Here is a 144,179-nt window from a genome sequence, read left to right as displayed (position 1 = left end):
AAAAATTATTGGATGTATAAGTGGAATTTTAATATGAAAAAATATGATCATTTGACATTCTGTAAACAGCTTAGTTTTAGAAAGCTAAACATATTCTTGAAGACAATTTATTAAACTTATAAGAATCATCTTAAGTATTTGGAAATATTTTGCTTGTTACTATTTGAAGCTTATTTCTTCAGGTATTTTAGTGCTTAAAGAGAAAACTGAACACTTTAAATACATAATAAATTAATTTGATGAAGTTTTCAAGTGGAAATTATTATTGAAATATTGAGTTGATTTTTTCTAACTATAATCAGAGCCTCTCCAGAAAATGGTATTTCTTTGGAACATGAAATTTAATTGATAAATAATATAACGACATATATAGATACAACTTAACAACTTAAATATAACTAATTTTTCTAATTTGTTAACAAAAACTGTCTTTTGAAATCAGAATCTGCCTCCTAGCAATTAAAAAAAAAAAGAGGAAAATATCCACATTAATTGATTTCACGCCCTGGACCTGATTTTCTGTACTGAGGCTCCCCTCCTGGGATGTGGTTGTTGCTGTGCTTTGCAGTTTATTCACTACTTATCTGTCTACCTCAACTCTTTTTTTTTTGCCCATAAGATGACTGTCTCTGTTAGGACTAGCCAAATTATCATTGTTTTAAGATTAGATTGAATGTTTATAATGTAAGATCTTAATGGAGAAGAGGATGAAATCATTTGGGGTAGATAATTCAATCAGGACTAAAGATTGAAAAAATTTGTGCAAATAGTGAAAACCACTGCTTCTTCCTTTTTAGAAAAACAGAGGTCACTTGGCAAATCAGCATCCTCTGGGGAGATCTTGCATGTGTCTGAAGTATGTTCTTATAACTTTTGATGTAATTTCTATTTAATCATATTTGACAGCACTTAACAATTAAAGACACCATATTTTGACCCTGAGTTCTTAAGTCAGTTCTATAAAGTGACACTTGTGTTTGCTTTTGTGGAGAGGAAGGATTTGTCTTGATTGCTGATTTTCCTTTTATATCATTTGATGTTTTAGAATCGTGACATATTTGTAAGGTCAAGTAAAAAAATACGCTGATGTGGAGAAATATGCAAGAACACGGTTTGCTTTTCAACTTTTGTTCTCTAGTTGAGGCAAAGTTAAAAAAAAACAAACTGAAGTTTTATAGGACAAACTCATACTTCCCAGATGTGCTTATTACAGAAAAAAAGAAAAGTAGTTAACTTTCTATTGTTTAAATATTTCCTAACAAGTTCTGCTCAGGACAAATTAATTGATAACATTTTAAGAATTATCTGGAAAATAAAGGTTAAGCAAAGGACAACTTTTATAACCAAATGAGTTAAAAAAAAAAAGTTTCATTTGCTTTTCAGTTAACTTTAACGTACAGAATAGTTTTTGATTCATAGAAAAATTGAGAAGCTAATAACTAGAGTTCCCATGTACCCCTCATCCAGTCTCTTCTATTATTAACATCATTATTAACATTACAAAATAGGGTATATTTGTCACAATTAATAAACAAATGTGATTACACTATTATTTATTAAAGTATCTAGTTTATCAGATTAACTTAGCTTATACCCAACATCTTTTTTTCTCTTCCAGGATCCCATTCAGAGTGCCACATTACTTTTTAGTACTGATGTCTCCTTAGGCTCTTCTTGGTTGTGACAATTTTTTAGACTTCCCTGCTTTCTTGTTTTAGATCAGGAATTCTCAAAATTGTAAGAGTTGGAATAATGACTTCCAGGTTCTTTACATCCTGAAGCTGAAACTATCAAGTCTAAATTATATTTTCAACTTTCCACTGGTTATTGTCTCCCCTCTCTATATGTTTGCAAAGAGACACTATGCTTCGCCACATTGCCTTAACAGTACGTTATTTTTTAGTTAAATATTTGATGAGCAAGAATTAAAATTTCCCAAGGAACTTCAAAACATTTAAAAGCAGGTAAATTTGTTTTTAAAATTTTTTTTTTTTATTTTTAAATCCATTTTTTAACATGAGGTTAAGACAACTGTTATACTTACCATATGCTTGTGTAGGAACATGTTCTGTGCATCTGTTATTTTACTGATTGATTAGGAATATGTTATGAGAATTGTGAATTTGAAACCTCTCTAGTTACTGGCATCTACCACAACCTTAGTCCTGAAGAAATGAAAATTAGCCACCAAGAGTGAAAGTCAGTTTCGGAAAAAATATATACCAACTTCCTGATGTAGAAAATAAAATCATGCTAAAATGAGATTTCTTTTTTGTTTTTTTCTTTCTCTTTCCTTCTTCCTTTCTTTCATTAAATTGAAGAATAAAAGTCATCGTAAAATGAAAATATATTTCCTGGCTTAAAATGACTTAAATGAAATAAATAAAAGACAAAATTACAGAGAACACAAAATTTAGGTAGCAGGAATCCTAAGTGAAGCATGGTTAATTAAATTTCCTAAAAAATGGAGAGATATATATAGATGTGTGTGTGTATATATATATATGGTGTCAGTATATATTAATTTAATATTTCGTCTCCAGATATTTATTAGGTACCTATTACACACTAAATCCCATTAGAAAATAAACACAAGAATGATGCAGATTTTTGTTTGAAGGAACAGATACTCACAGTATAATAGAATGGATATATCTGGAGGGGATGTTATACAGAATTGAATCCAACACCTACATTCAGCGACCAGGAAACTGAAGACCAGAGACTTCATTACAAAATGAATGTCAGTATCTCTAAAATCCGGTTCCTTGCTATAGTAGAAGAAATGTATTAAAAATAGTAAGAACAAAACTATAATGCAAAGATTAATGTAGTATATGTTATCAGAAAGTACTGATAAAATGCTATGTGTATGAAAATCATTTCATGTAAAGTAATTCAAAAACCACTTCTAGGTTTTTTTAGAATTACTACTTCAGTACCCAAAGTGATGTCCTCAGGGTTAATGGAGATCAGTTGGTCACCAGAACTTGAAAATATATTCACAGTATCTAGCTGTTTAAAGAAAAAATTTAGCTTAATCTATCACATTAGCTTCCCACTTGAAAATTCTGGTTTTTATCTCCATAGCTTTCTCCCTATACATAGCTCTTGTCAAAATATTTCACACGTAATCACAAAATCTTGGCCAAATATCTCATACCTGTCTTCAGTGTTTCTGTTCCAAATAGGTACTAGTAACACTTATCAAATATTGAGTAAACAACATGCTGGAAAAATCACAATACCTTTAGTAATCATCTGCTTCCAATAATACAGTCCCAAAACAGCAGTTAGTAGGATGTGTGTAATTTCACAACTTGTGTGCTTGGCAGTTACACTAAAATCAACATTTGGTGATAAAGTTATTTCTGGCAATGTGTGTTATTTATGTCAAAGACAATATATGTGTTACGTTTGAAGAAATTCTCACAAGCCATATACTGGGACAGAATATATGCAAGACTGCAGTAGGCACCTTCTTAGATGACTCCTCAGAATGAATCCTCATCCCAGAATTCTCAGCCTTGTTAGTGTGTATTGGACCTAGTGACTTGCTTCTAATGAATAGAACATGCCAAAGGGAACATGATACCACTTCCATGATTAGGTTATGGAAGGTTGTGACTTCAGCTTGCTAGCCTTCTCCCTCTTGCCCTCTTGCAGAGCACGATGCAGCAAGCTTCCATGTTGTAAACTGCTTTATGGGGAGACACACGTGGCAAGGAACCAAGGGACACTTCCAGACAAGAGCTTGTGAGGATCAAGGACTCAGTTCAAAAACATGGGAGGAGCTAAATCCTGCCAACATCAGGTGAGTAAACAGGGGACGTCACCCCAGTCTAGGCTTGTGATGACTGCAGCTAAGCTGTGTACAGATCCTTGCCTCATAGAAACTGTGGGGTAAAAAAGTGCATGTTGTTTTATGCTGGTACCTTTTGGTGTAATTTGTTTCACAATGATAAATAACTAATACGTGGTTTTAATGAACAACTTGTGCTAGTGATGATGTTTATCTTGATGTGCTGTGATAAAACAGTTTTTCTTAATTGTTTTGATGACAGATTGCCTCGCCCTGAGTCACTATTTTAAGACTCAGAAAAGGAACTTAAAATGAATTAACAAATACCTACTTTCCAAGGGGTATTTCCATCTAAAAAGAAGAATCTAACATGAGATAGACACTTTAAGTTGGATAAATGCCACTGATATTAAATCACAATTCAAGACACCCATTCTTCCTTCCAGGAACCTGCCCACCAATCTTGATTGTGAGATGTAAATGTATCTTGAATTTTTACTAGGGAGTAAAATGATTCTTAGAAGACGACAAAGGTTCTCTTCACTATGACAATGACCATCTGCAAGTTATTTCAAGGTTCTGAATTTTCATCTCAGCAGAAAATTAATTATAAGACTATCTCAGCTTTTAATGGATTTTGAATGATCTAAAAATCCTCTCTGTATATTTAATGTATAATTCTTTTATATTAATAGCAGAACAGATATGAGGAATAAACTTTATGAAGCATACAGAACATCAATAACTCACCATGTATTTGAAGTCTTACACTTACTTTTTTTAAATGTATGCTCTGAATAAGATCAATTTTCTCATAAGAAGCATTTGCAATGTAGCTGAAAATACCTAATAGAAATTTGTGTTATTTCTTTAGGATGAATGCTGACTAATTTTCTCTCTCTTGCTTGTTTAGTATAACTTTTTGTTCAAAATTTATTTGAAAGTTACTTTCACAACTGTAACACAAATATTTTCAAGCATAAGAAAATGGTTTTTTTTTTTGTTTGTTTGCTAACCTAAATGGCAAAATTGTTCTTATCGGTGGTAGCATGATATACAAAAGTTCAAATTAGTCATGGAGCCCAAGAAAGCATTGTGAAGTGTTTACAGTTGATAATGACTTGGTAAAAATGTGTTTTTGTTAGATGTTGTGAAACTGCAACATTATACCAACCATTATAGATTTTACAAAAAGTGGATCAAAGTAATGAAGAAACAACCAAACTATGCAATTTGACTATGGGCTATCTATACCTCAGTTTTAACATTTATTAAAATGGGGATAATATAATAGTACTCATCTCAAAGAGTTGCTGTAAGGAATAAAGGAGTTACTATTGGTAGGGTGTTTAAACAGTGCCTAGCACATGTAAAGTGCTGTATGTATCAACTATTATTATATTTTTATCATTTTTAGCATTATAATTCTGGCAGGAAATTACAGCTGTGTTGTTTGCTGCAAAGATGCATTCAGATACCTTGACCATAAAAAACAGTGCAATTCACCAAAATAGTAAATGCTGACCCATGTAAAATTTGTCATATAGTTAATTTAGAGTAAGAAATACATATCCTTTCAGTTAATAACTAAATGTAGATAGGTAGATAGAAATAGAGATAGATAGATAGATAGATAGATAGATAGATAGATAGATAGATAGATAGATAGATAGATAGAAAGAAAGAAAGAAAGAAAGAAAGAAAGAAAGAAAGAAAGAAAGGAAGAAAGGAAGAAAGGAAGAAAGAAAGAAAGAAAACCTAAAATACTCCTGACAGTTGTCTGACAGAGTAGTATACAAAATAACCAAAAATTCTTCCTCTTTTTGAGTTTACATTTCAGTGGCGGGGAAGGTGTGCAGATATAGAAGACAAATGAATACCTATGTGGTATGCCAGATGGTCATAAATGTTAAATGATACAGGAAGAAAATTAAAAGAAATAAAGGGCCACTAGTAGAAGGGTGAGGGGGGATGCTCTAATTTTAAATAGAGTGCTCAGAAAAGGACTCCTTGAAGAAGAAACATTTGACCAAAGGCTAAAGGAGGTGAGGAATAAACCACAAGGATAAGGGAGAGTGCTCTTCAGACATAGAAAACTGTTAATGCAAAGGCCCTGAGGTAGAATGGTACCTGGTGTGTTCCAGGAAATCTTAATAAAATATTTTACCTTAATATCTAATGTAAAATGATCACAATATTTCTTATACCAAGAGGCCATTTTAGATGTTTTTTATCTTAAATACCTGATTTTTATTAAATTAAAATTATAACACTTATAGTAAAAGTGTAGTAAGTTCAACAGATCTGAAATGTACATAGCATTTTGAATTTTACAATGCATTACACTATTTAGTGGTTTCAGAAACCTTGTGAAATGATGTTGTCTTTATAGAAGATAAGATAATGAGGTTTAGGCAATTCAGTCAAAGTTACCTAGGGTATTAGTGAAAAAAATATACCTTTAGCCCACATAAGCAACAAAATTCCATTATTTTTCTTGTGGTGTAACAGTTTCAAATTGCAAGAAGTTCTCAAAAATAAGATATATGACATTTATCACCTTTTATTGATCTTATGAAGTATTTTCATATTTAAATAAACTCCAAAATTTGTAATTTTGTGTCATTTCTTAGCTCAACTTCATATTAAGGAAAACAAAATATTTTGGAAAAATATTCCTACAGAGTTTAGTGCTTATTTTTTAGCTATTGTATTATCTATCTTATTTTCTCCAATATAAGTAGTAGTAAATGGTTTCTCCAGTAGTAAAATGGTTGATACTTAATGGAAGAAGGAACAATACCTTAAAACAGGGACTAATCAGATAACTACATGCGCGCACGCACACACACACACACACACAGACCTGAAGTGCCTGTTCTGACTACACTAGGTTTATGTCATCACTGAACTTTCATTTGTTAAAGATGAGGACAATGCACCCATTCAAAGGCAGAGTTGTGAAATTTAATCTCACAAAGACTCTTACAGCCAAGTAGATTTTATTTTTGTCATAGGTTAAGTTTGATTTACTGTGGAAATATAGTGCTAAAACCTACCATTTAAAAAAAAAATCCGAGTTTTATAATAATAAGCAATTAACCACACAACTATATATTATGATACAGTATATTAAGTATCTGCGATGCTATCTCTACAAGAATATCTTAAATTTATTAGAAATCCTAGAATTTCATACTTCTAATCAAAGAAATACAGAACAAAATTTTATTTTGATATATATTTTAAAACATGTTAACAAAAAAATCTACCACTGATCTGTCAGAAGTATATTTCTGGATTATGTACATTTTATAATTGCTTTAGTAACTACATTGTTATGTACAAAATAAAGTCACAATATAAATACATTTTGGGTATTAAATATTGCAGAGAGTACAAGAAATAATCACTAATACCTGTTTTACACTTCTTATAAAAAGGAAAATTATGCTAAATTACAACCTGTATGAAATATGAGTCTAGTTTTCGAGAAGCTTTTAAAAGTATTCATGAATTCTTCTAAAAGAAACATGTCTTTGTATCAACTAAAATACATTGCTATCATATTTCTACATATATGTACTCTGAATTTAAAGAATGAGTATGTACTTCCACTAACTAAAAATTTAGCTTAAAATACCTTGTCATGAATGAACTGTACTATTAAATAACACCTAAAAAGTTAGCCTTTCTACCTTAAATTGAATTTCTTCTCTCCAGTGTATGCACTGATTTACAAAACAACAAAATTTTCATCATTCAATATATAGGCTCACCACTGTAATAGATGTCTGTTACTTTTTTGCTAACCACAATGCTGGACGTATGTTAAGTTTTCCCTGCTCAGCATAAGTGCACAATTTTTCCTATTGGAAACGTTCCCACTTTCTTTTCCAGAGCCACCATACCCCTGTCTCATCCTCATGGTTCAAGGTTAGGTAAGTGGCCCAGTAAGATTCCATTTCAAAATATTTTCTGCAGTTTTGGGAAAGAGAAATCTCATTTTCATTTGAGATAATGAAGCTAGCAGAACAGAGATTTGGAGCTATAAGGATCATCTGGCCAAATGTGAATAGAGAAGGCTCTCTGCCTTCTTGAGGGTGAAACCAATATAGGGAAAAGTAAGATTAAGGTTTGAGAAAATGCAGGTTCCTGAATACAGATTTAAACTCCTGGGGCCAGTCATTCCTGAAGCTGATTCTCTAAGTTTTGCTTTTCAATGAACTTATACATTTCCACTTTGAGTTCAATTTTTGTTGCCACAAAGAGCCTTGAATAGTTTTAAAATATTGCTTACTAAAACATCCTTTAAATTGAAACATTTTATAAGAAGAAAAAAATCAAACTTCCTTCAATATGAATTCTTTAAGAAGAAACTATCAATCCAGCCTTTATGTATTATAAAGTTTCTAATTCTACGCAACGATAGATACTTGTAAACTTGGTTTTTCAATCTGTAGATCAAAATGTGGTTATAATTTCAACCACAACTTTTGAAAATCTAATTGGTTTCAATTAAGGTACATAAACCATATCCACTGCTTAGATGAAACTGAGAAAAACTGACAAGTTTCTTCATTCGTAACACATAAAAACCACCCATAAAATACATCAATCCCAAATGTGTGTGGCCATATTTCTTGATTTAGATTTTACAGCAGCTTTTCATAGGAATGTTAACCCAGTGAAGGGGAATGTCCCAGCCACGCAGTCGGGGAACATCAAGGCATATCTTATAAACCACGTGAATTTGAATAACTTTCTTCACACTCGAAAGCCTCGGGTTTTTTTCTGTATTGTGATAATATTTACTATCAAGAGTGGTGGCTGTGATTGATCAGACTGTACATGGGAGAATATTTTGTGAACTGTTCAATGCTGTACAAATATTACATGTATGTGTATGTATGTATATGTGTATATATATTCTGTGCATGCATATATGTGCATTACATATATATGTAATTGTATTTCAAAAATCCCAGAAATCTGTCCAGATTTTGCAAGGTGTTTATACACCCTGGTGGTAAGAGTGCTATCTCTGCAGCCAGGCATCTCAGTTGAGATCAGATCTCTCCCACTTACTAGTCATATGACCTTGGGCAAGTGTATTTATATTCTTGGTGCCTCAGTTCCCTTATATGTAAATAATTTTCATTAATTTGAGACAATTTTATTAGTTTGAGACAATTAGAACTTCCTTTCAGTGTTCTAGAAACCGGCGGAGATATTTGAGATGATATAAGACAATTTTTTTTTTTATCTTAGAGACAAACTTCTTCTGTGATGTCAGCAAAGGAAGAATGTGAAGGGGTCACATTTACACTAAGCTATCTGGGATCTATCTATCAATCATGTATCTATCTTCCATCTTTTTTTTTTCTATCTAAGTATCTATCGATACACATCCATACACAAAACCAACAAGCAACCTTCAAGTGAGTTTGGGTTTAAAATCATCAAGCTCATTATTGGAATTTTCTTGAAAAGATCTTGCGCAGTAATGTAGGCATGAAAATTAATGATTGAGAACATAAGGCAGAAAAACCAGTGAAGACCGTCATAATTCTCTCAATGAGAGATGAAGGTTCAAGATTCAGGAGTTATTAACAATTTGGTATCTTTACAATATCAAGCCTCAAATCATGGGGGCCAGATACCATGCCAATAAATACAAGATCTGAAAGAATAATCCTAAATTCAATGGGATTGGAAATTGCTGATTATACCATCAGTCCCTCAAAAATATTAAATCATAGATCTTATTAGGCTATATAGGATATATTCAAGTGTCTGCAAACAGCAGGGAAGGGTTTTTTTAAATGTCATAATAAATGCATAACAAAAGAAAAAAAGTGTTTTCAACTTGATTTTTTTTAATGTAAAGAAATACAGTGGCAGAATGCTGGAGATGAGACAAAACTTTTTTGATTACATCTTTAAATTCTCGAGTTTTCAATGGCATTCTTTAAAATATGGAACAGTATTATTACTCTGTGAATTTGATTCCAATATTAAAAGACATTAATGTTTACTTACGTACAAATCCATGGATACTTAAAACAGAGTGAAAAAGCAGATGTTTATATATTCACATATGGTCTCACATGATTTTTTTGAGATTGAGAAAAAAATCTGTTCTAGACATTGGAATTTACCAACATAATCATCATCTTTAAAATAATGTCATGAAAATAATTTAAAGAAAGAGTCTAGCTACTCAAAAAAAAAAAAAAGGTCCAAAATGTATTACTACAGGGTAAAATTAAGGCAGCCACATGTTAGAAGGAACAAGTGAAGACATTGATGTGCTATGCATTACTCCTCAGAATCTTTCCACTAATCTCGCTAGTCTATATGTCCCCTAAGAAAAGAAATCAAGTCTCCTTTATCATTTCTGTTCTTGGAATAGTATCCAGGATATAGAAGGTGTCTAATAAAAATTTATTTCTTAAATACAATTGTAGTAAGAAAATGGGAAATAATTTATTGAAATAAGTAAATGCTTACTGTGCATTCACTATCACTCAGAATGGTGAAGAGTTTTATAAGGCTACAAGTGAAATGATTTAGTCTTAACATGGAATAAACTTGCATGGAGGCCAAGGGCACAATATATATGCATGATACAGTTGAAAGTAGGATTTGAGAATTCTCACAGCATGCAATGATAAATCCTAGATCAGAGGAAGTAAACTTCAATTATTTTAAACATAATATTTTGTTTTATTACAAGTAATTGGGTAATTGAAAAACCCTTGAAATAGCTAAAGAAGCAGAGTTGAGGCTTGTTCTTAAACAATGACTGCTAAACAGTACTACACATTAGACCAACACGGGAGCTTCTATTTCTGCACTAACCAGGAATGGGAGGAACTAGGAAGGACTGCTGAATTCAAAACAACACCAGTGTGGTTGTGAGCTGAGGAGCTGGAAAGTACAGATGTGATAACAGCTCATCATCCAAGAAGCTAGTGAATGGACACCTGAACGCTGCGGTAGACAACCTACTATCTCCAGCACTGAGACTGGCAATAGAATGGTACTCTCTCTGATATCGAACTCTCAGATCTCAACAAGTACATCCACTTAACAGTCTCTTATTTCCAGGCAAAACTCTACACACAATAGAAACTGAATTTCTAGCCCATGCATCATAGGTAAGTAGACCACAGGAAAATTAAGTGGATGCTGTAGACCAATCCATCAAATGCACAACAGCCCTCGACTTGGATTCTTCATCTGCAGCAGCCCTCTGCCTGTACTTGTACTTTCCAACAATAATGTAGTTGCAACGACAAACTTCTGTCAAACACACGCATCATGTGTATCCCTTATATAAATGAAAAGTCCCAAAAGATTTAGTAGACAAGTTGAAAATAACTCTAAGATATTTGATCTAATAAACTGAAAGGAAAAAAGTGGCGTATCCTGAAATGTGAAAGGCTATCAGAGGAAATACTAGGAATTCAGTTCTGGATCTGTAGCCTTAACACATGGTCCCACTCTTAAGCATATGGTCAGAGACAGATCTACAAACCCTCCCTTCTTTCCTCCCTACCCTTCTTTCCCCCTCCCCCACTCTTCCTTTCTCTTGCTTTTTCTCTTTCTTTTTATCTCTCTCTTTCTTTTTCTTTTTCCTCTTTTACTCTCCCTCCTCCCTTTCCTTTCTTGAGTCCGTCCCTCTGTTCTTCTCTTCCGTTGGTCCCTTAATTATTCATGAGCAGATTATAATCACAGTTTTAGCATTTATTTTCAATCAACACATTAACATATCAAAACACTGTGGTGAAAGACTGTGTCTTATCCAAAAGAGTATTTTGTTGACTTGGAATATTTTGTTGCCTATGTGGAATTTATTAAAACCTTGACAAATATTTAGTAAGTTTATCAGATTTATCTTACAGATAACTTTAATTCATGTGTCACATATACTTTCACATTATATTTTGAGGAAGTTTTAAAAATGTTTATGTATTTATATATCTGCATCTTTAGATGAAAAAATATACATTAAGTATTTTGACTAACTTCTTTTTCTCAAGATAAAAAAAAGTTACATAGTCTGTGTTGCTTTATTTTTCTGGTTTTCCTTATTCTCTTGTCTGTATGAAATATTCTTATACCACATAGCTTTCTGGGAATCTACTACCTTGCCTCCCAGTCTGCCATCCTTTTGGAAGCATTTCCTAGTCAACCTGCTGCTTTGGATGCAGGGAAAATGAAGTTCTTTTCCTGAACATATTTGCACAACCTTGTAGTAACATTTTCATGTAACACTGTCATTATTGTTAATTCACCTGAGATGTCTACCCCACTAGACGCTAATCTCTCTGGGGGAAGGGAACATATGTTCACTTCTATATTCATTACCTCTTTCAGTTAACATTAACATTATTTTTTAATGAAAGCTTACCAGCTTTACAATAAAAATTGAATAACTCATATCCCCTATTCTTAAAAATTTTTTAATCTAATAGGATGGGGAGAGGGTATAGCTCAAGTGGTAGAGCGCATGCTTAGCATGCATGAGGTCCTGCGCTCAATCCCCAGTACCTCCTCTAAAAGTAAAGAAAGAAAGAAAGAAAGAAACCTAATTACCTGCCCCCACCAAAAAAAAAAAAAAAAAAAAAAAAAAAACCCTTAAAAAATCTATTAGGAATTATTCAGTATGACATAATAAGTACAATGATAAAGGAAGCCCAAGCATGTTGAAGTTACTTAATAATAAATTCTTGAATAAATGAAAGAATTAACAATGAATCTTCTGACAAGAACAACAGAATCAATGATAGTGAAACCTTTTATGTTTGCACCTGAAGCAATGACCTAAATTTTTCTTTTTTTCACATTAATTCACAAATATTAAAAATCACTGTTATGGACATTCCTTAGGTATTAAAGATGCTGGGCTTATGAAATAAGCACACAGTTCTAAGACCCAAAGGCAGTTGATTTCAGTGTTCTGTCAGAGAATACCCAAATATTTATCTAAATATTTTATTAATATAATATCCATGCAGAGTATGTGAAAAGCCAGTGTTCCCATTATTGCTCTTCAGAGCATGAATTAAGATGTAAAAACTTATTAAAGATAATTACAGCCTTCAGTTTCCTATTAAATAATGGCTTAACATGAAATATATCATAACCTTCCCATCATCTTTATCATATATATTCTAAAATATTCATGAATATAATAAAGATGTATATATATATATATATGCTATTTGCTTACACACAAAATGTCATTTATACAAAATAATGTTGGTTTTCTCTTATTTATATGTTACTAATTTCTTTCTCCAGGAAAATATTTCACATCAGCACAAAAGATAATAGCATATGCCAGCCTCACTCTATTATGCGCTGTGTCTATTTTCTTCTTGTTGGAAATTAAAAATAACAGTAGTCAGCAGAGAGAGTTTATAAGCTTAAATAATTTATTCTGTGACATATAAATATATAGCTTTAATTATAGCAAATATATTGGCAATTTCACAAACACAAAACTGCCACATTTAAATGACTTGTAGTATTAGTCATTGTTTAAACAATTTTTAGAAAACTAAGTGACAGGGTATATTGGTTAAGTCATAAACATACTTAGCAGCAAAGTACTTAATTAGCCCAAAATGGGAAAACAAATTATCATTTTGAAATAACTACCATTTTTTCCCACATACTCCAGAGCCATCAGCTATGGGAACTCGTATCATGATTTCTGTTTTTACGTCCCACGCTGACTTCCTCCTATGTTGATTGAGTGCCTACGACATGCCAGGGGCTTTCCTTTGTGCTCGTGATATATCATGGAACAGAAGACACAAAAGCTGCTACCGTCGTGTGATTTTCAGTTGGGAGCACGAGTTAATGAAGAATGAACAAAATAAATATGTCAAGTGAGTGTGTATTTGGAGATGGTAAGGTAAAAAAGGGTAGAGCAGGGAAGCTGCCTTGCAGGTGTGGGAGGAGTTAGGATGCGGTTTTAAACAGGGTCTTAGGGTTTCAGGGTCACCTTAATTAGAAGGTAGGCCTTCAGCAAAGATTTGAAGAGCTTGGGGGAGCTCTTTAGGGGAAAAGAATCCCGGGTAGGGAAACAGGGCAAGTGTTTGTTTGCAGACAAACAAGGCTAGAATGGCTGCAGGCAAGTGAACTGGGGGTGGGCAGGAGAAGGCTCTTAGAACGGACACAACTTGGCATCATCTCACAAAGGACTGTGAAGCCAGCGGGTGCCCTTTGGCTTGTATTCTGAGTGAAGCAGGGGAGACAATGGAGGGTTTCAATCAGAGAGATTTCACAGATGTTCATTTTACCAGGGATATTCCTTTATTCCTGATAAAATACTGGAGAATGTAGCTCATCAGCAGAGACTTACCTAGCATGCCACTGGTCAAACTGGACCACGTGGGCCCCTCCACAGCAGGCTTGCCCCTCATACCTGCGCCATGAAGGAGCAGGTGGGATTCACATTCTTTGTGGGAAGTTGGATTCCCAGATTATAAAGAATAAAAGAAGAATATGGGAATAAGGAGGTAGCTTTTCTTTCCAAATTTTCGAATCAGATTAAAGAAGTGAATGAGGGGTACAGAAGAATCTGAAGTAGTTTGTGGGGAGCTTCTCCAAGTCAAATAGGAAATCAGTATTGGGAAAGAAATGTTTCTTTCTAAGAGGACCAATCTTGGCTGCATTTCTACCATGCTATAAGGAGTCTACCTCTGTAAGGAAGGCCTGAGATTATCCAGTTGAGTTAATCACTGTAATTCAGGTGCGTGCTGCAGGTCATGTGACCTTGCACTGAAGCCCCATGTTCAAATCTAGTTTGAATCAATAATAGCGATTTAATCTACATCAATCTGATTTCTCATTTCTCAGTTGCTTGGAAATCAGGAGAGGGGCAGTATCTATTAATTACTTAAACTGGAACAAAATGGAAACATGAATGATCAAAAGCAGTGGGGGGAACCAGAAGGTGTCACGTGGAGGAGACGAGAAAGAAGTGCTCATCCTCTGAAAGGAAAACTATCGAGACAAGGGCATTAGCATTGGCCCATTAATTTCGGTTCCACGAATACAGCATTTGCATTGAGTTCCCAAGACAGTGGCATCTGAATTTTCCAGTATCAGAGAGGGGGTATGGACTAATGGGCAGTGGCACCAGGCACCCAAATATATTAAAACATATATTTAGAACTGAGAGAGATGAGAGTCATTTCAAGAGTCCTTACTTTCTTTTGAAAAGTATGATGACACTGGGTTGGAGCAAATTGTAGAATAGCTGTCGTTAAAATTTTGGATGCCTAATAAAATTTTTGCTGTCACCTCTCAGGAGATCACCAAAGAGTAATTAAAATGTTTCATTTGAGGAGAGCATAGACATCCCTAATTTGAAGCATATGTTGGAGCGAGTATATTTTAGGTGAGAAAAAAAGCAAGCTGATCTGTACAAGAGTGTTAAAGTGTTAACCTGATACAGAGAAAAATCTCAGAAATATGTCTTGCAATTTGTATGTAGAAAAGAACAAACGGAATATATGTAGAAAAATAAGTTTGAACTACATAAAGGAAGCAAAATGTTCTCACTAAACTTTAAATCTATTCTTAATTCTAAGCCCTACAATGGAGTTTCAGAATTCATTCACTTTGAGTATTTTGCTACAGGAATAATTCTTTGGAATATTAATGCAGAAGGAGCATCTATGTTAAATTGAAGCAAGGAAGGATTGGTATTGTGACGATGCTTGCAAAGTTATTTCAGTTTTAAGATTCTCAGCCTTCGGCGTGCAGATGAGTAATACGGAAGCTTCCTAAGATGCAGATTCTAAGACTTCAGCGCCAGAAATTCAGATTCACTGGATCTCGGATAGGGCATAGACATCACTGTAATGAGCTCTCCACATGAGTCCAGTAAGTCCAATCAGTGTTGCCCGACACATGCTAGGGAAAGCTGCAGTGGTCTGTGTTAGCAGTGATGAAGACTTGAACTTGGGGTTGGCTGTGGAATGAAAAAAAGACAACAAACGAAGGAGAAATGTTGAATGTTCAACTATCAAGTTTGACCAAGTAAGTGTAAATACTGGATAAAAGAGGACTCATGAGCAGTCCTGACAACTTAAGCCCTGGCAATGAAGAGAGTCTTCACATTCTTAATGCAAATGAGAACTACATTTTAGAGCAGGAAGATAAATTTTGCTTTAAGAGAGCTAGAGTTTAAGATGGCATAAAGAAAATGAAATAGAGATGCTCACCAAAGTACACAAATGCTTTAGGGCCAGGGAGAGTGATGGAAGTAGTGAGACTTCGATTCAGCAATCAGCTATGTATATTAAGAAGTAAAATTGTAAAAGTGGCTAAAAGGAATATAAAGCTCAGACAATCCATTAAGTATCTGGGGAGAGTCGGGAGGGCTGAGGTTTGGACCTAGTCATGAAACTCACGTTTTCCCTGAGAAGTGACCCTTGAAATAAAATTGTAAGTTGGAACAGGGATTAATATTGGGAAGAAGTTAAGAAAGCGTAATCCAAGTAGAGGCCACAGCCCCTGGGAACACCCAGAGACACGGGGGTGGGAAAAGCCACTTTCCAAGGAGCATCTGCAAGGAGATGTGACTGGAGGACCAGGAAAGGCAAGGTTCTGAGGACTTTTGTCTTTGTAGACCCAGTACAATAAATTTTTCTTTACAGTAAGAGCAATAAGAAGTCATAGGAGGCTTTTTAAGGGAGGAGAGTCCGAGAACCAGGTGCTGAGGACTTGCCATAAGGTGCTGTCATAATTTGGGAGCAGGTATGAACTGCACTGTTGATCTCAGCCTGCTGCTGCCTCCCCTCATGTGCACTACAGGACAGCTGAATGTATCACTAAGAGGCCGCTCTGCCAGGTGCCTGTCCTGACTCACACTCATTGTGTTACTTTGGAGAAATTCCTTAATTCAGTGCTTCTCAATGTTGGCTTCATGTTAGAACCATTTGGGGGCTTTAAAAAATACCAGTGTCCACCCTCACCTCCCAGAGATTCTGAAGTCAAGACCTGGCAGTATTTTCCAAACATCTTCAGGTATTTCTCATGTGTCTCCAAGACTGAGACCCATCGACTGTCACTCAATGTCTGTTTCCTCATCTCTAAAAGTGGGCTGATAGTAATGGTATGTGAACCTTGGAGATGCTGTGAGAGGATATGAGTCTGAAAATACGTGGCCTAGACCTGGGCATATAGGGAGAGTTCAGTGCACATCAGCCGTTGTCATGGTCACTTCCTACAGTCATTCCCTCTGTGGCCCAAGTCTTCCCCACACAGCACATCCATGGGAATAGCTCTTTCTTCAGCTTCCAGACTGCTACTCTGTCATGCAATGGTTCTTTTTCATTAACTGGTTATAGGAGGCCAGGGGTTTGTTAGGTGGTGAGGTTTCCCTGCTTTCTGCTTATAGATGTAGTAAAAATGCATTTGCATCACTTTTTCTAGAGGTGTGTTCTCACAAATTATTTATGCTTTTTTTCTCTCATTCCTTCCTGAATACAAACTGTTTTTCTCCTTACCCCTCCCCATCCATCAACAGGCCTTCCTTATTACCATCAGTATTCAAAATACAAAATGAACAAATAAAGCAAAAAGCAAAAACCCCTAAAAATTAACAGCCAAAAAACCCCCCTTATTTGGACGGTAGGTGGACCTTTAAATGTAAATATAGATACATTTTTTAAATGTTGACTATGGTTATATTATGTAATGCCACTCTTAAAACATGAAACTGTACTATGCCAAATAGTTGTAGAATCAAAATTTTGGATGACATCATTGCATTCTCCATAGAAGTCCCTTAATAGAAAGAGTGTTCAGTGCCATCTGCCCGAAACTACCCTGTAACCCTTATTTTTGAGTCCTTGGATGATGTATAACTTTGAACTTGGTCATCTGAGTAAAATGTGGATCACAGCAGTCTGCATTTTCCTGCCTGACTTTGCTTCCTGTATCGATTCACTGTTAAGAGGTTGTAACTCAGTCCCTAGATTTCTCATTACAATTTGTCATATATTATGATTCATCATCCCTTTGGCACTTGCAAATAATTTATCTTCTATTATTTTATGCTCCCTCAAATGTTCTCTAGTTAAGTCACATATGTCTACAGAGAAACTTTCTTGAGGTGAGAGACGGTGTTTTCGGATTGATGCCAGGCTAACAGAGCCAGTCACAACGGAACCACCATTTTAGAGAGTGCACGAGGGCTATGTTTAATTTATTATTTTGTTCTTAGTTTTTGTTTTTTTTTAACAATGTCGACACATGTCCTCTCAGATGAGTAGAGGATGCCAGAATGACACAAATTAAGATGATCATAATGCTGACCAGAGCTCAGCTTGGTTCATCACCATCTTTGTTCACTTCAATCCCATGAATATGCTGAGTTATGCTCCGTTCAGAACAATGTTTAGCCATAAACATAACTGACTAATCATTTTGTCAGACAAAAGTTAAACCAAAAGTAAAATGCAAAATGAATAAAAAAGTATCAATTGAAAAAATATTTAAAAAATATAAAGCAAAAAATAAATTGTATTACATAATACACAAAGTTACCAAGGCAATCTATGTAACGATTAAATATTTTTATTCTCTCCTGTATCTCTTATGTGTATTAGATTTATTTTATTAAATGAAGACTAGAAACTCTATACAGGAATGGACAATGGGATCACGAAGTTGGAAATCTTGGCAGAGGCATTTTTCAATACATCGAGATATGAACACTAGCACTTTGTTAAGAATTATATAAAAATATACAGTGTATTTAACTGTAATCATTTTCCACTCTGCCTAGGAAAAAGACAGTGCTGCAGTTTTCCAGTAATGACATCTGACAGGAGTAGCAGAATTAACTGCCTCTAGCTTCTAAAATTATGCCTTGTTGTTCCAATGTAGAAAAATCCTCAGTGTGATTAACATTTACTGTTTATACTAACAATGCTTAGCTGAGTTCCACTGAAAGCACTAAAGCATTGCTTTAGGAGTGCTCTGTAGAAGATGTTCTTTTTTTTTTTTTTTCTTTTCTGAAAAATACTGTACTGTCTACAGTGCACTTACCTTTGAGTTTTTAAATGCAGGTTTGTTTGAGTCTAGTTTGAACTAAATGGCTTGGTGAATTGAAGTGGGAAAAAGCTGTTTCCACTTTCTAGGACATTGAAATGGTCCCATCAAATAGTTCCTAAATACATGGATCAAAAAGTAAAACAAAACAAAACCAAAAAACCAATCAGTGCAGTGGCTTAGGTAAAGACTGCACAATAGGGAAAAATGAATTAACATTGGACAAGCATCTTTGTGTGCCAGGCACTTAACAGCTTCTAGTTCATATAAATCTGAGGATGACTATGTAAGTTAAAGGCAAGCATCTCTATTTTTAAAATAAGGAAAATAAAGCCCTTCCCCCCAAAATGTAAGTAGCTTGTCCATTGTCACCCAGTTGATCAATGGCCAGTTTTGAACCCAAAATTATCCTTCTGACCACAGAGACATTAACTCAGCAGTCATTCCTGTGCCAGCTTACCTGTTCCACTCTTAATAAGAGGTAAATGGTTTCCTGCTACATTTGCATTTTTAAGTTGTTTTCCAAATGACCCGAATTTGTGCAAATTCACCTAAGAAGTATCATGGGTTTTGTCTCATTCTGCTTAAAGTTTTAAATCCTAAGTTTGGAAACTCAGAATGTAAACCTCCTCTCCTTGTCTTTCCTTCCACTTATTTTGAGGCTATGACCTGAAATACAAATGCTGTTTGCTATCTTTGGAATAATACTGTACCCAAAAGTAGTAACACAAAATTCCAGAATGTTCGAGTTGAAAGAGGCCTCGGAGATCAGTGGATCTGATGCTAAATTTGCATATGAGAAAATTGGAAGCTGAGCCTCCCAGAGGGGAAATGCCTCCCTCACAGTAGGTCTCAGTCTAGTTACAGACCTAATTAGTCTAAGAACCAGAATGGAAACTCAGGTCTCCCAGCGCTTACCTTGGTGGTTTTCCCACCGCATTATGAGTAAACCTACAACTGAAGAGTTATTTTACGGATCTCTTCATATCCTGTACAAGTTTGAAGATCCTGCTCTATTTAATTAAGCTACAACCCTCCTTATATTAATGAACCAAATTTTACTCGTTTCTAACTTGGGAATTTAAACGGGAGTATTGAAATGGGGCCTGTATGCGCATGCGTTTCTCTATTAAAGTAACCTGGTTGTTATGGAAGTCTCACTGTTTTTACCAGGCTGAAAATTGACTGGAGTTGATTTCAACGTTATCCATCGAAGCAATATTTTCTTCAATTGATATTTAATTATTGCCACTTGACTTATCAATCTCATTGTCCCCAATTGCCCAAATTTATGTAAAACATATTGAACTAGTAGAATGGAAAGAAGCTGTTTTCTGTTACAAAAAGGAAAATAAACCTAAAATGATTCTCTCTCTGCAGAAGCTAATTCAGGACTATGAGAAATGACTTCATTTTTATGTCGAAACACATTCACCTACTAACACTTTTGTCCTTTCAGTGAGGAATAAATTTTTATTCATTTTCCCTACAGATACCAAATTGCTTTTGGAAAAACAAACATTCTTACTGTGCACAATTGAAAATTACTAATTTCTCACTTACATAGATTTCTTAGAACAACTGATATAGTTTTTTATTCTCTCCATGAGCAATAGCATTGTAAATTGAGCTGTTAAACTGATTCATGCTTAGACCAGCAAAAAAGGGTAGTGAGTGGCTCTGAATCTTTCATAAATGCTGCAGAAAAGATTTCAGTCTGTGCTTGCCCCAAACCCCTGCTATTTTCTGTCATAATGCATCATTACATACTGATGTTTGTTCTTGTGCAAATCAGCAAAAAAAAAAAAAAAAAAAAAAAAAAGGATTACTTAGTGTATGTTGGCCCCTTTCCTTGAATTAACTGTGTCACTTTTGATTTGTTACGTTATCAGACCCTATTTCAGGATTTCTTCACATTGGCAGCTGTGGCACAAAAATACAGTCATCCCGAGAGGCTTGCTACTTTGTCATTTGCACCCTGAACATTTTAAAATTTTTTATTCAGATAAGATCAGTTTTAAAGATTATAAAATAATGCTTGAAAGAGAAAGGAATTGATGAGGTACCCTATAATGAACCTGTTCTGTGCTGTCATCTTTTTGTAGAAAACCAGTAGGAAGTGAGGTTATTTTACAGACTCACCTATAGGACAAAACAGAAAAAACAATTAAGTATGAAATGGCCTTAATTAGTCTATAGTCTGCTAATTCTTTCCATTCTCGTTTGTTCGCTAGGTCCAGTGATCAGGTTACATTTTCGCAAATAACCTCATTAATGAAAAATTCACTGTCAACACGGACAGTTCTGACCATCAGACTCTTTCCCATAGTTGCTCAAATTTTCTATACGTAGCTGGATTCTTAATATCACCTGGGAATCCTAAATGAAGTACTCATGTACTGCTAAATGTGTTTGCCTAGTAGACTCTGGGTAAGTAGCCTAGCATTTTACTAGTTTCAATCTGGAAAAACCCAATATAATTTTCTTATTTAAATACATTTATTTATTAAATATTTTTTGAGTTACTACTCTGATTTGGTTCTAGGATAAGCCCTGGGAATTTGAAGGAGAATGAGATATAGTTCTTTTCCTCAAAATATCCATGGTCTTGTGGGAAGGAAAACACGAGTAAGAGTAGAACATACAGCTCAAGGGATTAAGGAGGCTACGGAATCACAAAGACTTGAGTCTAAGTCCAGGTTCTGCTACAGACTGCCTAATGATCTGGAAAGTGTGTGTGTGTGTTTGTTTTAGGAAAGATAATGTGTTTAAAGTGCTTAGCAAAGTTGAACTTAAAAGAGACTGGTGATGAGAAGACCAGTTAAGAGATTGATGTGAACGTCAACTACGTTACCAAAATCATGAATGAAAATGAGAACATGGACATTTTTGTGACACTGGGCATGGAGAAAACAGGCAAAGTTTAAGTGATATCTTAGGTTGTGTAACATACATAGACTGAAACAAAGTTTTCAAATATACCAGCTGGTAATATAAGAAAGTTTAAAAGTAATGCTCGTGTTGCATATAGTAGGAACAGTATCTGTCATTCTGAGGGGTAAAATTTTGAATTTTAGAATGAAATATGTGAGGAGGTTAAAATCAAAGAAAATAATAGTTTAGGTGCATTGATCATTTGCAAACAATAAATAAGGAAAATACTTCATGAGAAAGAGAGTCAATATTTCAATGGCTATAAGGCAGGTTTTGGAATAAGTTGGCCTGAAAACACAAGCATTTAAGGCTGTGTATACATCAACTAAGAATTGATACACAAAAACTGAAATTTATTTAACTTTATGGTCATGTCATAGTTTTAAAAATTTAAAAGTTTCATTTTTGAGATTAAAAAGCAAATGGATATGTATATTCTCATTGATCTATTGTGGAGGTATTGAAAAAACACACAAATTTAGTATGTCAAGTAGCCTCTACTGGATTCAGGAAGTAACTGGAAGAGATAACCTTTTGAGGTCAGATCTAAGGTTCCAATACTTTAATGTCTAATAAGCAAATAATTATAAAAATTTTTTTCCTTTACCTCTATATTTCTCTCTCTCTTTCTCTAGCTTTCAATCTCACAATTTAACTCAAATTAGTTTCTTTGTATTAAGCGGAAATCAATTGTTGTCTGATTGAGGATATTATGGACAATCAATGTATGGAAAAAGAATTGCTTAATATGATTCCTAAGCAATCACCCAGTTTGCTGAAATTGTTTGTATAGGACAGTGATGTGGCCTTTCCATCTTGATCATGCAGAGGGTCTGCTGGTAGGAAATTAAAAGTGAAAAAAAAAAGCAAAAATATCAAATCATTTATGTTCTTAAAAGCTAAATAATTTCAACTTACACATCATGACAAAGTAAGGCAAGGAAATCTTTAAAAATGTGCTTTTTTTCCTCTGTAGTGTTCACAACACGAATGCATTTACAAGATGTTAAGTTATATACTCATAAAAATAGTCAGATTGAAGTAAGAAACAGCTTTCTAACATATTCGACTCCACTTCCGGGACTAATGTCGGCACTCCCTAGGACCTTTGTGTATTAATTCAGCTATGAATGGTAGTTGGCGTGTCATCATTCAGGTGGGTTTATTGGGCCGGTGCTGACTGTGCCGGCTACACCAGGGAAATACGGGGACAATCAGTGATTTAGGAGTAGTTTTGCCTGAATAACGTTTCACAGTCCTTCCCAAAATTATGATTCAATGCAAATATATGAATTCCTGATTAAAATGGCTTTCAACAATGTGAAATCTGCATGAAATAAAGGAGGAAGGTATTTCAGCTTTGAAAATAAAACCATTGGAGTTGCAAAATACCTGGTATGTGGTAGTACTCAATAAATGTGTGTTGAAGGAATGACTGAAGAGGTAGTTAGATGGCTAATACTAATGCAACACTGAGACACTTGATAAAAATGTACCAGCGTGGTGGACCATACACCCAATTATACCTAAAGCACCTACACAGTTATTGTGACACTTTACTAGTATGTGCTTATGCATCTCAAAAATATCCCAAAACACAAACAACAAAACTCATTCAATAACTTTTCCTGACCACATAAGATTCTTTTAATAGTTGACACTTACAGATATGTTTGTAAATCCTGATCAGGGTCACTATATGTATATACTGTATTATTCTATGGCCAGTTTGGTAAAATTGGGAAGTACACATCCCAGGAATCTCTTTCTTATGTGATTTCAAGTTAGAGTGGATGAATATTTGGGAGACAGAATGAAGAAATAGGATTAGGCTCGAGAGACAGGCATATTGTCTTAGAGAGACAAAGTGGTACAGATTTTTCTAACTTGTTCCTGCTCTTGCCTGCTCTGCAGCCAACAGTCTGATTCCTGACTGACTTAAGTCACACTAACCAACAGCAGCCCAAGCCCACCCATGGATGCTTTGTTACAAAACTCAGAGAGGAGGCAGCCACACAAGCTAGAACCAATACCGCTCCACAGACTTCTATGCCAGCCACCTTTATGTTGCTACTCTAGAAGCTGGATATATTTAGCTTCAATGTCTCCCTGAAAATTTTACACACTTGTTTTCTCATTTCTCCAGTTCCTATTTTTGGATCAACCTTTCTGTGAATCTCACATCATTTGTGTAATATGTAATCCCATTAATAAATAACCTAGTCCACAATTCTTAGGGTAGTTCTCCTTTACCAATTTTATCCAGCCAAAGACATGGTATCTCCCATCCCTTATGCTCCTCTTCGGTGTTACTTACTAATCCTCTATCAAGTAGTGGGGGCTATTTCTCTACTCTCCTGAATCAGGGTTAGGGAGTAAGGTCTGTGACCCCCATAGAATATGGGATAAGTGATGAAGTGTTGAGAGCAAGAGATGATCAACCAACCCTGGGTTGCTCCAGGCTTCCTGCCTGGTCCCAGACATTTGAATTAGTACAGCCAATTCAAGTTTCAGATCATTCCACACCCAACTGCCACTTAATGGCAACTACATGAAATATTTGGAGAAAGAACGCTATCTGAACCCAGTCTACACAAAGACCCATTAGAGATAATAAGATATTGCCATTTTAAAATAGATACGGGATTTAATTGTTAATGCAACTTTAGATAACAAAAGCAATTAATTACAAACACTCTCTGCTTTCCTGAAGCCCTGATTTTACCACTGCAGTTCAATGTATAAGGGATTTGGCAGTTGCTAAGTGAAGTTGAGCAAACCATTCAAAGTTCAAGAAATGATACATAAGACTTGTTTAATTTTAATAATTCCATTGTGAGTTTATTTTTATATTGTGAGGCCATTTGCTGTATGAGATTTACAAGCATTACTCAGACTGCAGTATTCCGCCTAAAACTACTTTTAAAGCCACAAATGACTGAGTCCCACTGTTCCCTCCTTATAGGAAAAATACATTTTGAAAGAGAACATGCACTGTGTACCAAAATTTTGTTATAAAATTCATTTTATATCACCACATTTTATATTACCAAATAACACACAGAAAATGTGTTGATTTTGCTATCCCTTCTTCATGCATCTTGATTGTTGGAGAAGGTTGGAGAAATGTGTGGACTCAGAGACTTAGGCAGCAGGATTTTTGACCTTTCAGAAACTACTCAGAAGTCACTTAAAATCACTACTGACAGACAATTCAGATTTCATTGGCACTAAAGGACTTAGGGAACCTTAGTGAAGTGGTTATTGGCTGGAATTTACTTTGGTGATGTTGATTCTTGCATCACTTAGAATTCTGAATCCTTCCTCTGCTATATCTTTTTTATGTTTACAAATTAATTATTCTCTCTGAGATTTAGTACTCCCATATGTAAAATAGGTAATATAAAACCTATTTCTAGAGGTTTTTTTCTTTCTTTCTTTCTTTCTTTTTTTAAAGAATTCTATGCCAGTGAGTATGGTATTTGGAAAATTCGCCACGACTACTGATTCCCTTTACCTCTTAACTCCCACCATACCTCTGCCCTCCCACTTTTCTGCCTCACTTAAGCTCGTCTTTTGACCTTTTCTTAATATCTTCAATCAAGATTCTAGTCCACTAAATGCTTAATGCTGTGTCTACTTTTTTTCTGAGAATGAATATGTACTATGTCCTAAGTTTTCCTTGGCTTTGACCTTTCCTCCGACCTTTCTCCATGTAATAATTCTAGCAAACTAATACAGGGATTAATGATAATTTTTTCTGTTTAATTTCAGCCATTAATGAGCATATGAGGAAAATTTACTCCCCTTAACATATCCTCATGAACTTAAGTTATTAATATATCTGGCATTGTAATATAACATTATGTTCCATTCGTTCATCCAGTTGCACTTGATATATATGTGTATGTGTGTATATATGTGTGTATGTGTGTATGTATCCTTATATGCTATAGTCAGAGAAGATATATTAGTAGATATCTAAATATTGAAACAGCCTTTCTCCATTGTTTTGTACTATTCCACAGTCTATTCTACAACTGCTCTCTACTATTTTCCCCAAACCTCTTTGATACTTCTTGGAAAAAAAAAAAAGTTTGACGTAACTTCTCTTGGACACTGAATATCCAAAAAAACTCCAGATATACTCCTGAAATACCAAAATAGGATAGATTAGATTATTGGTAAATATTCAATCCTTCCCATCTGCAGAGAAGAGTATTTTCCATGGCCTATTAATTTTGTTTTTAATCATGATTTTCTGTTTGTTTATTTCTGCTTTGGTCTCAAAGGGAACAAAAAGAAGACATTGCTCCTGGCCCTAATTTCTGAAATCTCTGTTGCTTTAAAACACCAGTCATGCTCTCGTTCATGAATCTCCAGGTCAGTTTGGGATCAGTAAATATAGGCTGGCTCAGCAGGGGAGCTTGATTCATACTTTACTGGGCTACTTGCCATTTATTCATAGCTTTTGTTGCTTAATATTTATCATTAATTCATATTTAAATTAATGTTATGCTTAACATGTATTACTAATTCATACACAATTTTCAATTATAATGCTTCAAATTCACATGTATATAAAGCCATTTGATTTTTAATAGCATTCTACAAGTAGTTCATCTCATTTTGAAAGATGAAAAATTATGAATATGCTAACTTATTTAATTATTCAAAGAGCCAACAAGAAGATCTGAAAATCATTTCAAGAGATATATTTCTTTTCAAAATTACAACATACTATGTTCATATTTAGAGCCTGAAAATGAAGCCCTAGATTTGAGTTGTGTCTTGAAGAATCAGAGTGGTGGACGAATGTATAATATTGTTTTATCTAAATGCTTGGAAAACAGAGGACATACAGAATGGTCTAATGATCTACCAAGACTAAATAGAAACATGATTTGAAGTAAAAATAGGCAATCATATGGATGTGAATACAAAATTAAAATTTCACTAATACTGGCATCCAAAGGTAATTTTATTTTTATTGAAATTATGCACATATGTTAACTTAATATAAACTGAAATAGTACACAGTGATAGTACCATAGCATATGAATTAAGGAGCTTATAGATTTTGATGAACAAAGCATGTTGATTTAACCATTCACTTGTTCACTGTTCATCCAACACATACTGAGTGACTTCCACCCTCTTCTGGCCACTGTTCCAGGCATATGGAGTCTGTAGCAACAATCTAGCTAAGATCCCTCGCCTCATGGAGCATAGTGGAATAAAGTGAATAGATAAACTAGATAATATCAGCTACTTAAATTGCTTTGAATCATTCAGTTTTATAGGCACAAAACTGAGGAATGTGTTTCAATACTGAATCATCTTGATAACTTAAAAAGAAACAAACACTTAAATTCTATTATTTTCATTATTATGCTGGATTATGAACACATCTTGTAAGTGCAGCAATAATATCTCTGCAACATGCATTAGTTTTACCAGTGACAGTCTATGGGTCTTGTATTTCATCTGGCAAATTTAAATATGTCCTTTTTTTAAAATTGAAGTATACTCATTTTACAATGTTGTGTCAATTTCTTGTGTATGGCATAATGATTCAGTCACATATACATTCATATATTTCTTTTCATATTATTTTTCATTATAAGTTGCTAAAAGATATTGAATATATTTCCCTATATTATACAGTAGAAACATGTCGTTTATCTATTTTATATATAGCAGTTAGTGCCTGCAAATTTTGAATGCCCAATTTATTCCTTCCTACCCCTTTTCTCCGCCAATGACCATAAGTTCGTTTTCTACATCTGTGAGTTTGTTTCTGTTTTGTGAATAAGTTAACTTGTGTCTTTTTTTTTTTTTTTAGCTTCCACATATAAGTGATATCATATGGTATTTTCCTTCTCTTTCTGGCTTACTTCACTTAGTATGACAATTTCCTGGTCCATACACGTTGCTGCAAATGGCATTGTTTTATTTTTTATGGTTGAGTAGTATTCCATTGTATATATAAATAGGCCCATTAAAAAAAAACACACAACACTTAATATCAAAATGTTGCATCTTATGGAATGTACAATAGTGTTATCAATCTTACATTATATGTAAATACATTTTCTGGGAATTAAGTAATTTCAAATATTCTGTATGGTACAGATATCTGTGAGGATGAGAAGATGGAAAGAGTGTGCACAGGAAAATAAAAATGTTTTTTATTTGCATTTCTATTTTCAATCTACTTTTATCCTCATTACTTTTGTTAAACTTGAGCTGAGATGCAAGAATGTTCGGTTTCTTGAAATTGAAAGCACCTTATGCAAAATCATTTTATTACTATTATAAGAAATATCTTTATGCATGTTCTGCACTAAAAAAACAGGGGTTTGGGGGCTAATAGAAATGTATTAAAGAGCCAAATAAATGAAAATAATATAATTAGAGTTGGAAAAAGCCAAGAAGACCAATATAGTGAATGCTTATTTACTATATCAAAATGTTCATAAGGTGGGCAAAAATAGACATCCAATAATTTCACCACCTTAAGTTTATCCCTAAAACTCTGTAAAAAATTATAAATTCATTTACATTTAAATAAAATATACTTTTTCATATTCCAAGCAAATAAAAGATCCAAACAGATTATCTTCAAGTCTGTTCAGTTACACAAAGTATTTTATTTATAATTCTATGTACAATTTTGATGGAATAATGTCATTTAGTGAACTTTTTTGTAAATACCTGCCTCTGGCAAGAAACAATTTAAAAACAAAGGAAGAAATGAAATCTTAATATGTGTCACTAATCAACAATGTACACACATAGTCTGTTTTTGAAGAGCCAGTACAAGCAGCTTGTTGCCTTAGGAAGACAGCAATCAAACCTCAATGAATGTGCATTACTACAATGTCATCAAAAAAACTGCTTGTATCACAAACATTTTAGCTGGACCCCAAAGGTTCAGTTCATCCAAGGACTATGCTATGCATGTCCAGATTTATTCTCTTTAAATCTATTTAAACAGCAGTAATTATTCTTTTAATTTCTCAGATTGCCTTGCACATGTGCTTTTAATGGTTGGCCTGTGGTGATTTAAACATTTTTGACGAAGGGAAAGGGCTAGGAAGCACAAAATATATAGAAAGGCTTGGTCTCGAATTCTGTTTAAAATCAGGATTAATTTAGAGAAAAAGATAAATGTAAATCATGTTTTTTTTTAAATTATAATCAGCAGGAAGCACTCCTAAAATTGTTCTTTTATTCTCTTAAATGATTCATGTGTGTATAATCATAAACTTTCAGCACCCTAAATATCACCCACATAGATCCTTTATTTAATAGTTAAATCCTTTTACACTTTTGTAAAGCTACTTTTTGTTGAGATAATTAGTGAGTATTTTGTCAGAAGTCTAGAATCTCAGAAGCTTATGGGACATCCAGAATTAATCTATTAATCAATTATATAATTGATTACTACATATATACTTGATTTTTTCCTGCAATTATTAACATATATATTATATATACATTATAACGTTAACAATTGCAGAAAAAAATCAAGTTTTTAACCTAAAAATAAAATGAATTTTAATAACATTAAATAAAAATAATGCTTATATATAACATCTCATAGTATTTAGTATGCATGTAGTGATGGTTTTAAACAGATTTTCATAATTTTTAAGATTTTTAGAAAGTCTTTTGATAATCTAGACAATGGTCAGAAATTCATGGAAACTGGAATGTTTTCTTATTGTTAGAAGGAAGGATAATAATTAGGAAATAATCCTTCTTTATTTCCTTAGTGAAGGTGATTTCTCCAGTTAACAATTCCTGATGCCATGTCTGTCTTGGGTCCTGATCTGGATTCCAGACCTTTTGTTACATTCTCAGTTCCCTCTCCTTTTCTTTCTCCATCCAGACCAATGTCCTTCCTTGTTCCGGCTGACAAATTAATCACACCCTTAACCATTTGACTATAATTGTGGTGAGCAATAAAGAGCTTCCCAAGTTTAATGTTATAAAATTATTTTAAAATTAATGTTGCTGAAGCTTATTTGTATTCGCTGTTGTGTTTAATCTTAGTCCATTTTTAATCAGGATCAAATTATGTGTTTTCTCCTCAGCAACATAAAAATGTACCTACCTGAGGATTATAATTTATCTGTTTGAATTCATCTTTCCCTCCTACAACTAGTGTATAACATGGCTTTATGTTTTAAAAAAGCTTAAAAAAGATACATAAATTTAATTAATGCATGTAAAAACAGATAAAAGTGAGTCTCACCTTTAAATTTTTGTTCAGATCTAAAAGTATCACTAATAAGGAGATGTATATATAGATAGATAGATCTTATATATGTATAGTATGTACTTCATCCATTAAACAATATGAACACTAACATAAGATTGAGTCCATTTTATTAAATTTCACCTCAAAATATTTCAATTATTTTCCTTACTGCTTATGTTGGACTGATGAGTGTTTTGAATGTTGTTAATTTATCTGTGTTGTAAAGGAGAATATATGTTGTCTGTATGACTATCATCATCAAAAATTGCATGTTTAGTATCTGGTATGTCCTAAATCTGTTGAGGATGCTAAATGAGGGGTGGATTGATGATATGATCTATTTCTCCATCTGTCTGTCTGTCCCTGTATCTTCTACATCTATCTCTTTATTATCTATTCATTAATCAACAGATTATATTTACTCTGTAGAACATCTTGAGCTGATTCAGAAAGACTTTCTTATAGATCTTTCACAACAAACTAGGTTGTATAATTTTATTTCTTCTTTTTATCCTTGGACTCTAGGGTGATGGGTATTGAACTGACAAGACATGCACATTAGGGATCAAGATGTAACTAAGCTGGATTATACGTCTCTAGAGAGTGCTTTGATTATGCAATCTGATTACCTTTCAACTTGAATCTCCTGATCCACATGCTATCTAAATTAATCTTTCCTGACAGGTAGGTAGCTCATTTGGCTTCGTACCCACTGTTTGCACTGCCAAAGGCATGTACTTAAAATAGTTCATTGTTTTAAGTTTTGGATTATTAATGATGTTTTGAAAAATCACATAACTCTATTATTTTTCTCCAACCAAAATCCATTATTTGAAATTGCCTTATTTTAAGGCTTATTAATTAAAAGAATTTCCTTAATTAATGAATTCAACAATGAACAGCCCTGTTAGATTCTAAATATGCTCAGACCATGCTCAATCTTGAGAACCATAAATTATTCTTTCATCTCTTATTTACTGTGCAATACTACATTTCATGCACGGTGGTTTCTGGCTTTTTTAAACATGTTTTAATTAGATCACAGTATACTTATTGAAATTAAAATCAGGGATCTCTTAACTATTTCTTTGTCTAAAAGTCATCTGAAGTAAAATGTCTTGACATACAAAAATCTACTCAACATACTACTTTTTCTTTACCAGGTTGTACGAGCATACATTATTCAGGTAATCTGGGTTCTCAATTTCTGGAGTTCTAAGTTCTCTGAGAACTAGGGAAACAATAAGCATTTTGGTTATATGATGTTCTCAAAGCCAAGGATAGAAGGCAGGGAAATTAAAGTAAAACATACTCTTTGGTTTCCATTTTGTTACAGAAAGTAGTTTAACAAATGTAGTCCACTACAGATCAACTTGGGATCTAAATATACAGATTATTTGTCTAAATACTTTTGTCTAAATCTTCATGCTTCAACTAGTTTATGCTCATTTTATTGTGGTTTGAGTTTTCTATGGGAGTAACTAGGCTTTTATGGGAGTTACTATGTAATAAGAGTATTATATATGAGCAATATTTTATTTAAGATTATTATACTTTCAGTTATTTTTTAAAATAAAATTGACTTTTATAATGTCCTAAAATTATAGAAAATTTATCACAAAACATGATATAGATACATTCTAAAACAATTTCTAATGAAAATTTTACTTAGAGGCTTGCCAAGACATACAAATTTTGTAGAAGTATACTAAAGCCTAAGAGGACTGTACATGAAAGATACAATTTACATGGAAAATGGAAAAACTAGACTCATTACTAATGCTTTATCCCAAATTGAAAAAAAGATTGAGAGATAAGCATGCAAGGTTCTATAGAAAGAAGTACTAATATGCAATATTCTCACTAAAAAGCAATATCTCACTTTACCACTGATGATAAATAGATAGATACGTCATTTTATAGCATCATACTATTGCTGGATTTGGAGAGGCCTTTGGGAGGTTCCCTTAGAATGCTTTCCCTACTATAATTGAAAGTGTTGATTTTGAAGGGAGATTTTGCTTAGGTAACACTTTGTTCTTCAAGGTTCTGAGTGTCTTAAGTGTGTTCCTAACAAGGGCATAAATATATTTGGTTACAGACTTGAATATGTAGGTGTTTACAACAGTAAAAGTCAACACAAAAATCACTCTGGAAATATTTGAGTCAAATAATTCTAAATTATAAAACTTAAAATGTATCATTTGATTCATGAGAGTTATAGATGAATGGAATTTTGGAGGAACTAGTTTGATAATCAGGTGCCATGGTGGTGAGATGAGTTATATGCATGACACTTAAGCCATGAATTTGAGTGACCAATGCAGAATCTCTGTCCAAGCAATTACTACAAACGTGGCATTGGGCTTCTTGCATCTCAGTTTAATCAGCTGAAAGATGGATTGGATAATAACACTTACCCCATAAATTTGTAACAAAGAATTAACGCATAAAAGCACAGCTTAGTAAGAACTCAATCAATGTTCATTATGAAAATATTTATATTTTACTTAGACTTGAAATATTCTGTGTACATAACGAAGCCTGTATACATCTTTAAGATTTCTATTTGTCTTGGCTACCAAGAGGCGAGCTTATTTTAAATTAGAGAGACTCAGATTAAATGTAGATGCAACTTTTTTTTTTTTTGCCTTCCAGGCAACAAGCAAGGGTTTTTTGTTTGTTTGCTTGTTTATTTTTGAGAAAAAAAATCTCTGACTCTCCTTAGAGTTTTGGGGTAAGCACACTGTGGTGACTAGCTGGTGCCAGGATTGGAGAGTAGAGGCTGAAACTGAGGTGCATTGTTTGGGGAAGACATAAAAGATAAGGAGACATAAAATTTTAGGTGGTGCCCAAATCAAAGCTGGGGAAGCTGAATTTGGTCATCAAGTTCAAGGAAATAGCACAGGGTCATGAATAAGTAAAAAAAATTAATAGAATCAGAAAGCCAGTATATAGTGAGATGCATAAAAAAGTAAAAATAGATTAGAATAAAAAAACGATTTTAAACATTTACTGTGAATTAAATTGGAGGCATGATACTCCTTTTCATTAATACCCTAATTTCTAGCATCAATTTTTACTTTCATATTAATGATTGTGTACCTACTGTCAAATTTTATCCTCTTTATCCTTCTCTCCCCCACCATGCCTTTTTTGAATATCTAGGTATCACCTTTACCTGGACCATTTCATGCAAGAATTACAGTATAGGTAGGCCTTTTATTATGAATCAATTATAACCTATTTAAACCCTAGACATGGTATAAATATTAAAATAAAAAAAGTAACTGTTACATGGCTATAAAAAGCTAAGGCAAATTCTCAGCACAACAAATGTGTAGCATCAGTAATAGTAACACTTTTTCTCTACTTGTTAGACCACAAATAGATGAATGGACTCACTTATGGACATATTTTCAATAAGACAATGCTAAACCAGCTGAGGGGAAATGATATACTTAAAAGAGAAGGACAGGGGATCTCATATCATTGCCATAGGCAAGTTGTTGATGGAATTAAGCAGAAACAACTAAGTAGATGTTTATAGAGAATGCATGGGAAGCTCCTGGAATATGCAAGATATATATTGCAATGATGAAGAGAAATAGACTTTCACAAGGGTTCTAGAGCAAAATAGTGTAGGTGAATATTCTTATGTTGTCACTTACTTTTTGACTGCTCTTGGGCAAGTCACTTACCTATGTTGAGGTTTGATTTCTTAATTTGTAAAATAAGGATAAAAATAATACCTAATTATAGTATTATTCAAATATTAATAAGCTTAATATATGATTTGATATATCTAAATTGCGTGTAAAGTAATTGTGACAAATACTCAATATATTTTATTAATTGCTTTTCAAATTTTGCTAGTGATACTATTCTGAGTCTCTTGTAACAAACAGGTTAATTAGTTTTTAAGTTCTAGCTTTTTTAGTAGACTTTATGATGAGAAGTTTTCAGACTTGTAATGATAATAAGATAGAAACTGAAATAGTAGAGAGTCTTAATATTTGGATAAAATAATCTGATTTCTGATGACTAGTTAAACTTAGAGTACTCCAAGTGTTTGCAGAATTCTGAAGGGGTGCATGGATTTGGTAGACAGTGTGAGCTAAGGGTCAGTATTAGGGTTCTACCAAACATAAAAACTGGAGAAATTACTCAAAAAAAAAAATTCAGAAGATTTTCAATCAAATAGTTCTCAATCCTGACTGCATACAAGTCATATTATATCAAGTGGTATATATGTACATACACATATACATATATATACACACATATACATGCATATACATATATATACAAATATATATCAAGACATACATATATATATATATATATATATATATAGCTGTATATATATATATATATATATATATATATAGCTGATGGAGTAAGTTACAGTCAGGAGGCTGACAGGTTCAAGACCCAAGATGAGCCAATGTTTCAGTTCAACTCTGAAGACCAGAAGAGACAGAAAGTATTCCGTCTGAGGCTTTTTGTTCTATTCAGGCCTTCAATTAATTGCATCAGAAGAGCAATTTCCTTTCCTTAGTCTACTGATTCACATGTTAATCTCATCCATAAAAACCCTCACAGACACACAGTCAGAACAGTGTTTGGACAAATGTCTGGGCACCCAGTGTCTCAGTCAAGTTGACACTAAAATTAACTATCACATAGGTTTATTGTATTCTACTCATGAGTGCATAATCTCTCAATCCTTCTCTCTTTCTCTCTCTTTTGCTACATTTTTATAAAAATGACTATGTTGACAATTAAGTGAAAGTTTGTTTGTTCCTTACATTAGAAATAGTTGTAACTAATTCTAACGAAGTTAAAATTACGCCTTACATGCAAGTTATAAGAAAACAAACTCTAACAGTTTATTGATGGGGGCATAGAAATTTGAGTGAATTGTCTTTTATTTGTATTATTATTAACATGTAAAGTATAATTTAATCAACAAATAATAATAATAATTTTTATTAATTAGAAAAGAAGCAAAAATCTATGACCTGCCTTCTAAATTGACCAGAATGTCACAGAATGTGATATTTTGAGCTGACTGTAACACCAAAAATGTTAGCTTAGAACTCACTGGGAAGTAGTAGCTATATTTAGAGCTTACTCTGTACCTGGAAGTTTAATAATGTCTCTATTTGTGAAGGGATTCTAACCTGAATAGAACAGAATATCAAAATACTGCATTAGAAGTTAGTTATTCTTAAGAGTATCAATTTACTAGTCCCTGTAACTCCCATCACCATAGGAATATCTGGGGAAACCTCTTTCTCTCTTGTAGCCTGAGTTATGCCTACCAGGCACTTATTTTGCAAGGTTTTCATAATTTTTAGGAAAGCATTCACTCAGAGTCGCTGACTCTGCTAATTTCAAGGTGGTTGATAGAGATATATTTTATTATCTATATGTTTCTGTGGGAATCACCACCTACACAATGCACTCTGGCTATGATGTAGACACAATTTTGGGAACCATATTTTTTAATATTAAATGCCTACCCATTCATTTCATGTGAATCATGTAACAAAGTTGAAGTGTAGAAACACAATGCATGTGCTAAACACACAAGCACTCTAGTCACTGCCAAAGGCCAAAAACAAGTGACTCTCGAGTGGAAGTACAGAAAGAATATAAAATGAGGAAATTAATAAACAAGGAAAAGGGAAAACTCTTCTTCCTAAAATGCCTGAGTTAGTGAGCTGATTTTATTCTTACCTTATTCTATAAAACCATTACCTTTATTATTATTAATTCAATAGTGTGTACCTTGGAGAAAGACAGACCCATTTAATAGTTTATAAGAACTTTAGAGGCTTTTTATTTATTTATTTTTTGGGGAGAGGTAATTAGGTTATTTATCTATTTATTTACTTTTAGAAGAGGTACTGGGGATCGAACCCAGGACCTTGTACACACTAAGCATGCACTCTTCCACTTGAGCTATACTCTCCCCTATTAGTTTATAAGAACTTGATCTTTCTCTTTTGTGATAACAAAATGGCCATCTTTTTACTCTTTGTGTTGGTCTCGCTATGAAACTGACATGGTAACTGTTCCTAGATACTTAGTCAGTAGTAGGCTTTGCAGGTAGTGCTTTAACACGGCATTGCATCTTAAACTTGTTTTCCAAGGGAACAAATTTCAAGAAAGTTGTGAAATGTTCACTTGTGATTCAAAATGTATGATTTACAAACACCGATATTTGCTTAGAAGCAGAAATTAGAAACTTCTAGATCTTAAGAGCATGACAATGCAGTCTCAAATATTCAAATAATAACTGAATTTTCAATTTGGGAAATACTCCTTAACATGTAATAAAATTAAAGGACCTAAAATAAGCTCTTCTAATAACAACTCAGACCCCCAAATTCTCACTCTTTTGTCCAAGCCTTTTTATTGAAAGCTTTTGTAGGTCTAACACTGTAATTGATGCTTTAGCAAGAATATGTGCATGAAAGCAATAAAAAAACATAGTCCTTAATTTAGTCCTTAATTCCTTTTCAGGAAGCATGGAATTTATTTGTGCAGACCATAAAGAATTATACCCTCACTTAAGTCATGCTAACTATTAGTGGGTTCAGGTGTTTTAGAAGTAATAATACTGATATTATTTAATGATGCAATAATAATTCCCAAATTGAAAGCATATTTCACTGCTTAAACAGAAAACATTCAGACATTTGTGTTTCCAAAAAAACTCAGTGTTTTCTGACCCCAGAACGTAAGATGGCTCATAGATCTTTCAGTGTAACAAGCAAAAGGATTAAAAAAAACCAAACATTTATTTCAAATCATGATAAAATATATTTAATAAAATTTAAAATCCATTCTTAATATATTTCTTATTGAATTAGTATTATATTTAATATAATATAGATTTATCGTATCAACAGTTAATACTACGTATAATGATGGTACATTAGAGGAATTCTAAATAAAATTAGGAATAGGCAAGGAATTTTTAGGGCCATCAGTATGATTTTACTGTATTCTTCGGCTCTAACTTGTATACCACAACAAGAAACAAAATAAGAATAATAAATATTAGAGGAGGCAATGTCATTTTGAAAGGCCAGATATTTGCCTATTTAGAAAATACAAACCAATAACATATGAAAGATATCAGAATTAACAATGTAATTCATTAAGCACAATTGAAAAATAAATATATGTAGATTAACAGGTATCTTACTGTATTTTTCTATTACTGCCTAAAATTTTGTTCCAAAATCTAGGAGTTTAAAACAACAAACATTTATTATCTCAGTTTCTGAGAGTCAGAAATATGGAAGCTGCTTAGCTGGGTGATTCTGGCTCACAGTCTCTCAAGAGGCTGCAGTCAAGCTGTCAGCCTGGTCTGTAGCCAACTTAAGACTAAGGTTGAAGTACATGTTTCTAAGCTCACTAATGTAGTTGTTGATAGGGCTCGGCTCCCAACAAACTGTTTGAAGAGGAAAGATACATAGAGAGACATAAAGCCCAAAGTGGACATCCAAGTCCAAATCAATCTCAGAATTGACATACCATAGCTTTTACCCTATGTCATTAGTCATACAGATCAACCCTAGTACAATATGGTAGGACACTCTATATATGTCAATATCAGGAGTTAGGGGTCATTGTTAGACATCCTGGAGGCTGCAAAGAGAGCAGTGAAAAAGTAAATTATACACACACACACACATTCACAAAGTTCCGGGTACAAATGAAGCAGATATACAGATCTGAGTTGAAAATATAAGTTGAAAATGCATTTAATACACCTTGCCTACCGAACAACATAACTTAGCCTAGCTCACCTTAAACGTGCTCGGAACACTTACATTAGCCTACAGTGGGGCAAAATCATCTAACCCAAAGCCTATTTTACAACAAAATATTGAACATCTAATGAAATTTATTGAATGCTGTACTGAAAGTGAAAAACAGAATAATTGTGTGGGTCAGAATGGTTGTTAAGTGTATCGGTTTTCTGCCCTTGTGATCACGTGACTGGCTGGAGCTGTGGCTGTCTGCTGCTACCCAGCATTACTACACAGTCTGGTACTGCATCTCGCTAGCCTCAGGGAAAGGAAAACAATTCAGAATTCAAAGCACAACTTCTACTGAAAACATATTGCTTTTGCACCATCTTAGAGTCAAAATCTTAAGTCAAACCATTGAGTTGGGAACCATCTGTATATATGTAATCAAAGGTATATTTATTATGGTCTATACCTGCAGTCCCTAATACAGTTAGCCACTAGCCACCTCTGGCTATTTTTCCTTAGTTTCACTCACTACCTTTAAAGTACTGAAAAGCCACATATGACTACTGGCTACCAAATCAAATGACACAGAAATATAAAATGTTTCATTCAACATAGAAAGATAATTTATATTTCACATCCATGAGGGGTAGAGAGAAAGCACTTCAAAACACTAAATTACACAAGTTTTTAAAAACATTTGTGTGTGGTTAAATACAATGTAGATAAAAAGAGACTGAAAAAATGAGTTGTGCTCACGTTTGGTTTAATAGAATAAAGCTTAGATATTAGAAAAGTTCCTGCTTACAAAAATGAAAAGAAATCTAACTTGGATAGGCAGGGTTTAAATTTAAGTGGAAAATAAACATTCATTTGACAATACCATTCAATATCCAAATGCAAATTTAAACTTAAATTGCTGAATGTATGATTATTGTACAAAGTAAGTATCCAAATGAGGTAAATTTTTATTCCTCTTCTTGGAGTTACTGTATTATTTATACACATAAAATATGAACTTTGCATTTGAAATATTAGACCATGATGCTGTTTTGGAACATTTAATCTCATCAACAGCTTCATTTTTCTGTAGCATTATGTAATTTAATAAACTGCCCATTGGTGTTCAAGAGAAATTACCAGCTTAGCTGGTAGAATAACACATTATCAATGTGTCCTTATGTCAAAATACCCTTATATTTTTGTCAAAGTCAATGTCTACTTAAACAGTTATTTTAACATCATTAAAATTCAATGACACAAAAGAACTTTACCTGTTACCACGTGAGAATTTTCAAACTGACTATTTTCAATTTCAGTTTCTTTGTAACTGTTTAAAAAGCAAAAACAAAACAAAACAAAACAATGCTCCTACTGCTGCGTATTTCTGAGGAGGAATACACCTAATGGTTGTTAGACTAATACTCTGAGAAATTCACCATGACTTTTCTTTCCTGAACCGGGTTGCGTTTTCTAGATGCACAAACTCTTCAATGTATCTTGATATATTTTTATATAAAGAAAAACATCTCACATGCTTCACTTATGCCAGTGTGTGAAGGTTTTGGAAACTCTTAGTGAAAGAAAAGAAACGTGGCCAAGTGAAAAGAGGTAGGATAAACGTTAAGGCTGAGTGCCTGCATCTTTCAAGGTGGCAGGAAGCAAGGCCCCTTTGTGCAGTAAATGAAATCTGACAACCTAGCCCACAGCTAGGTGCACTCTCAAAACCACTTCTGCAACCATGTTGAATTAGGTCGTATAATCTTGGGCAGCATAATCCAAATTAGTTTTTTTTCTGCCTTTCCTATTAAAAAGGGTATATTAATATTCACCTGTTTAAAAAAGAAATTACATGTGTCTTTTTTTTTAGATTCCACATATAAGTGATATCATATGGTATTTTTATTTCTCTGTCTAGCTCACTGCACTTAGTATGAAGACCTGAACTTATTTACAAAACTGAGACAGACTCACAGACATAGAAAAGAAACTTATCATTACTGGGGGAAAGAGGGTGGGGAGGGATAAAATGGAAGTTTGGGATTTGCAGATACTAAATACTACATATAGAATAGATAAACAACAAGGTCCTACTATATATACAGCACAGGGAACTACATTCAATACCTTGTAATAGCCTATAATGAAAAAGAATATAAAAAGGAAATATATATATAAGTGAATCACTATGCTGTACATAAGAAATTAACACAGCGTTGTAGATCAACTATATTTCAATACAAAAAAAAAGGCACAACTCAAAAAAAAAAAAGAAGTAAATTACAATTGACATACATGTGATGGCTATCGAAGAGTTGGCACTCAGTAAATTGAATCCTTTGTGGTTGTATTTGAAATAATTATTTCCAAATATGGGACAAACACAGCTAAAAAGGATATTAAGCCTCAGTAATCTTTGTGTAATTGATCACATTTGTTGGAGAAAAAGAGACATGCAGATAAGCAGAGATGAGGCCAGGGCTTCTGATAATGTCAATACCTACCTTCTCTTCTCTCATAGAAATCAAGAACTCCTGGCTAAGTCTGATGAGAATTTGTGAGGAAGCCAATATTTATAAAACAAGAAACTGAAGATGGTTAAGATCTAGGATCTATAATCCTTCAGACTTGGGCCCTGACTCCTGTTCCATAATTTATAATCTTTGTGATTTTGCCAAAATTAAGTCTTTCTAAGCTTCACTTTTTTTAACCTCTAAAATGAGAAAAATATTCCTATTTCACTCATAGGATTACTGTGCCAAGTATAAATAAAATAATTATGAATTATTCCTAGCTGAGTCTCTTGCTCATATTCAGTAACCAATTAATTATTATAATGATTATTATTTCACCAGACTAATTTCCATACCAAATCTTAACCTTGAGAGAGGCCTCTGGTCTGAGATCTGTGAATTACCTTCAGAACACACTCAAAAACCTATGTCTTAAACCTTGGCCTCTAATGATAGACTCACCCACGTTCTTTGACAGTTAACTGCTGTGTTTTTACTTTTTATCTTAACACATTTTAGTGTTCATTTAATTTTGTACTTAAGCCTCCAGTTGTTTCAAATATGAATGGAACATATGTTCTTTTAAACCACATGGAATAGGTTAATTGTTAAAATATGAAAACCATGCTTTCAACTTGAAAAGATCTCCACTTTTTCTGATATAAATAATCCTAGGAATTGGGTTTTACCTTTGGCTTTTGCTAGACTTTGAGCAGTTTTAGACTTCTTTTAAATAAAAGTCATGTTCTCTTCATGGCAATGACTTTTGACAATAAAAAGTCACTTTCATTACAGTAGGAAATAACTAAAGACAAGTAGTCCATACCTGGCTGTTGAGACAATAAACAACTACCTTGTTCTGGGAAGTAAAGTTTCTTTGTGTCAGTTGATATAATAGGTCCCAACAGACTTAACTGAGACACAGTGTCTCTGTGGGAACACAAGTGGGGAAAACATCCCTGTTTCAGTTTTCTTCCAATCTTATGATGTTTGCCTATCAAAAGTTTATAGTTCATTTTAATGACAAATCACTGATTGAATACATACCATGGGAATCAGAACAATAGAGCAGATAAGAATATCAACTTTGGAATACCTCCCTGAGGTACTAACCTTACACTTGGCAAGATGCCCTGTCTCCTTGCCTGTAACTTTCCTTCACTGTAACATATGAAAAATATCAACTTATCCAAATAAATATAGGGTTAAATGAGATGGTTCGTGTATAATGTCTGGCACATAAAAAATGAGATAATTCTCCTCTGCACATCATCTTGCCATTCTTACCATTCTTATCTTTTTTTTAATAATGTGTCAGTGCTATAGATAAAAATAGACAATTACTCAAACTAAATGTTACTTTATTAATAAAGCCTTTATCTTCTACTCAGAAAGGCTCTCTCTCCTCATTCCTGTGATACTCTGCCCTGCATTTTATATGGTTCCATATGTGTCTATGTCTTGAAGATGATAAAAGTCTTGGGATCTGTGTTATCCTCTGAAACTTCACCCCTGCAGTGCTCTTTGCTTACAACATGACCAGCAAAGCGTCCGTGGCACAAATGCTTTCAAAAAGGAAGGGAGAGGGGAAGAGAGGAGAGCAGAAGGGGGCATGCAGACAAAAGGAGTGGAACTGAATAGCATGAAATTAAAAGATTTGAAGAGACTCTGACATATTACACTAACTAAGGAAGAAAGAGGTTCTCTGCTCTAGAAAGAGGCTGCTTCTAGTTTCTTTGCTTCTTTTTCTTCTATTTATTTATTTTTAATCTTTTGTTTTCCATGACTTGAATTCTTAAGAGTAAAAGTAGTTTTGGCCCACACATCTCAAACAGTTGATCACTTGAGATAAGCTCTGATTAGGACGCAGCTTGTTCTTCCTTGAACCTAGCAGTTTAAACCATCATCCTTCAATAACGCAATATGAACTAAAGCTGGAAGGGTGATTTGATCTCTAGGATAAGCCCCAGCAAATGATTACATCACAGAACAGACTTTTTTGCATTTATGCTTTAGGCATGTTTTAATTGATTAATGGCACAATATACACTTGCATGGTAGCAAACTCTGATGTTGCATATCCAATGGTAATTTCCCCTTCTCCCTTGTTAATTGTCCCCTGATTTATTTTATGTGTCCATGATTTTTCACATACCTCAGGAAAAAGTTATCCTCAGCCTTACCAATTGAAGCCAATCTTAATTAATCTGGAGCAATGGTCTAATCTCCCTTTCCAATGATTATATCCTGTAGGTAATGCAACACAGTTCTCACCAATGAGGCATGGGAGAAATTTTCTGGGATTTTAGGAAATATAGAAATTTTCTGGGATTTTAGGAAATATATTTTGGTTATTAACAAAAGGAGACCAAATGAAAGTGTTTCTCTCTCTCTTTTTTGTCTCTAAACAATAGTGCATATGGTTGTGATGCCTGAAGCTGATGCAGCAGTAGCGGACAAGAGGTAACTAACAAGCCTGCTGAGGCTGACAGGATAAAAAGATGGAAAGAACACGGGTGGGCTCCTAGTGACATTATTGAGATGTGAATTCACCAGCAGAACTTACTATGTGAGATGATAAACATCTTTATTTTTTAGCTATTTTGACTTTGAGTTTTTAGTTACTTGCAGGAAACTTATCTTATATAACAAATCATAACTACAGAAATGACTAAGAATACTTTAGCTAATAGATATTAGTCAACAGAATTGTAAAATATCAAATTATCACTGCAAATACTTTCTGAATTGAAATACCATTCCCCAAGTGAACTAGTGATTTTTCTCTATTTTCTTGAATCTTGTTTTCCATCCCACTCTTTGTTATTTCCTTCTGCATTTTTCTTTAATCTTCTAGAACTCTTTGAATATTAATCTTGTATAAAATGAACACTTTATAATAGCAGAAAAGAAATTGTGTATATTTTAACTATATAATACAACTTTCGTAACACATACTAAAACATTTTCTTGAAATAATTAGCTTTAAGAAATCTTATTTTGATTGTTTTTAAAAACTTGTGTTACAGAAATATTCTATTTGTAACTGCCTCATGGAAGTATCAACTCATTAAAGATATTTTAAAGCCATTTTTGAAAAAATTCTATTAAACCGTAAGTGAACTAATGCCTTAATATCATTGTACTCTCCAAGGATAAAACATTATTAAAGTTGTTATTAAGATCCGTCAAGAAATGTTATTATGTTTTCATTTATGTTTAGACTACTAAGACAGTACATATACATGAGAATGTATTAAAACACCAGGCTCACAAATATAACATAATTTTCAAGGCTAGGAAAGAAAATTAGTAAAGGGAATGTGTGTGGCCAGACCCTCATCTGATTCAAATGAGATAAATGTTGAAATCTTACTGTGTTTGAGAAGACATACAAGATCAATTTCCCTAGTGATCTAAATAAATTCATTCCTAATCTGAAAGTAATTGACATTCAGTGGTTAGAATGTAATCGCAATACTTATTTAAATAGCCAATTTTAATGAAGGCAAAGGGTCACTTTCAGTAATCTTAAATTAGAAGAATAAACAAGAGAGTAAATTAATGTTTTGAGTTTTCATACTTTTTGAAAGGGAATGATCCCAATTCATTTTATTGGTTCTGAATAGAAGAGTAATTGCAGCCTGACATTAAATTTAAATGGTGTGCCTATGCATAGAAAAAATATGTTTTGTGAGCATTTACCCTAATAAAAAGTCAATTTTCAAACATTATTCTTGGAAATAATATTTTAGAATTAAAATATAAATGATGCTTTTTTTATATCTTCTAAAAATAAACTCATATTTTATAATGGATAGTCTATGAAGGTTGAATGCTGCTCTACCCACTAAAGCTAATTTATTTTTAAAACATCTTTTGTTTTCAAGTTGAAGCATGCACTTTATTTTGTGATGTCCTATGAGTTAATCTACAAATATATTTATCTCAAATTTTTTTTAGGAAAATAAAGATTTCACATTTTTACTATCTATATTGACATTTTCGGATATTAGAGTCACATTTATCAAATATGCCAAAGTTATGTCTATACTTAAGATATGAGGCAGGTTTCTTAAGATGATAAAGTAATTGCTGTATTATTCTCCTTTTTAAAAATAGACTGTATCTTTTAAGAGCAGATTTAGGTTCACAGCAAACTTGAACACAATGTACAGAGATTCTCATAAGCCCCCTGTACCACACCTGCATAGTGTCTCCCATTATCAGCATCCCCTAACAGAGTGGTACATTTGTTAAAATCAATGAACTTTTACTGGCACATCGTTATCACAGAGTTCATCTTTGGTGGTGTACATTCTATGGTTTTTGACAAATTTACAATGATGTGTATCCATCATTACAGCAAAATACAGAGAAGTTTAACTGCCCTAAAAATCTGTGTTTTGCTTATTTATTATCCTCTTTCAATGCTATTATAGGCTTGTCCTTAGCTACGTGTATAAGATACAAATATCTGAAGGTTTAATATAGCCTTGAATCATATACAATTTAAAAAATAAAAAGAGCAGAAATTCTCAAGGTATGCAAAGCTACAAGAGTAAACTTACATTTTCTGGATGACTGGATGCAAAGTGAGCTACATTTCCCTTATGCTAAATGTTCATTATTTTTCCAAATTGTCATTTTGAACCTAAATCATCTGACTTGAGTCAAATTCCTTCATGGCTCAGGAGGGACATTGTCTCACTTTTCTCTTCTTTCTTCCTCTCTCTTTACTGTTTTGTTTTGTTTTGAATTATAGAGCTTAGAGGTAAACTGTAGCCAGATGTGGTGAAACTAAGAGGCTTGTCATAGTCTCGCACTGCACTGCTGCGGTAACAGAAATTTTGGCTAAATTCTACTGCCTTTGACAGCCATTTGTAAGAGCTCCTTGATATAAGAGAATACTCAGTTACACCAGTGTTGGATAAATTTAGATAATACCACATTCCGAGAGGAAAGGTTCACTAATATTAGCTGAAGTGCCAACCAGCCCCGCAAAGCTCTCCTTGTTACAAAATATTACAAAATGGAGTTGGAAAAATCTGCAAACTTTGGTGTCACTGTTCCTTGTGCCTTTGTTGGAAATTCTAAAGGAATGTGAATTTGATCATGTGATTCTCCCTGTAACAGTTAAATGGTTGTACTATTTCTTAGAAAGCAGGTGGTGGAATACACAGTGCAAAAGCCGAGCAGGCAACTGTCTCAATTTTGTGCATTTAAGAGCTGACGAGATGACTGACGACATTGCCAGCTAGAAGCCATCATGCGGTCTGAAATGCCCTCTGTGACAATATTAACAATATTGTTTTTCATGAAGATCCTACATACATCTTAATGAGTGGAGAACACTTAACACTGTGGCAAAATGAACTTCTCTGATTATCAAGCTTCAGAATGAAAGGCCCCTTGGTACTTGTTCAGTGCATAATAATAATATAATACAATCCCATGGTGTCTTATGAAAATATCTTAAACTACTTTAATCTCATATCAACTCAAAGGTATTTTAAGCAGTGGCATAGCCCTGGTCACATTGATAAACAGTTCAACTGAGTTTGAAGTCAGTTGTAGCCCTGAAACTAGTTTCCAAGTTCATTTCTCAACATCACACCGCTTTTGCTAGAAGAAAAGCACTGGTATCAAGATGACAGGAGCAGAGGGAATGCCTGAAAAGGGGACTAAGAGGGAGCCTCAACTTCAGTGTCAACATAAAGTCCTTGGTTTACCTGGGCAACAAATATTTCATGGAATGGGAGGGCCTTGAAAGATGATCAGGGATGCAGAATAATAATAAAATATATACATTTTCTTCTTTATAGTTTGGTTAAGAAACTGTGGAGTTGCCAGGAAAATATATAAAACCCAATTAAATTTGAATTTCAGATCAACAATGAATAATTTTTAGTATAAGTATATATTTACATAATCATGCTAAATAATTCTACTCACTTCCTTATACTACAAATTATTTGTAGTTGATCTGAAATTCAAATCTAACTGGGGATTCTGTATTTTTATTTGCTAAACTTGGCTATTTTTGTTAGATGGCTATTGTAGCAGACGTTGTTGGCTACTTAATCAACAATGATTTTTTCCTTTTTCCTTCCAATGGATCAGCCATAAAAGGCTAATCAAGATCAGACTAAGTCATTCATGGCAATCTTGTTTCCTTTGCACTACAGGCGCACAGTGAACATATGATATAGCAGATGAGAAGGAGAAGCTAGTGATGGCCTTTGAAGGAGAACTGTTCTTCTTGATTTTGAGGGGGAGGGAATGAGAATAGTTGTTTCTGTCAATCTTAGAGGGACCAAATCACCAGCCTCACTGTTCTCCACACAGCAATTCACTGGACAGCTGCAGTGATAATATGACCAACATTAAGCATAAGAGAACAAAGTTTATAAATGCTGACATCAGAGGGGAAGAAGGGCTTCACCAGCCATGTGCTAACAAGGTAATTGGAAAAGCAGCAGAATGATAGAAGTGAAAGGATTTCTTTGTTAATTAGAGAGGGGCTACATTTAGCATGAGTTCCCTGATTGGTTATATATGAAATGTACCTGATAGTCACACGTGTCCCCCAAAAGGAAATGTGTTTTCCTAAATTTGCTACAGTATGTCATAGGGTCACTTGATCAGCAACACAAATAGGATATCTAGTATGTCAGTTAAGGAGGGAGGGAAAAGAGGAGAGGTCAGGAGAGGCCAGTAAGAGAACTCTGGGTCAAAGGGTACTTATATCAAAGAGTTTCCATCTAGATGTCACAGACTAGTGGGCTCTTCTTATTACAATAGTGCAAAGAGAAAACATTGCATCACCTTTTTTGCATCTTGTTTGAGCCACTGTTACAAGAGGATGTATATTGGGAACTATGATGGCTATCTTATAATAATGATAGAGATAACACACTAAAAATTGCAGAAGAAGTGATGAAAAAATCTGAATTCCTTATATCAAAACTGGGTTCTTACAAAACCTTAGAATGTATACCTCTTGCCTCATTTTTATGAAGACGTATTCCTAAAGATTTACCCACATTTATTTCTTGCAACTTAACATATCAACAAAAGATTGAAAATTCCCAATTCCCTAATTTTTCTAATGGCTAAAAAAAAAACAATTCTGAAGATACCTGTGAAATTTCTCTCTTTTACTTAAAAATATTTGCATAGTAACTATTGTGTACCATATACTTTTCTCAACACTGGATCTGGTCATCCACGAGACAAGCAAGGTCCTTTGCATTAGGGTCATAACACTAAAAGTGAAGAAAGAAAGATGCTAGAAGTTAGCTAGGGCACATAAGAGAAAGGGAAAAAACTGATGGAGGATTGAATTTGGTAGATGAAATCAAGAATTATTGATATTTAATTGTGTGATGGCTTAGACAGCCAACTATAACAAGTATGCAGTAAGTTTTATATATATATACACACAAGTGGATCACAAGGAAGCATTAGAGGTGGATGTATATATTTGAAAGTCACAGGTACATAGATTGAAGATAAGTATCTATGAAATGACCTAGGAAAAGAATGTAGACAGAGAATAAAACAAAGCAAAACAAAAAACAAGAAGGGATCCAGGAATGTTTCCTGGCATATTCAGTCTATTCAGAAACAAGGACCATTAAAGAGTACAGAGAACAATATTCACTGAGGAATGTCAGGGACTGTTTCAAGGAGATTATTGTATTAAACATGGTTGAACAGTAGCCTAAAATGAAGACAAAGCAGCTTTCTTTGGGGCAATGAAAATGCTCTCTGTGACCCTGACACAAATTCTAGAAAATATGGTGGAAACTAGGCTATGTGAGTTAAAATGTCATTGGTGGGGAGACAGTCTCAGCATTTTTTCATGTGAATTTTTTTTTTCAGTAACTGGAAGAAGGAAAATAAGACAGAAGATTAAGAGAGGTGTGTGATCAAACACAAATGTTTGTATGCTCCCAGTAACTGCTGGAGTGCAGTTCATCAGTAATAGACAGAGGATGCGTTCTAAAGAAACTGGGAAAGGAATAGCTTTTGCTAATTGGTAACAGAGGAAAACTTAACACTTTGTAAAATTAGATAAAGACTAGAGGGCCATGTGTAACTAAAATTGTTCAATTGGTTATGAAATAATGAGAGGAGGTCCTATCTGATGGAATCCATCTTCAAAATGAATTTTGAGGCAAGATTACGAGCTACAAATGAAGAATAGAGGAGATACAGGTGGTCTGAGGAGAAACTTGAAGGTACAAAATAGTTATTTTTGTATCTGAGATCAATATAAAAATTTAATTTAGACACAGGTGGGCTGCTCAGTAGTGTTGCCTATTTGAGGTTTATTTTCTTGAATTCAGCTTTGAAACAGTCAGTAAAATGCATGATTTTTCTCCAGAAAACTTAAGAGGATGAATGTTTGTAGTTAACCATCGTTGGCAATTCATGTAAGGATGGAAGTGAACAGCAGAAGATTAATGATCGCTGTAAAAACAAAACAAAACAAAACAAAAAACTGATGTTGTTTGCAGTTTTTAATCTGGTGAAAGAACTGCTACACTATGGTTCTGAGAATAAATGAACTATAGTAGCAGAAGAGAAAGTCAGATTCTGAGGTTGTAGAAAGCAAAGTTTAGAGTTACTCCGCATAACAAGCCTTTGGAAGAAGTTGCGTTACTGTGCATAACAAGTTCCCAAACATGACTATGACAGTGGCTGAAGGAAAATTGGAGACAAGATCAAGGGGTTGAGATAACCAGTTATTCAATGGGCTATGTATGTGGATAATATACTTGAAAAAATTATAGGAATGAGATGAAGAGGAAAATAGGACTCAGCAATAGATCAATAATTGCGGAGAAATAAGCAGGAAATCTGAAGGTGATACCAATGGGAGACTAGGTAGGTGGCACTATGTCTATGGAATATACTTACAAGATCTAGAGCTTTTGAAGGAGGGAAAAATTGGCTTCAGAGAGGCCATGGACCTTTACACACTGGATGTGAGACAATAAGAGAATAATAACTATACTTTAAAGAGCAGTCTCCATTTAAGGAGACTAGAGGGAGGTAGTGTCCTCAGAGGATCATGCATATCAAATTATTGTAAAGAGGAGAAAAATATTTTTAAAAAGGGTAAAGGATATAGATATTCTTGCTGGTCACAGATCTGGTGTGTTAGAAGGTAAAATAAAATGTTTCCAGGATATTCAGGAAAGATAGGAGAAGGACTGGGTCAAACAGGGGATTTAGAAACCATGACTAGAGTAGGATTATTTTAGAGACCTGGACTTCTGATTGTGGAAAAGGAAAAAAGAAAGAAGAAAAAGCAAAACAGCGCGGGACCGGTCCCGCGGGGAGGGAGCGGCCAAGGAGGACTGGCGCTCATTCACTGGGTCTCCTCCTCTACAGAGAGAGGCCAGCGGGACGGAGAGGGAGCCTCCGAGGCTCGGATCTATACGGGGCACCCCTTGACTGACAGAACTAAGTTAAACAGGCACAAAGGGTCCCTGTGACACCCAGCCCGAAACATGAGCTGGCAGCTGGGGGCCGGGACAGGCCACCCGAACCAGGTGGAGGAATGGGGCGGCTGCACCGAAGCAGCCTTGGCGGACGGCAGGGGGCTGCATGCCATGGCTGAGAGGGGATACGAAGCAGAACAACCTGGGTCCGCCATAAATTACGAAAATTAAAAAAAAAAAAAAAAAAGCAAAGCAACACTGCTGGTGTGCCCTGGGGGGAGGGGGCCATAGCCTTTGTCTCCTCAGACCCACAGTGCCATTACTGGCGCTTCTCGGGAGAAGAGAGGCAGGGCACAGCCACAGCCGCCGTCTCCTCCTGTGCGCAGCGCCCTGAATCCGCACCTGGGGGCTCCACAACCTCCCAGGCAGGACTGAGACTTGTTTATAGCACGAGGCAGATAGGATCTTTCCACCCTGGTACCTCAGAGAACTCGGGCTGCCAAGACAAACAAGGAGCTGGGTTTTGGCACAGAGCAGGGGCTGGGCTGTTTCACAGTCTTCCCCGAGCCCGCTTATGGAGCTCCGACCCAGGGTGGAGTGGGCAGCTGCACAGAGCAGGGGAGCGACTGGCGCCAGGAGAGGGCAGGCGGCCATCCACCTTCCTGGTAGGAGCACAGCACCTGACCTTGGTGCTGGGAGGGGGCACTATCTGCCCACCTACCTCCTGAGTACAGTATCTGCGGCATCCAGAGGGGGAGTGACCTGCTCGCCAACCATGTAAGAGTGCAGCACCTGACCCAGTGTTGGGGGGGGGCACGATCTGCTTGCTGACAGGCTCTGGGAGCAGCACAGACGAAGGTGCCAACAGGAGGCCTCTGGAAACAGCAAGATGAGTTCGCAAAATAGGGTGTAACAGAAAGACCTCTCGATAAAATCATTAAGAGTGCACAGTCTCAATGAGAACACATCACTTTTGTTTCTTTAATCTTTTTTTATCTGTTCTATTTTCTATTACCCTTTAAATTTTTACTTTTTAAACAATTGTATATGTCTACAGTTTTAATCCTTTTAAAATTTTTCTTTTAAAATATTTTTTATTATTATTTTTAAAAATCTACCTCATTTCATTTTTATTTCTCTTTGCTTTGATCTTCTGTTATTGATTACAAACAGGTTTCAAATATTGTTTTGTTGATCTTTTCTCCTTTTTAAAAATTTTTAAAAGACATCTCAACTTGATTGCTATTTTGCTTCAACTTGCTCTTCTATTATTGATTACACACTGTTTTCAAACCTTTTTTTCCTCCCTTCTTTTAAAATTCTCTCTCTCCTTTTTTTTTTTTAAAGTTTTATTCCTGCATAGGCCTTAGATAGATAAATAAATAAACTCCTTAAGGACCACAATAGACATCTGATACTCCATAAGCCACAGTGCCAGAGAGACATGAGCAAGATGAAGAAGCAGAGGAACCAATGCCAATTAAAAGAGCAAGAGAAATATCCTGAAAGAATGATCAATGAAATAAACATTGATGGCCTACTAGATCAAGATCTCAAAAAAAGGAGTGGTCAAAGTACTGAAGGAACTAAAAGAGATAGTGTTTAGAGATATAAAATATGTCAAAAATGAAATTGAAGCCATAAAGAAAAGCCAAGTAGAATTGGTAAACTCATTTGCTGAGATGACAGCTGATCTAATGGCTGTACAAAGCAGACTAGATAATACAGAGGAGCAAATTAGTGACCTAGAAGACAGGACAACAGAAAGCACCCAATCAGAACAGCTGAGAGAAAAACAAATAAAAACCAATGAAAACAATATAAGGGACCTATGGGATAATATAAAGTGTGCCAATCTACGCATAATAGGGATTCCAGAAGGGGAAGAAAGAACAAACGGACTGAAAAGGTATTTGAAGATATCATGACTGAAAACTTCCCAAACCTAAAGGAATCAGATATCCAAGTACAGGAGGCTCAGAGGGTCCCAAACAGGGAGAACCCAAACAGACCACACCAAGACATATCATAATCAAGATGGCCAGAGTCAAGAATAAAGAAATTATCCTAAAGACAACAAGAGAAAAGAAGAGTGAGCTACAAGGGAACCTCCATAAGGCTCTCAGCTGATTTCTCTACATGAACACTACAGGCCAGAAGGGAGTGGCAAGATATATTCAAAGTCCTGAATGAAAAAAAGATCCAGCCTAGGATACTTTATCCAGCAAGGCTATCCTTTAGAATAGAAGGAGAGATAAAGAATTTCACAGACAAGCAAAAACTAAAAGAGTTTACCAACACTAAACCCATGCTAAAAGAAATATTGAAAGTTCTACTCTAAATAGAAAAGCAGCAGGATGCTTCAGAAATGAGAAACTCATAACTGGAAAAGTGATAACTATCATGAATTACAAATAGAATTAACACAAAATTGTAAAAGAAGACATCTATCTAAATCATTAAGAGTGAGAGAGGGAGGCAAGAAAATATATTTTTTTCTTTTTTAAACTTTTTGTTCTCATTAGGATGGGTTTGAGGCTATATTACTATCTGTTTAATACAAACAATTATAACGGGTTAATAGACTTCCAAAAATGGTAACCACAATCCAAAAACTTACAAGTGAGTCACAAAAACTAAATAAAATCCAAGATAATAAAAAGTAAAATTACCAAACCACAAAAGGAAGAAGAAAGGAACAAAGAGGAAATACCAAATCAACTGCAAAGATAAGTTCAAAATGGTAATAAACACACATCTATCATTAATTACTATAAATGTTAATGGACTAAATGCTCCAATCAAAAGACACAGAGTGGCAGACTGGATAATAAAGCAAGAACCTTCAATATGCTGCATACAAGAGACCCACTTTAGGGAGAAGGACACATATAGATTGAGAGTGAAAGGATGGAAAAGGATATTCCATGCAAATGGAAAAGCCAAAAAAGCAGGTATAGCAGTACTGATTTCAGACAAAATAGACTTTAAAACAAAGGCCATAAAGAAAGATAAAGAAGGACATTTTATAATGATTAAAGGAGTGATACAAGATGAGGATATTACACACGTTAATATATATGCACCCAATATAGGAGCACCTAAGTACATACAAGAATTACTAACAGAGATAAAGGGGGATATTGATGGGGATAAAATCATTGTCAGAGATATTAACATCACTAGGCAGATCTTCCAGACAGAAAATAAATAAGGCAACAGAGAAATTAAATGATACAATAGAAAAATTAGATTTGGTGGATATTTTCAGAGCATTACACCCCCCAAAAATAGGATATACATTCTTTTCAAGTGCACATGGAACATTTTCTAGCATTGATCATGTACTTGGGCACAAAAGAAGCCTCAACAATTTTAAGAAGATAGAAATTATCTCAAGCAACTTTACTGACCAAATGCCATGAAACTAGAAATCAACTACAGAGAAACAAAGGAGAAAAAAGGGAAAGCATGGAGATTAAACAACATGCTATTAAAAAAAAACAATGGGTCAACGATGAAATCAAAGTTAAAATTTAAAAATACCTTGAGACAAATGAAAATGAAAATACAATCACACAAAATTTATGGGACGCAGCAAAGGCAGTGCTAAGAGGGAAGTTTATGGCGATACAGGTCTTCCTCAAAAAAGAAGAACAATCTCAAATAAACTATCTAACCAACCAGCTAAAAGAATTAGAAAAAGAAGAGAAAAAAACCCACAAAAGTCAGCAGAAGGAAGGAAATTATAAAGATCAGGGAGGAAATAAATAAAATAGAGATTAAAAAAACCATATAAAAATCAATCAAACCAAAAGCTGGGTTTTTGAAAGAGTAAATAAAATCATCAAACCTCTGGCCAAACCTTCTTTCTTCACAAAGAAGAAAAAAGAGAGAGCACAAATCAGCAAAATAAGAAAGGAAAATGGAGAAATTACAACAAATAAAATAGAAATACAGAATATCATATGAGAATATTATGAAAAACTATATGGAACCAAACTGGATAACCTAGAGGAGAGGGACAAGTTTCTGGAAACATACAGTCCACCAAGACTGAATCAAGAGAAACTGACCACTTGAACAAACCGATCACTAGAAATGAAATCAAAATAGCAATAAAAAAACCTCCCTACAAATAAAAGTTCAGGACCTGACGGCTTCACTGGGGAATTCTACCAAACATACAAAGAAGAACTCATACCAGTCCTTCTCAAACTTTTCCAGAAGATTGAAAAGGAGGGAATACTCCCAAACTCATTCTATGAAGCCGCCATCACCCTGATACCAAAACCAGGCAAAGACACTACAAAAAAAGAGAATTATAGGCCAATATCACTGATGAACATAGACGCCAAAATCCTCACCAAAATATTAGCAAACAGAATCCAACAACACATAGAAAAGATTATACATCATGACCAAGTAGGGTTCATCCCAGGGACACAAGGGTGGTTCAACATATGCAAATCAATCAATGTAATACATCACATCAACAAGAGAAAGGACAAAAACCACATGATCATCTCAATAGATGCAGAAGAAGCATTTGATAAAATTCAACACCCATTTATGATAAAAACTCTTACCAAAGTGGGTATAGAGGGAACATATCTCAACATAATAAAAGTTATCTATGACAAACCTACAGCGAGCATAGTACTCAATGGTGAAAAACTCAAAAGCTTCCCACTAAAATCTGGGACAAGACAAGGATGCCCACTATTACCACTCCTATTCAACATAGTCTTGGAAGTCCTAGCCACAGCAATCAGGCAAGAGAGAGAAATAAAAGGGATCCAAATTGGAAAAGAAGAGGTAAAAGTGTCACTATATGCCGATGACATGTTACTATACACTACCGGTGGGAATGCAGTTTGGTGCAGCCACTGTGGAAAACAGTATGGAGATTCCTCAAAAGACTAGGAATAGACTTACCATATGACCCAGGAATCCCGCTCCTGGGCATATATCCAGAAGGAACCCTACTCCAAAGAGACACCTGCACCCCAATGTTCATAGCAGCACTATTTACAATAGCCAAGACATGGAGACAGCCTAAATGTCCATCAACAGATGACTGGATAAAGAAGAGGTGGTATATTTATACAATGGAATACTATTCAGCCATAAAAAACAACATAATGTTATTTGCAGCAACATGGATGTCCCTGGAGAATGTCATTCTAAGTGAAGTAAGCCAGAAAGAGAAAGAAAAATACCATATGAAATCGCTCATATGTGGAACCTAAAAAAAAAAAAGAACATAAATACAAAACAGAAATATACTCATAGACATAGAATACAAACTTGCGGTTGCCAAGGGGGAGCAGGGTGGAAAGGTATAGAATGAGTGTTCAAAATTTGTAGATACTGACGGACATATGTATAATAGGTAAACAAGATTATACTGTATATATACAAGATCTTGTGGTAGCTCACAGCAAAAAAAGTGTGACAATGAATATATGTATGTTCATGTATAACTGAAAAATTGTGTTCTACACTGGAATTTGATACAATGTTGTGAAATGACTATAACTCAATAAAAAAATGTTTAAAAAGATTTTTTTTATGTTATGATATGAAGTTTTACTGTGGGATCATTACCCAAAAACATCTAAGATCTATTTTACTACCCAAATTTGGACTGAGTCTAAAACAATTATGATTCCTGAATCTAGAGTGCTAACATGATTTTTACTTAATGTTTAAGTTTAAGGGAATGGAACAGACATCGCTAAATAAGAATTAACTCTTTTGTACTAATACTAGCACTCCATAACAGCTTTAACTTACGATATACACTTTGACAACTCTTCAAAATATTCTCTGTAAGTGACTGATTTGTATACGACTGAGTTTCAAAACCAGTAAGTATGATGGCTTTGTTTTACATGTTTGATATAATCAAGCCTATCCACATGTGAGTCAAATAACTAAAATCTTTACCTTAATTACAATTAGTTTTAAAATAATTGAAAGTATGTTAATGACCTAGAAACTAATGGTTTAACTAAGATATAAAGATAACCAGCAAACATTTCAGTGCTTACTGGTCACTGCTTAAAGCATTATTCAAAAATTAATTCATCTGAAATCTCACTTCAGACTTACCAGGTGAAAGCATTATTATTATTATTACCATTTTATAGATTAAAAAAGTGTGGCATAGAAAATTTGCATCATTTGCCCATGATCACTCATCTAGTCAGTTTTACACCAGGATCTTGAACCCAGGAAATCAAGGTCTAGCATTCATACATCTAAGAATGTCACACACATGCTTCAAAAAAAAAAATTAACAGTCTATATTTTTATTGGAATACCTTGAATTTACTTCAAGTAAAATATTTCTTATAAAACTGAGTACAAGTAAATAAAGTGAATTGCCTTTCTCTTTTCATTAGCATAGTTACAGATTTACACACTTGAAAATAACCTAAAAAAAAATAATGAAAAAACTATACTTTTGTGAAGTTTGTAAATATCAGAAGATAAAACATCCAAGTTATTAAATTAAATCTTAAAGCTCAAGGACGAAGCAATGTCTGCTTAACAACATAATGCACTTTGTGCGATGTTTTATTCATATATTGGTAAATGAATACATAATTATCTGAAAATATTTTTGTTTTTGATATAACCTACATCATGGAATATGAGAAGTTTTATTTTTTAATGCATTGTGCAATAATAGATATATGCTTTGGCTTATTTATTTTTAATGTAAATTAAAATAAACCTGATCTATATTGGTGATGGTTTCTTTCAGATCTATGTTAATGAACACACTTGAGTTGCTCTAAATTACAAGTATAATAATTTTCTAGAACCAAAACTGAAATTTAGCCCAAGAATCCAGAGTTCTGTAGACTGGCAGTGGGGATTGTAGAATCCTTGTGTACCCAGGGTTGCCAGATAAAATTCAGTTCATGTAGGTATTTGAATATCAGATAAACAACGAACATTTGTTTAGTAGAAGAAGGTCCCATTTGGATCATGAAAGTATTTGCTCTTTATCTGAAATTCAAATTTGACTGGATATTTTGTATTTTGATTTCTAAATGTGGCAACTTTATGCATGCTGTATGGTTCTCTGGGCCTCAGTTATGTTACTGGCCATTAATCTATTTTATCTTTATCATAACTTTTGATTTAAAATATTTGAATTTCTGCTTCAATTTACTATTTAAAACCAATTAAGTTGCTTCATATTCCTATGAAGGGTCACTAAGACAAGTGTTACTAATGAGAAAAATGCTGTAAGCTTTTGAATATATTAGCAAGGCCAACCACTGATACAGGAATTGATCTCATTCTCAAAGTATCCACACATATCTTGGCTAGAAAATAAAAGATGTCACTTATAATCAATGGCAAATTGTTTTGAAAAAAAAATTATTGGAGAAATATTTGTATAAAAGTATTTTTAAGTGTATATAACCCTGTACCTTCTTGCTATGGAAACCCATGTTTTTTGGCTGTCTTAAATTTCATTATTAGCTTGTAGTCATTCACCCTTTCATTCAGTTCACATTGTTAATTTGAACAGATAATTTAGAAAGACTGGTGAAGCACAAAATGTATTTGTCTTGTTAATTCTGTTAACAAAGCTACAAGGAGAGTGCATTTTCATAAATAGTTGTGACAGCTGCCTAGTTAAAAGCATGAATTCTTCATTCAGCAAATAATCTCCAAAGTGAAACACAACACTTCCTCCTTATTTTCATAACTCTTTGCTTAAAAAACAGTAACATCTAAACAGTTACTAAGATGAATACCATATTATCTATCCAATAAAAATTCCTATAACCTTTTATAATGGCCATTTAGGAAAATAAAGAAAAGGAATCTTTAGACTGTAAAAATACCATTATCTTAAAGAGACTCCAAGATAGTATACATTCCTGTTTCCAGAACTACATTTAAAAAAAAAATATATGTATATATGTATGCATAGTCAGTTTACAATGTTGTGTCAGTTTCTGGTGTACAGCACAGTACTTCAGTCATATAGGAACATATATATAATTGTTTTCATATTCTTTTTCACTGTAAATTACTATAAGATATTGAATATAGTTCCCTGTGCTATACAGTATAAACTTGTTGTTTATTTTATATATATTAGTATCTGCAAATCTCAAACTCCCAACTTACCCTTTCCCACCTCCTTCCCCCTTTGGTAAGCATAAGTTTGTTTTTTATGTCTATGAGTCTGTTTCTGTTTTGTAAATAAGTTTGTTTGTCTTTTTTCTTTTTATATTCCACATATAAGTGATATCAAATGGTATTTTTCTTTCTCTTTCTGGCTTACTTCACTCAGAATGACATTCTCCAGGTCTATCCATGTTACTGCAAATGGCATTATTTTATTATTTTTTACAGCCGAGTAGTATTCCATTGTATAAATATACCACATCTTCTTTACCATGTCATCTGTTGATGGACATTTGGGTTGTTTCCATGTCTTGGCTGTTATAAAAAGTCCTGCTATGAATATTGGGGTGCATGTGTCTTTTTGAATTGAGGTTCTAGATTTTTTTTTAATAACCATTCTCCTATAGCAGTATGTTTTATTTTTATTTTTTAAAAATTTTGTTTCTTACTGACATCTAGTTGATTTACAAAGTTAGTTTCAGGTACACAGCAAAGCGATTCAGTTATACACATGCATGCATATTTATATTTTTAAAGATTATCTTCCATTATATGTTATTGCAAGAAATTGAATACAGTTCCTATGCTATACAGTAGGTCCTTATTGCTTATCTCTTTTATATATAGTAATGGGTATCTGTTAATGCCAGATTGGACAACTCATGTGCCCTTTTTAAAGAGGAAATAGACCCTATGTAATAGACCCTGAGTAACACTTCACCTTATTTTATTTTATGAATAATGAAGAAGTTGATCATATTGTACAAGCTTTCGTCAGTAACACTATACCTTTCCTACTACTGATTCTGATTTTAAAAATTCTAAATTTGAACATCATAATTATGAATAATGACCTTATCTTCTTTGTTTCTTTTTTTTTTAATTGAAGTATAGTCAATTTACAATGTGTCAATTTCTGGTGTACAGCATAATGTTTTCATATTATTTTTCATTATAGATTACTACATGATATTGAATATAGTTCCCTGTGCTATACAGAAGATACTTGTTGTTTATCTATTTCATATATATAATAGTTAATATTTGCAAATCTTAAACTGCCAATTTATCCCTTCCTACACCTTTTCCCCCCAGTAACCATAAGTTTGTTTACTATGTCTGTGAGTCTGTTTCTGTTTTGTAGATAAGTTCATTAGTGTCTTCCTTTTTCTTTTTTTAGGTTACACACGAGTGTTTCAGTATCCTGTTTTAAATTCTAAGTTCCATTTTTTACTATAAAAGTAACAAAATTAGAGAAAATAAAAAATAAAGTAATTTATGAATAAAGACACTTAATTCTATGACTTAATAGAACATTTGTTAGAAACATAATTCTAGCTTTTTTCTATGCATTTGTATCTATATATGTGAATGTGTATCACATTCATTTTATTACACATGTATTTTTCACCCTATGATTTACTAAATAATTATGTTATGAATTATTAGTGTAATGAGTTACCCAGCTGAGTGATTTTTAAAGTTTGTTAATGTCTAGTCATTCACTCATTTTTAAAATCGACAATGTGAATATCTGGAGATTGTGGGCATTCTACAATTTTTGGAATAGATGTCAATTCCTGTGAAAAGCTCCCTTGCTTTGGAAAAGATAGCAGGATAAGCTCTGTCCTGTAAGTTTTATAAAAAAAATGTAAAGTCAGACTATTTTTTAAAGAATAAAATAAAGTCATTCTAAATCTAAATGTAAAATTTTCAGACTGAGATGTTGTGTTCCATTAAATAATGTAAATTGGGTTGATTTTTAGATTGCATACCTAAAGAATTAATGTAGTCACTTAGAATTTTTAAGTCACCTCAGATTGTGACTAGACTGCTAAGTGTCAATTGTCCATCACAGATATTATTTAAATTGAAACACTCCAGCACTTGAGAATGTTTTATAATGATTAGGTGGGGCTGAGGATATCCTGTGAAATAGTATCATGTGTGTGTCAATCATTTTTGGATGGGAATCAGCCCGTCTCAGCTTGAATTTTTCACAGTGGGGAGGTTATCTGTTTTTTGTTTTTTTGTTTTGTTTTGTTTTGTCTTGTTTGGCAAACAGGTCCTCAGTCACAAAGTTGAGCCTCTCCTTTGCTATGTGGCAGTATTCTAAGGCCTGAGGACTCTCACATTATGTTTAGGAATTGTGAATCAGTCGCCCCTCGCAGGGAAGTATTTTTCAGTAGAGGCTTATTAAACTGAAGTTTTGGTAAGACCTGGAGTGTTTTGGGGAACTGAAACAGTACTATATTTAGACATGATGGGAATAAGTATGAGAAAGCATTCTGAAGAATTCTGGCGCCTCGGGTCAGCCAAGGATAGTGGCATGGAGAATGAGCAGAGGCAGCAAGTGACGACCTCTGTGACTAATTTTTTAAACGTGTAAAAAATGAACGCCAGATTCAAAAATGTTCCACAAAATCCTGATGTTATTTTAACATCTTGACAGATTCACTGTGCACTGGTAAGCAAGAACAAACCCATTTTTCATTTTACATTTCTATCTTCTGAGATACTTTTTGTAAAATAGAATTTACTTTACATAAATTTGTATTGTAGACAACTTTTCTATATTTAGTAATTTGAAACAAAACTATACTCATATACCTAGGTTTTTATACTTTATCGAGCACCAAGATAATATGTGAATTTTCGTCAAAAATTCGTAATACTACAAAGTATTATGGCTATAGAATCTTTAGAATAATATGCTTTTATAAGAATAGTTCACTAATGACATTAGTTACTATTCCTATTTTTAACAATTATTGTTTAAAAGATGTTTTTTAGCAAATACTCAATTTTAACTGAGTAGAGCAGTTGTCCAAATATTTGAATAAATATTTGAATCTTCCTTTAGATATTTAAAATCACATCTATACCACCTTTCTTGCTTGTTAATAAATATACTCTCCTAAAGGTAAGATATTCAAAATTTATCCCTTCTATAATTTAATCCTTTCTTTAATTTCAACAAATTTGATAGCACGTTTACCATGTGTTTAGCGCTGGCTACAACACAAAAAAAATATGGAGCAATGCCTTCCCTCCAGAAAAGGTGGATGTTCAAAGCTCTAAACACAAAGTTTACACAGTTAAAGAGGATTGCTAGTAATTATTTGACTGATCATCATCTGGTATTTACAAAGCCAAAATTTTTCATTGAGAATCCCTGATTACTTTTTTGAAGCTCAAATTATATTTAGTTCTGCATTATTATCTTTAAAAGCTCTTCCACCCAGAAAGGTGAACTACAATCAAATCTGTAGTCTTTTCAAATCCTTTTAAATGGAAGCCTCTCCTTCCTTCCTGTAACATCTCCGGAGTATCTGAAAAAAAAAATGGGTCTCCTGCGATGGGGTTCAGGACATGCTACCCAAAATTTGGCACCCTGGAATTTGAATATTTTAGGCTGAAGGAATCTGGGAAAAAGCAGGTGCTGGAAGGATTCTCTGATCTTCCTCTGAAGCAGGTCATAAGACCTTCATATGAGGAGATGCCTTTTCTACAACTGAAGAAAAAGTATCGCCAAATGTGGAGGAACTTGGAGGGGAATCTGAACAAACCAGACTTGCTAAGTTTTCCTCGGTTTTCACACCTAGCTTATCCTTTTGTTCTATCATATTTTCCCATGACTTTCTATTCTTCATGCAACCTAGTATAAATACACTCAGGTTTAATCATCTCTTCATCTTCATTTCCATATATAGGCTTGTATGTCATGGAAGATATATAGACAATAAACTGTCTCTTGTTAATTTGTCTTTGCTACAGAGATCCAGCCTAACACCTAGAAAGACAGAAAGACAAAGATATTTTTCCTCCTCTACCCCCATGTACATCTCACTCCAACACTGTAGAACTTAATAGCTTCTGTTCCTTTGAAACTCATCCAAAAGCACATGCTCGGTTTCTTCTAAGCCTTTTGGAACTAGCTCAGAGAAATAATAAAAACTTTTTCAGCTACTGTTTGTGTGCTGAAAATATGTGTTAATGTCATCTTAGACATCATATTGCATCATTTGTTAAAAAAAGAAGGAAAGTCAAGTCCTCACTTTTGAAGATGAAAACTGACAAAATTTTGGCTGTTTGCCAAATATCGCATAGGAAATAATGAAAGAGTCAAAATTTGGTTCTAATTGTCTGATTGTAGCGCCTGTACTGTTAAAAATTGTTCTCTTCTGTACCTTTCCTCAGTCCTTTGACATCATTAAAAAACTAGCATCTACAACACAGCTTTCAAACACCAAAAATGGGTTTTCTGGTTGAGAAAAAGATTGCTGTAATATCAAGGTCTCCTCTTCATGTGTCCTTCCTGGTAGTGGTCCCAACCAGTGCCTCTTTTCTGAAGTGGCTCTTTTATGAACTCACAAAACTAGCTGGCACCAGCTTACTGCCTCCCGGACGCTCACATTCACTGAACGAGATATCTGGGTAGCAGTATTCTATTTCCATTTCCATGCTGTTTACTTGGGGATAGGGTTGGAGGGCAGCAGCCTAGTAGTTCAGCCACCTGATCACTGCCCCATTCCTTTCAGAGCACACTCCTGCTCAGGAGTGGTTTTCACTGCTGTGTTTGGTACATTTAGTCCTTTTCCTACTATAAGTTTCTCCTACCTGTCCTTAGGTTCTGTTCAGCCTGGGACAAAATAATCAAGGACAGCCAAAATTCTTTGGTAGTTCCAATTACTGCTGTCATCATTTCTCAGCCACCACTCAAGTCTCCTCTGTATGAAGGAGTGAAATTCTTGCTTTATGGGTACTGGGAGAGTGGGAACCTGATAACCTAAACAATGACGCACTTTCCCTTTGATCTGAAATTCCATTTTCCCTCTTTCCCTGAGTTGTATTGACCTAAAGAGTTCATATCCTTTGTATTTTTTTAAAGAAAATATTAAAAATCAACAGTGTCCCCCCGAACTATGCAAACCCATGTCCTCACGTCATCTATTTCATGAGTGTGGTTGACCGTCAAACAGTAATTTATTACATTTGGAAGAATAAAAGTTTCAGTCGCATCTATTTCATGGATTTGTTATTTTACTGGAAGGACGCTAGGTTCCAAAGCTATGATGCAGGCTTGCCTCACATTGTCTTGCAAATGCCAAAATTAAAAACTTGGCACTCCGGGGAACAAACGAATAGCAGTGAGATCAAGCACAACAGCAGGGAAATCCCTGTTTCTGAGCTGACTTTCTGATTTGCCCTCCAAATCCCCAACTGTCCATCAGCTAAAATCTCAGGAGCTCTATTTTCATACTGTCAGAAAATAACTTAAAATATTTTCTGCCAGCATGGACATGGTGCTTTCACTCTTCTAAGCCTACAATTTACATCTTTTAAGATTAAAATACATAACTGATTACAGCAGGGGAAGTAATGTGAATGTCATAGAATTCTGCAAACTGCCGCTCTGAGACTGGAAGACTGACTAGAAGGTTCAATCGCTATTCATTTGATCTTACGATTTTGCTCCATCAGCAATCTTGTGTTTAGGGGGCAGGACACTCAGTCTGCTGCTGGCCAGCATATTGACTGCATAAGCTGTGATTTGTTATCTGAGTAAAGAAATATTTTGGAATCACAGTTGAACTTGGCTATTTAGCAGGTTTGTTGAGAAGCAAATTTAATATATTAGAAGATTTACTCCATCCTTCTACTGATAAAATGTCCCCAAATCATAATTATGCAATGTTATTTTTTGCATTGGGGGGGAAAGGACTGCTGGGAGTTTACACCTCTCCATATTCCTGGTTGCCATTTTTTTAGTTTTTAGCCAAATCACACACCATTCATTGATAAAAGTTGGGAAAATCATAGAGTTTCATGGCTTAAAGGCTCTTATGACCATCATCGACTTATTTCCTAGAGAAGACAACTAAGGTATAGGAAGACACAGATGGCTAGGAGAGGGCTGGAACTGCATCGGATTTTCTCACTCCAGGTCGGTCATTCATCAGCAACTGGGGGCAGCAGGTAATAGTTGAGAACTGAATAGCTCTTCCGGTGCTGTTTCATTCAATATGTTATCAATTCCACAGTTTGAAGCTTAGCAGCTATCTCTGCAAAGGTGAAATATTTCCGTTTAAAAAAAAAAAAACAAGCAATCTAATAGATGCTCTTCATCATGGAGAGGTACCTAAGCAGTGTGTGTATTATTTGGTTGCTCTGCCTCCATTTCCTCATCTCTCAGTTGTGATGAGGGGAGTATTCACCCCACAGGGTTGCCTGAAGGAAGATTTGAGTGAAGAAGTGTAAAATGCTGGGACAAAATCCAGGCACGTGTTAAGTGCTTTGTATTCGTGTTTGTTAGCATCAGAGCCTTCCTGTTGTAGAAGAAAAGTTAAAGCTTAACCAGTTGAAACATGATTTTACTATTGAAACCAAAAACCAAGTGAATTTTCTAAGACAGCTAGTGTTGTTTCAGTTGAGAAGCAACATGTCTTAAAGTGCAGTTAACCATTTAGATCATGGCTTGTGTAACACAAAGTAGCTTCAGCTGGGAGTCACTTGAAAGACTGAGGCAGAAAAATGAAACAGAGAGGCACCTGCATGACTTCCATGCCCATCTGTGTGTAACTGAATCTATACTTCCAGGTCCTAACATTTTACGTAAGATTAATTTTAATTGTCTTCTTTTGGGGAGGGGAGATAGCGCAAGAAAAATATGGGGAAAAATTCTCATTAATTTCATTGAATTATGTATTGCAGATATTTTTTCATGGAATATTGGCATCCTGAAAGTAATACTTAAATGACTTCCCAGCATGGCATGATCTACGCCTGCACGTATCTTGCATAAGTTATTACCTTCTACCAAGGAAGGAAAATGAGAATTGTTTAAAATGGGATATGCTTGATAGTGAATCAAATTTCCCTAGTATGTAAATTATTTCCTGGGAGTGAATAAGGCACATTGGGAGCAATTTAATAAATGATACCCTGGAGGTCTGAACGGATTAATGAACCTGATTATCCTTCTCCTGCAGAAGGAGAAAACTGTCACATTGCAGTTAGCCTAAAACGAGCTCTCCATAGTGTCACTTCAAGGTATTTTGTAGGGAGAGAGGGAATAAATATAGGTGGCCCATTTAATACTTGTGGGGATAGAACTACTTTACATGATTACTTTCTCTCTTTCTCAGGATGGTGCCATTAGCAAAGGAGCACTGGGGCAGAGAGTGAACTGGTCTGGTAAAAAACCACATCTACTCCAGCGCCATGGAACCTGGGTCAAGGTGAATGCTACAGTCTCTCTCCTAAATCCTGATGCTTGAGGCTGCACCTCGTCTCCTCTGTGGAGCTTCATAGCTGTTTCCTCATAAAGCACTTCTGTGAAATGGGCTTAGTGCTCTTTACCCAGCCACAACGAAGACAAGGCATATGTAGGTCTCAGTAAGAAAACAAAGTCTTTTATCATTTTGTTAAAAATAACTTATGAGGTTGATACTGATGTGTGACAAATTACCACAAACATAGAAGCTGAAAACAACAAAATTGTATAATCTCGTTGTCTTAGTGAATCCAGGGTGCTATAACAAAAATACCATAAAAGGAGTGAAAAACAATAGAAACTTAATTCTCATAGTTTTGGATGCTGGGAAATCCAAGGCCCAGGTGCTGGCCAATTTGGTTCCTGGTGAGAACCCTCATTTGCAGATGGGTGGATACCTTCTTGCTGAATCCTCACATGGTGGAGAGAGAGCGATCTTCAGTTTCTTCACTCCATCGCGAGAACACTAATCCCATCACGGGGGCTCCCTGCTCACAACCTCATCTAAACATAATTACCTCCCAAAGGCCCCACCTCCTAATACCATCTCATTTGGGGTTAGGGTTTCAACATATGGATTTTGAGGGGACACAAACACGCAATTCATGACACTCATGGTTTTCATGGGTCAGGTGTCTGGGTATGGTTTTGCTAGGTCCTCTGCCCAACATCTCAAAGTCTGAAATCAAGGTATCAGCTAGAACCACGATTTCATCTAAGAAGGCCCAGTTTCCTCTTCCAAGTACATTCAGGTTGTTGGCAAAATTTATTTCTTGAGATCATAGGACTGAGTTTTCTATTTTCTTGCTTGTTTTCATCCAAGAGTTTCTCAGCTACTAGAGTCCTAGCCATATGATCTTCTCTCAACCTAGCACCTTACTTCATCAAAACCAGAAGTCCTTCATTTTAAGAGCTCACTGATTAGGTTCAGTGCACCCAGGATCAGTGGATTACTGACCATAATTACATCCACAAAACCCCACGTGCCACATAAAGTAACATAATCACAGGAATAGTATCTCATTGTATTTCCAGGACCTAAGCACACGCCAAGGGAGTAGAATTAAACAGAGCATTGGGGGTCATATTTGAATTCTGCTGATCAGAGAATATATACACACAAATGTATATGTGTATATATACAATTTTTTTTTCCTGTAGGACATGAATATGCAAACATACACAACACACATACAAACACACACAATATGGAAGGCATATATCAGAGTTTTGGGCCTACATACAGAATCTTCCAGGCTGCCACTTAAATTCTTTCCCTTCCTAGATAGTTCAACGTTTAAAAAAAAAATCAATACAAATATGTACCTATCCCCAAAAAGTCCAAAAAAGGGGAAAAATGTGACTCATAAGCTACCCAATCTAAAAATTTAGAAGACAGTAGGAAAAGTAGATCTACACCTAAACAATACAATGCAGACTACATCCAGTGCCATAATAGGGAATGTAAAAATTATTTTGTAGTAAGAACAAGGACAAATTAATTACAAGGGAGTTGCAGAAGAAAGAGGAAAAGTTGGAGACCAGCAGGTCAAGGACAAATTGGACAGGAGCCAGGCTTTCAAAGTTGTGTAAGATTTCAACAGAAAGATTGAGAATAAAAATTTATAACATTTCAGATTATTCATCCAACTGATCATTGACTATTTAGCCAATATTATTGGGCACTGGAAATATATAAGGCACCATGCTACTGAGTGCTGAGTATATACCAGAAACACATGGCTGAGCAGGCCACATATATTAACTCATTAAATACTTAAAATGACCCTAAATGGGGAAGCACCATTATAAAGAAGTAATTATGGGCCAAAAATGAGAAAGGAAATTTTAAAAGCTTCCTCAATGATATGACCTGTGAGCTAAATTTTGAAGAAGGTATAGGAATTATTTAGCAATAAAAACTGGGGTAGAGAAATTTTGTATATAAGTCACCCAAGCACTAGAGAGCAGGGTACATTTGATAACTGCAAATTGTTCCATGGTACTAGAACATGACTGTGGAGATAAGAAAGTTCTATAAGCAAATATGATAATTTTATGTGATTAAGAAAAGGTACATCCATCAGGTAGATATATTGCCAAGAAATGCTCCTTCCCCTGCTGCCCCTAACCAGCGTATGGACTTATCAAGTGGAATGAAGGCTAAATTCCAGACCCAGTTTATAATGATGATCAGGATGCCCAGAAAAATCAGCTACAAGTTTATCCAAATCCATCTCCCCAGACCTTCTGATTTGGGGTATAATGGAGGTAAAGGACTTCAGAGATGGAGTTTAAGTGAACTAACTAGATTAATGGCGGATGCTATCCGATAAGAAACTTATGCAACAGGATGCCAACATTAATTCTACAGGGAGGTAGTATGAAAATATGTAATAAATATGGGGATCTGAGAGTAAGCAGGCCTATGTCTTGCTCCTTCACAAGGTCCCACAATGGATCAGACCCCTTGCCAAGAACACTGAGCCACCTTAACACAGAAAAGTAGATTAGAAAGGGCAATGCTTTGTGTGAGGCAGACTTATTGACCTGAATCCACTTTTCAGAGTTCTTGTAGACCCCATGTTAAATTTTCTGGGTTTAAGGGACATGGGCATGACCTTGAGAAATATTAAGGAATATAATGTAAAGGGACCTTGCAGCCACAGTAAAGTATATTAAAAGAAAATAAAAATCAAAGGGACTGGCAAAGCTGGTGATGTCAGCTTGGACAGATGACCAGGACTAAGTCTGAGATGTTGTCTCTCCTCCATGTCATGAAGCAAACTCCTGGAATTTAGACTCAGCCCTGGTGAAAAGACAGGTTGAGGAATTCCAACCTTGAATTTATCAGAAAGTATTTTTTCATGGGAGAAATTTAAAAAACAAAATAAAATAGCAGAAAATAAACAATAATGGGATAGAATTACAATGAACTGACTAAATTCCCACATAAGTTCAAAGCTCTAAATAAAAACTGAATTTATGGCACAAAAAACTAAATCATGTAATTCTTACAGTCATGAGTTTGGTCACAGAAGATTTTAGGATAGATAAGAGAGTTCAGTGATAAAATATATTTTATTTTAATTACAGAATAATAGATTGAATGGTTTTAAGAAAAATGGTAAAATGATCAGATTTGTAGTTTAAAAGGTGACTGGCTACAGTACCAATGATGTGCTGGAGGATATTTGGGTTGGAGACAAAAACTCTTATCAAGGAGTCAATGTTGATGCTTTGATTCAGATGATTTAGAACAAGAGTTAAAATAAGATAGTGTCAAATTATTTTATCTTCCTATAAAGAAAGAAACAATTTATTATGGGGAGAGAAAAAGAGGGATAATCAAGAATGAAGATCCTTGGGTTTCTATTATATCAGCTAGATTGAAAAATAATGTCATTTGTCAAAACAGGGAGTTTAGGCAGGAACCAGCAGTTAAGATGGGAATACTGAGTCTGAAGTATTTGTGGGCCATGAAAATCAGAAAGGTGTGCATGGCTGAAGCTCCACAGAGAACTCCAGACTGGAGATAGTGAGTTGTGTCATCAGCATAGAGGAGGTAGTTGAAGACATGGGATGAGCTGTCTCACAAAGGGTATAAATGTACAAAGAAATCCAAAATGGAACACTGGAAGATAGGGAAACACATGCCCCAGAGAAGAGTGAAATAAGTCACAATGGAAACACTGCTTTCCTGGTAGACAAGGAAGAACAGAGTTTCAAAAAGAAAAGAAAAGATTAACAGTGTAAATGTCAAGAAGAGTTTAAATGTGATAAGGACTAAAATGTGTCTATTAGATTAAGCAAAGAATAAGACAGTGCTGACCTTTGAGAAAAATTCAATAAAAATGGTAAGGGCAAAAGTTAAATTACATGGAGCTGTGATATGGATAGGAGGTTAGACTTAGTGTTTCAAGTATTTCCATCATGAAGAGAAGGAGGATTGGAAAGCAGCTAGAAAGGTCAAAGTGGCCACAGTGTATTCTCAGCAGGGACAATGTCACCTACAAGGTACATACTAGTTTTTTTTTTAAACAAAGGAATGAGAATGGAAAAAAATCTAACTCTTTTTGTATAAAAACATTAAGATGCATATAATACTCAAAGAGGCATAGAGTATATCTATAGTATTAAAATTCCTGGGGCAAAATTAGGAAAAACTGTCCAAAAAGTTTCCCTAAGAGACTAATAATAATAAAAATAATAAAAATTTTTAAAAACTTGGGTAAAGTAGTAGTGCTTGCAGAAAAGGAATTATTGAAAGATAAAGAAAAAATAAAAGTATTTATAATCGATAAAAATTATAATAAAAATTTGAGATGCAAGAGGAAACAGATGTGAGAAAAAGATTAATCTTAGAAAGTATAAATGATACTTTTTTCTCTGAAAGGAAGGAAAAATAAGAATGAAAGTAGATACCCATATTTTGTAAATGAGAGAGTCCTGTTTGGAGGCTTTTATCTTCTTGTTTCTAAGAGATCAAATCATTTGATCAGAGTGAAGGATCAAGAGATCAGACAGAAAGAAGAAATTAGAAGTTAAGGACATGTTAAACCATTGTGGAGAAAATAGAATATTCTAGGCAGAGTTCTAAAGATGACCTTCAAGACTCCTGCCCCTTGGGGTACACGTCCTGCTTTTAGTTCTCTCCCTGTGGATGTGAGCAAGACTATGAATGACTAATTTTGCTCCCACCATTAGGTTAATTTATATGACAAAGGAAGGGATTTGAATAGGTAATTCCCACATATTTTTGAGGAATCAAAAGAGAGATTATGCTGGGTGATCCAATGCTTGATTCAATCAATCCTTTCAAATCTTGGAAGGGCTTGGGCCCTTCCTGAAGGAAGAGTCTCAAAATTCCTGTGTAGTTCTTCCTGTTGGCACTGAAAAAGTAAACAGTTGTTTTGTGAACCACTATGGAATTTGTTCACATGACAATGAACCGTGTGTGGCCTTAGGAGTTGGGCAGTCTCTGGTAGGTATTTAGCAAGAAGATGGGCAACTCAATTTTAAGACCACCAGGAAATGAATTCTGCCAACAACCTGAATGTGTTTTAGAAGGAGATCCTTCCCTAGTTGAGCCTCCAGAAAAGAATATAGTCAGTGAGGCTAGAATCCATCTGTACAGCTGTAGAAAGATTTTCCAGAATCACTCAGTCTCTAGAGGTGAGGGAGCAGGAATTACCTGCAATTTTTCTAGAAAAGAGTGGTAGAAGGGAAGGAGAGGGAAGGACAACATAACAGAAAAACTTAACATTGGCATGGGAGTGACTTAAGTAATGGAACCTGAGAGGGCTACTACTATTTATCAGCAGTATGATGGTAAGAAACCTCCCTGTGTCTTAGTTTCCTCATCTGAAAAGTGGGATAATAATAGTAGATACCTCATAGGATTGTTGTGGATGCTTAACACATATAAAGCATGTACAGTTGTGCCTGCCCCATGGTGAGCCCTTAAGAAATGTTAGGCAGTGATAAAGGGAGTAGTGATGAAGTCATAGTAATGTTAATGGAGAAGGAAGATGAAATCAGAGTGGACAGATTAGAAGAAAGTAGAAATTAAAGGACTGCATGAAAGCAGAAAATCAAAGGAAAAATGTGGATAGGGTCAAGAAAAAAGGGCGCCCAAGGGGACTGTAGTTAAAGTGCAATATTGGATTTACAATTTGGAAGAGTATATAAACAGAAGAATGTTACCCTTCAATGCAGTTCTACAAGGATCAAGTCATTAGCCACTGTAGTTGCTGACCTACCTACACCCAGAGAGAAATTCAGGATGAAGAACAGGATAAGGCACTCTGTGCTTTGGGAAAACAGGCAAAACAAGCCCTTAGATAGGTAGATATATTCCAGGAAAGTTTTTAATAAACCCAGATTCTTGCATCTTCCCAATCATTAACTAAGATATCTGGGCCTCATGACTAGCAGTAACCTTTTACTGAGACTTATGCTTGACCACAATATCCCCTAGCCAAAACCACATATATACTGTCTCTCCCCCTCCCTTGTGGGAGCAGTTCCTCAGAGCTCTCTGAGAGGCTGTCTCCCAGGCTATAGTCCTCAGTAAGACATTGAATAAAACTCAACTCATAGCTTTTAACATTGCATGGGTTTTTTTCCTAGTTGACAAGTACTTGGAAGTGAACTTGGAAGTGTGTGTGTGTATGTGTCTGTGTATCATAGATCTTTTGCACCAGAGAAATACATGACACAATTTTTCATGGAATATTTGTGGAAAAGAAAAAGAAAAAATAATATGAAACAGAAGAGAATATAGCTAAATGGATTGGTAGGTATTCAAACAATTAATCTCACAAAACAGATTCATATCAACTGGGATAAAAGTCCCTGGGGGCATGTTTAGGATTCTTTTTGTTAAACAGTGTTAATTATCTGTGTGGCATGGTTGGCTAAGCTGTAATGTATGTAACATACAGAGATACCTTGATGCATGGCTTAAATGGAAATATAAAATATTTTTAAGATGAAATAATGGTATGTAACTTGTTGGAATTTAAAACCTTTGTCTAAGGCACTCACAATTTTTGTGGAAGCATAAGATACTAAGTGTATTTGTTTGCAAAAAGAGCCACATTGTTTTGTAACTGTTCTCATCCAAGATGTAGAACCCATTACTCTACCCTTGACGGGGGAACTTGCCTGCCTTCTTATTTGCTCTACCTAACTGAATGTGGAGAACGTGATGCTGTGCTATTTCTTAGCTTAAGCCTTAGAGGCTGAACAGCTTCCACTCTTGCTCATTTTGGGATTCTGTGACTGTCATATGAAGAAGTGTATCTGATGAGAAACATGAGACATAGAGCCTTCTGCTGCTCTGGTCCACAATCCAGCCACTGCCCGACATGTGCATGAAGCCCTCCTGGATCAGTCAACCACCAACCAACCCACCAGCAAAGCACATTCCATGAATGAGCCCAGTGGAGGTCAGTCAAGTTGGCTCAGACACCAGTAGTTGAACTGCCCGCCAACACAAAATGGTGAGCAAAATAAACATCTGCTATTTTAAGCCCCTAAGTTGGGAAATGGTTGGTATGGACATGGTAATGCAGCTAGAGAAAACAAGCTAATGTTTTGTTTATATACTCAGTATGATCACCTAACTGCTAAGGGGCTACAACAAACAGAGAAAGAAAATAAACACAGTGACCCATTTTCTTAGGTTGTATTAATTGAGATAAACTGTCCAGAACAATACTGATAATCATTCTAGGCTGCATTCTCCCAGCCATGTTACAGATGGAGAATGGTATTCAAGTGAAGTATTTTATAGGAATATTAATTAATCGCTGCATATGCAAAGGGAAATAACCAGAATTGTTATCCTAAAACTCCATCATTCATTTCTTGTACAACCTGAAGATATGAAAATTCAGGAAGAGCCTAAGAACTATCTCCAAATATCTTAGATTTAACATGTCATGGAGGACTGAACTTATATTCTGCATGGCTCTGAAATGCAGAGAATAGATCAGAATATTTAGGGGAAAACAAATATCAGTTTAATCCAACCAGAAATATTCCAATAGTTAAATTCAAAAGGAATTAAGTTGTAAATTGGTAAAGACACCTTTCACAAGAAGCATGGAATCAAGTTAAGGCTAGAACTGTAGCATTCCTTCCAACATGGAAGTGTTACTATGTTATATGCACTTTCTAACACAAGGGAGAGAATGGATTGTCTTTAAGCTTGATCACAATGTCAATCAAGAGAACACCCCTCTTCCATGTATACACATTGGAAGAGTTCAGTAAAACAAAATAACTATCTAACTGCACCATCTAAGAAAGTTTTAAAATACACTGAGCCTTGAGTTTTGCCTTAAAAGATAGAAAGAAGGGATATTTAAATTCAGTTCCCTAAAGCTTATATCTATCACCAAGCATGTAATAACAATGGATAATGTTTACAGACTACTTACTAAGCACACAAAACTCTGCTGACTGTATCCATTTATCTCACTTTCAACTTTGCAATAGTCCTGTTAGATATGAATCCATATTTCTCCAGTTTAGAGACAAAGAAACTCAGAGAACAAAAAGGTTAAGTAATTTGCCTAAGGATGCACCGCTAGAAAAGAGCAGAGTCAGCAACCACCCTCATTCAATGAGACCCCAGACCCCACGTGTTTAACCAGTAGGGCACTACCTCCATGAAAAACTCTATGCAAGACACTGCACTGGGCTCAGGGAGAGACACTGACCTAAATATTTCTAATTGAAGCTCTAAAGACTACCACAGCATGAGAAGGAACAATATGGAATAACTAAATACAATTGAAGACAGAGTTTGGTAAATTTTAAAATGTACCCACAAATCAAATGCTATGGGACCACAGTAGTGGCTGAGATTCGTTTCACTGAGGAGATAAGGGACAACTTCATGGAGGAGATGACATTTAATTTTGATTTTGAAGGAGGGATGTAATTTTAAGCATTTTTATCACTCTGACAATTTAAGAGACAGATGATGTTTTGTTGCTATGGGATGAAGCAAAAACTCCAGGGGGAATTGAGAGAGGATTTTTTTTTCTCCTATTCACAAGGCAAAGCAGCTCTGCTACCAAAAAAGAAAAATCAGGTACATGATGTCTTAGATTCCTGTGGATATCTTTCACTAACAGAGTATTTTATTTCACACATTCTGCAATACATGAAAGTTTATCTCACATGCAACTTTCTTTGAGTTGCATGTGCTTTCGATAAAATGCAATGCTGTCAGAGAATTAACAAAAGTAACATTGTAGGGTATAGTTATGTGCTTCACTGAGTTCTTAAAAAGGAATCTGTAAAATAAATTAGAGCAATAGTATCTTAAAGTCTGTGAACATTTTGCAATGAAATTAGAAGGGCATCAAAAACAAATAAACACTTTTTAATCTGTCTGCTAAATTATCTTTTTTAGGTTTTCTTTTTCTCCTCCCTCTCAGTCCTAGACATGGGTTCCTTATCTTAGCATCACATAAAAGAACAATCCTTGAATTTACTTTCAAACTAGAAACCCCTGTCTCTACCTAGTCCCTCCCAGTTAAAGCTTTCGTTGAAGACTACATTGTGGAACCAGCCTGTCATGTCTACCTGGTAGTTCAGTCTCCCATGAAACTTTTAGGGCCTTTTGGGTCATCTGCTTTATGTGCCACTGGCCTCACTCACATCCCCAAAGTGCACCACACCATCCATGAAATTGACATCTCTGACAGAATGCCTCATGCTCAGTGATGCCTTCTTCCGAGAGATATCCCTTCGGACAAAGACCAAAAGGGAGATGGGGGTAGCAGAAGCGAAAACAAAATGTAAGCCTGAAGAGAAGACAGAACTGTTTCTTGAAAAGTTGTACATGCCATGCTACAATAGATGAATTTCACTGAGTAATTTGGAATTCTTTAAATGTGGTAGCAGCACCGTGATCATCTGTATTGCTTCAGTGGCACATAAAAACAAGAACGTGAGAAAATACAGCAAGGGAAATCAGTTTATCACAGTGTGATGATTCAGGTGTGTGGTGAACGTGGTCAGAAATGAACAGCTGAAGTGGAAATGAACGGGCAGGGTGGATGGAAGGGGAGCTGCCGAGGTAGCATACACAGAAAGCGATGCCGCAGCTAAGGGGCTGCTGATGGCAGAGGACGACCATAAAGCTTTCAGCCTAGGAGGCTGATGAGTTTAATTCACTCAAGAAAACCTTCCTAGGTACTTGAAATGGGCTGGACTCAGAGAGAGACAATTGGATACAGGGAGGAAAAAAAAGCCACAATTCCTACTATCATAGTTCGCAGTTTATCGTGGAAGATCAATAGTCAGAACAGTAAGAATTAATGATAATTGTAAGCAGCGGAGCTTCAGAAATGGTTTGTATGTTTAAAAATAGAGCCGTGGCTGGAAAGTATGATATTCAGGAACAGCTTATACTAACAGGTGACAAGTGAGTGAATTATAAAAATAAATGTGTATTTTTTGCTAGAAATAGTTGGATGGGAAAAGGGCATACTTGAAAGAGAGGTCAACAACTTCAAATTGTTATTGGGGGCATAAGAAAAACTCAAAATTTTACGGCCATTATTCATGCCTAGAAATTAGAATTTAGTGGGAGACTGAGAAAAAATAAAATTTTGGGTGGTCAGGGAGATTTTTCACGGAAGATTTCTGTGGATAATGCCTTGAATCAATGGAAAACATTAAAGGATTTTAATCAAGGAAGTTCAAAGATTAGATTTATATTTCAAAAATCTCTAGGGCTGCATCATGGAAGATTGATTCATGGTGACCAGACGGGGGACATGAGACCAGTTAGGGAGAAGATGCTGTAAGGAAGGGGAGGGGTGGTAATGACCTTTCCTAGAGGGCAGGGGAAAAGGTAAGAGAGATTAGAAAGCCGTTTGAAATGGTTTCTTAAGAGGATGAAATTAGTATTATGTTATGATCAAAAAATATGTGCTAAGATTCTACTGCTTTAGAAAGGCCGTCCCTGCTAAGGGCAAGTAATAGCCACCCATGGCAGAGACATCTGCCCACCCGCATCCTTCCCCCTTGCTTTCCTTCATGACATTATTGCACTCCAAGTAGCAATGAAAATGCCAAAAAGACAGCATCTCTTTCAGCATGATGTAGATGATTAGAATTAAATGAACATGATTTTTGGAGTCTCCAGGAAATAGCATTGGAAGGTGTCAACTTCTTCGGAATGTCCCTCTTTCTCCTCTTCTGTGCGTTCTGTTTTCCACTACCTGGAGCTTAGACTCAACGGCTGAAGTCCCAGCAGCCTCCATGAACTGAGAAGCGATTTTGAGTTGGGAGGTATCTTGATCAGCTCAGGCTGCTGTAACGAAGTACCAGAGCCTGGGTAGCTTACGAACAACAGAAATGTATTTCTCAGAGTGCAGGAAGCTGGAAGTCTGAGATCAGGGTGCCAGCAGGGCTGGGTTCTGGTTAGAATATTCTTCTGGTTTGCAGACTGCCAACTTCTTGTTGTATCCTTACACAGCTGAGAGCAGAGACAGGCAGGAAAATCTCTCGTGACTCATAAGAACACTAATCCCACTCATGAGGGCTCTACTCTTATGACCTCATCTAACCCTGATTCCTGCCCCCAAACCCTACCTCCTATTATTGTCACATTGAGGGATAGGGTTTCAACGTGTTAATCTTGCAGAGACATAAACATTAGTTCATAACAGAAACTCTATGTGAGACTTGTAGGAAAAAAGTGGCTAAAACGTCTCACAAGAAAATGATGCCACTATACAAACCCTGAACTACCTACAGATGGACTTTCTCTACCATCAGAGAGAAATTAAGAAGTCACTGTTATTTTAGGTTTTCTGTTTCATGTGAAGAAATCTAATCATAAATGATATACCCTTTCCCCACCATGCTTAATATTTTTGTTACTTTCCATTACTTAAAACCATATTCTTTATTTATTTGTTACTTTTTCATTGTCTACCCGGTTCCCTCTAGCTCCTAAGCACTATGAGAGAACAGTTATTGTTTATCTTGTTTATCATTATACCTGAAGCCTCTAGCACAGAATCTAGCATAAACTGAGTGGCCAACAGATATGCTTTGAATGACTAAATGGCTGAATAAGATGGGTGGGGATAAGGAATAGGCAGATATATCAAATACTGGTTTCTGCCCTTGGAAGCTGTATCAGTGATATAGACAGCTTTCACATGGAGAAAACCTGAAAATCTGAGGAAAGGATGAGTTCAATTTTTAATATACTGAAACTGAGATGTCTATTTTACATCCAAGTTGAATCATCCGGGAGAAAATTAGGTATATGAATTTAGAGCTCAAAAGAGTGTTCTGGGTTTGGGAATAACAGTATTGTTAATCATCAGTCTATACGGCATAATATGAAGTCCAGGGAGTTGATGAGGTTGTACAAAGAAAATCATTGAGAACAGAAGCCAGAGAAATACAGTATTATGTGCAGTAGAAGAGTTAGAAAGACAGGAAAAGAAAGGGAAACACATCCTGCAAAACAGACAGAGTTGTGATGAAAGTAAGTGAGAGTGGTAAAACAGAGTCACATACTAAATAAGATAAGAAATTATCCTTCCGATTTCACAACTTGAAGACACCCGTAAATACTGGGGCAGCAATAGATTTTGTGAGATGAAAAGACAAAAGTACATGGAAACAAAATTGAGATATTGAATGTAGACCACTTTTTCATCCAACCATATGAGGAAAGCAACAGGAGAGACACAGCAGGATTAAGAAAAGATGGGATGATGAGAGAAATGTTTATTAATTTTCAAGTGGGAGTCATTTGGATATATTTTTATCTAATGCAAAGTAAGCATCAAGACAAAAGAAAGGAGTTAAAAATACAGGGAAAAGAGGAAATTTTGATGGAATAAAATCTCTCCAGATCCATCAAGCTCAATGTTTGAAGTGAGATATTTTGTAATTCTAAACTTGCAAGGAGAAAAGAGAAATTTACCTGTATAGGTCTAAATTCTGACTCAATTCCTGGTCACAGTTTGCACTGGCTTTTTGAAAACTGCAATGGAAATGTTCAGTCTGACATTTTATCTGGAATGATTTCTTCTTTGCAATTCCTGAAGAATTTGAAAGGTGATTGGTTCCCTTCCTTGATGTGGAGTCAATATTTCCAAAACGTCTCCTCTGAGGCAAAGCTATCATTAGGACTAAAGCTAAGGTCTCTGCATGGGATTGATGATTCCCCAATTTTGAAAAGACGAATGAGGAAGTTGAGGGTATAATATTTAAGATATCTAAAGTGATGATGTTGAAGGGTGAAAAAGAAAAGGAAGCAACACCTTATAAAGTGCCTGATATTTGTAATATTTTTCTCAATTCCACATATGACAGAATAGTAATTTTATATACACAGAGTGAAGTGGAGATGTCTGGTAACTCACCCTGGGGACAGAGCTAGGATATGACAAAATCAAGATTCAAGTTCAGTCTCTTTGATTTCGAAGTCCATGCTCATTCAAGCACACCTCACTATTTCCTTAAAACTGTCCTGGTTGAAATTATCAGGATGGGTACTGCAATGTTGTGTCCATCAACACATCACTTCCTATGTAGAATAAAGTAATTAATTACTTACATTGTTAAGAGTGCTTTCTGTACCGTGGTGTAAAGAAACTGGACTGAGCAACAAAACAACGTTATGACTTAGAAGAATAAGAGAACATCTCAAAATATTTTGTTTTAGTTCCTTTTTTAACTTTTTAAATTCCTATTTCTTATTGAAGTGTAGTCAATTTATAATGTTAGTTTCATGCATACAGCAAAGTGATTCAGTTATACATATACATACAAATATTTTTTCATATTCCTTTCCACTACAGATCATTACATGAAATTGAATATAGTTCCCTGTGCTATACAGTAGGTCCTTCTTGTTTTAGTTCTCAAATTTAATATACTAAACCCTCAAAATTAATTATTGCCAAAGGCTACAATTACATTGTTTCTTAAAGTTCTCAGGTAATAATTACTGACAAAGTGATATTGAATCTCTAGCCTTTACAATCATTCTATTTTTATCTGTGTGCTTCATATCACTTAGTTTATGGACCAGGGAAAGTATGACCCTGTTAGGTATTGATGCTTTAAGGCAACAATTTTGTGTTACTGTTATTTAGCAAATACTTTGGATTCTCAAAGTAAGGCTTAGTGACTTAAATACATGAATAAAAAATAAAACTTCCAGGCCAATAAAAATATAAAAGAATAAATGTTCTTTAAGCTTTGATGGAAAAGCTTTATATGATGGCGAGAACTCTGAGATAGAATCTCTATGTCTTGGCATCACCGTTCATGTCTTCAAATATCAAGTGTTATAATTGACCATAATGAACCAAACCATTTCTGCTTGTTTATGAGGGGGACTTGACAATTTTCACCAAACTTAAGAAAATATCTTTACATTGAAAAGAGACAATTATCTCTACATAATAGACCAAGGGATATTGTTGCTGAAACAAAAAGGAATCCTAAAGACATAGTTTTTCCTGAAAGTATACTTAATTTAAAATATTGATGTTACATCTTTAAATAATGAATGCCAATAGCTACTACTGGATTTACTATTATTTACAAGTATATCTTTGAAAAATTTAGCAAATGTATTATAAAACATCAGAGAATACTATTAATGTTGACTCATGTATGTAAAACAATATTTGAAAATTATTATCTTCTGGTGTATCTTTTTCTCCCACAAAATCAGCCTTCCTTTGAAAATTATGAAAAGTAATACTATAGAAATATTTGGGATCATATATTTGAATTTATACCCAAGGAAGATGTTTTATTTTTTCTACAAATATCAAAATTGAAATTAAAGAAAAAGAAAGGGGTCAGAATTATACAAATTTCAATTAGAATTTAGATAGAAACATTCTGTAGTATAATATAATGTATTTGAAGGTCAATTGATGTATGTTATTACTGAAAGTTATAGCAGTCAAGAAATTTTTTAAAATACATGATTAGTAACATGTTTTACTGTCAATTCAAAAACAATCTCAACAATGATCTCTAATTAATTGCCAGGTAGGGCTTTACAAGCAATATTAGTACACGATGTTCTTAAGAGCAAGCAAGGAAATAGAGCACCAGTTTTCATAAAGCTGTATCTTGTATCTTCCCTTGATTAAGTCTGCCACACGTAAAATGAAAGTGATTCTTCAAGGTCAAGGTTATAACTTACTGCTCTAAATACATGGATCCTGACCATTCCTTGAGATCTTAGTCTTCCTAGAGTTAAAGGTGTGCTACACAGTCATCATCTGATCTTCCATTAACAGCACTTTCCTAACCCATACTCTAAACAACAGCTGAAAACAGAATTTTGAACTTATGACTCTTTCATTTTCATTTTTATTGAAGATCAATGTTGTCACTGTTTGCTTAGGACCTAAATCTCCCTCACCATAGAGTATTTAATGAGGTGTGAGAATCTTTATCAGATTTCTAATCTTATTTTGGAAAAAAGCATTTGATTTTAAGGGTCATAGACTACTTGTAGGGAGTAAAATTATGTTGATCACAAGACTGTTAAGGTATCATTAAAAGGTGATTTGTGTGGTGGATTAAGGATATTATATCTAGAGCATGTGTATTACATCAGTATCACCATCTACAGGAGAAATGTAGGTGGATAATGTCTGTATGTGAGTATTTTGTAAAGCAACAGTTTATTAACTAGGACTATGGAGATTCCTAAGCCAACAGAATTATCAGTCAAAGTAACTAAAATTTGTTACCTGTGGGAGGAAGGAATTAGGATAGAAATGGATCAGTACAAAGAAGTGTTTGTTGGTTTTTTCCTTGTTTTGAATTTTGGTTAGAACATGGAGCACTATTTCACATTATATAACGTGGAGACATATTACTTAGATACAAATAAATATCACCCTAGATCTGCCTAGCATACAGTCTCTTGGTAAATACTAGGCAGTCAATGAATGTTGGCTCCTTCCAGTGAGAGTCCCAACTTACATGTCCCAAGAAGATATATAAATACTTTTTGTGGTTTAGGATGCAGACATATTACTTAGTTTTTTTTCTTCATGGTCCTTTTCCATTTTTTAGTTTATAACAGTGGGTGCTACCACAAAGACCCAACAACTGACATATTGATGTTGAAAGAATGAACAAGTTGCAATCTAATGTGATGGGGTTTAGAATTGGGTGAGACTTTCCAGAAAAGGTTGCTGGTGAACTTCTTAAACAAGTATTTTGAAAAGATGTTATGTGGTGAAGCAAGAGGTTATAGAGTGTAAACAGAGACTAGCTGCCTGAGGCCTCAGAGGCAGGAATCAATATGAGATGTGTAGTCAACTGCAAACTGATTTTTATGATTTAAATGTGGAAATACTTTCAACAAATAACATAAAATTGTATCTTTAAGCCTGGACAAAATAGTATTTAGTTGATATGTTCACTTTGTATTTGCTAAGGAATTTAAGAATCCTCTGTACATTTCCGAGAAAGAAGTTAAAATAATAAAATTAGAATGCGAAGGATATAATTGCAGAACAATATACAAGATTGTTTGAAAGAGAAAGAGAAGCAAAACAACTACTTTATGTATTTTCTCATGTAACAGTTACTGTATCTCTTAGATTTTTTTACTTTATTAAAGTATGTGAAATTTCATCTGTGTTTAAGAGAATATTATCTCCTACACTCTTTAAAATGAAATACAGTGCACATATTTATGTAAGCCCTAATTTTCTTACACTGATTTGAATTTCTTGGGGAGGTTAAGGGTGTGGATGATTGCCTAATTTTAGAGGAATAAAAGTTCAGTTTTTATTAGCTCTGCCCCAAACGTCAAAAACATTAATTAGATAACATTAGAGAATGAGCTTGGATCCTGTCTCTGAAATGCTCAGCTATTCCAGAGCAATATTATATAAAGGAAGGTGTGTATCTATTTATGTCCCCTGATTCTACAGAGGAGTAATCAGTTTATAAGTATGCATATGATAAAAATAATAAAATATAACTAGATAAAAATTGCCACCAAATATATAGGTCAGGACCAAGGAAATACTTAAAAGGTAGAAAGATATGCAGACTGCCATTCTACTAAGTTATTAAAGCTGAACTTCATGCATGGTTTGATTTTCTGGGAGTTCAAAATTAAATGAGAATCATAGCCAGTAATGACTCTCAATATTTTAAGTTAGAAGAAATTTAAATTTCTTACATGAAAACACATTTTTTTTCCCTAGAGCTTGTTTGAAAACTTTTCTTAGTGGTATTCATGCAAGAAACAGAACATAAGGAAAAAAATAGCAATAAAAATAACTGAAATGTGACTGAAGTATCGTGCTGTACACCAGAAACTGACACAACATTGTAAACTGACTGTACTTCAATAAAAATATATTAAAAAATAACCAAAATTAATTGGTTCTTACTATATATAAAATATCACACTATGTTACAGAAATTATATCATTTAATTATTAATTTCATTGCATAATTTCTATTTTATGTAATTATTAATTTAGGTTGATAATTTCTATTGTATAAATTTCTATTTTATGAATTTAGTTACATGTCCTATTTTTATTTAATTATTAATTTAGGTACATAATTTCTATTTTATTCTTTGTAATTATAAATGAGGAATAAAAGAGCAAATTCTTCGATTGTTTATCCAATATCACACAACTAAAAGTAGTTGAAAGTGGTTTAATATTTTCTTGTAGTAAGTAACATACTCAGTTGCAGTTATGTAAGTAACAGAATAGGTTACTGTATTAAGGGATGGAGCATTATGTAGGAAAACTAAAGAAACTACAGGGATTGTAAGTGGAGAGGGGTCTAAAGAGCTGATTTGATTAATTAGACTTATTAGATGTCAGTTTTCTTTCCCCAGTGTAGCTGACTTTGGTGAATGAGAAAGTCTTCTGCTTCCATAGCAGGGTTCTGAAGGGTAAGCTGAACCAGCATGCAGCCCAGAGAAGGTACACACAGGGCAATACTTTAGTATTTCAGTGCCTTGAGTATTAAGGGGAAACTCTCATTATATTGTACCCTCTACTTTTTATTGTTTTGTAGTCAGCATATTAAGATTTAGAGTGCCAAGACCATGGTATGAGTCTTCCGAAAAGGAGGCAACAAGTAGGTAACTCAATCTTCTGGAATTCTAAGGACTAGTCAAAAGATTTCAAACAAATCATCTTTCATCTACCGGGTCAAACTGTGACCCAACAGAATTCAAGAGGCAAAGGTACTAGATAAGAGTTTAGACCCAGAATTTTGCCAGCAATAAAGGGCATTATCTGACAACAAGTGGAATTTGTGATAGGAAACCCAGAATTGTGGTTGTGTGGTTGAAATAATAAGACTTAATTATCTTGGCATCTGGTGGTTTCTTTCCTTGGAAATGATAAAATACTAGGCATGTGCTAATTCTTCAAAACACCAAGACAAACAGATGAAGAAATAAGTAAAATAGGGTGTCTACTAAGAACCTTATAGGAGAAAAAAAAAACTTCTGTTGGAATAAATTTAATTTGGGAGGAGAGGGGAGAGTTCTAATTTGATTATTATTGGACTGAATCAACGGTTTGGCTACCTTCTATGGATTACTTTTCTAAGGGTCTTACCATCAAATAGGCCTTTTACCTTTTTGAGCAATTACTGTTCTTCATGGTCAAAAGAGTGTCTTTTCTCTTCTAACTATGATGTTATCTTTGCTGTACTCTCTGCAGATTAAAGAACATTAGGTTGGGTGAACCAAAAAATGTTGAAGGGTAAAAAAATGGTTCTGCATTTGGTAGGATTTAGATGTGTTATAAGTTCTAAAGTCAATTACAACTTTCTAAAATTCATAAGCATCAGAGTCTCTGGATATTTGATGACAAATACTGATTTAATTTTGGAAGGATAGACATATCTTTACCTCATTGAAATACAGTGATTTCATTACCAGGTATAGTTTACTGTAGAGAACCATTAGTGTGTCAAGACAATTTCATCAAAATAAAATTACAAGGCTAGAAACTCTCTTTGTGTGTCAAAATGGACTATTGATATTTCCTATCCCATGTGGATTATCCAGAATTCCTAATATAGCCCATCCCTTATTACAAACATTTGATTTAAAAACAAATCCTTCATCTGATTATTATCTGTAATAATCCGCCATTTACAGAGCCAATTGCTGCCACCAATGCCACCTTCTGTCAGAATCAGTTTTTGAGGACATGTAACCAGAACTTGTTGCTCTTCAAAGCGTTTTCACATCTACCAAAGTAACTAATCCACTTTGGGTATAGATACACAGATTTAATTATCTGCTTAATTATCTATTCTCTTGAGACTTAGAAAACATAAGAAAGCCCAGAAATCAGATTCAGAAAGACTCATAGTTCATGACTTATATGAAAATTACATGGTAGGTAAAATTATTTAGGTTAGAAAACTGAGAATTTAAATGACTCTCTCTGACATAAATTTTTATAGGAAATGTTCTGAGTTTTAGATAACTTATTCAAGTATGAAAATTTGAAAAATATTCTATTAATCATTGCTACAATGTCTTCTTCAAACTTCTGCAGAAATTTTGTGAGAGCAAGTCATGATAAAACACACTTTAAACTAGTACTATGATTAAATTTGAATTTTTATCTCCAAACACTGTACTGTTATAGATATTTGGGAGCATTACAGTAAATTGAATCAGGGTGTTAAATTAGAGGAGCTTGATAGATAAATTATCCTTTGATTATAATGTGCTTTTTTTTCACATTGGGATGTACTTAATGCACATCTAAATAGGGATATAGCAGCCAACTGATGATTCTTGTCAGCATGGCAACTTGAGCATAGATATTAATAATATAACATAGAGAGATGATGTGATACAAAGGCTCTAAGGAGAAAGAAGACAAAGAGTATAAAACTTTAAAAATAAAGGCAAGGATTTTTTTGTTTGATGTGAAAGGTGCAAAATAGAAAAAGAAAGTCTCAGAGGAAGAAAATAATTACATTTTATTTTTCTCCTTCATAAAAACTATGTAAGTGACCTTTAGAGTAGTGTAACAAGTAGACAACACAACCAAAAATGCACTCAAGAAAGCTGAGTGATCCACAAGTCACAAAGAAGACACTGGGAAGCACTGTAGCAGGTGCTGGATCCAAGGGCTTTAAAAGAAGCCATAGCTGCAAATGACTGTGATGGTTAGTTTTATATGTTAATTTGACTGAAGTAAGAGATGACCAGATAGCCAGTAAGACATTATTTCTGGGTGTGTCTGTGAGGGTGTTTCCTGTTGAGATCAGCAGTTGATTCAGTAGACTTATGAAGAAATGTGCCCTCATCAATGTGGGCAGGCATCATCCAACCTGTTGGGGGCCTGAATGGAACACAAAGGTGTAGGATGGGTGAATTCTTGCTCTCATTTTATACTGGGAAGTCCATCTTCTCCTGTGCTTCAATCACTTGGTGATCCAGAACTGGGGGTTGGTCTCAGACCAGGAGTTACACCAATGGTTTTCCTGTTCTCAGGCCATCAGAATCAAACTGAATTATACTGAATTGCTTTCCTGGTTCTCCAATTTGCAAACACCACATTGTGGTGCTTCTCAACCTCCGTAAGTGTGTGAGTCACATCCTATAATAAATCTCCTCTTGTACCTATCTATCTATCTATCTATCTATCTATCTATCTATCTATCTATCTATCTATTTATCTATCCACTTTCTTCTGTTTCTCTGGAGAACCTTGACTAATACAATGCCTAAGCTTAAGTCTAAGTAAAAAAACACTTAAAAGTTGAGGACCTTGATAGTGTTGGAAGTGTTTTTTTTTTTTTTTCCCGTGTGATATCTCTAATTTGATGTTTAGGTAGATTTTCTATTAAATTTAGTTATCATAAACAATGAAAAAAATTTTGAGTAAAATTGTCTATGTTTGCAGATGGCATGATCTTATATGTAAGAAACCCTGAAGATTCCACCAAAAAAACCTTGTTAGAACTAATAAATTTAGTCAAGTAGCAAGATACAAGATTGACACAAAAATCATTTGAATTTCTACAGACTAGCAATGAACTATCAAGAGAAATTTAAAAAGCAATTCTATTTAGCATCAAAACCAATAAAATACTAAGGAATACATTTACCCAAGAAGGTGAAAGATCTATGCACTGAAAACTATAAGATATTGATGAAAGAAATAGAAAAAGACACAAATGAAGTAAAAATGTCTATTCTACCCAAAGCACTCTACAGACTCAATGCAATTCCTATCAAAATCCCAATGTCTTTTCCACATGGAACCACAACAGACTCTGTATACCCAAGGCAGTCTAGTAAAAGAACAAACCTGTGAGTATCACGTCCTGATTTCACACTTCATTACAAAGAGATAATAATCGAAACAGGATTGTACTGGCATAAAAACGGACACATAGATCAATGGAACAAAATAGAAAGTCCAAAAGTAAATACACATATTTGTGGTCAGCATCTCTGACAAGAGTTCCAAGAGCACACAACAGGGAAAAGATAGTCTCTTCAGCACATGGGATTGGAAAACCTGATAGCCACATGCAAAAGAATGAACCTGGACCCTGACTTTACATCACTCAGAAAATTAACACAAATTGGATTAAATAATTAAATGAAAGACATGAAACTATAAAACTGCCAGATGAAAATATAAGGAAAAGTCTTATTGACATTGGTCTTGGTATTTATTTTTAAAATATGACACCAAAAAATATGAAAATATGAAAGTGGGATTGTATACTAAAAAAAAGTCTGCACATCAAAGGAAATAATCAACAAAATGAAAAGTAACTTACAGAGTGGGAGAAACTATTTGCAAACCATATATTTGATAAGAGGATAAAATTTAAAATATATGAGGAACTCATACAACCCAGTAGCAAACAATAATAATAATAACCTGATTTTAAAATGGGTGAAATATCAAAACAGACATTTTTTCAAAAGACACCCAAATGACCGATAGGTACATGAAAAGGTGTTAAACCTTACTAAATATCAAGGAAATGCAAGTCAAAACCACAATAAGATATCACTTCACACCTGTTAGGATGGCTATCACTAAAAAGTCAAAGGATAACGAATGTTGGTGATAATGCGGAGGAAAGACAACCCTTGTGCACGGTTGGTGGAAATGTCAACTGGTGCAGTTACTATGAAAACAGTATATAGGGTCCTCAAAATATTAAAAATAGACTACCATATGATCTAGAAATCCTATTTCTGAGTAGATAGCCCAAGGATAGGCTGGGAGACTAAGTCTGTCAAAGGGTAAAACTGAGTATGTTATTTGAACACATGATAAAAGCTAGATGTGTCAAGTATCAGTTTTCACAAGAACTGAAAGAAGAATTTGCACAATTCATGAAGTAACTTGTTCAGGTATTGGCATCAGCTTTGCAGTATCTTTTCATTTTTTTTTAATCATGAGACATCATACAAGAAAATATGTGTGTGTATGTGTGTGCATGTGTGTACATGCATGCTGGGCATTTAAAAATAATTATAAAGGAGACACCTGTGTGGTTATCACTCATGTCAAGAGAGAATCACCAGACTCTGAAAAGCCCACTGTGAGTGCCCTTCTCCAAAGGCAATCCTCTCCCTCTCCCCCAGGGATCACCCCACTGTCCTAACGTTCATAATAAACATTTCCTAGCTTGCCCATATAGTTTACAAACTGTGACTGCCTACACAACTATTACAGTTTAATTCTGCCATCTTCGTATTATATAATTGGAACCATACTGTGATTGTGCTTTATACGTTGCTTTTTTCCATCAAATGTGAGGTTTATGAGCTGTGTCCCTTACTTTCCCGATGGAACTAATCTTTCTATTTTCAATTCCTGCTGTGCGTTAACTTTTCTGCCTGTGAGTAATTTCTAAGAATCTTCATTTTTTTTTTACTGTGGTAAGAACACCTAGCATAAGATCTACCTTCTTAAATTAAGTGTACAACGCAGTATTGTTAACCATAGGCGCAATGCTGTATCCAGACCTCTAGCCATTGTTCATCTTGCATAAGTGAAACTTTAAACCCATTGAATAGGAACTCCTCATTTTCCCCTCTCTCCCCTGGTAATCACCATTCTACTCTGCTTCTAGGAGTCTGACTATTTCAGGTTCCAGATATAAATAGCATCATATAGTATCTGTCCCCCTGTGACCAAGTTATTTCACTTAATATTATGTTCTCAAAGCTCACCTATACTCTGACATATTGAAAAATGCCCTTCTTTTTTAAGACTGAATATAGACCATCTTTTCTTTACCCATTCACTTGACAGTGTCAGCATTTCTTTCCCTCTTTGATTTACTGTTTGCATTTAAACTGTCTTTGATCTGTCTGATAACTATTCTCTAAGTTCTCCACTTCCTCCTTTTCTTTTTTTGGCTACTATATAATTTCTCAACACACGTATTCATAAATCTCTTCAATGAAGCCACCATATCAGTTTCTAAAGTTATTTTAATTATAATCTAATCCTCACAAACATAATTATCACCTTCTCTCATCACTTTATTTTTCCTTTCTTGCTTTTCCTTTTCTTCTTGCATATAGAATAATTTGAGACTGAGTATATTTGGGTAACCATAAAGGTAGTGAGTAGAATAACTCTTATCAAGTGATTAGCAGGGAATCTATTAATAATACATTGTTTAATACCTATCTTTTTGTTTTTGCATTCTTAGCTCATAAAAAATGAGAGAAATCAATACATAACATAAAACTAAAGTATCCAATTTGTATACCTTAAATATTCCATATACTGAAGACAATTACAGTTAATGAATTAAATTTCTTTTTAAGCCTATGTGCCATGGCAATACAATTGTTCCCTTTAAATAGCCAAAGCTTGAAACAATGGAGACAATGCAGATTATGATTGGGTGAATTGAGTTGATTCTCATCCACTTTGCCCATCTGGGCTCTACAATTAGTGCCTTCCTTTCAATATCCTACGTGTTATGCTTTCAATGTTTTTTCAGATAAAAAGGAGTAATTCATAGTTTATGCTTAGAGGCTGTGATTTCAGAAGTATGTTAAATATATGATTCTTGAACAGTGGAATAAAGTTAATTGCACTATTGGAATTTTGCATAACTCTATCACAAAATTAGAAAAGTGTTTGTTGTTTGTTCTTTGTGTTTTTGGCAGTATTAACAAATCTTGAAAAGATTTGCTTCAGATCAAAAAAAGTCTTAGTTTTTCCTTTTTTCCCCATATACTTCTTTGTTATTATTCTGTTTGGCAAAAATAAATGTGAAGTATTTCATGAAATCAAGTTGGGCCCCATGATGGTGCTAGTGCAGGGTGTCTAGAGGATTTAGCATATGTCACCCCATATGTCCTTTATGTATTTTCCATTCTAAGCGCACTGGGATGAATCGTATCCCTCGAAGAGTGTGATACAATTCCTGTTATTCAGGAAGCCTGTGTGGGTTTGACAGTGCAGGTCTGGCAGGTAGGGGGAGGAGAATTGCTGGTGCTTAGTGAGAAATATCTGAGGGTAAGCTAAACTGCAATTCTTTTGTTTTTCTTCCCTTTTCCTTGCTTTCTAGCAGACACATAATCTGCTTATTGTAATAGCACTGTAATATATTTCATAATATGTGAAAGTAAATCCATGCATTTAAAAAAACTGGATTTAAATCACTTTTAGTATTTAAAACTAACATTTTAATTTTACTATACTTTCTGCTAGAAATAAGTGTCTTAAGGGTAACAATAAAACAAGACAAAATTTGTTGTTAATTACAATCATAAAACTTATGTAAGCCTTTATATTTCCCATATATCTCAATAAATAGATTGTAGTATTATCTAAACATAAATATTACTTTAAATACTGGCTTGTAATCTGTGGGATTACCTATAATAATATGTTTTAATATGTCTTCGTTCAATGAACAAAATTATTTTATAATGTGGAAGTAATTAAATCCAATTCTCTTCTTCATCAATAAATAAGCATTTAATGAGTGCTATCCTGGAAACAGGAGCTGTAGATGAGCTCAGAACTTTCCTTCATATTTAGATAGCATCAAATACTCAGGTATGAGTGCTATATGTGGACTATAGACTGTCTTTTTTCTGCACTATTTCTGGAAGCCATGCCTTGTGGATACTGAGTGTTAGACTCACATAAAATTCAGGGTTGAATAGAATCCTCTATCTTTACTTCTCCATATTATTGACACTTCTTGTCCCTGAAAAAAATTATTCTAAAAAACTAAACTGTTGGAAAGAAGGAAGGAAAGAAGGAAGGAAGGAAGGGGGGGGGGGGAGATGAAGGAAGGGAGGAAGGAGGAAAGGAAGGAAGGAAAATGGAAGAAGGAATTTGACATTAAACAAGCTAATAAGTTTAATAAATTCTGCCTAAAGTTAATTGATATAATAAAACTTAAAAAAGAAAAGTAGAAAAAAATAAAAATATACTGACCTTAACAGTTTTATTTAGCCTTTTTCCCTTCTCTGTCTCTTCCTTTCTCAAACTCCTTCAACTTTTTTCAATACACAATTTATCAACAAGAGACATTTTAAAATGTCCATGTCATCAAAATATACTCCCTGGCACTACTCAGATGAAACTTTGTGAAGAGACAGAAAAGCCAGTTAGATTCATTCTGTTTATGCTTTGTTAAGGAGCATAATTATTTGAGTTAATTTTGTGCACATGAAAAATGGTTTACAAATGAGAAGGATCGACAGGCAGTTCTTGTGGGGGAGGTATTTCTGCCTGAATTTTACTTACTGTTCTATTGAAATTTAACATCTGACCTACATGAAAATAAATTGGATTATGGTTATGCATGGGACTCAGTCTTAAGCAACCTAAATGTCCATTGACGGATGACTGAATAAAGAAGATGTGTATATAAATACAAAGGACTATTACTCAGTCATAAAAAAGAACAAAATAATGCCATTTGCAGCAACATGGATGGACCTAGAGATTAATATACTAAGTGAAGTAAGTCAGAGAGAGAAAGACAAATATCATATGATCTCACTTATATGTAGAACCTAAAAAATGATACAAAGGAACTTATTTATTACTAAATGGAAACAGACTTACAGACCTAAAAGTAAACTTATACTTACCAAAGGGGAAATGGGGGAGGGAGACATAAATTAGGACTTTGGGATTAGTATATACACACTACTATATATAAAATAGATAAACAACAAGGTCCTACTGTAGAGCACTGTAGGGAACTATATTTAATATCTTGTAATTACCTATAATGGAAAAGAATCTAAAAAATAATATAAAGATGTATAACTGAATCACTATGCTGTACACAAGAAACTAACACAACATTGGAAATCAACTATACTTTAATAAAAAAGAGGAAAAGAAATGCTTATTTAATAATTTCACATATGGATCATATTTATGTAAAAGTTTAAGCCTAAGCACAAATGAAGCAATCAAAAATGTACATTGAGTAGCTGAGCCACATATTTTATTTATTTATTTATTCAATCCTTTATTATCTTTGTAGGCAGAGATTCCTTCTTCTGACAGCCAAAATGTAAAAATAACATCTGTCAGAAAAGGTAGTAGAGGAGCCTATGAGAAACTATGGAAAGAAGGAGGTCAGTGAAAGTAAATCAAGGGAGATGAGGTGAGACTGAGTCATGATGATGATGGGGCAGGATGAAAACATGGAGGAAATGCTTTGGGACATGACCAGGGCAGCAAGGGCATCAGATTGCTGCCATTTTGTCAATCTGCACTTTTCTCTCTGTCCTTTGCTGTGCTTGAAACATCCTTATTTTTGACAATTGACTTCTCAGTTATTCTCCTTTTTTAAGTATCAATACAAAAATTTTTTAGTACATGCTTTACCATCTTTTTGGCTTCTAACACCCGCCTTGAATGTATCCAGCCCTATATTAGACCATTGTTTTCACACAAGTTGTGTGTATTGTGCAAGTACTACTTCTGTGTCTATACATCTTTTCCTTAACTTAGTAACTAACAAGTAAACAGATCTCACACGTGGTCCTTCTGTGTCATAAATAATATGGTGCACAAACAAAATGGCAATTCATATACAACTTTAAAGATTAATCTTCATTTAGGTGCATGTATAGAGCATTAAATTATGAATAGTTATGGTTATGGAAAATTATTTCAATTAGGGCATTTTTAATAGTATTCTTTAAATAAGTGAAAATTAAAAAAACTAAAAAATCAAGGTCTGGTTGCATATACAAAGATGATACTTATTAAGAAATATTATCAAATTATATATTATGACAGTATTTGATTTATATTCTACTGTTGTAAAGATCTCTCTCAATCCTCTGTTGACTTTATTAATTGCTTCTCTGAAATATAAGCAGGGGTTTAATAGGTTATTATACTGCAAGGTCTTTTTCAAAGTGATTTTGTACTTGTTCATCTCAATTCATCTTGAATTTGTGTTTATCATTTTGGAGTTTAATGTGTATCTCTCTCTGATTAGATTGGAATGTGTTTGGTGTTTTAACTGTTCTAGATGATAATTGGCCTTAGCACGACAGGATCTAAAAATAAAACCAGAAAATCAAATAAATCTCTAGCTCATTATTGTAAGAAAAAAAAAAAAGCTCTATTTTTAAAAAGGAGACGCAACTCAAAACTCCATCGTTCTTTGTGTTCTATCCTTGTATGAACCACAATTTCAATACTATTTAACGGTATGTTGCCACTAAAGATATTCACAATACATGGTTTTCCCTAAATTCTTTCTGTTTAGGGACAGTTCCAATGTTTTTGTATTCCACTTTGTTGGATTTACCACTTTCCTCTCTGGTTTCTCATTTGGCAGTCAGTCTAATATTTTTCATAAGACTGACTATATTTTGTATCACAGGAAACTACTGGGTCCTGAATGCTCAAAGATGCATGAAAGTTGTTCATTTTCTTCAAGTTTCTGATGGTCCAATGTCAGATATGTAATCACTGATTATAATAATGTCATGAAAATTGTGGCTGAGGCTTGTAATAGCTTGCATAATAGGCTTGTGGCATAAAGCTTGTCTGGGGAAGTCCTCCGAGTTATAAGTTCTAGCATAACTCAGCAAGACTCACTCCCTAGAAAATATATTTCATTAGGACCTTAAATTTTTCCTTTGCTTTTTTCTTTTTTTTCCCCTAGTAGTGCAATCCATTTTCATTTATTAATTTAAAATTCATGGCCTTAAATATTCGTTATTTGCCCTTCACAAAAATGAATCATGATGTCCTTCTTGTCCTTTCATGTTTAAGTTGTAAGAGAATTCACAGAGGGGAAGGTAAAAAAGAAAGATGGATTAATGGTGGGGAACGTCAGGCAACAGAGTGGCAGGAATATCCCAGATCCACTCAGAACATACTCACAGAAGTAGCAACCTCAAATCTCAGCTTTCTGAGCCAATTTCTCTATTGTCTCACTTTGAGCTGAGGTTTCAAGGATAGACAGGACCTAGAGTACACTTAAGATTCTCCACTCCTGAGGTTTATGGTGAAATTCTAGTTAACTCAGGTTTGGGAAAATATTTATGTCTAATTTTCATAAATGAAGAAGCTGACCTATAATTTTAAATCTGAGCATACATGCTTGTAGGAATGTATAGCAGCCTGGCAAAAAGTCAGTTAGGCCAATGTATATCTAGCTTTTGCCATACAATGTACAGCTCTTAATTCAGTAAAACAGTATTTACTGCATGTTTCTATATGAGCCAGTTACTCTACCATATAACTAAAACAAAATCTCTCTGAAACAAGATTAGACTTCTGTATGAAAGAAAAATGTGGTAGATTTTATTAATAGCTTTCTTTAAATTCTTTCTGTTATCTATACATTCATACACGAATTCTCCTTTGACTGGGTTTGGTTGTGTGGTGTGTTTTGGTCAATGTGGGGTTAGCACATGTGACAAAAGCAGAAGCTTGAGGTGTCCTCATGTGCTGCACTAAGGAGAAGTCCACACTTTGTCCAAGAAAACTGAAAGACATATGAAGTATATCTAGACATAAACTGTAGCTTGGGTCCAAGTTTAAGCTAACCCGAGATTGTCTGACTCCTAGTCCAGTCCATCTTCAGACCTATAAATGAGAATGACAATTGTCCCTTCAGGTTGTTGAGTTTGGCTGTGATTTTCTATTGGCATTGCTATTGTAATAATTGACTGATGCAATAAAGAAATGTTAAACTCTGAGTTACTAAGTGTTGTGACAAATATGCACAGTCTGGAGCAAAAAGAGAGATTTCCAACTCTTTTTGATAATGTTACAGGCTTGAGAACAGAGACAGCCTCTTAGGTATTCTTTAAAGAGGAAACTACTCTGCAGACAAAGTATGCAGATGAGGAGCATTTTGAACAGAAACAATAGCTTGCAAAAATTATAAGAAGTGTGAAATTGCATACAAAACTCAGAGGATATTAATATTTCTGTATGTCTAGAGTAGACTATGCAAAGTAAAGTAATATGATTAAACAAAACTATAATTAGTTAAATTCATATTATTTACTAAAGTCTTAATACTTCACAAAGATTCACTTATTCACTTATCAAATATGCATTGAATGTCTATTCCATGCTAAACACATTTTTTTAGAAACTGGGGATACAGTAGTGAATCAAGTCAGTAGAAAGGTAGTAAACTTAAAAAACAAGACAAATTAGAAAAATCAATAAATAAGCTAGGGATAAATGCTAATAAAAATGACTAAAACATTGTGTTTAATCACATACTCTTGCAGAAAATAATAATCCAAAAAACATAGTACTTTAAAAAAATCTGTTATCATCTCATGCTTCTGCTGTATGACGGGGCTTCAACTGCACAGTTCTCATGCGGACGTTACCAGCTGAAGTGGTAGTCATCTGGGAGATTCGTTAGGCTGGGACAGTGCAAGATGGCTCACTCATAACACTGTTGCCTTGATAAAGACAGCTTAAAGACTGAGATTAGCTGGCCCACCAGGGCCACTGGACCTCTCACCCTTTCCATGTCATCTCAGGGTCTTCCTACTCTACATAGTCCCTGTACATGATCTATCCATGAGGTCTCTCTAGCAAGGAAAGCAGATTTCTTATGTGTGGCTCAGGCCTCCAGAAGTTCAAAAACAAAAGCTGGCAGGTCTTCTTAAGGTGTAGCCCCAAAACCGGTACAGTGTTACTTTTGCCACAATTCATTGCTTAAAGTGAGTCCCAGGACCAAGCCAGATTCAATGACAGGGGATAACACAGGGCTTAAGTATTGCAAAGTGTGGTTCCCTGGAGATTACCTTTGGCGGGGAGACATCTCACACGGAGTGATCAGAGAGTCCCCCTCTAAGGATAGCACACCTGACCTGGGAGTCGAGTGAAGTTAGAAAGAGCCAGTTATGCAGCAGTGCACGCAGGAGGGAGAGCACTCAGCCAGAGGAAACGCAGGGTTACTAGATGAAAATCTGGTGCATCTGAAGAAATGACAGAAGTTGGAAGACCAGTGTGGCTTGTGGCAAAGCGAAGGAGGAGACAGCGATATAAAAGGAGTTTGGAGAGGAAGTCAGGACTAAAATCATAAAGGGCTTTTCAGGCCTTGGTTAAAGTTGGGAAAAGTTCTAGAAAAAACGGAAAGTTAATAAAAAGTTTGGCTTTGGTTTAATTTCTTAAGTAGAGAAGTTGTATGATTTAAATATTATTCTTAAAAAGAAGATGAATTTACCTCTTGTGAAAGAATAAGAATTCTAACAAGAAAAAGAAGGGAAACAGGGAAATAAATTAGGAGGTAACTGCCATAATCCAGACAGAATGTGTTAGTGGCTTGACCTTGGGGGATCAGTAGGGATAAAGAGAACTAGAGATATCAAAAAAATATACTTTGGGGGTAAAGCCAACAATACTTGATAATGGATTGATACTGGAGAAGGAGGTTAGAAAAAGATCAAGGCACACAACTGGGTCTTTGGCTGGGTGAATAATGTGTGCTATTAAATGGTACTGATAACCCTGGGGAAGTGTATTTGACATTTGGCATCCTAGCATTTTACCCCTTCCTATGGATGGAGAGAATCCTGCCTTGAAAGTCTTGTCCTTCACTGGAAGCAGACTATGCCCAATATTTACTTTTCTGACATCTGCCACAGTATAGGCATATGCCCTGAGAAGGCTTAAATAACGTGCCTCCGATTTATATCTAGTGATTTGAAGACACTATGCAGCATAAATCCTCAGGAGCATGTTCAAAGCATCAGGAGCCATATCAAGTGATGGAGGTGCAATTACTGTAGCAGAAGTAGGCATTGTTTGACTTCAGGATAATTGACTCTGTAAATGGCATGGTCTGTCTCTAGCAGTGACAATACAGACATTTTCTAGACCATTCTGTGACACGATTTTGGACATGATAGCTGCTTGAGCTCTAGACCATGTGCTGTAGAATTTCCATAGAGGGATGAGAGGCATTTTGTTAAAACTCACTCACACAAATGATGGAAAATCAATCCCATGAACATGCCAGGCTCTTCAGTAAAGTTTCTGAGAGCGCAGTGATCTTGGTACAACATTATCATATAAACTGCCAGGAGAAGCACAACTTGCTGCCCTTTGTTCTATCTACCACTAAGAATGAGGCACAATGCGTCTTTGGGTTTAAAAAGGAATCTGTATCATAAAGCATGTTGTTTCAACCCATTTTCCAGGTGAACAAAAGCCTTTGAATTTTGAGAGGGGCAAAGAGTGAAAAGAAGATTCATACCTACTTTAGTGCAAACAGATCTACCACTTAGCCTTTAAAACCCAGACAGTACAATTATCTGCAGCATCTGAATGCTTGTGAAGACTGTATCAAGTCCCATTTGGATAACATGAGAATTCTCTGAGATTTTTCTCTTCTTTTGGTTCTTGCTAATGGAATATGCAGATGGCAGATGATGAAACCTGATCTCAACACGTAAGATATGTGCTATCCATCCTAAACTGAATGCTAATCTGATGCACAAACTCATAAAGTTTACCATCCTTTACCTATTAAGTGGGAGTTTATATATGAGACAGCCCCAAGCAGTTATTGAAGACACAGGTGAGTAGCCTGAGCAGATGGCTCGTAATCTCTGTTGTCTATTTCTCCCGTTCTGCCAACTTTCTTATATCCTACAGTGTCTCACAGAATTCCCTGGGACTAGTTGACCAAGATAGAAAAAAAAAAAAACCTCACAGATGCTACTCTATGATATGCTTTCACCCAAGTAAGGTAGAATTCTATTTTGATATTTTATCCTGAGTGGAGAGAATAAATGTCCCCAGTGAGCCGAACTTAAGGTAGTACATCAAGATATACTCTCTGCTTAGAAAGCTAGACAGCTTGAGGTGAGGAAACACATAGCTACTTGAACGATGGCTAATATATGGCTAGAGAGTCAGAGACATGAAAGGAGCAGTTTTAGGAAATTAATAGTAAAGAAGTTAGAGGAAGGGCTATGTTATGGGTTGAAATTTATTCCCCCAAAAGATGCTGAAGTAATACATGAGGTACCTGTGACCATGATTGTCTTTGGAAACAAAATCTTTGCAAATGATCATGTAAAGATGAGGTCATTAGGGTGGGACCTAATCCAATATGACTGGTGTCTTTATAAAAGGAGGACATTTGGACACAGATTCAGACACACATGCAGGGAGAAGGCAGAGAATGGAGTGACGCATCTACAACCCATGGGACTCCAAAGGATGTCAACAAGTCAACAGAAGCTGGGAAGAGAGACGAGGAACAGATCCTCCCTCACACTCTTAGGAGAAACAACCTGGCTAATACCTTGATCTCAAACTTCAAGTCTCCAGAAATGTAAAATAGTAATTTTCTATTGTTGAAACCATCTAGTTTATGGTACTTTGTTACAACAGCCCTCAGAAACCAACACTGTCTATATGGCTGTACCTCCAAAGGAGTAGTCCTCAGTGTGAGCATATTCATGCCATGTAAAAGCTCAAGAGATCGACACTGTGGAAGAAGTCACAATTGATCATGAGGACAACCTGATTTTCCCTGTGGGTATATACTTTTAAAATTCCAGCTCCAATATTTAATCAACGGAGTCAAGAAAAATGTGGTCATGTGGTACATGAACTGTCCTCCCATAAAGCTGACTTGGCATCTGCTAAATGTACTGTATGACAGCAAAGATCAATACAGAGCTCTCACAGTGGCACCATAATCCAGAGACACAGGCCTGTCACTTGATGGTAGGTTTATTACATTTGAACCCCCTTCTGCCATGGATGAGGGAAACATTTTATTTTTATTTAACTACTTATTCTGGCAAAATATTCAGTTTATTTGCCAGTCATATTTTTGTAGCACTACCTCTGTGGACTTGCTGAATGCTATATTAATCATCATAAAACTCTACACGACACTGTAGTGTTAGAGATAAGATTAATGGCTGAGGCCCACAGAATTCTCTGGTCTTCTCATGTGCCATGTTACCAGCAGCCGCAGATGTAGAATATCTTACTGCAAACTCAGTGTTAGGGTCAGCTAGGAATCAACTTGCTTTGATGGACTGAACAGCCTCTTATCCCTCTGTTAATGTTTGGAGAATCCTCCCCTTTGAAGAAATCAAGCTTATTTTCACCTACAGATGTTTCTTGCCCTTCCAAAAGCCCTTGCAGCCAGATCAGTGGCATATGCCTTGGAATTACAAATGAGACACATTCACGGTTGGCTGGGTGTCAGAATCTACTGATTCAAATAAACAAAATGGCATAAAATCTATTACAACAAAGAAAGGGCAATCAGGAGTAGTTTCTAAAGTGTGTATTGGGCATATCTTTGGTACAAACCCTGGGGCTCTGCAGTTCCTCTAGAAGCATAGCTCTCCTCTGTTAATGATGCCTAGAATGGAAGCCTAGATTTACTAATGTTATGCATCCTTTGTCAATTGTCTTCCATCTTATAAGATCTTTCAAAATTAGGAGATATTTTCAGAGGTAACAATATGCTCCCTATTGCAAAAGTTAACCTTCACTCATCCTTGCTTATCATGACTACCACCATCAAAGAAAATAGACTATTTGATGTTATAAATATTAGTTTATCAACAACCAACCAAATGATTCTGAATCTGATGTTAATTAGTGGCATTGATTAAGAATTTTGAAAATAGTCTAAATCCATAAACCAATTTTGACAAGAGAAGCAACAGTTTAATATCTAACAGAATGGCTTCTAAAACCAAAACACCTGGGTTCAAATCCTAGTTACACCTCTTAATTATTTTATTACCTTTGCCAAGTTTCTTGTGCCTCAATGCTTCCATCTCTAAAATGGGGATAAGAATTACACCGACATTATGGGAGTGTTAATAAGATTAAACATTAAAATACCAGTAACTTTTCCAAGAAATGTCTAGTTCATAATAAGCAATGTATATTATCTATTTACATTACTAATTAATTTAAATAAATGCATTAAAGCATCTCTAAGGGAGGAAAATAATGTTATTAAAATTTTATTGTAAGTCCTGAAAAGTCAACTATTCCTGCTGAAACATTTTTATTAGCATAACTCTAATCACTTAATTTGACTCAGGAAGAGGACACATACACTACCTTTTACTCTATAGTGTAGGAAATGCTGATGTGAGCAAAGCTGTCCCAACCATAGCTAGGGTTAACTCTCTTACTCTACTGCCAATAAAAAAGACAAACAGAAAAATCCCATCTGTCCACATGACAAGTCCAAAATCAGACACCTGCGTGGCAAATGTGCGTAGCAATGAGTATCACAGATGCTCTATATTTAGTACAAACCATATGCTCGATGATTTACTTAAATTGAATTGGGAGGATGATCCACTATAGAAAAAGTCCACAGAGCAATTAAGGAACAACATGTTTTGCTGCTCTCATCTCATCTTCCCTCTTTTAGTCCCAGATGTTACGAGCACTACAGAGACATTAGTCAGTTTGCTAATTTATTGTCAGATTGTTAAGGGTTTATGAAGATTTTGACCCATTTTGCTACATTCGTTTTGGCAGCAAGATTAATTTAATTATAACTGTCTTTGGGAGAAAAGGAACACAGTAGGATATCAGATGTTACATTTGAATGGCTGGGTACTTCCACCAGACACTGCAAGCATTTGTGTGTTCCCAATCTTCACGTGTGCGACTGTCTGGAGAACCGAAGAAATAAAGGCAGCCGATAGTTATGTACATTTCCTAAATGACATTACCTGCTTCCTCAACCCTTACATCTCTAAAGGGAGGCCCATAAATTTCCCAGACTTCCAGTAGACCTAGTATTTTATTAAAGCACTTTTCATCTGTGTATTGTATTCCTATGTTCTAAAAGTTGTAACTTAATATTTAGAAAATTAAAAAATAATGATTGAAATTCTAGCCCAGGCCATTGGTAGAATTCTTCCAACAAAATGTGGTTCCCTTTTTCACACTGATTTGAAAGGAAAACCCACGGTGTAGGTTTCACCCTACGTTAGCCCACTGCAAAATATGTTGATACAGTGACGTTGTTTAGATATAGACTCCTTGAGCCAAGATTTCCTCATCTAATAATGGGGATACTCTACAACCACAATAGTTGAAAGGATTATTGTACAGATTTAAAAAGAATAACATGTATAAAATAATATGACAATGAGCAATACTGTATTGAGATTACTTTTTTTTTCATATTTCTTCACATCATTTCTCCAGCTAGACTACAGTTTCTAAAAAGATAGAGAATATGCTATAGATACTAATATGGTATTAATACAGACCTGGGACCTAGTAAGCACTCATCAAATACATCTTGAATTGAACTGACTTCTACTGACTTAAATACTCTATGTAAACGAGAGCCACCAGGTACAAAATACAAAACTCAAAAAGAAAATACCAGTCAAATAACTCACATAATAATAATCAAATAATTTGGAGGAAAATTATATAAATATACTAGGCCAGTGGTTCTCAAAATGTGTTCTCCAGACCAGCAACAGCAGGATCACCTGGGAACTTGTTAGAAATCCTGCAAATCCTCAACCCTACCTCTGACCTAGTGACTCAGAAACCCCGAGGGTAGAGCCACACAATCTGTTTTAACAAGCTCTCCAGCTGATCCTGCTGCATGGCGAAGTGTGAGACGTACTAATCTAAACAATAATGGTAGGTTGGAAATCCTTGTTTTTGTGATTGTATAGAATCTCCTTCGGGAGTGTGGGGGTATGAGGACATCATTATTTCATAAGAACAATCTATTCACTATACTTTAGTGAAGGAACTGCACTGAAATCCATGTGGGGAAAAAAAAAAATCCAAAAGAGAGTCTTAACTCCCTAGTGCAGGCAGCACTTCTCCAACAGAACTTTCTGCAATGATGGAAGTACTCTATATCTGTGCCATCGAACTGAAATGTACCTAATGTGACTGAGAAACTGATTTTTAATGTTATTCTTTTTTAATAATTTCAATTTAAACACGTGTGGCTATTGGCTACCATATTAGACAGCACAGATGTAGTGGATCTTTCTCTAATGAAGGCCGTTAATGCATGAAGATCTTTGGATAAAATGGGATTTTTTTTTTAAATGGAATGAAGTACAATGAGAGTGGTTAAATTCTAAAGAAAGTGACATTTGGGTTGGGCCTTGGTGAATGGGATAGAATATCAAAAGATGAAAATTGGAGAGATTAAATGCAGAGACCATGACATACTAGAAAAATGCAGTGGAACACAAGTTGCAGAAATTGCCCAAATTGGTTTGTGTACAAAATATATGTTGTGAAATTGTGGAAAATAAGGATGAAAACTTCGCTGCATCCAGAATATGAGAGGCTATAAAGTTTGGGGTTTATTCCCTATTCTTTAAAAAGTCCTCAATATTTCAGGCAAAGTAATAATGGAATTGGGAAGATAGAATGCATTAAGAATGCATTAAGTGACAGAAGAAAACAAGAAACAAGGGAGAAGACCCAGTGAAGTGTATCTTGGGGGCAATAAAATTACTTCTTTAGCCATGTTTCAGTTTAACTAAACTACTGAATACCTATTATAAATCCAGCATATGATAATACACTAATTATCAATGTTTATGAAATTGTCTATTTGGCGAATTTTTAGATCTCCCGTTAGACAATCTAAATTAGAATCTCCAAGTGTAGGGCCCAGGAATTTGCAAAATATTCAGCAAATTCAGTGGCTATTTTTAGAGCACATTTTAGAACTACTGGGAAAGTGATAAATAATAAGAACTTGACTTAGATGGATCATGTATATAGTTGAGTAAATATACAGTATTTAGTGATTTGGTTGCAATGTTTGCTGACCTGTAACTTGGACTGATTGTGACTTACACTGGTTTTAACTTCTGTTTCTCTGCTGTACCATCCTCATAAGATTAATCAGCTCAGAAAACCAGCTGTGTGAGCTTTTAAACCTATGGGGTCATACAAAGTGACGTGTCAGATTAAGTCAGCGATCTCTACAGTGTAGCCTGAAATCACTTTCGCCTGGAGCAGCCAGTTAATTTAGGAAAGGGAATTGGGTGTTAAACTGTTTAAATGATCACTTCAGCTTGGTGCATTGCTGTGTGGTCAGATACCTCCCAAATGTGTATCCGCAATAAGTTCCCATTCTCCATTTTGCAGTTTTAGGGGTCATTATCCTATACTCCCCTTGTAGTTGGGACTGCCCTTCTTATTAGGAGGTGATGCTCTGTGGAACAACTTTCTATACTCCTTTTTATGGGAGAATGGCCCTAAAACAATAAAATGAATGCATGTCTAGTCCTTTCTGATTGTATAGTTAGTTAAGAATATGTAAAAAGAAGTAGTTTCTTGTATTTCTTTTATACAAGAAATACCTTGTATAACTCATATCCTATTAAATAATAGTAAAGGATTTATAACAAAGAGAAATATTTTCTTGTATTTATATCCCTTGCAGCCCATTGAGACTCCAATTGATTATGAGCATGCAGTTCAACTCAGTAAGGAAGAAGTAGTAGGAACAAAATTCTAGATATGATGCTGATGGAGACAAGGTGCATTGCCCCATAGGCCTTTATTTTGATTATAATTATAGTTGGATGCCAAAATCATGATGCTGCAGCAACAAGCCTGTTAGTGGCAGTGATTCCAAGTGTGTCAATGACAGCAGTAAACAAAGGGAGGGAGTCGCTTCTTCCTACTCAGCCACACTGCAAAAACTTGTGCTGTTTGCAATCTTCATTTTGAAGGTAAGTGATTGAATTGTGAAACATGAACTTTCTCCTGACTTCATTTTACCAGTGATGAGTTCTATTTCCTGCATGTTGAAGTAACTTATGTTAATATACTGCTTTTGATATATGAAATGAGAGGAATGGACACACTTTATAAAAACAGATATACATCCCTACTTGGCTTACTAAATGCTGTTCCTCCTACCTGCTGCAATCGATTAACAGTGAAATACCAGCATTCATCAGGAAACTCTAAGCACTGTAAATTTCACTGGTCCCATGGTGTGTTAAAGATTTTCTTCCTATAATTTAATTTTGTTTGATAACTATTTGCATATTGCTTTTGTATCATGAAACTAAAAAACTTGAGAATCCTGCAGCCAGAAAATAATATAATAACAAAAATTTACATTCCATATGTTAGATGTTTATAAAAACTTAAAGACTGCTAGGAGCGTCTTCCATTTTTAATTATAATCATGGAAGTGAAAACTGCTCAGTTTTTGTGTGAAGAAATACTTTATTATGCAATGAGATGTTTTTAAAAACATAATGCTAGTCAACTGTTATCATTTTTTAGTACAACTCTATGGTTACTCTGCGATTTTATAGCTCAAGTATAATGTTCAGTGCAAAATAATTCACATTATAATAACAATGGAGTTTTGCAAAAAGGTCCATATAAACCTAGTAAATAATAAAACAGCAAGTTGACTATGTTCTAATGGACTTTTAATATAAGTTAATAGTGTTCTTTTCTAAGATTTTTTTTTTCTTTATGGTTGAAACTGCCGGGCCCTGTGAAACAGAGAAAGATGCTCTTTTTCCATCATTCTAGTGCACTATGTTTTATACACAGTTAACAGTCGTGATGTTTTTACGTATAGCCATCCTCCCAATCACCCAATCACCCACTTCTTAAAAGTTAGGACAAATCTCATGTCTTAAAAATGAAGCTGACTTGCACAATAACAATGACCCACTCATTTTAACCTGTACACTTATATCCATTTTATAAGAGCAACAGGGTAAGCTCAGCTTTGACTACAAATAAAATTTAATAAGTAAATCTGACATATGAAATTAGTTGTGTACATCTAATCTTGCATACCTGGTAAAAATGTTTAAAATGATTGTAACTGGAACCACTTTTACAAATAAAGCTGTTCCTATCTATCTATCTATCTATCTATCTATCTATCTATCTATCTATCTATCTACAATATGATAATTAACAATGAAATATGCAGAAATGAACCTTAAATTTAGATATCACAAGACCTTGAGTCAATTCAGCTTGGGTTACTATTTTCTTGGTTTCTTCTTTCCAGACTCCCAATACACCTTCCTCCCCAAATTGTTGATCCGGTGTCTGCTTTTTGTCTTTACTTAATCTACTTCTTCTAAATTCCTGGCATCTGGTATATGTGAGTTCTAGGGGGCCAAATCCAATAGGAGTTCTGTAACCCCAAGTCTCTCCCCAGTACTAATGAGGCAATGTTAAGATGTTTGTTAAAATGAATATAGTTCATAAAGTCTTCAAAAGAAACCCAGGGAAATGGAATATGTCCTTTCTTTTTCAACATATGGATTCGACTCTTGAGTACGGGAATTGTATTTTATATCTGGTTTGGAACTCAGTTCTTGAGATCTGAACATAATCATCCTTAATCCTTTTGGCTGCTTACTTATTACTTTGAAGAGTGGGGAGAAAGGTGCCTCTATTGCATTTGCTCTCCAATCTCTGCTTCTTTAAAGAGTGCAGGTGAATAATCTATATTTCAAAGAAAGATGACCTTTACTTGATTTAATGGAATCTCTCTTTCAATATCTGAAATGAGAAAGTGATTAAAGCTTTGGTTGATAGGCAAGATGTATTTTAGGAATAGATAAGCAAAAAGGTCAGACACTGTCAGAAAGGATTTTGACTTTCTTTAATATTTAAGTACTTCATATGAATCAGGGTTTATGCATTAATAGTATATTTTTAAGTTTGATTAAAAATCCTGCCTTTTTGTATAGTTCGAAATTGGTTTCTGACATAAAGTAAAGATATTGGGCATGGTGGGTATATTTTTGTTGGGATTTTCATGGATACTGGATTTATTCTGTTCTCATAAGACTATAGGAAAATGGCCATTTAGCACACTGCTTTGGATATTTTAAAATTCTGTTTGACATATTCCTAAATTGTAATTAATTTAAATGTTTAATAGCCATGTTTTGAGTGTCACCTATATTCAAGGAATTTTTCTCAACAAATTAATAGGAAAACACATATCTCACATTTAATGAGGTCTCACTAGATATTGATTTCCTAGGTGCTTTATGTATCAATTAATTTAATATGCACCTATGCCATTTGATAGTGAAAGTTTATTGAAAGAATGAATGAAGAACTTTATAAAGCAGTTTTTTACTAGCCCCATTTTATAGATGAGAATTATGTGACCCAGAGAAGTTAAATAGTTTGCCCAAGACAAGAAAGTGATGGAGCTGGGCTTCAACATAGGTCTTAAGCTATACCCTAAGTTCCTACTCATGATGCTCTGCCATGTATTTTTACTATTAATAACAGCATATACCATATTTGTTTAGCATCTTATATTGTACAAAACACTTCTGTTCATCCTTTATTTATTCCTAATAACATTGCAGAGTATGTATATTTCTTTCTTTGAAAGGTGTCCAACCACACTAGTTATCACCATCTACACTTTGTAAGCAAGTTATGGGTGATTACCCAAGGGCTATAGTATAAGATGGAAAATGTATAATGTGATAGAATAAATGTAGAAAGACAACTCCTAAGAGATTAAAGGAGAGGTTATAGTCTAATCCTGGATCAAGAAATGTTTTATTGAAGAAGAGGAATTGTGATGACAATTTGAGCAAAATTTTGACTGCTGAAAATATCTCAGGCAGAGAGAATGCCAACAGTAAGACAAGAAGGTGGATAATTAGAGTAAAATTGTAAAACTCTTCCTGGAAGTCAACTTCCACATTGTTAGGTGCACTTACAAGTTGAATGTGCAGTCACATTCACAATACCTCCTAGGTTTCTTCTACGTAAGAAACAATGTGAACTGCCCTGACATATTCCCAAGGTTGTTGGTGGTCCTCAAAGTCTGTGATAACACTGGCTTCCCTTATCAAGCCTTTACTATGCCTCTTGTAAAATCCAGGATATTAAGATAATTTATAATTAACCAGAAAAGGAAACTTGAGTGAAATCCTTAGTCTAAAGTGTTTTAGTGGTGCGATATTGGGTAAACCAATTAATTAGCTCCTTTTAATCTAGTTTCTCACTTTAAAATAGAGATAAAAATTGTTAATATTATCTTAAGAGAGATTTCCTTGAGACTCAAATAAGACCGTTATAAATTACAAAATGTGATTTATCTATTTCATGTAAAATTCACCACAATAAAAAACATTTCCTCTCTTTGACTTCTTTCTGCTCTTTTAAATGTGTTTTTGTTACTAGAAATCAAATAAGAGCTTATTTATATGATATATTTTTGATAATATATGAAGATAATATAAGTTAGCAATCAAGAACAAGACTCAGAAATAAGAAAGTAGGAAACTCAATAAATATTTTAGATATTAGGGAAACTAAAGAAATCATAGAAAGATTACTCAAGAAATTAGAAAACAAAACAAAAATGACAAACAGAAAACCCCCCAAAACCTAACAGTATCTGCTGGAGAGTGAACTCAAATTCAAGTCAAGCACTCTCACAGGCAGCAGGTCAGAAGAGTTCTGGGTGCTTCAGCTTCTGCCCACGTCTCCTCAATTCATGACCAGGAGGCACCCCTCCTTCACTTCCCCGCTCACAGTGCTCCAAGCTTCCCCATCACTCACAGTCTAGACACTCTCAAGGCTGACTCAGTGATCCTCTGGTTAAATCAGTCACCATGAGAAGCCTTGGATTGGTAGATTCTAATCCCTTAGTCAGCTGTGTACAAACTCTTTCTTGACTCATTTCTCTACCCCTCAATAAGTTCTGAAGATTTTCCACTGTATAATCTGGAACACACAGTTATCAGCCAAGTCCCCTGATGCTCAACCATTTACCTAAAATGGTTACCGTTTTCCTTTGCCTTCTTCCTCTGATTTGGCTCTCCCATCAGGATTTAGCCTCTTAGGACATCTCCAAACTGTTCACTGGCAGTTTCTTTTCCCATGATCTCTCAGCAGTAAGCTTTGAAGTAGACTAGGTGTTTTTCCACCTCATTCCCACTTTCAGACCATTTTGTCCCTTCCCTCCCTAAAAACAGCCAGTATTGAATGAAGGTGTCAAGAGTATATCATGTTAAAGCTCCTTGCTTCAGTCATTTGTCAACTTCAAGGTCACTCCCAATCATTCCTTGAACAGTTTAGCTAGTTCACTCTCACCGTCACTCATTGTCTTGCCATATTCCTGGCAATGTCAATATCCTCACAGATCATTCTTCCAGCACCCTGGTTTCTCAAGTCCTTTAGTTCTTCTCTTCTACCTGCCTTGTCTCCTATCCTACCTCTCACTTCCTGAACCAAACTCTAGAACATATATCATTACTGAATGATAAGTGAAGCCCCTCCACAATCTCAAGTTCAAGCACCTAATTATGACTTCACTTCTTTCATCCAGATAACTCTAACCAATACCCAGATACCTACAATTTTTGATCAATTCTGAGAGTTATATTTTAATAATTATTTTTATTCTTTATGGCCTCTCACCTACTTTGTGCCCTCACATCACCTTTTATTCAAATTCAATGTCTTGTTCTAACAATGTAATCATCTCCTTATTTTATAACCTCAGTAATTTTAATACTTCCTTAATACTTTCTCATTCCTCAGATACCATAAAATAATACCCAGCCTAGTTAAATATCTGCTGGCTTGGTATTTGTACATGTAACCATGCTAAATAGTCTTACTTTAAGTTACTACCACTCTTTTCAACTGAGCCTTTAATGCTGCCTGAAACCCATACTAAATTTCCCTCATCCATACACTTACCCATGCGCCTAGATAATTATTAAATCTCCTGTTCTGTCTGCTGAGACCTTCAAAATTCTGTCCTCTGTTCTCACACACAGACTATGACCTTGCTAATTACTTTACCAAGAAAATAAAAACAATTATAATAAAAATAAAACTCATAAGCCAACTACCATCACCCTCCCCATTTGTCTCATGCTTCAGTTTATTAATATGGATTTACTTTCTGCTTTTGTCTAAGACCAACCCATCAATTTGCGCACTATATCTCATATTCTCTCACTTAAAACCAGCCCATTGTTCCAGTAGTACCTGCTCTTTCCCTGTCTAATCGTCCCTATCTGTATACAGTCACACTAATACTTCCCACTTCAAACATTGAATAAACAAACCCATCTCTTGAGTTCATAGCCACTTTATCCCACTCAAGTGTTCAATGCTTTCATTTACAGCAGTGATTCTTTAAAAAATATGTACACTTGAGATCTTCACTTTTTCTGCTGCCTGAAACTCATTCCAATCAGTTTTGTCTCTAGCACTCCATATTGCTCTTGTCAGGATCAACAAGAACCTTGACCTTGATAAATCAGATTGTCAATCTCAGCTCTCATCTCACTTGACATAGCAATACAATTAACACAGATGATCTCTACTCCCCTTTGTCATACTTTTTCACTTAGCTTCCAGAAAAGAAACATCCCCCTTTTTCTTCCTATCTCTTGACTGCTTCTAGTTCTTCCCTGTGTCTTTGCAGATTCTAAATAATCTCTCCAACTTTTAACACTGGAATACCCAAAGATCTCACTCAGTTCCTAGACCTCTTTTGAGACGGCTAACTTCTTGCCTTGGTAAACTAAGAAACAGTTATATGAGCATAAATATAAATATAACCTCATCTTTGTTGTCACATGCAAATATTTTATCTACAAAGATAATAAACTGTTGAATGTGTGCATGGCTAGGGAAGTGAGGGGGTTGGTTAAAAAAATAATTTTTGCTGTTACAATAGTTTAACATAAGTTCTGGAAAGGAAAAAACTTTTTTCCTAATTTTTTTCCCCAGGCCAAGTCTTCTTAGATAGCCAGCACACAGTAAAAAGAGCAAGGAAGGGCGGGTGGGTAGCAAGGGGAGAAACTGGTATACTAAGATATGATTCCTATGTTTGCAAATTATTAGTATGACTTACTATTTTTATTGTGAGATTTCTCAAAATACGGCTAGGAAATAATACTCTAAATTTTTACAAGTGATAAAACCAGAATTTGGCTTTTCACTCTGGTTCTAAGAATGGTTTATTTATTTTTCTGATACTCAAAGACAATCACTCCACTTGGATTCCTGACCCCATCTTTCTTTGTCATCTTTAGACCTTACACTATCATTCAGTTACTCTCTCTTCTCCCTCTTTGACTTTCTAAAATGCTTCATTTCATTTACTCAACAGGCTTGCTCAAATCTCTAGAATCCTAAAAGAAATTCATACTTGACATCTCTAGCAGAATGCCCATATCATTGCCTCAACTTCAATAGTCTCTAAGATAATTTTTATATATTTTCCATTAAATATAATATCTCTATTAATTTCCATGCCAATGCTCAGCATTGTTATTCAGGTAGTTACCCAGAGTAGAAATCTAGAATTACCTCCTTGATTTAATAACTTCAAATCCACCACTTCTAATTAATTACCAAGTCTTAATATTGTATCTACTAATTTTTTTCTTAAATCTGTACCCCTCCTTTTCATCTTTATAATCATTACTATAATTCAGAACTTCATCATCCATTTTTCAGAACCTAGTAAAGTCCTTTGTTTTATATTTTCAAATTTTTTACATTTACACACACACACAAACACACACACACACACAAACACACACACACACACACACACACACACACTCACTATATGTTCTGGCCTTGTTCGCTGAAAAGCCCAGAAACAAACATGTACCTGATTTTTGATTTCTGTTATAATTGGCATCTAAGATTTAACCCAATGATACTTACCTTCCCCTGTCATTACCCTATGTAGTTCATTCTTACACTGAATCAGGGTTTGAATGACCAAGAGATACCACATGTGATAATGTGTGCTTTCCAAGACTAGGTCATAAGAGACACTAACACATTTATCTTATTTTCTTGGATCTATCAATCTGAGGGAAGCCAGTCACATTATCATGAGAACACTCAAGCCATCCTGGGGAGACACCCACATTGAAGAGGATGCTAAGGTCTCCATCAAACAACCAATACCAACCTGACAACCATATGAGTGATCCATGTGGCTCCCTCAGCCCCAGTCAAACCGTCAGATCACTGCAGATCCAGTGGGACAACTAACTAAGAAAACTCATAAGAAGTCCTAGCCAGAAATACCCATTAATTGCTATAAGAAACTACAAACCCTTGGGAAAATGATTGAGTCTAGGTCGGGGACAGGGAAGCTAGATGATGAGACTAAAACATCTTACTTTGCAAGAAAGTAAGGAAATGCTTAAAAATAATGATGGGGTGATGTGGCAAAGTGCTGAAGGAGCTGGTCTGGCAATGTTCCAACTAGTCAAACTGGTGCAATTTAGCAGTCAAAATATATAGAGACATTAACAGTTTTGTTGAACAAAGTCAGAATCTCTGAGTCTGTATTGAAAATAATCACATGCACATATGTATCTATGTGTGCATAAATATATAAATAAATTAAAGAATAAATAGTGGAGAAGGGAAATTCTTTATTTCAGCATAGAATCAAATAGTAAGTAGAGAAGGAAGTGTATTGTTAAAACAATTACCTTTGCAACCAACACAGTATGAATCGATTCTGGCAAGAATCAACAATACATGCTTCATTAGTAAGAGGAGAGCATCTGATGAGGAATAAGATATGTATATATTCTTATAGGATCTCTTCTCAAATTATTTATTAGTTACAAAAGGAAAAGGTATAATTATGAAGTGGATAAAACGGACAACACTTTAACCAAGTGAGCAAAAATAACATTGCCGATAAATTGCAAAGGAACATCCCAGGCCTCCACTGTGATGTCCTGAGGAGGACACAGAATCACGTTAAGAATTGTGCCAGCCAGAAATGCATAAACTGAATCTAATCATGAGGAAACATCAAACAAATCCAAACTGAGAGATAGTCTATAAAATAACCGCCTTGCATTCTTCAAGGAATCTCAATGTCAAGAAAGTCAAAAAAAGGCTGAGGAACTGTCCCAGATGAAAGAAAGCTAAAGAGAGATCCAAACTTTATTCATGACATAGCCTGGGTAGGATCCCGCACAGAGAATGGTCCTACACAGGATATTATTGGCACAATTGAACAAACTGGAGTGGAGATAGTGGGTTAAAGTATTGTATTACTGTTAAATTCCATAAATGTATTAATTTCACTGAGGTTATTTAAGGAAATCTCCTTATTCTTAGTAAACAAAGGTTGAAACATTAAAAGGATAAAAGGTGACAATTCCTGAAACCTACACTCCTATGTTAAAAAATGCATACAACACACACACACACAAAGGATATTTTGAGAGAGACAAAGGCAAAACAGAGAGACAGAGACGACAGATTGCAGAGGAAATAAGCTAATAATTGGTAAAATTGCACAGGGGAGATTTTATTCCTGCAACCTATCCCAAACTTGAAATTATAATTCTTAGGGAAATTTTTATTCCTTTAACATTTTATATCAAATTAGTGCCTTTTTTGAGAGCACAGAAATGTGAAAATGTAAGAAGTGAAAAGTAATTCAATTTGTGGTGGTCAAAAGGAAGAAAGAGGAGTCAACTTCTGTATACGGAAAGCCAGTGAAAATTTCTATTAAACAAAGACAAAATCATGGGCATGGTGGGGACAGGGAGGAGGAGACAGGCTATAATAAAGAAACTCATCCTAGAGGTCAAAGGACTAGAAGAGGGGCTCAGGATTTATCTAGGCAATGGTAAGCAGGCTGTAACTCTGTCTTTGTCCAGACCAGTGTTGATTCTCTGCCACATTTGGAAATTTTTGTCATGCTATGAATTTCACCGAATCATATATGGAAAACTAAAATTGTATTTTTCTAACTGAATCTAATGATATAACTTTCAGCCTTCAATTTCAATTTTTTATATCCAATTCAGAATTTCTCAGTAAATCTACATTTCTTCCTTTTCATCTGTTCTTTTTTCCCTAGATGGGATCTCAATAGATGGGAGTGAGGTGTGGGGTGATCTAAGTAAGGGGAAGGTATGAGAGGAATCATATAAGCAGAATTAAGAAGGTAACACAGGTTTTCTTTCTTTATCAATCTTTGGTTTAGGGCAGCATGTGTTTTCGTCTCTTCAGGCTTTATCCCCACATCACCCACTACTGAGCTGCCCTTGTCTCCCTCACTCCCCAAACACTTGTGACATTGACGTGTCCTTTATGAACACAAGCCAGTTATTTTACATACTGTCACGTCACTGAAGTGACTCTTTCCCTTCCTCAGATATAAGGCCTTTTCGGTGCCACTGGCCCAATCTTAGCTTTCTTTTTAAGAGATATGGGACAGTTTAATAATCTACTGTACCCCACAGAGTCATCGGAAGTTGCGGAAATGGGTATTTCAGACACTTGCTGAACAAATACATTTTTTTTTTCCCTATTATAACTCTTCTTTGTTGATACACTGGGGAAAGTGGAAGCCTCTATCTGCGACATCCATGGTCCACTTTGTTATCTTCTTTTCTATGCAATCTTTGTAGGGATCTGCCTAGATTATTTCCTTTTGTTGGAGAACTGGCTCTTATATACTCAACATATACCTTTCATACCCCCCACACCAAGACACATACACACACGTGCTCACATGTGCAAACTAAGTTTTTAAGCATAAATTATGCTCTGAATCTGCCAAACTCTTAACATTTGAATTACACAAACAAATCCAGTTTTCATTCTAAAAATCTTACCTCTCGGGAATCTCAAATCACCTGACTTACTAGATATCTGCCCCTGCTTTTTGAACTTTACAAAACTTATTAAGGTACTCAGTGACTCCTTTTTTCCTCTGGTTATTTTCTGTGGTCTCTTTCCCAGAGAAAATAAAATCTTTTATGCCTGGTAGCCATTGATCCAGTGAAGGCTAGGGAAGGTAGTATTAGAAATAGCAAGAGCAGAATGACTTTAATATTGTCAGAGTTTTATCTCATTTTTCAACTTATAATGTAGTTAATGTTTAGCTCGTTAGTGTATTTATACACTCCTACTTTATGACAGGAAGTATCGAAGGCACATTTGGATGGCTAAACCATAGTTTCTGTCCTCTGGGTAGCCATGGTAAATACAGAGGGAAAGTATGTTCATAGGCAATCAAAAGGATGGACCTTAAACTCGTCACAGTTGGGGGTCAGCTTAGGAGTGACTTCCAGAGGAGTTCTGATACTCTGGACTTCAGGCAAGACTGCGGAGCAACCTCTGCCACCTCAGCAGAGCTTGTGCATCTGGAAGTGTCTTGTAATCTGTAAGATATATGGCTTCAGAGTTTGTTTCATCAACCTACCTCTGAGCCCTACTGAACAGCAGTGATAGAAACAGCCACTAGAAATGGAGCCCTTTAATATATATGGTCTTGCAACAGTGAAACAATATTCATCATAGCACAGCTCTACTGAGCTGCACATGTGCAGAAAATAGAAGCCAGCAGGATACCCAACTGCTGCTGTAAAGTGAGCCGAAATGGGGGTAATCACAAGCAGAGAGGGCAGTAGAAACATGTTAAGGATTCATAGAAGCACAGCCTCAAGCAATGTAGCATAACTGAATATATGAGAAGGGGCATGCTGCTGAAGGAATGAAAGAAGAAACTTGCTCTTAAAAAATCGATTTCAGATGAAACAAGACAGTGTCATGCACCTATAGGCAGCTCTGTTCATTTCTGGTTTTAAATAACGAAGATCAGCATGCAGGTCAAATACTGTCAGAAAGTGTGCATTTATCTAATGTATTTCAGTTGTACTATAGTCATTTTTACTTATTATTTTCCTGGTTAAATTAACAATTATTGCACATAAATAGATCAAAAATGATTTTTTTTAATTTCTTAAAAGATATTGAAAGTGAATTTGGAAGGCAGATGGTACATTTGTTCCTCTCCTTCTCTTGACCTTTAAGTATTATGTATCAATATAGCAAAAATCAGGAAAAAATCTAAAAAAGGAAACAATGAAGGTGAGATTACTTTTGTTTATACATCGTCACAGCATAACACAAAGTAATAAATCTGCTTTTTAAGGGTAGCTTATGGAAATCACTCTCACTATTTCAGACATGTATATTTATTCATTCAATTCATTCAACAAGTATTTCCCCAGTGATGTATGCATGCACTATGCTACTCACACCTGGAGACCAGGGATGCAGGCAGAGACTATTGGCATGCATGGTAGGAGCTTTTACTTTTCCTTCCAGAGTTTAGCTCAAGGTAGGTAAAGGGAGTAAACTTATTTCCATGCAGGGAGCGTTGCTGACTCCATATAACAAGTACTTAGTTCTCACAGACTAAAATTCTGGCAAACATCCACTGAACCTTAGAACAACTTCCAGAATTACAATGACTTTAGATACAGAATCAACAGTACATTATTATGGTGAAAGTATCCTTTTTTTCCCCCTGCCTGTAGAAAATTTTGTGGCAAAGGTGAGCTAAAAGGTTGTAAATTAAAGAAAATGTAAGGGAATTAAACAACCAGTAAATAATTAGAAAGGATAATTTAATCTAAAAGGATTATGAAAGCACACAGAGGCTTTTCAAGGTCAATTTTTTAGATAGTTCAATTTCAGTGTATTTTTTGAGCTGATTCAATTGAGGTCATTTAAAATTTTGCAAGATGGCTTTCTTTATTCTCTAAGGCATTAATGAGGTACAATTTAATTGAACTACCTGGAAAGTGAGTGAATTGGATTATAAACATACATAGACAATTACTCAGTTTAAGCTAGTTGAACGCCATTCACTTCAGTGAGGATTTTATGCACGTTCCCCATTCCTTATTAGCTGTGCAGTTATTGCCTCGGTGGACACATTTACCAATTTCTGTTGAAGAGTGGAACTATTGAAGAAGAGAAGGCACAAAGTGAAGGGGTGGTTTTCTCCTTCTGACTGTAACCCTAGGGGCTTTATTTACAGCAGCTTTGAATTAGCTGCAAAGCATAGCACTTCCACATTCTTTTTAATAAAAGGGATTATTTTCATTTCCTAATAAAAGTTCTTTCCCTCCAGTACAGGGCAAACTTCTCAGATTCTGCAAAGATCAAAGGTCGAGACTATAAATCCTTCTTTTTTTTCAAAGTCAGTTTCCATAGCCTGTGAGTTTTATTATTCAGCCTAGAGTGGACAGGTTTCAGTGTTTAATGGAAGTAAAAGGAATAGTATTTCTAAAACCCTAAAATGTTAATCGGGAAAAAATCACTATTTAGACTGTATTGAGTTGTTATTTCCTTGCATGCCTTCCTTTTCTTATTAATTACTTATTTATTTATGCATGAAGAAATAATGCTGTTTCTGATTTTATTCCACAAACTCATACAAGAAATTCTGTTCTGGAATGTAACACTTAGAACAAAAACCATCATTCAGCTAAGCACTTATTCTTGGGTTTCATGTTTATGTCATTCGAGATTGCCATCCCTGAGCGGAGCAGATAATAAGTCAGAACCTGTCAGCCTTATTAAATTTGGCTAGCCTCTTTGCCCCATTGCTGAATGCTTCCTGGTTGAAATCAACCCCCTGAGAATAAGGATTATTCTTAAGGTGATTGAAATAATACTCTTTTGTGCTGGCAAACTGCTATTCTATGCTGGTTTTTTTGCTTTAGTGAAAACCAAATTCAAAATTACAATTTTGTAGAAAATATTTGAGTATAAGAAGATTATGTTTATAGTTTTAATTGGTATGTCTCTATCAGTAAGCACGGAATTAATCTGTTAACATTTTGAAAGTGCTCAAAATTTCTTTGGACTGTGAAAATTCCATTTCATTATCCTTTTTAGAGTATTAGATATACTAATAAGAGAGTGAATTATCATTTTTTCTCATAAGCACATCTTGGCATGTATACACTTTAACATTCAAAATTCCTCCCAAAATTAAACCATAATCAAGATGTTCAGTTTTATCAATAATATCATGTGACTATTGGGTCCTGCCAGATTCCTCATTGTTTTTGATATGCACATGATCTAGTAATATTTATTACAAACTCAAGTGAAATCATCTTGTCCTCAAAAATGTGTGGTAAATACCTTTTCACTTCTATCAAACCTTAATAAATAATGTCATTTCCTTTAACTAAATCTCAAGGAGTTAATTTTCAACCATAGTACCATTTATTTTGAGACCTTCATGAGGTTTTCCACAATCTTTCTAAGTCAGTCTTCATACACATAACATGATAAGGGAACACAATTCTCATAAAAGTGTCCACATAATTTTAAACAAAATGAGAGGCTTTCTCAGAAAACTCACCCTCTTCTCTTTTCTATATGCCCTCCTGGAAAATGTTAATCTTTAATTTAAATGAGTTCAGTCTACTTCCTCTCCTTTATGCTAGGCCAGATCTTCATTATCCATCACCTTAGACTAGGGAAATGACTGCCTTAAGTGCCTCCCATCCCTCGCCTACATTACTCACAACGCTGTGCCTGCTCATACATTGCTACCACTAATGCACAGATTTCTCCATGATTATCTGCCAAAATCAGAGTAGGATTTTAGCCAGGCATTCAGGGTTGACCTCAACCTGTGCCAAGTCTCCTTTTCTAATCTTACCATTCTATTCTCTCTTGCACAGCCTAATGTGAAAGAATAAATCATACAACACCCCACTTTGCAAAAGCCTTAAGGCTTCTCCAAAGGCATTTTCTCTACCTGGAAATTGTTTTAACTCATTTCAAACTATTGGAATTATTGCAATTCTACCAAGCCTTGCTCAAAAATAATCCATATGCTAATGTTTTCCCAAGAGGAAATTCTTCCTTACTTTTGAACAGCAATATTTTGTGCATGATATATGAAATTTAGTACATTTCATTTTCATATTTTAAATGTATGTTATAGTTCTCATTTTCAGTTGAACTTTTTAGGTAGCTTTCAATTTATACTTTGTGAGTAGTACTTTTGAAATAGTATCTTTGAAATAATTATTAGCTTTAATTAACTAGTTAATTCAAAAAGTATTAGTAAGGAGCTTGTTAAGCTAAAAATAATTATAAAACAGTAACAGTATTAATAGGTAATACTTTTTGAACACCAGCTCTATTAGGAAACATTTTTAGTGTTTTATGTTTAGCAAATTATGGTTATTCTAAAAACAAAAATAGAGATTATTAGAACTACCCTTATTTTACAAATAAGGACACTGTTAACTAACTAAATGACATTTTTAAGGGGTGTCTCTTCCTTTTCTTGTAAGAACACCAGTCCTATAAGTTAGAGCGTCACCCTTATGACTGCATTTTGGCCTTAATTACTTCCTTGTTGGCCTTATCTCCAAATGCAGTGACATTGAGGGCAAAGGCTTCAACATACGAATTTAAGGGGGAGGGTACACAATTCAGTCCATAACGAGTTCAGTCTTCAGATGCTTACTCTGTAGTGAGACTACAGAGAATAATCATTTTGATGACATTCGTATATATATGTTCCCATGAAGTGTGATGAGAAAAATTACATACTAAAAGATTAATAGCTTTTCTATAATATGAATCTGCAGTTGTTCAACGATGCTTCTTAAATCTCAAGGAAAATGTTAAGAATATGGAAGTCCCAAATTCAATAATGATTGCTGTTCAGCATCAAAATATTTTTAAAATCATTCCTTTTCTCTTCTATTCAGAAATAAGAGCTAAAGCCTGGCTGGTATCAATAAATATCAACAAATTATATGTATACAAGTCTGTATTTGTGTAAGGGTTTTTAGATTTCTTTTTTACTGTTGAAAACTTCAGAATTATACTAGAGATTCTAATTGCTCTTGCTGCTTGTGTAACTGATTCACAGACCACCAAAAAACTTAAAAAAAAAAATCATCAAATAATCTCTTGACAATATGGAAACATCTGTCACCTTGTAATCCAGAGCACAATAATGCCAATTTATTTTTTCTTTTCCTCTCCATATAGTGTCAGTTATTACTAAATTTAAAATGAAAGTTAGATAGAAATACATATCTTGGTATTAATCTTTAACTCCATCTATTTAACCATTAAAAAATAACTGTACTTTAACCCAAAATAAAATTTATTTTGTTTATCTATGTATTGCAATATTAATGTATACTAACTCAGATGTTCCTTTCTTTTGTAAGAAACATAGCTTAATGGTATTTCCAACCTGAATGGAATTAAGGAATCAAGTGTTCAAATTAAGCTGCTTAGTTTTTCTCTGAGTCCAATGTCTGATTTAATCTCATTTCACTCTATTGAAACAAAAGATAAAAAGAGTATAACATTGTGAAGTCCTTGATTTGATGCTGATTTGTAGTGACATTTTATCAATACATTTTTCTTTCCCTTTTCTTCTTATTAAGCCATTATTTCTAGCTGTGTTCTTTGTTTCCTGGTTAATTATAATCATTTTTCAGGATGTTTCTATAGAATCAAGAAATAAAATAAGAGTAAAACTACACAAATTTAAATCTTACCAATTTTGTATTTGACAGAAATTAGGCTGTCTAAAGGATATTTCACCTTAGCTTAACAAATTCTCTCGCTATTAAAAAAAATAGTAATATATACACAACAAAAATGTTTTAGCTTCATAAGGAAACAAATTACTTTTAAGCAAATTCAAACTCCAGCTTGCTCTCTCTTCCCCTCCCACAATTTATACAATAAAATGAAGTGTTTCATCTTTGTGTATGTGTATGTATTAATATATACATATATATATATACATTCTTGTATCTGTATATAGATCATCTTCATATATACATACATATATGTATATAATACATACATCTGACATGGTAAATAGAAATTATTCTATTTATTCATTCATTTTAAAAGCCTAAGTTCAAAAACACTATTAATCATTATTAATCATATAAGAAGATATAGATCAATTGGGCTTTAATTAATGAGTTTAGTTCATCAAAAAATTCCATTAAGAAAATGAAATATGAAAGTCATAATGTGAGAATGAAATTTGCCACAGATAAAGCCGACAAAGGATATGGATCTAAATTTCAAAAATAACATTCAAAACAATAAAAAGGTAGACGAGCAAGTTTTAATACAACTAAGTTTTGAACTGGCACTGCTCTCATGTGATATCTATATCTAAAATATATAAAGTGTGCTCAACATCATTCGCCATCAAAGAAATGTAAATTTAAATCATTATTAGGTGGCATTAAACACTCAGCTGAAAGGCTAAAATTAGAAGACTGATATGACCAAGTTTTGGCAAAGAAGTAGAGCAACTAGAACTTCTATATTACTTGTGACAATGGACATTAATACAATAATTTTGGGAAATATTTGCATTATTAAATAAAATAATCATGAATGTATGATAAAGCCTGGTGTTTCTTTTCCTGATATATGCCCCAAAGAAATGGATGCTTGGATATTCCAAAAACATGTATAAAAAATATTCATAACTGCCTCAAATCAGAAGCAATGTAAATGTCATCAAATGGATAAAAATGAAATAAACTACTTTATTCATACAATGAATAAAGCAAGAAAAATAAGAATATGAAACAAAATGGGTGAATCTCACAGACATAATGTAGGGAGAATGAAGTCAAGACACAAATGAGTAGAATCTGCAGAATGTTATTTATTTTAATAGACAAAAATATTTTATGCAGATGGAGATCAAGATAGGGGTTACCATTGGGGAGGAATGTTAACTGAGGAGGAGCATAAGGGTACATTCTGGAGTGCCGGAAATAGTCAATAACTTGATCTTGGTTGAATTTTCATGATGTATGCTCTCAACTCATCTTGACTTACACTGAGTTAGACCCTTAAGACTTCTGTATATGGCTTCATATGAGACATATCTTAATTTTAAGAATATCAAAGAATAAGTCCTAGAATCTTAAAGTCTTTATTTAGTCAGAATATGGGACACATTAAATGTTGAATATTGAGATGAAACCATAAATATACATACATATACTTTATTATCATTTTCTTCATTATTTATAATTAGCTTTCATCAATTTTTAGCCATATGGTCAGGAAAATTTTACTCAATATTTCTACAAATTTGTTTTCTTATTTATTCAGAAGGGATTACAGTATTTTTCCTGTCTCTTATACTCAAAAGAGTTGATGTGGAAATTAAGTAAGATAATGGTAGACTAACGCTACTGTGACTTATAGACCCAGATATCTAGATATAGATAAAAATAGATAGATATACAAATATCTAATTTGACATCTATTTACAGGATGTCATTTATTAAAATATTGCCAATCTTTTCCATTCTACTTAATTACAGGATTTTGCTTAGTATCTCCCTCTCAACATTCTCTCTCAACAGGTCACTGTCTAGCTTTAGAGGAATCTTTTGTGCTTTTTGACCCAGGAGAGGGACTAGAGAAGAGACTAGATAGGAATACCATTGAGGAAAAGGAATAGGAACGCTGGAGACAGTTTACAAAGGATTTTGAAGAGTGACCTTCAAAGAATGAGAAAATTTTTCAGGAAAGGAAAGGGAAGAATTTAAGAAGTCTTGGGTTATCATTAAAACAGTGAGGGAGGTGGAAATAGAGCTCAGTGGTAAAGAGCATGCACGAGGAGGTCCTGGGTTCAATCCCCAGTACCTCCATAAAAAAACAAAACAAAACAAAAACAAAAACAATGAGCAAGAAATAATGAAATGTTCTTCCAATTTGGAAAAACTCTTAAAGTTTAGGTATGAATATAAAAAGTTGACATGTGAAGTAAAAATTAAGAAGTCAGGGATTTGGAACAGTGAAAACATATACCTACCTAGATAAAGGGTAATAATATAAGATATTTTGTCCTAGTTGAGTACTTTTTTTTTTTTACATAAATTACAGTTAATCTTAAAACATTAAGTATATCTTTGTTTGTAAGACTGACTGGTGGGGAATGAATTAAACTGTTAAGCTGTATTACACTAAAAAAAAAAAAGTCTTGGCTGTGATGTTTGCATGTCTTTAATGTTGTTCGAGAAATACAAGGAAAAACCCAATTACATGAACACTTTAATAATGGGAGACAGATTATCTTCCTTTGTTTATAACACTTTAATATTAAAACCTATCAGATAATATTATACCCACAACAAAACAGCAAAGTATTTAATAATATTTCTGTTTTTTGACAAGGCAATTGAGACTCTGAATATTTTCATAATAATTCTAAAGTTATTTGGCCAGTAAGAGGCATTGCAGCCCAAGCTTATATATCTCTAAATACCCATTTCATTCACTACATAATGGCTTTTGTTTAAATGATTTCATGAACTGCAAAGTGTGTATGATACTACTTTCTTCAAGAAAACAATTAGAAGAACAAAATCAAATAGGATTTCTTTAACAAATCAAAATTGTTCCAAGATGCACTCTGTAATTCCTTTAACAATTAAAATAGTAGATGAGGATGCTGCAATTGGAAACTAATCGTGTGTTCCTCATAAATAAAGCGTGTGTGGGGTGACCCTTTCATCACACTCTTCTTGCCTGCTAAGGTAGCTGAGGACTGCTGCAGGAATTTAGAAGCCTCTGCCACCGAGTTAGGAAAAGGCAAAATGTCTTTAGTTCTTAAAAAAGGCAATACACATCGAGTGCAATGGTTTTGTTTAGGAATAGTTTTAGCTGTGAGTGGCAGACAACCCAAAACAAAAAGAGCTTAAAGAAGATAGAATAAAGTGACAATAAGCTATTGTCTTGATAATGCTGTGAAACAAGCTATCCAGAAACTCAGTTGCTTAAAATTACCATCATTTATTTATTCACCAGCACATATCCATGCAGCAGTGGGGGTCAGCCGATCTTCTATAGGCTTTGTTCCTTATGGAAAATGGGGTCCATTTCTGCCCCATGCACCTTTCATTCTCCTTGGATCAGTGAATAAGACAATTGTGGTGATCACAAATGGGTAAGGTACCAAGTCCACCCAGGCAAGCACATTTCCGGAGTCTGCTTGAATAAGGTCCAACCAAATCTTCTTGGTCAGAGCACAGTCACATGGTTGCTCTTCAAAAGAATGGTTAAGATATTCTGGCTAGTCAAATACCTGGGTAAATACTGCTGGTCCTTTTTGCAAGGAAGAAGAAGACCTGAGTATTAGGAATAATCAGCAGTCAACAAGACAATGGCTGATTGAAGTCTTTATCACAGAATCTCTGACAAATACATAAGTTAAAATCATGTCACGTCTGAACCAGCAAAAAATAATTTACTGATGTTGAGATGTAAGTTATATTTTCTTCCTTAAGGGATGAAGAATGTTTTGATATTTGGAGTAGAGACTGGGGAAATGCAAATTCTTGCTGTCTGTGGGTGTAATAAGAAAACTCATAGGAGGATTATGTCTTAAAGAGGATAGTGAGATCTTGATTTACCCTTCTAGAAAGTGTGTGTGTGTGGGTTTGTGTGGGTGTGTGTATGTTTATCCAGGCTGTAATATTTTCCTAAATGCTCTGTACATCTTAGATATCTTCCTATTCATCTAATTATAAAAATAGATTAATCTGCTCTTAATTGGTAACAAAGATTATTTCCACAGTAGTTCTGAGAGTTCAAGTTGTCTTCACTGCACAGCCCCAGATTTTACCACTCAGTTCTCTGCTTCAGGAGTTTCTAGTCACATGTCATAAAAAGTGAGTGGAACCTCTGGACTTGCACAATGCAATGATCCTAATATTACAACGGCAAATTCTTATTAAGAACACTATTGTAGAAATGATATTTGTTCACGATTGTAAGATGGATCTGTAGTCCATCCATTCTAAATTTTAGCCTTGAGTTATTCCAGACTATCAAAGACAATATTGTTTTGCTTCAAAATATAATTAAAAAAATTTTTGTGTTAAATATCAATGCATATTGAATAAAATAGATTCTCTATAAAATATATGACAGAGGTGTCTGATTATTCCTTTATGAGATCCATCTTTTCCCCTACTGACAATTAACATGCAGGACTCAATAACTTCTTCCATTCCCAAAAAAGACCACTTTCTCTCTCTCTCTCTCTCTCTCTCTCCCTTCTCTCATGCACACAGCATATCACCATATTGTTTCTCTGAGAGATGATACAGCTTTACACCTTACAACCACTAGGGAGAAATATGTTTCTATTATAATGCTTTTTCTGCACATCTTTTCTCAGCTCTGCTAGTAAACAAGAGTTCCTTGCCTTTGACCTCCCTAGCTCAGGAGGTGAGACTTCTCTGTTATCTGTTTTTCCCTACCTCTTTCTTCTGTATTCCCTTGATGAAGGAGTCAGGAGAGGGCCTGGCGGGCACTGCACTTCTTATTCAACCCTTCCAAATACAAATCTGCTCTTTGAAAAGGAAAAGGTAGGAAGATTTGCATTCTGGAGAGGCTGGAGATGTGTTACAAATATTAAATTATGTGGTCTGTTTTCACTACTACACTTGTCATATATTCACGATGCAGTGTGGCTGAAGCTTTATGGAGACAGTCCTTTTTGATGAGAATCTATTTGAAAACATTTTCTCAAGTCTCATTACTGGAACACATCCCCTGAACCACTGGTTAGTTTTAATCCAATCACATATTAATCTTGTACATATCTATGTTTTCTCTTTTCATGGACTCCTAGAAAACAGAGAGGCAAAAATATACTCCATCTTTAGGAAACGTTATTCCATTTCTTCTGACAGGATAACACTGGTTAAGCCAAAAATTCATCTTACAAAGCATTTCAAATACTTCTTTTCTGTGTTTCCTTTCCTCTTTACTTTTTCCTTCCTTCCTTCTTCCCAATGATATGATCTGAAACTTACTGGAATTTTCTTAGGAAAAAAAATGAGATGATTAATACTAATACATTAATCACATAGCTAAATGCTTTATTGGATGGCCTTATTTAATTATCCCAAAACCTAGTGAAGAATGTTTAATATTTTTTTCCACTTTGCCAATGAAGAAAGGGGACTCTGAAACATTAGATAACTTGTTGGAAGTTTGAGTTCGCATAAGGTGGAGTTGACTGTGCTATCCTGGACCATGTGCACCTAAGTTCAAGTTCTTAACCATTATACTCCTCTTGTCTATCAGCACTTTGATTAACATAGATTAGGTTTGTAAACGAAACTTCAAATTATTTTTATATTATTTTATAAAGTATAGGGATGAGAAAATACTACAATAAGAGTGCTGCTGATGAACATGATCCTTTTTACCCTTGTATGGGGACGCAGCAGGGAAACAAAAACAAAAGACGTCTTTCTCCTCCACCAATAATCAATACCTATGGTGATGTCTAGTCTACATGTATTATGTAAGGTTCATGACATATATAAAACACTTCCTCTTTGAACTGGGTTCTTTGTTACTGAGAACAGGACACAGTTATCATGGATGACACGGAAGACTTACACAAAGGTGATTTTTTTCCATTCCTTTACTTTTAGGTATATTTTAGAACTTAACTTCAGGAGAAAGCTGATAAATTGTATGTGAAGGGGAGTATTTCATACCTCTCAGGAAAACACCTCAATCTATCACAAGCACACTCAAACTTTGTATATTATCTGCCAAATAAACAAACAAAAAGTAGTTACCTCTGCCACATAAGTCTGACACATTTTCAGAAAACACTGTATCAGTTCTAAATACTATATTCAGAAGACAAATATAGCTGAGGAAAGAGCAGAATATCTATGGTTAGCAAACAGGAAATGCTACCGTGCTCCCCCAATATACAGAATGTTCTCACTCGTATGTAGTGGTATGAGAAGAACAAAGACATTATGGGTTTTAATGGCAGACATTTCTAATTATGCACCCCATACCCGTATCCCCTTCCTCCTTGCTAAAGGAAAAAAATTCATTTTGTTTTAGTCAGAAGAGTGTCCTATTAACTTTTACCTTCCCTAAATCATTTGCAAATAGAACTGATGATGTGACCCAGTTCCTGTGAATGAGACACCAGCAAAAGTGAAGGGACTGGGACAGGGGCTTCTGAGAAACCTGAACAGAATGTGCCCTACGTATTTCTCTTCTATTCATATTTAGAATTTGGAGTCAGTGCCTGGCAGTAGATCAAACTGTAAATAATGAGAACTAAATTTTAGTAGAGAAGGAAGCTAAGGTTTTTCAAAGAGTTGTTCGATCAACTGAACCTTATCTCAGCTAGACCCTCTAGATATCATGTTTATGAGTAAAACAAATTTCTAATTAACATCCGTATTAGATTTCTTTACATGCTTCCAAAGGCATGCTTAACTAATACTGTTCTTCATCCAGTCAAATGTAGTCCACGTGAAGCACTGCTTTCTGTTCTGAGAGTAAGTTCAACTTCTTTTTGTTGATGAGAATATTTCTTATTTTTAAGAAACAGAATAGATGATAGTTTTTTGATTATTTATTTGCCCTTTACTGCTCTAAAGTGGAAACTGTTACACTGAAATGACAGTTATTCTGAGATTTTAAATATATTTCATTGAAATAGACAACTCTGGAACCACTAGGCTAAGTTTCCTGCTTTTCCACTTGTCACCTCAGTCATCTTTGGCAAGTCAATTGACTTCAATTCTCAAGAGTAAAAGGCATATAATATTTACTCAGCTCACACATTTACTTGAAGATCAAGTGAGGTAGAGCATTTTATAGTTCATTAAGCACTGTGGAAGTTTTCATGGTTATTACTAATAAAATGTATGTCATGGCAATCACATTCTATTCTAAATCTGGGCCTGAATGAAATAAATGCCAGTAAAATGAAATGTCAGTGTATATCATAATTATACTACAATCATATTTCCTAATTCTGTATTAGAAATTGTCAGCATGAAGGTAACTAGCTCAGTGTTTCCCTTTGCATGGTCAGAATGGTCATCGTTGTGAGTAAGGAAAAACGGACATCTGTGCACATAAATTCCGTAATATGTAGGCAAGTAGCTTAAGCCAAAATGTGCTAGAAACAATGCAGTGTCTCCTTGCTTAATACTCCTAGTTAGAAGTCCTGCATGTGGTCATCTGATGTGTCTACATATCTCAGAAGACTATTAACAGATCTGGCCTCATGTAATCTGCAATTACATGAGCAAGTTAGTTAAAGATTATAAATAAAAAAATGTAGCAACTGATTAATTAACAGGGATACTATTTTATACATTTACTAACCTTCAAATTAATTGCCTTAGCAACCTATATCCTTAACTTACTGTGTGACTATCATTCTAAACATCCCTGAATTTCTACTTCAGAAACTCCCTTACAATTTTGGTAGAACCATCATCCTTTTGCATATATTTTATTTTTTTCAGTGGTCTTTGAGAGATGCTAAGTAAACTCTTTTTGCAGGCGCAGAGGAACATTTGTATGAAATAAAAGAAAAAACTTCAAGCATTCAAATAGATTTTATATTTTTTTCTAATAAACTTTGGTTAGTGATTCACATATTTTGTTTCACTTTTAACATTGTAGAGCTGCACTTACAATTACATAAATGCTGTTTAAATTCAATACAAAGAAGTAGATGCCAGCCAAAAAAAGTGAAAATGTTAAGCAGCCACACAACTGCTTAAACCAGCAGATCTTTCTGGATTCTCTGGTGCTTAAGTTTAGACTCCGTAGGTGGACTTACTAGTTCAAATCCCTGCTCTGCCACATATTAGCCTGTGACCTTGGGCTCATTTTTCTTAGAGAATGAATGTGAATATTAAATGAGTTAATTAATATAAAGCACTTACTACTGTACGTGGTAAAGTTTGAACTTACTGAATTAGTTGTCATTACTACTGCTATAGTTATTACCTAAAAAAAAAAAGGTTGGTTGGAATTTCTCTTTAAAAATTTAAAGACTTCATAGACTTCCTCCTTAATTGCCTCTATTTGCAACTACTGAAAGAATCAGTGGGAGAGGATTCTAGAAGTAAAACATAAAGCTATTGTCATATTCTTAACACTCACTTTATAATGCAGGCATCTTGAAAAATTATGGTGAGTTACTATTGCTTTTCTCCCCAGTTTCACTTAAAAAATTGAAACGTAACTGTCCTGTTTGTTAGCATTTGCTTAATTAATCAGTTTTTGGTGTTGCTGACATATAGACATAACCTAAGTGGCTGCTATCACATCAGAATCACATTTGCTGTAGTAGCTGTGAAGTGTGGAGAAGCTATTCAGAACCTCAAGTTGTTGTGTTCATAAAATTGTTGGATATATTATCTCCCTTCCTAAAGTAATTATCTCCCATGATATGTGATCTTCCATGAGTGTTCCCTCTTTTAAAAAAGGATGAATCTATAATTAATCATATGCTTTAAAATTGATATATATTCTTCCTTCTCTTGCCAAAAAAAAGATAACATTGCAAGTTCAGAAATCAAAAACATACTATTGTCAGTGAAACTGAAAAATTAAATTTAGAGTTGACTGTATCAAGACACTATGATAAAAATGAGTTAGAGTCTTAATTCAAAGAGTGTATTTAACACATTTGTTTAAGAATGTATTCTAAATTCACCTTTTTTTCTCATCCCACGCTGTTTAGTTCATAGTTTTATTAAATGCACATTAAAATTGTTATTAATTCTCAAGTCCCCTGTGCCTCTCTCTAAGATAAGTAATTTGTGTCACAGACAGTTTATTATTGAATTCTCATTTATATTAAAAACAGATTCCAACTCTAACATTTTAATTACAGTTCAATATCAGACAAAATCTCTCTTTTCCATTATCCTTTTTATTAGCATAATAAATTGCTCTGATGCTGAACAATCAGCAAAACAGAAAAGGCAATGTGCTCTCAATAACATGGACTATGATCTACTTCTGTGAAATATACAGTCAGAATTATTAATTATTTATTGAAATACTATCATACTTCAAGGTCATTATCATGCTGTCTCTACAGTATCACTGTGCAAATGTGGATATCATAATCTCTCAAATTTAGAATACTGGATCGAATGCCAGTTGATGACAAAACACCTATTAGGAATTAGTTTCAGAACTATTACCTGATAACAAATGGATTAAAAAAAAACAGATCTCTTTATTAAAACACAAGTATTGGGGTAAAAAAGTAGTCTGGAATTTAGGGCTAGTAAAAAGCCAAAATATATATACATACTATATATTAATAACTATAATTACAAATCTTTTGTTTTACTATTTACTCTGTTATTAATACTAATATGTTTCTACTAGCTTTATGAAATATACAAAGTCATAGTAAAGATGAGACAGTAGTGACAGCTTCATTTTGGTTAACAACTTTCTTTAGTTCAGCATTAACAATGTAAATACATTTGAATGTGCAGTAATATTTCCTGCCTTAGAAAATGTGGCAGATATACCATCCTCTTACATGATTTTCCTACAATATGTGACTGTCACTCCTCCCAGAGAGGTGTTTAGGTGCCTGTACTTGAATCTGGGTGGAGCTGTGAACACTGTGGATAGACACTACGTGATTTCTGAGGTTAAGTTATGAAAGCTGATAAAGCTTCTGCTTGCTCATGGAACCAGCCATGCTGCGAGAAAGCCCAGGCCACATGGAAAGTCTCTGTCTAGGTTTTCAGGATGACTGGCCCAGATGAGTTCCAAGACTATAGCCAGCATTAATAAACCTGTAGACATGAGAGTGTGGAAATTTTCAAACAGACCCAGTTCCATCTACTGTGTGACTGCAACTGGGTGAGTGACTTTGAGCAAGGATCACTTAACCAACCCTCAGAACTTTGAGAGATGTTAATGGTTCTTTTTGTTTTAAGCCACCAAGTTTTAGGAGGATTTATTGCATAACAATAGATAATTACAATGTGGTAATAATGGCTTTATTACTAAATGTAGTCATTTCCCCTTGACATCTTCTAGTTGATTGTGCTTGGTTTAACTTCCTTAAATATATGACTCTTCTTATTTAAATTTAGGGAAAATATGATGTAACATTTATTAAATCACTTATACAGCACTGCCAGATACAACCTCTCAAAATTCCATAATAAAATATAATCTTTAAAAAACAATTTGAAAACTTAAAACATCAGAGCTACTAAATATATAAGTCATCCTAATGTTATAATCTGATAAGAAACTCTTCTCACTATAACACCAGTGGAGATCACTTGAGATATCAATCGATATCTCGTGTGAACTATGTTAAGGAGGCAAAATAAACCAATAAAACTGAAAAAAAATAAAGAGATGTTTATGACCTATTCCACTCCTTTATCCTTCCTCAGAGAATCCTTTTCACTTTGGACTTTTAGCTTGCATTCAGATAAACCCACTGTGTCAATATCACGAGTAATATGTCTATGTAGTTGTATGGTCAAGCCACCCAGGATGGCTGTTCTCTTGCTCTCTGGACATCCTCTGCTTGACCAGTTCCTGCTTCACCTGCACTTGATTCACATGACTGACCTTCCCTCTTAATCATAGAGCTTAATCTATAAATGCCTATGAACTTGCCCTGGCCCTCGCTAGTGATTGTTCTAACCTTCAGATCAGAACACCTCCATCATGATAGCTTATCAAAAGAGTAGTATGAAGGCATGCTCCTCTGCTGGTTTCCCTACTAACTGATGAGCCAACCTGAAGTCAATTCCCTCTATAACTGGTAACCTTCCTATCCCCTTGGGAGCTAAGACTGCTGCCATGTCCTGCCCGCTGTCTGCTGCACATGCTGGGGTGTCGCTCCAGGACTTTGCTTCAGACCTGTAAGATGCCCCCGTTCATGAAGCCATTGGTGACTGTACTGACTCTGGGCTCTTTCTTTGGTCTTGAGGCTGGGCAAGTACAGGGCTTGCAGGTCTCTGGGGTGCAGCCCAACAGTAGTTTATTCCTGTGATTTGTATAATAGTAGTTTGTTTTTCCATTGCTGTTTGCTATTTTATTATAAAGATGTATTTATTATAATTGGACATTTGTGTTCTTTCCAGGTTGGATCTTCCATGAATATTATTTCTATAACATTCCTTTAATGTCTTTTAGTACACTTATAAGTATATGTCAATAAATGGATTACTATGTCATATTTTTACTTTGCTAAGTGAAACTCAGCAAAGCTGTTGTAAAATTTGGTATTTCTGCTTGCAGAGTTTGAGAGTTTCAGTTGATCCAAGTCCTTGACAATACATATTATCACTTCTTTTAATTTTAGCCCTTCTGGTAGTTATACCTGATTCAACATTTAATTCCCCTGATAGCTAACATTTTTTTGTAAAGCCCATTTTTAATATGGTATATATTTTTAATCAGGCCTTTTGTATTTTCTTATTGATTTTTTAATTGAGTTTGTTAACACACTGTACATGTGTCTTGTATCTGCTATATAAATGGCAGGTATCTTCTCCTATATGTGACTTGTCTTTTCACTTTTTTCATGGAAACTCTGAATATTAGAAATTCTTATTTTTAATTAATCTATTTCATCAATATTTTTATTTATAATTATTACTTTTTGTTTCTTAAGAAATCTTTGGCTACTCAAAATTTATGAAGCTATTCTCTCATTTTTTATAATACTCCTTTCACACTTAAAATAGCACTCTAGATACTGTCTAAAGAATGCAGGATAGAGCTCAAGAGAGTGTGCAGAGATGTTCCTTAGAAAATTGTTAGTGATCCAGATGTAACATAATCATCACAAAAACCAAGATGGTAGTGAAGGAGATCAAGGCAGTAATCTGAAATAACAGATTTTGGATGTAAATGAGATTTGCTGCTCAGTTGCAAGTTGAGATAAGAAACAAGGAATGGTTGATGACAATATCTATGTTATTTTGGCTCAGGAAGTTGTTACTTAAGAATGTGAGATGGCCAATAGGCATATGAAAAGATGCTCAACATTACTATTATTAGAGAAATGCAAATCAAAACCACAATGAGGTATGACCTCATACAGGTCATAATAGCCATAATTAAAAAGTCTACAAATAATGAATGCTGGAGAGGGTGTGGAGGAAAGGGAATCCTCCTACATTGTTGATGGGAATGTAAATTGGTGCAGCCACTATGGAGGACAGTATGGAGGTTCCTTAAAAGGCTAAAAATAGACTTAACATATGATCCAGCAATCCCACTCCGGGGCACGTATTCAGAAAAAAACTCTAAAACTCTGAAAAGACACATGCACCCCAATGTTCATAGTAGCACTATTTACAATAGCCATGACATGGAAACAACAGATGTTCATCAACAGATGACTGGATAAAGTAGATGTGGTATATATACACAATGGACTATTACTCAGCCATAAAAAGAATAAAATAATGCCATTTGCAGCAACATGGGTGGAACTAGAGATTATTATACTAAGTGAAGTAAGTCAGACAAAGACAAATACATAATATCACTTATATGTGGAATCTAAAAAATGATACAAAGGAATTTACTTACAAATAAAAATAGTCTCACAGATATAGAAAACAAACTTATGGTTACCAAAAAAGAAAAAAAAAGGGAGGGGATGGATAAATTTGGAATTTGAGATTAACAGATATACACTAATACAAAACAGATAAACAACAAGGACCTACTGTATAGCACAGAGAACTATATTTAATATACTACAACAACAATAATGGAAAATAATCTGAAAAAGAATATAGATAGATAGATAGATAGATAGATATCTCAAAACTACAATGAGGTATCACCTCACACCAATCAGAATGGCTGTCATTCAAAAATCCACAAATGACAAATGCTGGAGAGGCTGTGGAGAAAGGGGAACCCTCCTACACTGCTGGTGGGAATGCAGTTTGGTGCAGCCACTATGGAAAACAGTGTGGAGATTCCCCAAAAGACTAGGAATAGACTTACCGTATGATCCAGGAATCCCACTCCTGGGCTTATATCCAGAAGGAACCCTACTTCAGGATGACACCTGCACCCCAATGTTCATAGCAGCACTATTTACAACAGCCAAAACATGGAGACAGCCTAAATGTCCATCAACGGATGACTGGAAAAAGAAGAGGTGGTATATTTATACAATGGAATACTACTCAGCCATAAAAACCAACAACATAACGCCATTTGCAGCAACATGGATGCTCCTGGAGAATGTCATTCTAAGCGAAGTAAGCCAGAAAGAGAAAGAAAAATACCATATGAGATCGCTCATATGTGGAATCTAAAACAAACAAACAAACAAAGAATCAAACAAACAAAGCATAAATACAAAACAGAAACAGACTCAGACATTGAATACAAACTTGTGGTTGCCAAGGGGGTGGAGGGTGGGAAGGGATAGATGGGATTTCAAAATTGTAGAATAGATAAACAAGATTATACTGTATAGCATAGGGAAATATACACAAAATCTATGGTAGCTCACAGAGAAAAAAATGTGACAATGAATATATGTATGTTCATGTATAACTGAAAAATTGTGCTCAACACTGGAATTTGACACAACATTGTAAAATGATTATAAATCAATATAAAATGTTAAATATATATATATATATACACACACACACACACACAACTGAATCACTTTGCTGTACACCAAGTGATTGACATGTAGAATGATCCTGAAAGATGGATTAGGAAAAAGAGAAGGAAATATTTGTTGAGTTGATAACACAGACCCTCAGAAGAGAAGTTTTAGTTGATCAGTGGAAACAAAGCAGGTTAGAGAAAGTGAAGGCGGGATAGGACTAAAGGATAATTAAAACAACAAATATAGACTATACTTTATTTAAAAAAAAACTAATTTTCTTACTTTTTTTGAGAAATAGTTTAGAGTAATGAATAGAATCTAAAAGGACTGTGGTTAAAAGATTGCTCTTTTAATGAAGGCAAAAATGATTAAATTCACATATATACACATACTTAGGTAAGGAATGGTTTAGGCAGCGGGAAAGACAGAGTTGAGTGGGAGAGATTAATAATGGTGAACAAAGCAGAGGTGAAGCAGAGTCCTTGAGAAAGAGAAAGGCCTAGCATCCAAACCACAAAATAAACTACTGGCTTTTGAGAACAGAGGCTTTTCTTTCATTGTAACAGGAGGGACAATGGATAATTTAGCTATTGATTCAAGTTTCTGTGCAGATTCATCGATGGGAAGATGAGGTATTTCTTACCTACCTTCTTTTTCCCCTCAGTGAAGACTAAAATAAGGCCATTGCCTTAGAGTTAGAAAAAGAGAGTGTTAGGGTTTTAAGGAAGAGAGAAGACAGCCATCATGCTGAACACTAGAAAGTGACATAACCGGGCAAGCTGTAAAATGCTTAGGTCGTGTTGAAAGATTAGTTGAGGTGTATGTCTTAAAGTAAATTTAAACTTAAACTTAAAATGAAACAAATCCGTTTAGTTTTGTGATGTTTGCTAGGAAGTCTAATTGCTTGGGTTTATGCATAGAGAATGTGAGTAGATACAATGGTTAGTGCTGCAGGCTTTCAGATTTGCCAGATCAAAATAGGAAAATGAGTGGCTCATGGAGAATGAGAGCATTTACAAAATATTATTTTACAATATATAGCTTATTTGATTGCAAATGAAGGAGAAGAATATTTTTTTTAAGAAAAGGGAAGATTTCATGTAACCTGAGTTAGTGTTTTTTCAAAAGCAAACACAAGGCATGCAGACAGAAAATGTTTTGTTGGGTACAGCATGGTTCAAGCATTCAGGTGGAGAAAATAACTTCTGTGTTGCACTGAAAACTACAGGACTGTTATATCCACCTTCAAAGGACTGAGATACATGTACAGAGTCTTCTATTATATCAGTAGTTAAAATTACATAGCACAGAATTAAAATCTAACATATTAGGAATTAATTGAATACATGCTACCCAATTCATTGAATTGAAGGATTAATCCTAGTAAATACATTCAGACACAAAAGAATTCATCCTTTATTTAATATGTATTTATGATTATAAATAAATCATAATACACCTTTAACCGTCTAGATTATAGTTTCAAAAAATTAAGTGATATTTTAAACATACTTATTGAAATAAAATTACATATTAGAACCATTATTAAAAGTTCCACAGGGATAACAGTCCCTGAATCTGGATAACTTCTTTATTCATTTATGATATAGTTTTAGTCAAATAGATGTTCAAAAAATTTACTCAAAATTAGAAATAATATGGAAGAGTAGAAAAAAATCACAAACCTTCGCTCAGATATCTGAGTTGTAACTAGGTGACCATATCATGTATTATGCAATACAGGACAACATTGAGAGTAAAAGTGGTGCTATAAAAAATTATTCCAGGATAGCAGCATAAACCCAAACTCTCCTGAGTAATCTGAGATAGGACTAAAGGATATAGTTATAATACTTGTTTCCCTTTAGCCTGATAATCTTGCACATTTATTTGTCTTCTTGGCCTCAGTTTCTACATCTGAAAAATGAGTAGAGTAGAGCAGATAAATATCCTACATGTTCAATGTTCATTTATTATTTACTTAGTTAATGGTTTTTACATACATACCAAGTGTGTATGTAAAAACTTATCTTACAAGAGATAAGACTGCAATAAAAAATAACACACAAAACATCTCTCAAGGAGACAATGCTTTGTGAAAGAAGGCAAGCTATGTGCATAATTGGTGCCACAAAGGGTAAAGGGTGGAGAGTGTCACAGATGGGACAACTGGAGTGACTTCCAGGTTATTCTTTTTCACTGACCAGTCTAGAACGTGGATCGTATTCCTTTCTCTTATCAACAGCTGCTATCAAAATCAAAGGTGACTTCCACAACCTGAACTTAGAGGTCTGTGATTTCTGTTACTTCAGCAATCTTTGCTCAGTGATCACACTTCAAACCTTGTCAGCACCCAAACCATAACATCTAAAACCCTGAATTTCAAAGTGCTGATAGCCTGGTCAATAATAATCTCACAGCATTGGGTAAGAGTGACTGAAGCAGAGAGAGGCTAAAATAATGGAATGTACTTTTCAGATTAACGTAAAATCTAAAGAAAAATGTAAATAATCATCATGAGAGAAAGTGGATTCCAGAGACCATGTGAATAAAAAAATTGCCCAATTCTATTAACTGTCTAGTGAAGATCATGAGCTTGGTTACCTGAATGTCAGCAGTGCTCTTAAAATAAAAGTCAGGTGGAAACTCAGGTTTGGAAAATAAAATGACAGCATCAATTACTAAAAAGTAGAGTTCATTTACGCTAAATGTTCTAATCGTTAGAGAATAAATTAATGGATAATAAAACAAGTTTAAGAAATTCATATATTTTATTTTATAAAACAATATTGATTGAATACTTGGTTACTTCTAATGTAGCAGTGAAGTTTTTACCTAAACCTAGTCTTAGTAACTGTTAATAGAAAAATGCTTATCAATTTTCCTGTCCAGGAATGATTCGTCGTTTATTTTTCCAAGATTGCTTATTATAGTTGTTGATTTACATGGGATTGTCATTGTTGATATTGTTTGTATAAACTAGTAACTGAGTGGTAGTGGTAGGTAAGCCAAGAGGGATATAAAGTATGGTTTCATTTAAACCAGCTGTACTGGGCCTATGCATATGTGGATCAAGTAGATGAGAAAGAAATATTTTTCATGAGGTAAGTAATAATATTTAGTCTTAAGGAAAGCTGCTTCAATGTACACATGGTAACACATGTCTTGGAGATGGGAAACAGCCATTCCGTAGCTTCTGCACTGAATGAAGCAACATCAGGGCACCTTGAGAAATAGAAACTGGGTACACCTCTGTGGTCACCACCCTTGGTATGGCCAGTGCCAACCAATAGAAGGAGGTTTCAGAGGTTTCGCCAAATGACTTCAGTCTATAACAGTTGGGTAATGGAGCAAGGAAGGAAGAAGGGGAAATGTTCCACAAGAAAACTGGAAATGAGAGAATGGATAAGGCACTACTATGGGACTCTAGGTATAACTGATAGATATTTTGAAAAGGACTAATTTCTAGAAATAAAATAGGTAGGAGCTTTTGCCGTAATGTCTCAATGTTTTAAAAAAGAAATGTTCTCTTTGAAAACATATCCTGATGAAGTTTTAAATACATGGGTCATATAAAAATAGCAATGCATTCTTAAGAAGCAATCTTCATTACCTTTCAGTTTATTAAATTAAAATCAAGAAATGGTGGACTATTGTCTACATAAGGAGTAAATTCAAGGCTAAATCAAAATAGGAATGTTGTATGGACTACAGATAGCCTTTTGACTATCCAACCTCACGATTTCCTCAATCACTGTGTTTATGTGGGTCTGTGATTAGTGTGTTATTTGTAAGCAATTTTACAGTTTTGTCTGTAGAGTCTAGAACCCATTCATAGACAATTTCTAAAATAAATATTTTGATTCCTGACAGCATAAAGCATACTGCCTTGACTTTGAAATCTTAATAGTAACTTTGTAACCCAGATGAGAAAATAAGATACACCAACTTGATGTTCCCACTTCAGTTTACCACTTTACAACTCACACCTTCACTACCATTTCTGCAGTCATAGTTTTAAAGCCTGTGGGAGAAATAAATATAGGTTTTACATACATTGTAGTTTTGATAATCAGTCCTCTTCCAACATTGTAAAATTCCCACACTTATGTCTTTTTAGGGGAAAGAGATTATTTCTAATCGTAGCATTATAAATGTGGAAACATATAAAGAGATAAGAATTGCTAAAGATCATTGGCAGAGGTATGATTAAGTGTCAGTGAGCAACCACAGAATATAGAACATGATACAGACGTTCAAATTATAAAGAATATGAATAGTTGTAATTTTTAAAAAATGACTTCAAAAATTATTGTACCCTGAGGAAAAAAGCAGCACACTGTAAAGTTACATAAATATAAATAAGAAGGAGTTTTCCACGTACCCTTTGATTTTTATTACAATACTTCTCAAAATTGAGTTAGCTATAGAACAGTATGGTGTCATGCAGGCTAATTCGTCTCAGTGTGAGAATCTTAAGCTATATTCTTACAGATTTGGAATCAAATAAATAGCACAAAAAAGAAAAGAGTAAAGATCAACATATGAAAATGATAAATTTATATTATGTAAATTATGATCTTCATAATATGAAAAAATGTAGGTAAATATCCGTTACTGATACACATACACCTGCACACACACACACACACACACACACACACACTTGCAAATGCATATTACAAATATTTGAACTCTGACACCTGGTAATGTTAGTGATATTTTTCCATGGCTCTTTACTATGTCAAGGAAAAAGGAATTGAGTTTATGCTTTATGAAACCTATGCTGAACAAGTCATATATGTTGTTTCAATTAGGTCTAAGAAAAGCACCAGAAAATAATTCTTATTCTCCATTAAAACAGAAGGAAACAGTCAAAAGTAGAGTATTATTGAAATCACAGAATTTGTAGATATATCTAAAATTGAACTCTGTTTGTCATAGTCTTTCCACCTACTCACTCCTGCAAAGATTTAGATTTATTTATTTATATTTAGAGGAGGTACTGGGTACCCAACACCCCCGTAAAGAGATCTCTGAAATGTAACTATTTATCATGAATGAACGGTGGAGCTTGGGGATGAAATGGAGGTGGGGAGGGGAAAGAGGTGGAAGGAGGGGGGGGGGAGAGGAGAGATTGATTTTGAGATCCCTATGGAACTTCCAGTAATAATGTGCCCTATACCTACATTCTCCAGTAGCTAAAAAGAGTTAGCATGCTTCCTCCCTAATCTGAATCATCACCAGGAAAATAACTTGGTACTAGGGGCAATCATTTAGAAAACATACATCCACAATGTGACTGCTAATAGTCCCATGGGAGGAAAAGAAAGAAAGAAAAGGTTCAGAGTGAGGACTGTTTTCAGCACGTGCCAAAATCTAACCGATAATCCACTTCAAACAGAGTAGTGTTATTTCCCTTTCATTTCACTTCTCCTCCAATACTGCTTTGAATATTGGATTTCCTTGTGATAAGGGTTCCAAGTTAATGATCAAAGTCCACTTCATGAACCAAGATGATTTTAACTCAGCTTTTCAGAGTTACTTTTCCTAAAACGTTCCCCCGGGGAATCGAATTTTCCTGACTCAAGATATTTCTGTTCGAGGTCTAAAACCACTTTTGAGGGTAATAGCTATGTAAACACTGTTATATTTTGGTTGATTGAATCTGCATGAATTATTTTTCATTAAATGGCAAAATCTAATTCCAGGGGGAAAAATTCTTGTTAATTGTTTTCATAAAAACGTGCCCCAGGGCAGCATTTAGTTTTCCACTGACCATGGGTTTCAGAAAGCTTTTCAGTTCTGCCAAATCATTGCTTGCTTACATTATTCATTGAAAATGAAAAAAAATGACCTTTATGATGAACATTTATTAAATACATTTTTCCTCTAGCAAAAAAAAAAAAAAAAAAAACTTCTTACTAGTGTGAATATTTACTTGTATTCTGTAAATGAAAATAACGTGAAAAGCAAGTAGATTCACATGGATGGAACATCTGCCAATAACCAGTTGACAATTTCAGAACATCTCTCTCTAGAAAAAGCTGGCCATCCTGGAGTCCCTGCTTAGTTCTCCTAACTCTGGAGAGAAAGGGTGTCACCTGAAAAAGATACAGTGCTCTTTTGAGACCAAAAGGTCTACTCACCACAGATACTTCAGCCTCACACACATACAATCAGTATTTTTAAAAATATGTTGTGAGAGGGAAGGAATGAGCCACAGTCCACTAAAACTAAGCATAATTCTTCTTCATGGCTAATGAACGAGGGCAAGTATACAAAGGGAACTGATTACTCCAGTTCTCTGTAATTGCAAGGAAATTCTTTTGTGCACACACACCCTCATATACTCACAGCAGAGAATCAGGTGAAATATTGTCTTAGTGGAGTTTTAAGTGCAGTCTTTCTCTTGACCAAGGTATAGATTTGTAGTGTTACATCACTTAAAAAAAAAAAAAACTGCTTTTATTTGTTCTTTAGTCTAGAAGCTTCCTGTTACACAATGGATCGATCTTACTCCAGCTTACAAAATTACTCCAAAATGGACTTGATTCCTTCAACCTTTCTACTTAAAATGTCACTAAAGCTTGCATGACCAGGGCAGGATGCACTTTTGCTCCAGTACATATTACTTGCATACCTGATTGTGTTTCCTAATTGAGAAAAATTGTCAGTGGCTGACCTGAGTCCTTCCACTAATAAAAACTAAACTCAGGGATTTAAATCCCTGATTTAAATCTTACCTATCTTGTAAATGCCCTTCAAATATTAAAGTAGAAAATCTCCTGGAGTTTCAATAGTGATGCAGTCAGTTGGTTACTTCTACATTCTAGAGTTAACCACAGAGACTAAGAGATAAATTACACACTTCATAAAATAAATAGCACATTCAGATACTGTGTTAGTACTGTTATCATATTCTATATATTCTCTTAATTACAAAAACTAAATGTCAAAATATAAAATTTCAAAATGAACCTATAATTCTCTGCATGAGAGGATTTTTCTAATTTATGTCTTATTTTTTGTATAAGTTTAGTTGAATTCCCCTTTCATGAAATCTATCTTCTTTTTGAGTGAAAACCATAGCATTTATGTGCTACATATAAGGAGCAAATGTACGTGTATTTCCCTGTTTATCTGCATTTCAAATTCTTTAAATGAATGAAACCCATGGAGCAATTTCAGAGTAGTCTAACTCTAGACACTAAACAAAAAGTCATTTTACCTCTCAGTGAAAACTCAGCAAGATTTAGTGGACATCATCCTTGACGGAAAGGAATTCACTGTTCAGGCCTGGATTTTACATCAACATGATGTTATTAAACCTTTTGACACAATTTTCTGAATGTCAGCTTTCTCATCAGTAAAATGAGGTGCATTTTAGGCATTCAATAACAACTTATTGGTAGGCTGTTGTATTGATCAGCTAATGAATACCATATGTTTGTAAGAAGCAGGACATTCATTGTTACTTTGTGAGAAATGACCTTAGTACTAGAAATAAAAACAGGGGTTGATTATTGAGAAACTTCGAAACACTGAGTGTTGAATGTTAGGCAAATTACATAGAATTTTTTGAGTACCATTTTTGCAAGTTTCCTGTAAGCCTGAACTTACATTAATATATAATATTTTCTGAAACTAGCAACAGTAGGCTTCAGACTTCTCATCTTGAGAATCCATGATGATCTCAAAGAATCCTTGCAAATGTAACATTCTTTAGTTCAATAAAACACTTAATCAAGGTAAGTCTTCATGGTAGCATACTTCATAGCAAGCAGGATTCTTAAAGCTGACTTTCAAAATTAACTTTACACCAAACTAGCTGTAATCTAGCAGGATCTTTGGATTTAGGAAACTCATTTTTCAGTATAATAAGATACATGCTGGGCCTGAATGTCATTAGGCAAAACATGTTTATCTGCTGCCTTGTTAAGTGTTTAATATTGCCTTAAAATTAATGAAATTCACCCCAACTCACTATTTTCGCAGTTCTTACAGTATTGCAAAAGCTCATATAATGATTGTCATTAGTAAAAAATAAAACAGAGCTGATATAATATGTATTTAAAAAAAAAACTCTTACCTGACCACAGCAAGACTACCTTCATTCTCAACTGGCATTCAGAGACTTTGGGTGTGTTTGTGCACAAGGCTGCCTTTTTCTATCCTATTTGAATGTTTTCAGATTTGCTTCATGAATTCAGGTTTTTGAAATACTTAGAAGACAACATTCATTATTTCCTCAAAACAGCAACCAATCTAGCAGAAAAAAGGAGTTCCATGGAGTTGTACAAAATGAAAGACTTTTGCAGGCAGAAGGGAGCAGGAACAAGGAAATTATACTAGACAGAAAGGCTGCTTGATTATTAGTATAAGGTTATTTTCCTTTAGGGTGTGGCAAGGATCTATCAGGAGGATTACCTAACTAGTTCTGACTATGCAATTCCTGATTGACTGGTTTAAGATTCCATTTCTGAGAGAGACAAAACTGTAATTAAGTCTTAAGTTTGGTGATACGGAATTTAGCAAAAGTAACTCCCTTTTGGTCCTGTTGTATGGTTTTTTAACAAAAGCTTACAATTGGGTCTTTTGGGAGGCAGGATAACATTTTTTATATTGAGACTAAGGGAAACAAAATAGCTGCATATTTCTAGTCATTTAATGCCTTTCATTTTTTTCAACTTAACAAGTATCTTCATTTGTTTTATTCAAAAGGCCAATTGATAATATGAGGATACTATAGTGGAATATTTTCTTATGACAAATGAAACTGACAAAAATATAAAAATTCAGGCTGTGGAAATGACAGAGCAAACAAGCTTAGAGAAAATATTTTCTTCATTCTTGGGTAAAGTAAATGCACACTACTCTCCAAAAATTATCCACTCCGTTCATGCCCCATTTTGATTGGTCTCAGAGCCTAAAATAAAATTGTTTTGCATGGCATATTTGTCTTAAAGCTCAACATTTTTGCAAAGTCCTTTAGAAGCAATAGCCCAGCGGTATCTCGGATGATATCCAATATATTAAAAAATAGAAAAGGACATTTCTGAAGCATTAGTGGTGCTAGTGAGGAGAATAGGGAAGCAGACAGTAGCAGAAACCCAGTGAGAGTAAAAAACAGATCAAAACTGAAGAGGATCCAAAGAAGTCAGTTTTGCATTGGTACGTTTTTTTCCCCTTCCTTTTTTATGTCTTTGTACCAGTTTTAGTTTTCTCCGGAAAGATAACTTTTTTAACATTAAACAACTTACTCTATCTAAAAGTCTCACTCCTTTAGCACTAATAGAAAGTGGAATTGAAATCTGTACGAAGAACTGAGCATGTCAGTGACCCTTAATACTTTGTATGTTGCCAGCAGGATATTATGGAATATATTCGTAATGACATTTCATTGTTCACGTTAATTCATCTGATCTGAAAACCTAGAAGCTGGCTCTTATTAGAATTTTGGTCAATTTCTTGAGTCAATTAATCAGGGTTTTATTAGACAGGGTTCTCCAGTGTTAAAAACAAGACAACAGTCCCAAAATGGAGTCACTTATGGTAAGTTGCATGTCACTAAGCTGAGATTTAACTTAATTACAGTTTTGGCTCTCCCAGAAATGGAATCTTAAATCAGTTAATCAGGGATTGCCTGATCAGCACTAGCTAGGTAATCTGCCTGATAGACCCCTGTCATCTCCTAAAGAAAAGTAACCTTGTAATAACCAACCTGTTGTGTGTGTGTGTGTGGGGGGGGGCTGTTGTTTGTTTGTTTGTTTGTTTTGCCTAGTATAACTTCTGTAACTTCTACCTGTAAAAGTCCTTCATTTGGTACAGCTCCTTGGAGCTCCTTTCTATCTGGCTAGACTGGATGCTGCCCAATTTGAATCAATTTTTGCTCAAATAAACTCAAAAATTTTAACATGCCTCAGGTTTATCTTTTAATATCAGAGAAATAGAACCAACAGATTATATATATTCAGAGACAGAGAGAGAATGAATGACTGTGAGACTCTGAGACAGATTTATTTTAAGGGATTGGCTCATGTGATTGTGGGGGCTGGCAAGTCCAATATTTGTAGTGCAGGTATGCAGATCAGGAGACTGGAAACTCAGGCAGTATTTCAATTACAGAATTCTTTCTTCTTCAAGAAGCACCAGCCTTTGTTCTGAAGGCCATAGCTGACTGGATGAGGCCCACTCACATCATCACAAGTAATCTACTTAAATAGGTTGTAAATGTTAAACTCAGCTACAAAATACCTTCACAGAAACACCTAGACCAGTATTTGATCAAATAACTGGGCACCACAGCTTTGTCAAGTTGACAAATAAAATTTACCAACACCTTGGTAGTTGGGCACTATTCTTAATAAAGTCCTACCAAGGACTTTTTATTAACCCACTGACAAAGATTCTTTCCTTGACCAATTTCTAGTAAGGATCTTCTGAGAACTTTTTGGATAGGTTCAGCCTTGGCCTATAAAAATTTGGACAAAAGACTAATATAGTTTCTGACAACTCAAGGCTATATCCCTAAGATGATCCCAGGCTCCATCTAAGCGCCTGCTGGGGAAAACTCAAGGCTGCTCAGAGAATCTGCTTTTTCTAGCCAACACCAAGGATAGGACCCCTGTCTCTCAGTCTCTGTGCAAGGGCAGGAACCTAACTTGATAAGCTCCAGTTAACAAATCCACATGGGTGACACATGGAACAACCCCTCTTTCCCACTTTTTGTAATTTTCCTCTTTCCTAAGTCTATTGAAACCCTGTTCACCCACTGCCTATTCCATAATTCCCCCTTTAAAACTCACAGCCACCTCTGTACAAACTGAAGTTGAATTTAGTTCACCTTAGACTTTTTTTTTTTTCCTATTGCAATAGCATATTACTGATTAAAATCTGGCCTTGCCACTTTAGCTAGTGTCTGGCTTTATCTTTGACTCACTTCTCCTTTCTAATAAACAAAGAATCATTAAGAAATCAATAGCAAAATAAGAAATGACTAAAAATTTACCTCTCTGAAGTCACCATTTGTCACCCTGATCATAAGGTTGAAATACACAATATCTTTTGCAAAACCAACAAGTTCCTCACAGTTAAACCAAAGATGCCTTTTTTATTCAAAGCTTACTCCTTTACTCACAAACAGTTCTGTCTTTATTTCACTGAATAATACTGTGCATACACTTTTAATTCTCATTATAGAATACCTACCATCTTGTTTTTCCTCTTCACTATTCTAGTCTTACTAGGCTTGAGACATAAGAAACAATGCACATCCTCTAACACAATAAAATTCAATTTCTTCCCCTGGTAGGAATCACTGCTCAACCTAATTCAATCCATACCATACGTACAACATGAATTCTACCTTTCATTTACAACTGCTCCTAGACTCATAACACACAGTACCAACCACCTCTACCTGTCATTACTCTGGAAATTAATTTAGACCAAATATCCTTTAGAACTCTATTTATTGAAAAACACACTTTTATATCTTTACTTTTCTAATCAACTCTTGATTATATCCAGCCACATTTATT

This window comes from Camelus dromedarius, chromosome 1 (assembly GCF_036321535.1).
Source record: "Camelus dromedarius isolate mCamDro1 chromosome 1, mCamDro1.pat, whole genome shotgun sequence".
Classification (NCBI taxonomy): domain Eukaryota; kingdom Metazoa; phylum Chordata; class Mammalia; order Artiodactyla; family Camelidae; genus Camelus; species Camelus dromedarius.
The sequence above is the reverse complement of the archived record's forward strand: the minus strand, read 5'-3'. Positions refer to the sequence as shown.